At 38.8% G+C, this 144,179-nt stretch overlaps 6 protein-coding genes across 11 annotated transcripts; 3 read left to right on the top strand and 3 right to left on the bottom strand.

Moving 5' to 3' along the window:
• Positions 1 to 18,311: 18,311 nt before the first annotated feature.
• LOC116245672 (plastid-lipid-associated protein, chloroplastic) lies at positions 18,312 to 32,091 on the top strand. 2 transcript variants are annotated; one of them, XM_050078624.1, is made up of 4 exons: positions 18,312 to 18,908; positions 19,080 to 19,275; positions 29,461 to 29,543; positions 31,495 to 31,631. In XM_050078624.1, exons 1-3 carry the CDS (start codon positions 18,427 to 18,429, stop codon positions 29,509 to 29,511), a joined length of 729 nt encoding a protein of 242 aa, XP_049934581.1. In that variant the 5' UTR covers positions 18,312 to 18,426; the 3' UTR covers positions 29,512 to 29,543; positions 31,495 to 31,631. The 2 variants fall into 2 exon arrangements, with proteins under 2 accessions (XP_049934581.1, XP_031473033.1); XM_031617173.1 differs by lacking the exon at positions 29,461 to 29,543 and having other exon boundaries at positions 31,495 to 32,091.
• A 2,853-nt stretch (positions 32,092 to 34,944) lies between these two features.
• On the bottom strand, positions 34,945 to 35,790 carry LOC116245673 (uncharacterized). Its single transcript, XM_031617174.2, is given in 6 exon segments — positions 34,945 to 35,084; positions 35,086 to 35,299; positions 35,302 to 35,326; positions 35,328 to 35,420; positions 35,488 to 35,507; positions 35,510 to 35,790. Coding segments are annotated over 6 exon segments (546 nt in total). The 5' UTR covers positions 35,649 to 35,790; the 3' UTR covers positions 34,945 to 35,029.
• Positions 35,791 to 44,430: 8,640 nt separating this feature from the next.
• On the top strand, positions 44,431 to 46,271 carry LOC116268311 (uncharacterized). Its single transcript, XM_031650019.2, has 2 exons — positions 44,431 to 44,966; positions 45,156 to 46,271. The coding sequence occupies exon 2, from the start codon at positions 45,208 to 45,210 to the stop codon at positions 46,093 to 46,095; it is 888 nt and encodes a 295-aa protein (XP_031505879.1). The 5' UTR covers positions 44,431 to 44,966; positions 45,156 to 45,207; the 3' UTR covers positions 46,096 to 46,271.
• Positions 46,272 to 54,252: 7,981 nt separating this feature from the next.
• On the bottom strand, positions 54,253 to 112,010 carry LOC116254614 (E3 ubiquitin-protein ligase COP1). Its single transcript, XM_031630116.2, has 13 exons — positions 111,392 to 112,010; positions 83,880 to 83,957; positions 73,962 to 74,117; positions 72,294 to 72,650; positions 71,325 to 71,482; positions 71,140 to 71,205; positions 67,564 to 67,642; positions 67,324 to 67,479; positions 67,115 to 67,213; positions 66,616 to 66,720; positions 66,353 to 66,532; positions 54,978 to 55,088; positions 54,253 to 54,884 (listed from the first exon to the last, which is right to left on the bottom strand). Exons 1-13 carry the CDS (start codon positions 111,755 to 111,757, stop codon positions 54,714 to 54,716), a joined length of 2,082 nt encoding a protein of 693 aa, XP_031485976.1. The 5' UTR covers positions 111,758 to 112,010; the 3' UTR covers positions 54,253 to 54,713.
• Positions 112,011 to 126,679: 14,669 nt separating this feature from the next.
• LOC116248555 (U11/U12 small nuclear ribonucleoprotein 65 kDa protein) lies at positions 126,680 to 138,487 on the top strand. 5 transcript variants are annotated; one of them, XR_007572353.1, is made up of 15 exons: positions 126,690 to 126,838; positions 127,062 to 127,216; positions 127,743 to 127,862; positions 128,037 to 128,198; positions 129,133 to 129,204; positions 130,582 to 130,818; positions 131,070 to 131,151; positions 131,245 to 131,427; positions 131,544 to 131,735; positions 131,817 to 131,987; positions 132,084 to 132,171; positions 132,436 to 132,494; positions 133,075 to 133,140; positions 135,938 to 136,283; positions 138,210 to 138,487. XR_007572353.1 is itself a non-coding variant. In XM_031621419.2 (13 exons), exons 3-13 carry the CDS (start codon positions 128,077 to 128,079, stop codon positions 138,291 to 138,293), a joined length of 1,356 nt encoding a protein of 451 aa, XP_031477279.1. In that variant the 5' UTR covers positions 126,681 to 126,838; positions 127,743 to 127,862; positions 128,037 to 128,076; the 3' UTR covers positions 138,294 to 138,487. The 5 variants fall into 5 exon arrangements, 2 of the variants coding, with proteins under 2 accessions (XP_031477279.1, XP_049931685.1); XR_007572352.1 differs by lacking the exon at positions 127,062 to 127,216 and adding an exon at positions 127,506 to 127,633 and having other exon boundaries at positions 126,693 to 126,838; XR_007572351.1 differs by lacking the exon at positions 127,062 to 127,216 and having other exon boundaries at positions 126,680 to 126,838.
• Positions 138,488 to 138,758: 271 nt separating this feature from the next.
• On the bottom strand, positions 138,759 to 143,080 carry LOC116247302 (short integuments 2, mitochondrial). The gene is made up of 8 exons (XM_031619403.2): positions 142,706 to 143,080; positions 142,132 to 142,236; positions 141,135 to 141,212; positions 140,161 to 140,302; positions 139,973 to 140,043; positions 139,647 to 139,743; positions 139,388 to 139,551; positions 138,759 to 139,213 (listed from the first exon to the last, which is right to left on the bottom strand). Exons 1-8 carry the CDS (start codon positions 142,901 to 142,903, stop codon positions 138,956 to 138,958), a joined length of 1,113 nt encoding a protein of 370 aa, XP_031475263.1. The 5' UTR covers positions 142,904 to 143,080; the 3' UTR covers positions 138,759 to 138,955.
• Positions 143,081 to 144,179: the final 1,099 nt, after the last annotated feature.

Raw genomic sequence — 144,179 nt, 5'->3', positions numbered from 1 at the left:
ACATTTGTATGTTGGCCTCAAAGTCTGGGTATGAATGTCCTTGTTCAAGCATTAGTGTGTACACACCAATTGCATCTAAATGGTTTAAGGAAGAGACAATTCAAGCAACTAACTGTGAAATAAAATTACATGCACAAAATCAAGTTGCCACATGTATCTTGTGATAAAAAGGGAGAGAGATTTGGCTAAGATCAATAATGTGCTTGTCACCTACGAAAGTGAAACAGGTGATGTCGAATATTCTTGTGAGAAATTTGAATTTAAAAGTGTTTAGTGTTGCCATGTTCAAAAGACTCTTGATTGAGAGAACATTCAGGAATTGCCAGATAGATACTTCCTAGGCAGATGGACCAAAAATGCAAAGTTGGAGATAACATGCTACCAGCATCTGTGCAAAATACTAACGTATGTTGTAGACCTAACAGCAAGAAACGACCAACCTGATGAATAATTGACTCTATTGACGAACATAGCCATAGACAACTTTTCAACTGTATGTTGTAATAACAAGGCGGTAATTAAAAGCTACCCCAAAGCAGCAACGCATTTACGAAGAAGGTAATAAGTAAACGTAGACAAATTAATGATAACGATAGAAAGGGCCAGAATAGATATGTCAAGGCACACAATGACGAAAGAATGAGATGACAATATGTCTGGCAAGAAGACAATAAATCAATAGAGATGAAGTAATACGATCACGAAACAAAAGGAATGGTTAAGAAATAATGAGATAACAATGAGTCTACCATAATGAGAGAGAGATAATAATGTGTCTATAAAGAATGCGTAAAGACATATAGAGATAAGAGATTGAGATAACAGCTGCATCTACCAAAATGATGATAAGTAAATGGAGACGAAGTAATACAATCATGTAACAAAAGGAATGGTTACAAAATAATAAGATAACAACGAGTCTACCATAATGAGAGAATACTGCTAACAACGCATTTACAAATAAGACGATAACGGCTCACATAACTCATACTAGGTCATAACGCATACAAAGACAAGAAAATGAGATAACAACACATTTACCAATATTATGATAAGTAAACAAAGCGATGGGAGATAATGTCATGCGATCATAATTTCTCTTGATTTCACGCATTTACAAAGAAGATGATATTATTCAAATTTCAGCTTGTCTACTTATTTCAAGCAAGTTTCCATATGACATTCTAATGCTATTGGTAACATCAGATTGGATGAAGCTAGGTTATCTTCCAGACATTATCTCTTGCATATATTTCATCACAAACACACCATAGTCAAAGTTGTTTCTTTGCCGTGGACATTTTACTAGTAAAAGTTTGTAGTAATCCACCATTTTGATGTCGAGGACATGTCTGAAGAAATATTTCTACAAAAGAACCAAAACTTCTTAAATAAGAAATAGAAGTTATCTTAATAACAATTAAGGTTAAATTTGGTACTAGTTTGTAGAGGTCTTCTGCAATTTGGTAGTCGTCATAGACTATGCATGTATCATATATCCACACTTCTTTTTTTCACACTGTGGAGGACGTACAACACCCAATGTGCCTTTCCACCCACAAATAAAGAAATAGAAATCCTAAAACATTTGGGCGTTAGAGAGCAATAAGAGTAGGGAAAACAAGAGCAAGAAAGTTAGGAAATTACATAAAGGTGAACAACCTTTTCAACTTCAGCAATGGTCTGTGCCTTAATTCCTGAAACATTTTCTATGGCATTTGTCATCAAGGCCGTAGTATCATCTGTCAAATGATACGACATTGCAAGCTATTATACATCTGTTAGTATGATCAATCTTTTTTGCAATTTGAAGGTTATGCAATGGAATTTACCAAGATAAAGGATACATAACATGAAATCTGCCCTTATAGGATACGTTCCAAGGCCTAGATTCTGACGCCTACACTTTAAAAGGTCAACAAAATAATTCAAACTAATATTGTTTACTTAAATGTGAATGAGGAAGTCTTCCATGTAAAGTTAAAGTAGATTGTCCCCAAGTCATCTGGAACACGTCCTGGTTGAAATGCCAGCCAATTCACTGGAGTCACCTACTGGTTTGTTGGAGTGGCTAGCTGATTTGCTGGACTTGCCAACTGGTTTTTTGGCCGAACATGTCATCATTGAAATCGCAGCCTATTTTCTGGAGTCGCAGGCTGTTTTGCCGGATTCGGCAACTAGTTCACTGCATCACTGGCTGGTTTACTGGACTTGTCAGTTGGTTTTCTAGCAGAACATGTCCTCGTTATTGTAAAGCCAGGCAAATTTTTGGCATCGATGGTCTTTTTCTCCCTAGTCATGGAGTCTCTCTTTCATTCTTGATTGAGACAATCTTCCTTCCTGCCCTAATCTATTTGAAACCACCTCTTTTATTATGGGAAGCCACACTGAAAAGATCGTTCCCACCTATTTTGTACATTAGATCGCATGTTCTTTGGGATACCACCTTTATGAGAAACATCCATTTATTTTCAAAATTTTTGTAAACCACCTTGTTCTCATTCTCATCGCCACATGATTATATAGCATTGTGTAGGTGTAGGTGTAGGTCTATAAAGCGATAATACTACTTTTATATATATATATATATATATATATATATATATATATATATACATGGTAACCATATGTGCACATTCAATCAGAGATAACAGTACTCATTAAGATGTGTACTGTTATCTCTGATTGAATGTGCACATATGGTTACTATATATATATATACACACACATATATATATATATATGTATATATATATATATATATATATATATGGTAACCATATGTGCACATTCAATCAGAGATAACAGTACTCATCTTACACCATGTCATTGACAACCATATGTTCACATTAGAGCTTAGATAACGTAATTCTTACGTATCAATACAAGACAACCAAATGGACATGTATATCTATGGCAAGCATATGTTCATGTTTGAGCAGCAATGATACTGCTCATACATATATATCTACATGATAGCCGTATGTGCATATTCAATAAGAGATAGCAGTGCGTATGTTACACCATATCATTGACAACCATATGGATACATTAGAGTTTAGATAATATAATTCTTATGTTTTGATACATGACCACCAAATGAACATGTATATATATATATATATATATATATATATATATATATATATATTAACCATGTGTGCATATTCGATGAGCAATAACAATGCTTATGTTACATCATATCATTGACAACCATATGGATACATTAGAGCTTAGATAACATAATTCTTACGTATCAATGCATGACAACCAAATGGATATGTACATCTATAGCAAGCATATGTTCATGTTTGAGCAGCGGCGATACTACTCGTACATATATATCTACATGATAACCATATGTGCATATTCGATTAGAGATAATGGTGCTTATGTTACACTATATTATTGACAACCATATGGATACATTAGAGCTTAGGCAACATAATTCTTATGTATCAATGCATGACAACTAAATGGACATGCATACCTATAGCAAGCATATGTCACATTTGAGTAGCGATAATACTACATGATAACCATATGTGTACATTCGATCAGAGATAACGGTGCATATGTTACACCATATCCTTGACAACTATATGGATACATTAGAGCTTAGATAACATAATTCTTACGTATCGATAGATGACAACCAAATGAACATGTATATCTATAACAAGCATATGTTCACATTTGAGCAGTGATAATACTGCGCATACACATATATCTACATGGCAACCATATGTGCACATTCGATCAGAGATAATGGTGCTTATGTTACACTATGTCAATGACAACCATATGGATATATTAGAGCTTAGATAATCTTATTCTTATGTATCGATACATGATAGCCAAATGGACATGTATATCCATAGCAAGCATATGTTCACATTTGAGAGGCAATAATATTGCCCATACATATAGATCTACATAGTAACCATATGTGCACATTCGATAAGAGATAATGATACTTACGTTGTACTATATCAATGACATCCACATGGATACATTAGAGCTTAGATAGCATTATTCTTACATATATATATATATAACATTATTCTTACATATATATACATTATAGTACTGGTCACTTATGTCACACTCTTTTGATTGTACCAATTGCTTATCTAAGAGGGTGCACTATCGCATGTTCATCAATAGCACAAAAAGGAGAAGAACCATTGCGATATGTACTATTGCGTGTTGTTTAACACCCATTCGACTGCATTTTATGAAGTTGTTCATTGTTGCAACTACATTCAATTAATGCAGTCGATAACACATGATGAACAATGTTCGAGCAACATTCTTTTGCACTATTGTGTGTTTATCAGTAGCACAAAAAGTAGCAACGTACCACTGGGATATGTGCTATTGCATGCAGGTGCATTAAATGTGGCATAGTAGAAACAATTTAGACTATATTCATAAATACAAGAGAGACAGTCGGTAATGCTTCGTTTGATAAGGTGATGGCAATGAAGAAGGTGAAACAAAATTTGTTTAGTGATGATTTAGAGTGAATTGTCTATGAGCTCAGCCCAAAGGAATGGATTATGAATATCACAAGTACTATTTCATTAACACTACTGTTAGGTAATATGGTAGGTGGATCATTTATATAGTTTGTCTTCTTGTCACAGGTTTTGCACGATGCAATGGAGTTAATACAATGAAGAGTTGCGAATGAAAAGCGTTGTATTCTCAGTCCTGTTATGATAGTAGTTTAGTGTTTTGAAATACATTTATAGCTTGCTTGTTACTGGAACATTTTTTATTTTCTTCTATCATGCTTTACAGAGTGCAGTCCTCTAGAAGCCATTCGGTTGTGGTTTCCTGCATGCTAAAAGTATGCTTTCTAATCCTTTGCTAAACTTGTTTGAAGTGGTTCTGCTTCCACCTTGCGGGAAGAGTGCTATCATTAGGTATGATATGTTCTCGACATGTAGAACAAAGCTTGCTTATACTATATTTCAATGCAAATGCACTGACCAGTACTGCATGATTTATGTTTCGTGAAAGAATTCTTACAGAGTCAATGTGGAATCAACATGATTTAATGGCGCTTTTTCCATAGGAAGGAAGCTCCTTGCCAAAACAACTACCATGATTGCGGTGTTTTCATTATCAAATACACATAAGCAATTTATAATGTCAGCGAATCTGCTTTTTTATAGGATAGTATACCACATCTCGAAATAGCTACGTGACGAATTGGTGGAGTACATTACTACACAAGCCGCACTAAGAAGACCAAACCAGATGAAGAAGAAGAAAACAAAACCATTTACATAAACAATGTAGAATCAGAGATGTTTACGATAAAAAGGCATCTATAAGGACATTGTATGGACTGATTTTTTGATAAAATGACAAATAAACGTGCTTAGAAGGAGGCAATAAGCACTCAGACAAAAAACAATGCGAGAACGCCATTGTATGGACTGGTTTTACATAAAAAGGGGCATTTACTAAGAGGTGATAAGCACTCAGACAAAATAAAATATGACAATAAATGGCAGGATTGTTGTACAGGACAATAAAATAACAATGCATTTACATAGAGGTGATAGATAATCAGACAAAAAGTTGTGCGATAACGCAATGTTAGGATTGATTTTATGGTAGAATGAAATGAAATCATGTTTACAAGAACGCGATAAGCATTTTGACAAAATTAATATGCCAATGAAATTGTGTGGACTTGTTTTATGATAAAATGAAAAATAAATGCGCTTGCAAGGAAGTGATAAGCACTCAGATAAAATATAATGTGACAACGCCATTGTATGGACTGGTTTTACAATAAAAAGGTATTTACTAAGAGGTGATAAGCACTCTAACAAAAAAAATGCGACAATCAGTGGCAGGATTGTTGTACGAGAGACAATTAACTAACAACACGTTTACAAGGAGGCGATAGGTAATCAGACAAAAAATCGTGTGATATTACAACATTAGGATTGGTTTGACGATAGATTGAAATAAAATTGTGTTTATAAGGATGCGATAAGCATTCAAACAAAATTAATGTGACAATGACATTGTATGGATTGATTTTATGATAAGATGACAGAGAAACACACTTACAAGGAGGCGATAAACACATAGACAAAATTAATGTGGTAATACATTGTATGGACTGGTTTTACTATATACTGAAAAATAAACGCGCTTACAGGGAGGCGATAAGCACTCAAACAAAACATAATGTGACAATGCCATTGTATGGACTGATTTTACGATAAGAAGGTATTTAGTAAGATGCGATAAGCACTCGGACAAAACAAAATATTATAATAAATGACAAGATTGTTGTACTAGAGAATGAAATAACAACGTGTTTACATAGAGACAAAAGGTAATTAACCAAAAATAGTGTAATAACGCAACATTATGATTGGTTTTTATGGCACACTGAAATAAAATTGTGTTCACAAGGACACGATCAGCACTCAAACAAAATTAATACGACAATGACATGAACTGGTTTTATGATAAAATGAAAAATAAACACACTTACAAGGAGGCGATAACCACTCAAACAAAACAAGATGCGACAACGCCATTGTATGGACTGGTTTTACAATTAAAATGTGTTTACTAAGAGGCAATAAACACTCTAACAAAACAAAATGCGATAATAAATGGTATGATTGTTGTATGAGAGAATGAAATAATGTGTTTATAGGGAGGCAATAGGTAATTAGACAAAAAATCATGTGATAACGCAACTGTAGGGTTCGTTTTATGATATAGTCAAATATAATTATGTGTACAAGAACGTAATAAACACTCACACAATCGGATGCTTCGCCATAGAAGAGATCAACCCAGTTCCCGACCGGTGCACTCCCTTTGTATCTCCGACACAGCTCCAGCTCCCTCGGCACATAAGAAAGAGTATGCGACAATTGTATGGACTGGTTTTATGATAGAATGACAAATAAATGCACTTACAAGGAGGTTTGATGGTAGGAATGGTTTTATGATAGGCTGAAATATAAACAAAAGTCAACAATAAAACTAACTTCCCATCATTCATTCTTATAAACAAAAGAATATAGTTTGTAGTTATTAAAAAATAGGATTATTCTTGATCATCTAGTTTATAACGTGACAAATTATAATTCAAATCATCAAATTTTTGAGTCAAATCAGCAACATGATCAATCAATGAGTTTATTGTTGTCACAAATCTCTCTTCCACGGGTAGGTTTGGATGCTGGGCTGTAGTCTCCACATGGTGTTGCCATTTTTGCTTCAATTCTCCCTACCATATGATCCTGGTTCCTTTGAGCAGCATCCTTTACTCGAGATGATGATGATGATGATGTTGTGGATGGCGATCCAAGATGGGGCACATCTAAACAGATTTCAGGTACCTGATAGTGCACTACATCCCAATACTGCTCGTGGTACTCTGGTGCAAACCCCTTGCTGTCGTAAACAACATCCATTTCACCACCATGATGCCAGTTATGGAGCTCTTTCTAAAAAAACAGTTGCGAGTCAACTCCAGCCCTAAAAGCACTTTTGTTCGTTAATCACTTGTAGGGTTGGGATGGCTGCTAAATCGACTATCTAACACCATGATGCAAAAGGACTTGGCTTCTGTGCCGTGTTTCTACTTTATTTAGGTAGAACAATCACATGTTTTTGCATGACAGCTCAAAAGCTTTCACGACAATCCAATCTTAACTAGTGCCACCAATGTATGGTCTAAACAGCACTTACACATAAACATGGAATAATCATTAATACACAAGTATTTCCACGTCTTTATTGAGCAAAGTATGAAACACTGTTTGCTATACATACCTAACCCATATGAAGATTTGATATTATCGACCTAGATGACTCTATATCGTTGTAATCTCTACGACTAATACCTCTCCACTGCTCATGTAATGGAATAGCATTTGGAAATGAATGTTCCACAATGGGCCTAATAGAAGGTATGTACTCCTACCTTCAGAACTAGAGATAAAATACAGATACTGATATTACAAGATGATAGATAATATTTTTTACATATAAATTTACATGATGAAGCTAATATCTATACCTATAGAATCAACCTCTTCTCAAGGATGCAACCCCATCTTTAAATCGTTTCAGCTGGCTGTACAAATGCACTAGCACAGCTACCCCCCATGCTTAGCGATGAATCTGGTACATATTTTCCAAAATTAGATGTACCGCCAGCTTATTATTGAGCCTGAATTATCACTAAATAGATACATGTCGAATAAATAAACAAGATAGGACCTCAATGCTTGGTTTGCTTCTTGAGAAGGTGCATCATGCTTTGCATGCTGCCATTTATTTTGTAGCTTTGAAACAATTAATGACCTACACTCTCCCCCCCCCCCCCCCCCAAACCCCAAAAGGCCACAACTCTCTTGAACTCCAAATCCGTCAACCCTAGAAGGTCATTGCTCTTCCCTATCAAGCTATACCTAGACATCCCAAGTATAGGTTTCCATAAGTTCAAATATAAAACAACCTAGCAACGTCTTTTAGGGTGATCATTATTTTGAATCAATCAAACACAAATGTGTTTGTCCAAGAACTCCACTTCTTTGCCAGGACATACAAGGGCCCCCATTGGAGTTTCATTGTACCATAGGAGAGCAGTCCTCAGAATGTTCACCAATCTCTACTTTTGGAAGTCCAACATAACTTCATACCAATCAACGACCAAATGCCATTGGCAATGCCTGTATTTCGACAACAGAAATACTAGTGTCAAAGACATTATCCCGCATAAAAACTTTAATTACAAATACTTGAATCAATGTCATAGATTACTTATATCGATGTCATACAATCACCTCTTTTTCTTCCCAACTATCTCTACCACCTCTAAATTGGAATCAAGTTTTCTCCTTTGCCAAGAACCTTTAATTTTTAGTGTATGTACATAACACTAATCCCTCTACTTCATCCAACAATGGATTCCCCTCCTCATTATCCTCCTCCACTTCATTCTCTGCCTCCAGGAGTCGCTCCCCTTCCACCACCAACTCTTGCTCAAATTTCATCTCCCCTATCGTCTCATCGGTTTGGGCCTTTGCTTCCACCACCTCTTTTTTGCTCAAATTTCTTGCATTCTTCATCTCCACGGCTTGTCCTTTCATTTTGCCATCTCCTCCTACTCAAATTCCTTCTCCCTTGCATTCTCCGTCTCCATGGCCTGTCCATTTGTTTCTGCCACTTCCTCCTTCATTCTCCCATGCATTCTCCAACTCCACGGCCTATCCATTCATTTTCGTCACCTCTTCACCTCATTTTCTTTTACACCTTCCTTCTCATTCTCCACGACCTGCTCCACCTTAGGTCACATATGTTTTGCTGTAATGGCAGCTTCATCTTCAGGTGTCGCATCCGTTTTTTGTTCTACCAAAACATCGTACGCACTTATCATTCTATATCTTTCCAAGTTCTTTAGATTTGGTCTAACATATAGGTCGACTTCACCCCATTTGACGTCCCATAATAGACGTTTGGTGTCATATTCTTATGTATATATTGAAGTAGACATCATTGATCTACAAGAAGAAAAAAAATAGATGTAAGATAATGAATAACAATGCAATATAGAGCTAGAGATAAAAGAATGGACATAATAAACAACACATGTATATACTACATATGAGAAACATAAGGATATGAGATAATGTTGTTATTTCGTTATCTCATCACCTTCTGTGTCGCTTTGGCAATACATACAGAAGTTGTCATTTTCATTATCTCACCTCCTGTTGTTTCTCTTGTACAACGTATGAACTAACGAAAGTATGAGACCAAACTAAAAATAATAGACTATATCTATCACCGACGAGGAGAATGAATGCAACAATCATCCCTACGCTTGCTCCGACTGATACTCTTTGGCCGATCACAATAACTTCCACTGACGATGACGATAATTGCACCTTGCGAACAAGAACTCCATCTGGAAGAAGAGAACTTGGTAGAAGCCTCTGCTCATTCCAACATACGTCCCGAAGGTGGCTCCGATCGATGCTGACTGATGACCAGAACCGCTCCAACGAGGATGATAACCACTGCCTATGACTGACAACTCCCTCTACTGCTGCAAACGTTCAAAGCATTATGGAAAAGCCTATTCTCCACGACCGACCGATAAACTTCATTTTCCCTTTTTCATGTATGGGCTTCTAGCATCATTCCTGCCATCCACCTCAGGGCATTCTCTTTTCAGAAGCCATTTTGCCACACTGAGGGTATTTTTGGATAACAACACCTTCGTGTATGATCTTCTTGCATCATTCCCGCCATCCACCTTGGGGGATGAGTGTCTATTGAGTGCACCCACCGATTCGCCTTCGACCAACATTGGTGCTGATTTGGCTTCCAACTTAATGTTTGAGACAAGTGGCTAATGAGATAGTTAAATATTTATGAGATAATAAAAATATTTATGAAACAATGCTATGAGTGACAACAAACAAAAACACTTTTTTACTACTTATAGGGGTATATTGGTCATAACAATATATATACATGGATTGACAATTTTTACCTTTATCAAATCCCCAAATTTTCTTTTTGCGGTTCCCTTTTTATTCCTACAAAAAGTTTCTTTTTGTATTAATCACGGGCATTCTCTGTCATTATTAAAATGGTGCAGGAAATTTCATACACAAGAATGGTGTATACAACTAGCTTCACAATAAGAATGGATCTATTTCAATTTACTAGTAAGTACAATTACGTAGTTGCAGCTACACTTCATATTTGAGGTAATGGTCATCACGCACAATGGCCACATTTTTATCCACAGACTTTTGTATGTGAAATTTCATCCAAGAACTTTTGTCCATCGATTTTGGGATTTAAGAATATAGTCTTTGGATCAATTCTCCCATGTTATTCTGAAGAAGAGATTTGCCTCGTAGTAGAAAAGTATTGGAGATCAGATTGCTTATTTTGAGGAAGAATTCGGTCATCCCAATGCAAGAACAAATGAGAATAAAGCTCACTCCCAATGCAAGAACAAATGAGAATAATGTTCATTCAAATGCAAGAAAACATGAATGTTGCCAAAGAAAAGCAATAGTCGTTCGCCGGTGGAAGGAATCAATGCAGCATTGAAAGAACATTACCAAACCCACAAATGCATGTTTGTGGAAGACAAGAAAAGGTTTCCACCATGGTGACCACCACATTTGTGGCTGATTGGGAGGAACGCCAAGGGTGATGACTTAATGTAGATTGTCCTGGACCCTAGCTAGAAACCCAGCGCATTGACCCAGTCAGCTGAAGCTGGGTGTAGATCGGCTTGGCTGATATGCAACTGGTCGGTCCCTTAACTGGTCAAATCCCATTTGAAGCCAATTTTTTGAGCCCAATATCTGGTTCCAACCGAGGCATTTACCTTAAACCTAGCCCTATTTTTGTTCTCCCCAAATACAATCATATTTTTCTTTACTTAAATAAAAACCTAAAACCGATTCTAGTTGCAAAAACTAAGTTCAACCGTCTATCACATCATAAACAAGATATGCCCATACCTAAACCCAATCCACTGCCAAAATTTAATATCATACCCAAAATAATACCTAAACCTAGAAAAATTGACCTAGACAACCATATTCCAGTATTATTCTTCCGCGAGTATATCTTTGGAGCTGAGATTTGATTCGTTGAAGATAACTTTTTTCCAATGCAGGGAGAATGACACATGAGCAAATGCCATTCTCATAAATTGAGTTTTTATTTCTTGTGTTGTTTGGTTTGGATCCAGAACGAGGAATTTGTTTTTAGATCATATAAAGGTGTTTAAGTCACATTAGTAATCAATATTGAGTTAATGAAAACCCTAACAAATATTTGTGTTTTCTTTCCCTTATCCAGTAAATTATGTTATGTTTTGCATCTATTTCGATTCTCTCTTGTTAGCGTAGACCCTGATCGAGGGTTAGAGGATATGTCCTTTTCCCCGCTTCATCAGAAACACATGCTCCAAGCTCTCACCATCAAAAACTAGATCCTGTGTAGTTCATTTTGGGAATTAAGGTGGGTCAATGGAGATAATAGTTCTGAAAAGTCTTGCCCAGTTGAATTTATGGAAGATGAGACCGAACAGCCATGTCCTTTGAGGTTTTTTTTTTTCAAAGCAACGGTTGAAATTTGATTTTTTTTCTTTTTCAACAGTTCTGCTGCTTTGGCAAGTGTGATTTTGGGAACGTGGGGACTTTGTAAAATCTCTGGTTAGCTTCGAGGAACATTGAATAACTGGTTGGCCTGCATGGTGCATCTCCTCAGTTGACTTTTGTGGGTGCAAGTGGTAGGGCCATTCTGCCTCTTACGACACTCAGTTTGAACTGCAAATGGTGGCATTTAAGACTGTCTGCACCCAACCAAGTTCAAGACCGACAAGTTCACTAGAGAAGTGAACCTATTTTTCTTTTTCTTCTTTTTTATCTATTGAATAATTGAACCATCCACTTTTTTCTTTTAGTTTTTATACTTTTAGGGTTTGCTTGAGTTCTTATGAAAATTTTTCCTTTTTCAGTTTTTATTAGGAAATATAGTTCAATAAATTCAATTCATAAACAATTTAGCTTTCAATTGGATTTTTGCATGAACAAATTTTGACCACATTGATACTCCATTTTGTTCAATGAGTCAAATAATTTGAGCTCGACTCATACAAATTCAATTCGAGCTCGATCCATGTAATTTTGAAATACGCTCAAGCTAAACAGGTAGGGCTCATCCAAATTTGATAGAACATGTGGAAAAAGAATTCGCAGAAACCGTTTCACAATGTTCCTTGAAAAAGAAAACAAACAGTAGTTCTAATGAGTTTTCTTGGGGCCGAAAATATACCAATGTGTAATGCATTTAATATTTACAATGGAGCGTATGGTGGTGGAGAACACATGTTTGGTCAATAAAACCCATACTAATTGGTCTCCTTTGAAAGTCTTGTGCAGTGTTGTACGTACCGTACGATACGTATCTTATCGTTTGCAAAATACGATACGATACACCCCCTGTATCGCAAATGGGGGTGTATCGTACCTGTATCGTACGATACGTGCGATACGGGCTGATTTCTAAAAAGGAGACTTGAACCCCATTTTTTCGAGTTTTTTTTATAAAAAGCCACCCCTTCCTCATTTCTAATCTATAGATTGTACCGTTTTAGAGGGAAATCATTGATTTCCATTGTGAAATCATCGATTTCCATTGTGAAATCATCGATTGTCACCGTAAAATCATCTATTAAACCATGGATTTGTGCATGGGTGGCTGATTCCCATTGAGAGGAAATGGTTTTTTTTTTAAACCATGAAGATAAAGATGAAAAAGAATGATATTGTTATGAATTTTGATGTCTATGAAGTATGAATGATGAACCGTGAACGTGTAAGTTTATAGCATTTAGCAAAATAATAAGCCTATCATTATATCTAAAAGACTAAACCATGTTTTATATGAAGAATTTATTATTTTTAATTTTTTCTGATTTTTTTATGAATTTTTTGATTTTTTTTAATTTTTTCTGATTTATTATTATTATTTTTTTAAAATTTACGATACGGTTACGATACGTTACGATACGGCGTATCTTAAAGCCCGACCGATACGCCTTACGATACGCTTTTTACAACATTGGTCTTGTGTCACCTGTTGGTCTTGAGTTTCCTGGTTGCCCGAGGAGAAGCGACAAGTAGCTCGCCTATCGGTCGGTAGGAAGTCTCTGTAGTAACGGCATGGCGGGAAGCCACCTAGCCGGCTCGCTTTCTTCTTCCGTCCACTCCCTCTTCACAAGTCCCATCGCCGTCGCAGCTCCAACTATGAGTCGACCCCAACCCTTGGTAGCGACTAAGAGCTTCATGGGATTCCGCCCCTCCATCGCCACGGTCTCCTTGTATTCTTCCTCTAGCTCTTCTGAGAACGTGTATCCACTAAAGCACACAACATACGTACTTATCTTGCGTTGCGTTCCTTCACGTTACATGCATTCCTTCATGCAAAAGAAGGAAAACAGACTGGAAGAAGAAAAAAGAAGGAAAACAGACTGGAAGAAGAAAAAAGGAGAGAGAGGTTCCTGCTAAAGGAAGGAAGGAGAGCAAAGGTTGCCGGTGAAGAAGACTCGGCCTTGAGTAGAAATGGTGGGAATAACGTTCGTCAAGCAGGCCACGTGGGTTGGAAAGTCTATCCTTGATGTACAATTTACCGAATCAATGTTTTCTCCCAGAAATTGCCTACATATCCGACCTGTTAAGCTGGAGTTGAGCGAGGATCGGATTCTGATACTCGAAACAACTCGGCACTCGCATCGGTGAAAGAACGTCTGTCTAATAGATAGACCTGGAAATCTATGCTTCCTGGCTCGGTGCGCCTCCCCTTTCATTCACAAGCTTGAATTGAACCAGCACCTCTGGGAGAAAAAGACAGGCCCAACTTACTACCATTCTGATCGTGACTAAAGAAGAGAACGAACTGGGAGTGGGCGGCTATATCAATTGTTGCTTGCTTACCAAGTCATCCTGGCAGGCTCCTCCTCCAGTTCTATTTAGAATCTTGACTTGACTTTAGATTAGAAAAACTACTCACTATCCAAAAAGACGGTCGATTATCTACCCAAGAAGATATAGAGCCCCACATACGAAAAAGGGCCACAAATGGAGTTGAACCAGGTAACATTGCAAAGGCATAATGATAGTAGGGTAAGGATATCCCCGCCCTCCGCACCGGACGTGAAGGTCTCCCCTCATCCGGCTCTCTGCAGGGGAATCCCTACTCAATATTTCCCCTAATATCCTCCCTTTACCACATCATGGGGGTTTACAGGAAATCCCAGAGGCTCGCTCAGAAAGGCTGCTATACTCACCCTTTTGACTCTACTCTACTAGACTATATTAGACTAGACTAGACGTAGTCACTAGAATAACTAGACTAGATTAGTTCGTGTGGCTGCTCTTGCTGAAATCATTACTCTTCATTCTCATTCTCCCGTGCTCTAGCAATTGCGCTCCCTAGACGAAAACCATGAAGTTAGGTAGGGACATCCGGAAGATAGGAATGAATGAGGATACTCATCTATATGTATCTATATAGATATCCCTTTCATTCCATACCCGTCTTTGGTCAAATACGGTACAATACAATAAGAGATGATGGAATGCAATGGGATGGATGGTAGAGGGCTGCCTGCACCCAAAAGCGATGATTGTCCCCTTGTCCATAGGGACCTCATGGCATACTACCGCCGCGACTCTCGCTAGATAGCCGCCCCTTTCTCTCTTTTGACAGCCTCGTGGACGGACAAAAGAAGGGAAGTTACAGAACGGGGCAGTTCAGGCTCGTGGAAAAGAGTAGACTGAACGCAAAAAAACGAAGTGTTTACGTCGAACCAAACCACTGTCATGTTTTCCCAAGACCCGCAGACTCCCCCGCGCAGCTATGCTCGAAGTTACAGCTTGCATAGCACTTTTCACTTGCTCATTCTGTATACTCCACTTGCACCTCGCTTTTGGGCTCGCATAGTCCACAGCGGTAGGCTCGCTCGTAGACATGGCTTTTCATCTCGAAGACATTAGCCGCACTCCACTTGCTCTTGTTGCTCCGCTCCTAAAGAGTTGTAACTCGTCGTATCCACATCCTTTCCTAGCTAGGGGATTCCTTGCGTTCCTGCTAGCACTACTCAAAAGCTCCGGTCTTCACTCCCCCACTACAGCAGTGCTGCCCTTCCTCGTTTTCGTAGAGTCGGGTTTCCCGTTTACCCACAACAAAGGAGCCGCCCCCACCTGACAGTCGGCCACGGGTCATAACGCACTCTTCGCACAACAAATCCACTTTGAAGTTGACTGATTCGCTCGGCCATCCATCGGAATGTATACGAGATACCATACCCAATATCTCTATAGCACCTTTGTCTAAAGCTTCCAATGAGGCTTCATATCCGAAACGCAGGACCGATTTGACTATAAAGTCATTAAAAACTTGATCAAAGAACCAGCATTTATTGAAGACGCAAAAGAGTCGATTACCAAAAGTCAATGTTTGAAAGGCTCGTTGGAATTGGTCCGCTACGGAATTGACATTATACACTACAGAAGCACCTGAAGTACTAAACGGAATAGGTATTAGTTCGGTAATGGTTGGAGCAGCAAACTCAGATTCGGCAAGAATCTCATTTTTGGGTAGTACGAAGGGGGAATTAGCCCAAAAATTGGATTGGGGTCAAGACGCAGCCGGGCACCGGCGGCTGACTCAAGTGCCCCCCCGAACCGCATGAAACGGTCACCTATTACATGGCTCACTAACTCTGCCTGGGGCAGGGGTACCTATTCTTCGTCAGCGGTCCGGCCAGGCCTCAGTTTGTTTGCTTCATGGACTTCCTATTCCATGCATTTCCTATAGAGTGGAATGGAATCTGCCGAAGTACACAGAGAGTTTTGTCCGTAGAGGACCTAATAGAAGACCGTGCTCCGAAGTACACAGAGAGTTTTGTTTGAAGAAAAAAACCATGATCCATGTAACGGTGGAATCAGAAAGATAAAACCAGGGCCCGCCCGGCCACCTATCTACGAAATTCTCTATGTTGGTTTGTCATCATGTTGGGCCAAAGGGTAAAAGGGGCGGATGTGAAACGGCAATTCCCCCTTTTCCTTTGAAGTAGGGTCCCCACCATTCCTTCCCCTTTCTCTTTTTTTATAGGGTTGACCGATGCGGAAGGTAGCTTGGATGGTGAGTTCACAAAGATGTCATTGCGTTTCTTTGTTCATGAACGTTAAATGACAAAGGCAATGACTTATATAGGATTTTTTTCGATAGTTGGGCATTCAAAAAAATTGAATGTGCATTTCTTGACGAACTAAAGGTGAAGGTGATGGTAGAGATAAAAAAAAGGAAGAAAATGTTGACGCAATAGGTATGATATCATATGAATCTTACAGATGAAATAACGGGTACATCCCAGTTCATGTGGTAGATAATGTTAAGTTGTAACATGTTTGCCTGAGATAAACAAATTTGTGGCATAGTGAATGCATGAGATAACAAATTTAGGTGATAAGTTTATGCATCCCAGTTTATCTCATTATTTCCTAACCATTCATTTCATTGTTGATCGATGGAATAAGAGAAGACATATGTACAAAATAGATGATAAGTAAATGGAGACAAAATAATGTGATCACGTAACGAAAGGAAAGGTTACAAAATAATGTGATAACAATGAGTCTACCAAGAAGGGCAGGAATGGTATCGAGAGAAAGAGATAACAACGGTTGTACATAAGATAGTGATAATTAAACGATGTGAGATAAGGTTCGTTATTGACTGATAGACTTTATGGTAAGATAATGTTAAATGTTATTTGATGGAAGGAATTTATGCATAAAATAAATAATTCATAAAATAATGTTAAAATGTTATTTGATCGATAGACTTTATGCATTGCAGACGGCACAATGTTTTGTAGATGGCACAATGTTTAAAATGTCTAAATCATTGGATGATGATAAACAAGAGATTCTATGAGAAAATGAAGAATCCCAAAGAACGTTCTCCTTTTGTAGGCATGGAGTTCGAGATGGATGATACAGATGAACATGCTTCTATTGTAGGAATGAATTTTCCTACTCTATAAATGGAGTTCGAGGCGGAGGGTCCTGAAGAATGTGCTTCTGTTGTAGGATTGGAGTTTCTTGTTGTAGGAATGGAGTTTAAGACGGAGGACGTAGCATACAACTTCTACAATTGTTATGTTTTTTGTCGTGGGTTCAGTGTAAGGAAGGGTAGGACGGAAAGAAAGGCACACCGCAGGTCATATGTTTATTTGAAAGAAGTGTTTTTTATCTATTGAATAATTGAACAGTCCATTTTTTTCTTTTAATATATATGCTTTTAGGATTTGCTTGAGTTCTTACTAAATTTTTTCCTTTTTTAGTTTTTATTAGGAAATATAGTTCAATAAGTTCAATTCACAAACAATTTACCTTTCAATTGGATTTTTGCGTGAACCAATTCTGACCACATTGATACTCCATGCTGTTCAATGAGTCGAATAATTTGAGCTCGACTCATACAAATTCAATTCGAGCTCGATCCATATAAGTTTGAAGTAGGCTGAAGCTAGGGCTCGTCCAAATTCGATAGAACGTGTGGAAAAAGAATTCGCAAAAACCGTTTCACAATATTTTTGAAAAAGAAAACAAACAGTAGTTCTAATGAGTTTTCTTGTGGCCGAAAATATACCAACGCATGATTTAATATTCACAAGGAAACTTGTTTGATCAATAAAACCCGTACGAGATTGGTATCCTTTGAAAGTCTTGCGTCACCTGTTGTCTCCAGTTTCCTGGTTGCCCGAGGAGAAGCGACAAGTATCTCGCCGATCGGCCGGTGGGAAGTCTCTGTAGTAACGGCATGGCGGGAAGCCACCTAGCCGGCTCGCTTTCTTCTTCCATCCGCTCCCTCTTCACAAGTCCCATCGCCATCGCAGCTCCAGCCGCGAGTCGACCCCGATCCTCGGTAGCGACGACGAACTTCATGGGGTTCCGCCCCTCCATCGCCACGGTCTCCTTGTATTCTTCCTCTGGCTCTTCTGGGAACGTGCATCCGCTGGATAAGAAGCGGCAGCAGCGCAAGGAGAAGAGAGCTGTCTGGGCCTTGTCTTCGTCGGAAGGCGCCGCACCGACTGCGGTGGAGGAGAAGGGTTTGGAGCCGAGCGAAGTCGCGCAGCTGAAGCGCGCACTCGTAGACTCCTTCTACGGAACGGAACTGGGGCTAAAGGCGAGCAGCGAGACCAGGGGGGAGATCGTAGAGCTCATCACCCAGTTGGAGGCCAAGAACCCCACGGTCGCTCCCACCGAAACCCTCACGCTCCTCGACGGCAAGTGGATTCTCGCGTAAGAACTACCCCACTGCCAGTAAATTTTATTTATTCGTCCTTTTCCCTCTTCACTCTCTCGCTCTTTCCATATCTACGTTTTCCCGCTTTAGTTTGTCACTTTGTCGAGGAATTGACTGGCTGAATGTGGTGAGTTGATTCGTGGGTTTGCTTTCTTGTCCGTTGGTAGTTACACTTCCTTCTCCGAGTTGTTTCCTCTTCTAGCTGCCGGAACAGTGCCGCTGGTGAAGGTGGAGAAGATATCGCAGACGATCGACTCGGCCAACTTCATGGTAGAAAATTCTGTTCAGCTCTCGGGACCGTTGGCTACCACTTCCTTGAGTACGAATGCCAAGTTTGAGATCCGAAGCCCCAAGCGCGTGCAGGTAAGCACCTGATCTACTGCCTACTCATCTTTCAAATTATGTACTTTCTTGGCTCCTCTTTTTCTGCCTGATGCTTCTGGAGGAAGAAACGTCATCCCTGCAGAGTTCAGTTGTTATGCCGTTTTGCTGTCTCTTATCTGGGGTTGTCACTCAGGAAACTCCCTTTGCCACTTTGAATGTCTCATGTATTTTTTAATGTTTGTTTGGATCGAATTGGGGACACTATTTATTCCTTTTGCTTCCTTCTCCCAGCTGCGATTGCTGTATCTATTTATCTGGCAATCATCCTTATCTGGTCGAGAATAAGGAGAGATGGAAACAGCTTTTCCTCTTCTAATTCCTCCAGATGGAAATGTTTTAAATTTTTAATGAGTTCTTCCACCTTAGGAAAGGGTTCACACCTATTTCATGTTATCAGAATCCCACTTCCATAATTTTGGGGTATTCCTTCACCACTGAACAAGTTTGAGTAGTTTCTAATGGACAGCAATTGAGCATGCAAAGACATTTTACTTTTGCACCTTCCCATGTTGCCAAGTTTCCACAACATATATTGATCCCGAGGTATACGATCTCTATGGAAATATTCCACCCAATCAACTTATGTAGATGTGGTTATATTTGACAATATTAAGAAAAGGTTCGAACCTATTTCATGTTGTTAGAATCCCACTTTTATAGTTTTGGGGCTATTCCTTCACCATTGAACAAGTTTTAGTGGCTTCTAATCGATAGCTTGAGCAAGCAAAGACATTTTACTGTTAGGATGACTATAGTTAGAACTGTTATTGTTATGGCTGCTGCAAAAGAATGGAAAATCTACAAATGGATGTTAAAATTGCTCTCTTAAATGGTAATTAAATGAAGAAGCTTATAAGAAAACTCCTTGAATGAAGATTCATATTGAGAAAGTATTTGATCTGAGAAAACCTCTTTAGGGGTTAAAGCTAGCACTAAAAAAATGACTTAATAGACTTAGTAGCGCAACAATAAATCATGATTTTCAATCCTGATGCTCTAGCACTACCCTTTTTGCCAAGAATTTTGATGCAAGAATTCTAATCCTTCTGCTATATGTAGATGACATAATAACAATAGCTATCTAGTAAGGGAGTTAAAGAGATCAAAAACTTCTTAAATAATTGTTTTGAAACATAGTCACAAAAAATGTTTTTTTTTTTTTGAAAAAACATAGTCAAGACATGAAAAATAAGTCATCAAAAAAAAAAAAAGCCAAAAAACACCAAAACGAAAAAACACATTTTTTTTGTTTTTCTCTTTTTTTTTATGCATTTTTTGTGCTTTTAAATTTCAGATTGCTTATTTCCATTTTCTAATTTCTATTTGTTGCTTATCTACTTATTTTTTGATGTTGTCTTGTTTGTTTCTTCCCTATTTTTAAGATTTTGCTTTTAGTTGGCCATTTTCCTTTTTTTTTTTTCAATCTTGTCATATTATACCGTGAAAAACCTAGCCATTTAAAAGCCAAAAACGATATCTAACTATAATTTGAAATGCTTCGTTTTCGATATTTAACATAATTTTTGTTAAAGATACAAAAAAGGGGTTTTCTGAAATATTAGGAAGTTAGGGAAGGTCTCTTTAAATGTTTTGTTACTTTTAGTGGACTTCTCTTGTAATTTTCCCTAACCCTAATCTCTTAATAGAGATTAGGGTCACGTAATGCAAGATAACTTTTTGCTGCCTCTCTCTCTCTCTCGTAACATGGTATCAGAGCGGGTGTGGGCGTCGACGGCAGAGTGCACTTTCCGGTGACCTTCTCCGGCGATCACCATCTTCTCCGACGAACAGCCAAGTGAGTTCGTTCCTTTTTTTTTTTTTTTTTTTTTCTCTCGTTCTCTCCCTTGTCACCGCTACTCCTTATTCCCTCTTATCACCCAATAAGGAGACAGTGAGGGAATAGGGGTTGGGCGTGCCGTGAGAAGGAGGACCTGATCACGCCTATGTGGAAGGCGTGATCAGATCCTCATATTGGTCGTATGAAGAGACTATTGTGGATGCAGCGTGACGTGTGACGCTGTGGTTTGTGATGATCGTAAATACAGTTTCGGTAAAGTCAAGCTGCGTGAGGTGTTGTGGATGCTTTGTGGAGTCTATGTGCTGCTTATAAATTCAGGTTTTTGAATATGATCAGATTTTTTCTATAGATCGTGGATACAAATTCAGTAAAGAAAGGCTGCGTGAGGACTGTTGCTGATCCTTAGTACAAGTTTTTGTTTGATTTCGTGGATTTCTTTGACACGTGGACAGGAAGTTTTATGAGAACTAGCTGCTGTTATAAGTGGCAGCAGTCTTCAGTCGTTGGGAGCAACAGTCTTCAGTCGTTGGGAGTTCATTCTTGTTTTTGTCATCGGCTAAATCAGATCTGAAGTGACAGTAATTTCCTAGCCCTCCTTCTTTAAACGTTTGCGTCAATCTGGTCTTCTTTATTTACTATGGCTGAAAACAGTAAATCTGAAGGGTCTACTGACTACTAGATGGCTGGGAATTCATTCTCTTATGGAACCACGATGAAACTTAATGGCTCAAATTATGAAATATGGTCTAGGGTATTCATAATGTCGGTGGCTGGTCATAGGAAGAAATATATTCTTGAGGAGGATGAACCTATTGAGAAAAAAGGAATATATGCTGCGTGGGATGAAGATAATTATATTGTTATGTCTTGGATTATGAATAGTGTGGAGTCTCATATAGCCCCAACTATTGCATATTATACCAAGGCCAAGGATATGTGGTCTTTCTTGAGAAAGACATACTCGCATGCCACTAATGTAATCAAGATCCTACAACTAGAAGAGGAGTTATGCAACATTCGACAAGGGGATCAGGACCTATCTCAATATTTTGCTACTTTGACTGCTGCATATGAACGGTTAAAGGCTCTTCGCCCACCTTGCCAGCATTGTTATGCATCACACGTTGAGACTGGTATGGTGGCAAAGTTCTTATCTGGCCTATCTTCAGAATACTCTGTGGCAAAGTCTCAAATTCTAACAGGCAGTGAACTTCCAGATTTAGCAGACACGTATAATAGGCTGAGTCGCTTTGCAGCCACTCTTTCTCAGACTATGCATGACATACCAGTCTCTGCACTTGTAATATCAGGAGGACGGGGCCCTAGTTCTTTTGGAGGCACTAGGGGGCGTGGTACAGGCCGTGGTGCTGGACGTGGCAGATTTCAGTGCTCTTATTGTGGCAAAATTGGTCATCTAGAGGACCGTTGTTGGGACAAACATCCTCACCTCAGGTCTAATGTTTCCTCTGGACGTGGTGGAGGTAGAATCACCACAAGCAGAGGTCCTTCTTCATCCCAGGCAACTCATTCAAAGGCAACAATATCTATGGTTGAGTCTTCTACTGATCCTTCTATATCTATGTCATATTCTCTTAACCTAAGTAAGGATGAATATGATCGTGTTCTTGCTCAGAGGTCTGGCTCTACATCTGCCTCTACATCTACCAATGCTGCTGTTGTAGATTCAGCATTCTCTGTTGGTGCTCCTACTGCTGATCCAGGTATGACATGGATGATAGACTCAGGCGCTTCTAGACATTGTTGTAATCAACCACAAAATTTTTCATCATTTGTCAGATTTTCTACACCACAGTATGTTAAGCTGGCTGATGGCAAGTTGTCCCCTGTTTTGGGTAGCGGTGATATTTATCTTCCACATTTAGGCACTATTACACATGTGCTATATGCACCTCAGTTTCCTGTTAATTTGATATCTGTGAAGCAGCTAGCTATCGACTTACAATGTAAAGTCATTTTTGAATCTGACTCTTGTTCTTTTCAGGACTTACCAACTGGGAAGATGATTGGTGGCGGCCATGAGCGTGAGGGCCTTTATTTTTTGTCAATCCCAGTTGATGTTGCTGCATCTTCAGTCCCTTCCAAGCCTTCTCCCTTCCAATGGCATCTCAGATTGGGTCATCCTTCCGTACCAAAACTTCGTCGCATGTTTCCAGACATTCCTGCATCAGAGTCCTTCTTATGTGATGCCTGCTAGTTGGGCAAGCATACACGGAGCAGCTTTCCTTCGAGTCAGAGTCCATCGAGTCAGAGTCCTTTTGATCTCATTCATGTGGATGTATGGGGTCCTAGTCGGGTTTCTTTTCGATCATGTTTTCGATATTATCTTGTTCTAGTTGATGATTTTACTAGAGTCAGTTGGGTTTTCTTGTTAAGGGAAAGATCTGAAGTCATATGTATTCTTCAAAAATTTATCAAGGAAATAAAAACTCAGTTTGAATTTATTGTCAAAAATATTCGCACTGATAATGCTCTTGAATTCAAGTCTTCCATTCTACTTCAGTTTTATGCCGACCATGGAATTCGACCTCAATATACTTGTCCACATACGTCCCAACAGAATGGTGTAGCCGAACGCAAACATCGGCAACTCCTAAACGTAGCTCGTACCCTCATGTTACATTCTCACATGCCTGCCTATTTTTGGGGTGATGCTATCCTTACTGCGTGTTACCTCATTAATAGATTACCCTCTTCCTCCATTCAAGACCGTATTCCAATTCAAATTCTATATCCAGGGCGTTCATTATTTCATTTACCTCCCAAAGTTTTTGGATGCACTTGCTTCGCACATATCCTAGGCCCGAACAAAAGCAAACTGGCTGCCCAAGCTATCAAATGTATCTTTATTGGCTATTCAGCTAATCAAAAGGGATACAAATGCTTTGATCCCGTGACCAAGAAAGACATTATCAGTGCGGATGTTACCTTCTTTGAGTCTCGTCCTTATTTCCCTCCGTCAAGTCCCTCTTCATCTGAGATGCATGCACCTATACCTCTTCCTATTCCACCAGTGTCACTTGAGTCATTTCCATCATCTCAACCTAGGTCACATGAACGTTTTCTTGAGCCTCCGTTGGTTTACACTCGTCGTCTAGGTCCCTCTCTCAACCGTCCACCAGCATCGTCTCAAGAGGTAAGCTTTACTGATAAGACTGACTCAGGTTTAAGTGATGACTATTCTGCAGCAGATCTCCCTATTGCTATTCGCAAGGGCAAGCGACAGTGTACCCTACATCCTATATCTAATTCTGTCTCTACTGCTCATCTGAGTACACACTTAGTACAGTTTGATCAAGTTTTATCTAGTCATGTTATCCCGTCCTCGCACCATCACGCCCTGTTAGATCCACGTTGGCGACAAGCTATGCAGGAGGAAATGGATGCTCTTCTTTCTCGGGAGACTTGGGATTTGGTAGACCCCCCAACACGCTGTGATGTGGTTGGCTCACGATGGGTATTCACCATCAAGTATCATTCTGATGGGTCAGTTGAAAGGTTCAAGGCCCGTCTTGTCGCAAAAGGTTATACTCAGACTTATGGTGTTGACTTCTTTGAGACCTTTTCGCCTGTGGCCCGGTTGGGCACTATTCGCTTGATTATCTCTCTTGCTGTCCAACGAGAGTGGCCTCTTTTTCAATTGGATGTCAAAAATGCCTTTCTGTATAGAGACCTTTCTGAAATTGTTTATATGCAGCAACCACCTGGTTTTGAGCGACAAGGGGAGTGTTCCAAGGTATGCAAGTTAAAGAAGGCTATTTATGGACTCAAACAGAGTCCCCGTGCATGGTTCCAAAAGCTTACTGAAGTGTTATCTAAGTGTGGATTTAGCCGATCCCAACTTGATCACTCATTGTTTATCAAGCGAGGCTCAGCAGGACTTGTGATATTGATTGTCTGCGTGGATGATATTGTTCTTACAGGGGAAAATGATCAAGAGATAGCTCAAACAAAGGAGTTTTTACAGCAACACTTTGTTACGAAAGACCTTGGACAACTTCGTTATTTTCTTGGTATTGAGGTGGCTCGTAGTAATAAAGGAGTTGTAGTGTCTCAAAGGAAATATGCTCTTGATCTTCTACAGGAAACAGGACTATTGGGGGCTAAACCTGCCACACTTCCCATGAATCCTCGCATTCATATACATGATGATGACTCAGAGCCGTTTGACTCTAGATCTTACAGATCTCTGATAGGGAAACTGTTATATTTGACTGTCACTCGTCCCGACATTAGCTTTGCTGTGAATAAGTTGAGCCAATTCATGGAAAAACCCCGAAAAGTTCACTGGGATGCAGCTCTAATGATTGTAAGATACTTGAAATCAGCCCCGGGAAAGGGGCTATGGTTCAAGAAAGGAGAATGTGTTGACATCGAGGCGTATAGTGATGCTGATTATGCTGGATCTGTAGATGATAGGAAGTCTACTACCGGGTTTTGTGTCTTTGTGGGCGGTAATCTTATTTCCTGGAGGAGCAAGAAGCAGAATGTTGTGGCTCGTTCTAGTGCTGAGTCAGAATATAGGGCTATGGCTCAAACTGTGGCTGAAATGTCGTGGGTTAGATCACTACTTGTAGAGTTGGATGTCTCAGTGAATCTCCCAATGAAGATGTATTGTGACAACAAGGCAGCTACATATATCGCTAACAATCCTGTCTTCCATGAGCGGACTAAACACATTGAAGTGGATTGCCACTATATTCGGGACTTAGTTCAAGGAGGAATTGTTAGCACTATTCATGTCTCCTCAAAAGATCAGGCAGCAGATATTCTCACTAAAGCTCTTCCCATAGGCGATTTCCTGAGATGTTGTAACAAGCTGAGCATGATTGACATATATGCTCCAGCTTGAGGGGGAGTGTTAAAGATACAAAAAAGGGGTTTTCTGAAATATTAGGAAGTTAGGGAAGGTCTCTTTAAATGTTTTGTTACTTTTAGTGGACTTCTCTTGTAATTTTCCCTAACCCTAATCTCTTAATAGAGATTAGGGTCACGTAATGCAAGATAACTTTTTGCTGCCTCTCTCTCTCTCTCGTAACAATTTTCTTGGAGTAAAAGTTGCGTATCTTGCTAAAGGGTATTTTTTGGTTCAAAGCAAATTTGTTTCAGATATTTTTGGTAGATATTGTTTGTTTAAGAAATGGTAAGGAAGCTGAAACCCTTAAAGCTGTTTGTTCAAACATGAAGGTTGAAGATGGTGTGCCTCTGGAGAATCCTACTCCCTATAGACAATTGGTGGAAACACATGTACCTAAGCATAACCTGATCACATATTGCATATGCTGTTGATTTTGCCAGGCAGTTTCAAGACAATCTGATACGATTTAGGGCTCTTTTCGTGTGCCTAATTGTAAATACGCAAATAGTAGGATTGAAATAAATGGATCAGGTCAGGTCTGATAGGTTTGAGACCCTGTATCAGCCTACTATATAAGGCTGTCTCAAATCTTGTTTTTGATGGCTTTTGATTAGTGAAGTACTTGGGCCTTGGGGTTGTTGTTGCCCTAATTTGGTGTGTGCGTGAGTTAGCAGCACTAATTTGATAGCTGGCAGCCATCAAACTGGTATCAGACCCCTTCCAATTCAGGAACGTGTGTGGGAGGACATATCAATGGATTTCATTGGAAGGCCTTCCAAAAGCAAAGGGAAAATCTGTCATATTCGTAGTAGTGGACAGATTTTCAAAGTATGCCCATTTCGTGGCCTTAGCTCACTCATTCTAAGCCAAGGAAGTAGCTAAAGCCTTTCAAGATCACATAGAGAAGCTGCACGGTATGCCCAGGTCAATAGCAAGTGACCACTATTCTTTATTATTGAGTAATTTTTGGCAAAATTTCTTCAAATTGCAAGGGACTGCTCTAAACATGAGCACAGTTTACCGTCCACAAACGGATGGCCAAACTGAAGTTGTTAACAGGGTTTTAGAAACCTATCTACGCTGCTACGCAGAAAGGAAACCACGTAATTGGACAGACTTCTTGTCTTGGGTTGAATATGCTTACAACACAGCATATCATTCAGCCACCAAGACATCTCCCTTCGAAATCATCTATGGGCAACCTCCACCTGATGTTTGTAGATTGCAATATACTACTGAACACATGGATGAGGTGGAAATACAGCTGGTAACTAGGGATCAGGTGCTGAAGATCATTAAAGAAGGGCCTGGCAGCGGCTCAAAACAGAATGGCCAGCAGAAAAACCGCCATCACAGGGACAAACATTATACTGTGGGAGAATGGGTTTATCTCAAGAACATTAAGACTGCATGAGCTCCAAGAACTGATAATGCAGGGAAGCTAGCACCTATATATTCAGGCCCTTTTCAGATTACAGAGAAGACAGGTAGAGCGGCATATTGCAACTACTAGCTGACACAGCCGTACATCCGGTGTTCCATGTGTCAAGGCTCAAGCCTTGCTACCCTAACAGCCTGCCCCCTGCTGAATTACAAACCTTACCACAGCAAACAACTGAGACGCTGCTACATTGCAGGGTGTTAAAAAAGAGATCAATAAAAAAGAAAGGAATCTCCACTACACAGTGGCTGGCAGAATGGCAAGGGCTCCAAGGACAGACACCCACCTGGGAAGAAGCAATTGAACTGCAGTAGAGATTTCCAGACTTTCTACCTTAATTGTAAATACCCAAATAGTAGAACTGAAATAAATGGATCAGGTTAGGTCTGATAGGTATGAGATCCTTCATCAGCCTGCTATATAAGGCCGTCTCCAATCTTGGTTTTGATGGCTTTTGATTAATGAAGTAATTGGGTTTGTTGTTGCCCCAGTTTGGTGTGTGCGTGAGTTAGTAGCAGTAATTTGATAGAAGGTGGCTATCACAACCCCACGTCTATTCACACGAGTGTTATGATGCATATATTTAGATATGTTAAAGGAATTTTATCAATAAGATTATTCTAGTCATTCATCCTCTTCTTTGTATTTATACTGACTTTGATTGGGCAGGTGACCCAAATAGTAATTACTCCACCATCAGTTTCTGTGTCTTTTTCAGGTAATTAACTGATATTGTTGAGATGTAAGAGACAACAGAAAGTATCTTTATCCTTAACTGAGGTTGAATATAGAGCTATGACAATAGTACAAAGGAAATTGTGTGGTTGAAACAGTTGATTCAAGATCCGAAGACATTCATCAACAGTTCATACAACTTTGTTGTCATAACAAGAGTGTTTATCCACATAGTCAGCAATCACACCTTTCATAAGAGGACCAATATTTATCTGTCATATCATATCGTTCAAATTTTGAGTTCGAGACAGAAACCAATATTTACTGGTATCAACCTATGAATTATTCATGGAAAAGCAGGATAAGACAAAATAAATAAGTTCCTCCTCTGGATCAAGAGATGTGGTCTCACAATCAAAGGCTTGATCAAGTAATTACGTTTATAAAGCAAGCATCCATGATTTCAGATTTGTGAAGTTTTAAATGCAATTTGAACTTCAGCAAGAAAATGCAAATAAAGAGCATATAGTCACAACTAGTCTCATTATTACTAAATAATTTAAGACCCCTTTCATGACCCTTTGTCAGCAACCCAAAAAATGCGCTGATGAACGTTAAAAATCTTAAGGACATATGTGCATTGGCTGGGAAAATGGTAAAATGTTGTCGCAGGCTAAAAGTCGAAGTTCCATTATGCACTTGTGAACTGATACCCAAAATTAGATAAGATATCCCATTGCTCCATCAAGGACCACAAAATTTCCTTTTCTTTTTTTGGTCTTTTGATCTTTCAAAATCTTATATTAAATAATGATGTATATATGAATATGTATAATGATGTGTGTATAAAATTATGTATTTTATTCTTTAACTTTTCTGTATCTACTTAGTATTTTCTATGCTTATACTTTTTTCATTTTTTATTTAAGCTGCTGTCTGGTTAAATTTAGGCTTTGGCTAGACTAGGGCTAGCCATTGGCTAGTTCTGATGGCTTCAGCTCTTTGTCCAGCCTCCTGCTCTAATTTATCCCCTCCTTACTCTGTAAATTATTCTTGTTTTATACGCCTTGAGGCTTACTAAATAATATTTCATTTCCATTTCAGCTCTCCTTGTGCCTTAGTGCATGCTTTTGTTGTTGAGGATATTTTAGGGTTCTGTAAGCCTCTTGTTTTTGTTCTCTTGTGGCCTTTATCAATGTCTTTTATGATTTTGTTCTTGTGAGGTCAAAGGATATTTTTACTAGGATCTTTGTGAGGAATGGTATCTAGGATGAGAGTATTCATTAATTTCATTTTTATTCTAGTGGTGAGCTATGAACTTGAAGGTAGTAATGTTGTTATCTTTCTGAAACAATGTCTTCTTTGATTTCATAGATCGACAAAGAGAACCAACATCTATGGCTTGAAGAAGTAGGACTACGGTAACACAAGTATTGAGCAGGACCTACTTGAAATAGGTAGAAAATTCAACATATTTCAGGTTCAGTTATGTGATGTGTTGCTCCAAATTTCATCTTCAGAAAAGGAACATGTGTCACATAAAAGAAGGGTATTGGGTTAGTTGAATTTTGACAATTATATTTGGAAATCTAGAAAAGGTTGACTTCCAATTGCTGGAAATGTTGAGTGAATTGGATAATGACAATGGTTGGATCTGAAACTGCAACTTGAATTTTTATCTATCTTGTCATGATTTTTGCTAAAAGTTGGTATTTATTTCCTGGGACAGCTGAGCTGCTTTGCAGTATGAGCTTCTTTGATTGGCTTCAATTCTCATCCATGTGTTGCTGAACATTTCTATCTTCTGCGTGTTACCTATTACTCTAGAAGGATATGCACTTGAGATAAGCTTTTTAGACTTGCTGCTTATGTTGGATACCTTTAGTGGCTTTCCATGACATTGTACCTCGACTAATCACTTTTGTAAAAAACTCTGATTCTATGGCTGAATAGTTGTCCATGCATGGCAAAGCTAGGAAATGGCAATCATTTAAAATTTCACTCTAAGCTCCTCACGTTTGACGTCCCAGACTGAGCATATGAAAGGCTTCTAAGCTGTTAGCAGTTGCTGTCTTAATTAGCTGCATATGGATTCTTATCTTTGGGCCTTTTAATCTTCTGGCAGACTGGCAGTATTGGCCATTGTGAATTGGGATCAATATCTATGTAATTCCCTTGTGATTTCATGATTTCAGTGACTGTCTTTTAACAGGAGTCGTAATTTTGGCCTACTATGTTTATTCCAGAACCTTGAAACTAAACCTTTAGCTGTTTTAAATCTTAGGGAGTTCGGAAAAAAAAAGTTTTAAGTGAATAACCTTATCTGTATCTTTACTTCTTTCACAAGCACCATGTCATCAAAATATTCATCCATCTGGTCAAGCTTGTTCTTCTTTCTCATGAAAGCTACATCTTTCAGGAATGTTGTGAAATAAAAACATTCTGTAGCTCCAAAAAGTTTGTTTCATTTGAGGATCTTGGAACAACAATTGATGAAGGCTTCCCCATAAGATAGTAAACCATTACTAATAGTCAGAAATGGGGACTTCAAGATCTTATTGTTTTTCATCCTAACTGTATGGAATATGTCCCTTATGTCCTTACTTGGTGTCGTCTTGCCGCTTAAACCAGAAAGAAAAAAATTAAATGGATTAAAAGGATATGCAGGTACAAGGTTTTTACTTGAGGACTGGCACAGGTCTATGATCTCCATGTCTGAATGCGGTTCTTACGTACAAAGACTAGACAAAGCATATTTTGTCTTGAAGAATCTGAATTCTGCAGCACGAATTTTTTTTTTTTTTACCTCAAAGAGCAACACGTTCCTCTCTATGCATTCTGAAAAAACCAAACATTTTATTTTTTTTTGTTATTATACCGTTGTGGCTAAATAATTGACTTCACCATGATTCCTCAAGTGAAAGACTGAATAGAAGGGAAATAAATGGTTCAGGTTCCTTTTTGTTGTATATATGTCTTTGTGAAGTGTGTCTAGAACCATAGAAAATTAGAAATGTGTAGTTGGTCTAGCCAGAAGCTACTGAAGCAGCTTTCTTGGTGCACCATGTCTTGAAAGGGGATTGTATTGGAGTCACCCAATGGCACTTGTGGAAAAAGTGACTAAGAAATCTTCAATATCAGTTTCTCATTTCGTAAGAAGAAATGCCCTCGAACAAATTATGTACTTGGTGTTTCATTCTTTAGTTTCCAGGGGATATGAGAAATTTTGTTTTGTAAATGATAGTTCTGGCTACATGAACCCAGTTATGTTCATTCTGTCACATTTATTGAATGAGAAGTGCTAATGACAGCAGAATTGCTGATTTTCTGAACTTTTTAAAGTAGAGACTAGTTAAATTACATTTGTTGACTGTAATACAGCTTACAGGCTCCTTGTGCTATTTGCAGATAAAATTTGAAGAAGGTGTGATTGGGACGCCACAACTCACTGATTCAATTGTGGTACCAGAAAGCATGGAGTTTCTAGGGCAGAACATCGACCTTTCTCCATTGAAAGGGTTGACGGTGTCAGTGCAAAATGCAGCATCATCGGTTGCAAAAACAATCTCTGATCAGCCACCATTGAAGTTTCCCATCACATCTGAAAGGGCTCAATCATGGTTGCTCACAACCTATTTGGATCATGAGTTAAGGATCTCACGGGGAGATGGGAGCAGCATCTTTGTGCTAATCAAGGAAGGCAGTCCTCTTCTCATGTAAGCGAAACTGCTGCTTGCGTCGTGGTTGTAGTCAGCATGTTTTCGTTGCTGTCGATCACTAATTATAATAAGATAGTCATCAAGTTTGCACATATAGTACTGATGCATAGTTGCACGTAATTTTTAAAGTAATTACTACTAATAAGAGGAAACTGGTGATTCCATTGTGAAGGCATGGCCATGTCGACATGTCATGGTCGAATGTTGTTGGTTGCTGTTTGTAAGGTTTCTCTTCTGTCACAATCCCTGCTTCTTTCTGCAATATATTATATATTCGAAGGATGAATATGTTGGCGCCAAGCATGTACAGTACCCAGTGTGGAGGCGGCACCCACAAAATAGAACGTATAAGTTCAAACAGATTGCGATGATATTTTGATGAGAAAAGTATATTGCACTAACACATACTACATAGGTTAAATCGCTTTAATACTTGTCATAGTCTACGACGTTTCGATGTTGGGAGTATTCTACATTGAAGCCAAAGGAGCTTGGAGATCAAAGCGAAGGTGAGTAGGAGACAAGATTTTGCGGATCAAATAAACCGAAGTTACATAGATGGTACCATGAGTAATAGCAAAGTCGTGGAAATCTAAGAAAATCAAAGGTACATAGATTGCTTCACGAGTAATGGCAAAGTCGTGGACATCTAAAATAACCAAAACCGAAGATACAATAAAAATAGGTTATTTTCTTACCTATTGGTCCTCGTCGCAAAAAATCTATAGCATCTGCCATAACATGTGCAACAAGAACATGTCATTTACAAAAATATGCACATTAACATACGAATACAACTTAGTGAATGTTACTGTTCCATTTTCCCATGTTGAAATCTATTTTCAGTTTTCTTTATTTGTTCTTTCAACATGGGAATCTACCATTTTCAGGTGGCATCCACTGCTATTAGCAAAATTAATATCAACTAAATCGTCATATACATTTAAAGGAAGTGAATGAAAAAGAAGACAAACAGATGACCATCCCTGCAGATAGTACGGACCAATTTCATCAAGCGTAATCGATCTAAGCCTGATATCATGTTCGGCATTGTTGATCTATACAAAGTTTGTACTGATAATATTTTCACCAATTTTTATCGGCACGTTTAAGGCAAAATTGTTTTTCCGCCATTCATAGTTTCCACCTTGGTGCCTTTGAGATAATAAAGCTAATCACGTATTATCTCCTTTTTATAGAAATTCATATTTGCAGCAGTATCTACAAAATCTTGTCCTTTCTTTCATTGTTCTCTTTTCTGTGCAGCGATTTGTACTAGGATAATTATAGCAATGTCGGATAAGGATTTTCTTTGGTGTGAAATTTAAAAAAGTAATAAGAGTTGTATGTTTTTCTTGGATTGCCTTCGCCAATCTTTTTCAGAGACTACCCATTTTTCTTGCTGTTCGAATGCTATTGGAACTTCATCATCAGAGTAAATGATCTTCTTTTTAGAATCGAATTCTTTTGAACTTGATGCCTTCTCACTGCTACTATGAACGATTTTGTAAGGCTTAAATAAACTTTGCTAGGCAAACTTGTTACAAAATTCATTTTTTCATATCGACTCGTCTGCTTCAGATCCTGATTAAGTTTGTACTATTACATCTTTTTCTTTGTTTTTGGAGACAATGCAGATCCTTCCTTCTGCTTTTGAAGACATCTTTGCAATACTGAGGGCACTTTCTGTTTTTCGTCTTCTTTGATTTCAGGCACCCGTTTTTGGGTTTCTTCTATGGTGGTAGTGTGGTATGTCATTTTTGGATGCCATTCTCCACCGATGGCATATTTAGATCCTATGTAACACGGGTTGCACCGTACTGGTACTGGGTACCAGTACACACTCGGGTATGCCCTGGTTACTGCATTGACCGTATTGGGTATAGTCATTGTACTCGAGTAAGTATCCATCCATTTTCAGACTCCATCAAAGTTTTTGGTTGACAAGTCCAAAAACATTCATAGTTAGGATTTACGTTTTTTTTGACATTAAAATAAAACAATAAAGAGAAAATGCAAAGCTCTCGATGGCTTTTGCGTTTTCACCTACAGCGACCGACGGCGGCAAGCTCCACTCCGGTGAACGGTAACTTCTCCAGTGATTCTGATGACCGACAACTTCTTCGATGACCGACGACTTTTCCAGCGAAGGGCGATGCCTTTTTTACATTAAAGAGAAGTGAAATACAGCAGAGCCCTCAGCGGTTTCTATGTTTCACCCACAGTGACTGAGGGCAGCAACCTCCACTCTAGCGAACGATGGCTTCTCCAGCGATTCTCCAGTAAATGACGATTTCTCCGATGACCGATGACTTCTCCAGCAAAGGGTGACACCTTTTTTTATGTTAAGAGTAGCAAAACGCAGCAGAGCCCTTGACGGTTTCTGCGTTTCACCCACAGCGACCGATGGTAGCAAGCTCCACTCCAGTGAACGACAATTTCTCTAGCGAACAACAACTTCTCTGATGACCGACAACTTCTCTAAGGAAGGGTGATGCCTTTTTTAATGTTAAAGAGAAGCGAAACGCAGTAGAGCCCTTGACCACAATGATTGAAATCTAGTTCTCCATTGCCTGATTTGGGCATTTTTTTCTCTAACCAACATTTAAGTGTCTTATTTCTCTGGCAGCTTCACCCGTTGTCCGACAGCCTCTCCCATCGACTGGTAGTAGGCATTTTCATCATCTCCCTTTCGTCCAATGTTTGTGCATTTTTCTAGACTGCTGTAGATAATATGATTTTTCTGTTTTTTTGGTTGCCTTATTTGAGCATGCACTTATTTGATGTAGCTCCAACGGCTGGATTGTTTTCATGTGGCAGCCACAGACCAACAGAGCTGCATCAATGTTTTTTTTTACGTGCTTGAATTGTTGATATATATTTTCAGTATTGGTTATAGTTTTTTGCTTTTCAAACATGCATTGTAATGGATGATAAAGGAAAAAAGAACGATGCCTACAAGTGCATATGACAAGTAATAGTAGTAGTGTTAATACTACCACTACAGTAGACCACAAATTACAAATGTCTAAAAAAGCTCTATTGCTATTTTTCTAGGTAATTCACATTGATGTAGTGAAAGCTAAGGCCACACTCGCTTCACTTTGGCTTTCCAATGTCACGAGCAAAGCAAATCAGATTGACACTCGCAACTTTGAATGACATGTACACCTTGACTTTAAAATTGGCTCGTGACGTGAACGCTTCACTTTGCGAGTGCTTTGTCAATTCGCTTTGGGAGTCATCCACACTTCCATTCCTTGTAGAGGAAGGCTAACAGCTAGCTGGCTGGGAGCTGTATGAGTGGTAACGTCCACGTACTGCCCCGTGAGAAGGGCGGCGGATGGAAATGGCCTTGTTGTACCTCACTCCCATCTTCAATGGGGTTTGCTCTTTCTTTTTTGGGAGAGTATGCCAATATAATCTTAATGAGGTGCAGGGCTTTGCATCTGACATTTGTGGGGCTTTCCTCTGCAGGAGCCAGCATCCTGGCGTTGTGCAATAAACCCCTCCGGCCGAAGGACCTGTGGTAGGTGGTCGCACGGAGCTTTCAAACAAGGGTAGCCTAGTGTGTAAGCACAACAATGAACCACAGCGAACCCTTAGACGACCTATCTAAGATTAGGGGGGAAATCCTCCATAGTGGTGACCATGTAACTCTTCCACAGACTTATACATGTACTGAATGCTCATATGGAAAGTGCACTCCTAGGTCTGGAACCTGGGGGGTTGCTCTGAGAAATCCTTTCTTTCTCGTCTACTCCACAGGGTGCGGACACACCTGCGCAGATGACAGGTGACAGTTACAAGAATGGCGGGGAAGTGAATAGTACCTGACGACATTCAGGGATGAATGTAGACCCATCGGGCAGGGATAATCATTTCGGTCTTGGGAGAGGTGACGACACCAGTTTGGGTGAAGTTCTATCAGTCATTGAAATGACAGCAGGAGGCACACTCGACGCTTAGCTTCTCGAAGCTGCTATTGCGGAAATACCACTGACCCTTATCTAGGATAAGAAGAAGAATCAATAATACTAAAATATGGATCAAAAGTTCCCGAAAGAAAGAGGGGGGTTGTTCTCCTTTTGTTAAGAAGGGCAGGCTGGGCTGCTCGCCTTCATAGAAAGGCGACCTTTGCCTTTTTATAGAAAGGGGGGTTGTTCTCCTTTGTAACCTCTTTGTGTCATTTACAGAGCCAACCTCCGCCTTTTCAATCCACAACACATTGGCTACCGTCACTTTTCCAAAGGCTACCAAAGGAAAGGTTGCGTGAGTGATGAATGAGATTCTCAAGAGCTGATTCGATAGCAGTCAGATCAGTTACGCTTACACTATGGTTCACGCTAAAACAGGACCGGGGCTTGTCTTAGTTGTAGCTGCCTACCCACCCACCCCCATGGGTGGGTGGGTGGTAGCGGCTTTCATTCTAGAAGCGGTAGCTTTTACACCAGAAACACTAATGGCATCTCATTTGTGGTATGGTCTTTCTCTTTGATTTCAATGAAACACTAATGACATACAATTTGTGGTATGGATAATGACATCTAATTACAATTCATCCTTTCCTTTCCATTAATTGATATGGAAAACGGCAATCTTGATAAGTGAAAGGTAAAGGTCAGCGCTTGAAAGGTCAGCATTGAAATTCGCCTATTGCCACGTCTGAAGTTCAAAGTTGCAAGTTCTTTGTACGCTTAAGGGACAACTTTGATTTTGAGGACATCTAGGTTTGGTGGATTGAAGCAAACTTTAATGGAAAAGTTATGGAAATGCAAGACAAAATGGCAATTGTATGCCATTAGTGCTGACCATACCAAAATTACAATTGTATGTCATTAATACTGACTATCACAAAAATGGAAAAGCACTCTGGAGGTCACACTTGGAAGTTGTTCACATGATTCTTAGAAAAAGTGATCACCTAGACGAGGGAGGGATCTTGTATGCTCCTTACGCATCAAAGCCTCACAACTCAGATGCGGACTGGGCTGGTTCTCTTAGTGACAGGCGATCTACTTCCAACTACTGCACCCAGAAGTACTCACAAAGCGAAGCAAAGCTTTTCCTTTCCATTAATTGATATGGAAAATGGCATATAATTTTTTGTATGCATAATGGCATCTCATTTGTGGTATGGTCAGTACTAATGGCATAAAAGTGTCATTTTGTTTTTCCTTTCCGTTAATTGATATGAAAAATGACATACAATTTGTGGTATGGATCATGACATTAAATTGCAGTTAGTCCTACCATCAAATGTTTTTCCTTTTTTCCTTTCCATTATTGTGATAGTCAGTACTAATGGTATACAATTGCCATTGTAATATGGAAAATAACATTAAATTGCAATTAGTCCTGACTTTTCCATAACCCTTCCAGAATTATTGGGTTATTTACATAAAGGAATGGAAAAAATTACGAAAAACTGAACAATTATATAATATCTACCTTATGTAACACGTTCGGATTATTTAGCTACTATGTTCACGGAGGCAATAACCATTAATGCACCTGAGGAATTGGGAAATATTCAAGTACCTAAAAGAGCCAGCTATATTAGGGTAATTATGCTGGAGTTGAGTCGTATAGCTTCGCATTTGTTATGGCTTGGACCTTTTATGGCCGATATCGGTGCGCAGACTCCTTTCTTCTATATTTAGAGAGGGAATTGTTATATGATCTATTCGAATCTGCCACAGGTATGCAAATGATGCATAATTATTTCCGAATCGGGGGGTAGCTGCTGACTTACCTCATGGCTGGATACATAAATGTTTAGATTTTCGTTTCCTTCCAAATTCTTTCCTGCTGATTGAAAACCTAAGCCTCAAAAAAAGAAATACTGCTCAGTACATCTTGTCCAAATCCTCCTTGTCTCCTACTTATAATTGCACATGCTCTATTGAAAGATACGTTTATTTCTCACCTGCCATAAACTTTAAATCATCAAATTAAAGGTAACCCTCCAACATTTATTCAACCAACCCCTTTTATGACTAGTTGTAAACCATATTTTGCTGAATGAAAATAGTGGGAGAATACCTCTTAAGTTTAAACTTGCCCACTATCAACTTCCAAACCATACTAGCCAATCTGCCTTTGAAAAATAATATGGTCTGCACTTTCTTCTTGCTCTTAGCAAATATATCATGTGTTTGTAACACTTAATCCCTTTCTTTGAAGCTTGTTCACCCTAGGTAGTTGATCATTAGAGGCCATAGAAAAAACCAATTTGCTCTCGGGATACATTCCTTTATCCATGCCCATATATGCCATTTTTCACAACCGTTCTTCTTTCTAACTATTTGCCGTATATCTTCAAACTTGATGGACTCTACAGTTTTGTTGTGGAATAAAATATTTTCTTTATCATCCATCAATGTAAGTTTTTCTCCAATTCTTTAAATTAATGGCTTGTACAAAAGAGATAAATATAATGAGCTGACAACTTGTCCTTGATGGAAGACTTGAATGACTTTTCAAATTCAAGTATTTAATCACTAGTCAAAGTATTATATAGACACACCTTGGACCATTTATCTTGCCAAAATCTTATCTCACCACTTTGAGGCCTCCACTTGACAACCTAATAGACTTCCATTCCCATATGATGGCTTTAAACCACAAAGACATCTTAACCCTATATTTGAAATACCACATGCTATGATAGATGATATATCTGTACCAAATTGCCATTGACCAATATGTTGAAGGCTTACAAACAAATAAGGCAAATATAGCCAAATATGCTCTATTCATGTCTTATAAATCATATAAACCAATTTCCCCCTCCAATTTGGGTCGACACAAAATGCTCCAGTCTATCATAGAGACCTTGTAGTTTACCATCAAAACTGCCCCATAAGAATCTACTCATAGCTGATTCCAACTTCTGAAATGGGCCTGAGAATCTCAAAGATAGAACACCAAAATCGATAGATTTGAACAAGAACAGATTTAATTAAGCATATTCAGCCAACATAAGAAAGAAGAGGAATTTTCCATGCTGCCAACCTCTTGTCCACCGTAACCACCAGTTCTTGACACCAATCAGTTTTGAGATTCCCCTTGAAAGCAAGTCCAAGGTATTTTATAGCGAGTAAAGAAATACCCTAAAACATTCCTGTTGATCTCTTGTAAATTGTTTGTATTAACATTGAAAGTCACCAGTTCTGATTTGCTAGGGTTAATTTCAAAGCCAGATCTTCTCTTGATATCATTACACAACGTTAATCAGATGGACTAAGTCACAATTTGCTTCACAAAATAACAAAAGGTCATATGCAAATGATAAAACCATAAGAAAAATCAACCCTCATACATTTAGGAACTTCAATAACTTTGACATCGACATTCTGCTTTAGAAACCTATATATTATCAATATCATACAGTGAAAAGATTAGGGAACAAGGGATCTTCCTGTCTAAGTCTCTTTTCATCTCATAAAACTGACTAATATTGCCATTAACCTGCACTATAAAGAAACCGTGGTGACACATGCCATCACACATTGCACCCAAACATGAGAAAATCCAAGACTACCTAGAGTATATCGGAGGAATCTCCAATTTACTCTATCACATGCCTTTGTCGTATCAACTTTAATACATAAACAGCCCTTCTTCATGTCATCCATACACTGAATTAGTTCTTGTGCAAGAATTACATTAGTGTAAAGGTTCCGCCCAGGCAAGAAAGCAGCCTGTTCCTCACCAACTACCTTCTTCAAACATGCTTTCATGCATTCAGCCAGGAAATTAGAGATGATTTTTTAGACCACATTGCAAAGAATAATGAGTCTATATTGTTTAACACTTCTAATCCATTCCCCTTTAGGAATAAGTGCAATGACAGCTCTATTAACTTTCAATCAAGTTTTCCAGTGCTAAGGAAATTTTCAACAGCTTGGAAGATGTCAAATCCCACAATATGCTAGTGATGCCGAAAAAAAAAACATACAAGAAAACCATCACAACCTGGAACACTCTCTCCATCTAGATTGAAAACTATTATGCAAACCTCCTCCATCAATGGGGGTTTAAGTAGATTTGCATTGTCCATATCAGAAATCTTAGGTCCAGCAGGGATATTGTTCTGTATCTCACCGTTACCTTCTTCCGAGCTCAGTAGATTTAAGAAAAATTCATCACATATTTTTAATCTATTGTTGGTCCCTATGAGTTCTGCCGTCCTGCTCCAATTCAGCTATGTGACTCTTAGTCCTTCTTCCATTTGCTAAAATATGAAAAAATCTTACGTTCCTATCACCTTCCACGACCCATTTTGTTCACAATCTAATCCTCCATAACTCTGCTTCTTCTCGTAGAGCTTCCTCAAGTTCTGCTCTCAAAACAGAATCAAGCTCAGCATGCCTATCTCCATTTTCCATTCTCAATCGCACAGCATCAATATCTTATGATGGCTCATAATTCTGCTATAAACATCACCTACAAAATTCTATTCCAATTTTGATATAATTCTGATCATGGGACATCCACTACAAGATCTTCTCAAAACATTATGAATAATCTACTGGCAAGCTTCTTTTTTCCCCTAGAAAGAATGATATTTGAGAAAGTGTGACCATAAGGTAAAAAAGGAGAGGAAATAGAAGTAAATATTAGCACTATGATCAGAGATGGATCTAGACATTACCATCAAACGACTACAATGACCCCATTTATGCTTCCATTGCTGATTTACTAAGCCCCAATTTGGCTTGCATAAGACCAAATTATCACCTGTTCTATTATTTGACCAGGTGTACTTTTTGTCTTCATCATTCAAAACTGATAATCTACATTAAGCAATAAATCTGCAAAAATTGCGACAGGAAATGCTACTTGGAGGTCGACCAGTTTTACCATGTGTATCCCTTACTTTTATCATGTCTCTCTCATAGCATTGAAATATCCAATCAAAATGCATGCTTCACCCAGACTGCCCATAATACGCTGCAGGCTAGAAAAAAACATTCATTTCAAGAATTGGATCTGTAGGTATATAGATCCCACCAATTAATGTCTACACTTTTTCCTCTAGGAAAAAACATCTTGGACAAATCCAACAGAAGGAAGAATGAGAGAAAGAGAACTATTACAATTATAATAGAAGGGGTGTTAAGGGTGTTTTTGTCAATTAAAGTAGTTCATTTCCTTTACAAAGTTAAACAAACATGATTATTTTATATTTCCTTTCATTTCATCTCATCTAGACTTTTGTAATAGCTTCTTCTCTTTGACTTTCGTAATAGCTTCTTTTCTTTCCATTTTATATGTCCCCATCAATTTTCTGCCCTTGTCTTTTTCTTTCCTTTCCATCTATTAAAAATTATTTCTTTTCTATCCATCCAAACATAGCGTAAGAGGGTCACCTACAGAATTAGTTGATCGGCTTAATAAGAGTTCTTTTGATTTTGGAATTAAATTTTCGACTTTGATTTCAAGGCCAATATTTTTTTATTTTGTGATACGTGATACCAACAGCTACCAAGCAAGAGACTCCTGAAATTATGTTCTTTCATTAAAAAATGCGTCATATTCTTGAACTTCTTTTGGCGTAAGTGCTTCCAATTAACTTCATGTAGTGCGCGTGCAAGTTTCAGAAAAGTTTGTTCGTTCAAGAGAAGGAAACCTACCTTCCTATTTCGTACGTCACTTCCGACCAATAGCCCGAGTCCAAGAGAATTGTGATGAAGTCACTATGCAGTCCGATGATTCCTATTTTCTTTTTTCTTTTTTTCCATTAAATGCTGTCCTCGTGAGGTGTGGTGGTACTCTTAGTTCAAATTAACCGAAAGCATAAGTAAGCCATAGCAGGAAATATTAAAAAGCATATACTCTACGCGATCCCCGTTTTTCATATTTTGGCGAAACCAGACTCAGGCGGAGGCAAGTGTGCATTTATTATTTTTATATTGATATATTTGAGCAAGTTTTTTATTTATATATTGATGCTCCTTAAAAAATTAAGATTTTATACGTAGTGCCCTTTAATCCACCCCTGCACTGAATCCTTACATAAAAAATTTCTACATAATATAATTTTCTCAATCAACTTGCTATATCAATATTCTGAAAAGCTAGGGTGTTGTTGAAGATTGATAAAATCAAAGAACTTTGTATTCCCCACCGGACGAATTGAGTACTGATTATTTTGAAAAGCGTGCTTGTATACTTCAGCTTGCGCCATTAATTAATTTCCTCCCTCCCCTTCATCCTTCTGATTAATTATTTTGTATGATTGTGATTGTTTCCACCAGCAGCTTCCTTATTTTTATGTGACCGTCACCTTGTTATCCGTTTGTAAATGTAAAAACACTTTTCTTTAAGTTGCAATCAGTTGTTGGTATGCTACGTGTTATATCAGCTTGATTCTTCTCAACACAATAAGCCCGATACAGGGTTATTATTTTTGTTATTTTTAAATCAATTTTCAAATGTTTAAAATTATTTTTAAAAATCAAAAAGCAAGGTGATACGAGTGCACGGGTATCGACCTTTTATGCGGCACCAGGGAGCAAACCAATATTGATATTTGCAAAACTGGCAAAGGGTTAATGTAAAACCCTGATAGATCATATTGCCATGAAATGCACCGCGGGGGGGGGGGGGGGGGGGGGGGAGGGGGAGGAATGGTGGTGACATTGAAATCTAGATCACTCTTAGTTAAATTCCTAACAAATCTTTTCGAAGTTAATTGGAGACCTTCTGAGCCAGTACTGAAAATTATTGTCCAATGGTGCGCCATTTCTTGTTGCCATTGTATATGGAGTCATTCTCCACTAGCTTATGGTGAGTAATAATAATTGATTATTGTCTTCCGATTAATTAATTGAACTTTTTAGCCATTAATAATTTCTTTATTGTATGAATCTTTCGCAAATCATTTGAGTTTTCTTAAGGCTGTTTGCTATTTGTTGTAATTGAATATCCATGCCAACCTTCATATGCATGCTCTCCCCCTTGTTATTGGCGCAGCAAGTTTTCTTCTTCTTTTTTTTGGAGGATTTGAAATAAACCTAAAATCTGACAGTAAGAAAAAAAACACACCTAGTTTCTTGATATTATTTAAAACATAACTATTTTTTTCTGAAACGTGTCAGCCAGACCTTATGCCACCACTAATTTGAATTGGGCTAACGAGATGATGTGATTAATATATAACTTTAGCACAAATGAAATTTGGCTTCGATCATTGACCTCTTCAATTATACCATCAATGTTAATGTGCATCTAATGATATGTAAAAGCAGCTAAATGAATAAATGGAAGAAAATTGTCCAAAAGAAATCTAAATTTGTTACCAATGTCAACTGTTTTATTTTTCATGTCATACTTTAGAAGGAAAAATGATGTTTTTATATCTATTCAACAAGAAACTTGACATATTAAACTCATCAGCTTTTTAAAATTAAATGTGGTAAAGACTTAAATGAATGCCTTCTAACAATATTAATGAAAAGCAAGGTGGTTTTTGTTATCACTGATTTTTTAGGTTTGCCTGTGAAAAATATTCTATTTTTCAACTTCTGAGGAAGATTGACGACTAGCTAGTTATGCCAAAAAGTGTCACCTTATGTATGACTGAAGTTTTGGACGCCTTTAGCTTGAACCTAATTTCACTTTCTCTAGCGAGTCGGGCAGAGTCAGATTGGTGAGTCGAAATTGTTTTTATCATTTCTAAACTTGTTATCGCTTGCAAGTGGTAAGAATAAACAAAGCCTGGGAAACCATGGCTTTTGATAGAGTTGAATCGCATCCAAACTGCTACCATTAGCATCAGTCGCAGAGTCGGAGATTTAATGTGAAGTGAGAGTGCAGGTTTGGATGCAGTTACAAGCTTGGCAAGAACGACTTCAAGAGCACAAAAAGCCTTGGAGTACTCTTGATAGAAATGGCCCTTTGTAAAACGCTACAAATTTGCGTCACCTATTCTAAATTGGTATTGATTTTTTTTGAACAATTTGATAGGTAGATTCAGTTATTTAATTGATGCAAACACTCAAACGTTTGAATTCAAAAGGGTGAAATGAATCAGTACGGTCGTGATTAAGATGATCGACTATCAAGAGCTCCTAGAGCAATAATGTTGCAAAAATTTTGGCTGAACATACAAACTGATCGGAGTATTTTCAATCTTCACAAACGTTGTTGAAAACGGTGCTACTGGCCGCACCGCATCGTTTCGCTCACCTCCCATAAAAGTAGAGGCACAGACACGTATTCAATGTTTCTTTATTTTTATATTAACTTTATCAAATGTTTGTTCTATCATGCCCTTGATATATAAATCTGTCCAAAAAAATTTCTCATAAAAAGCAAGGCAACATGACCCTATACATAGGGCCCTTTTCATTTTATACAGCTCTGCTGTTTGAACTTTTCACAAGTTCACTAGAAATCAAATATTGAATTAAAAAAAAAAATAGCCACGACCGATACGGGTCGATAAGTAACGGCCAACGGACCAATACGCCGTATCGTTGAGGCTCCCAACAACGCCCAACGTGTTCTGATAAAGAGAGGAGAGCGTGAAGCGCCGGACCGTCGTTTTTAGCGGCATAGCTTTCACGTCCTCCCCTCCCCTCTTATGGATGAAAATGAAAGACGCGAGCCAAACTTTAGAAGCAATTTGGATTCGGGGATCAGATCCGTGATCCATTTAATCAGGATGGAAACGATTCAGATCCATGATACATTGACCTGCTTGACAAGGACCGCTGGTTGGTGGCCCTTACCTGATCACACCGTCGGAAGGAGAATTGGCATAAAGAAATCTCTCTGCTCCTTAACTACCTCATATTCCTTCCCCCTTTTCCTCCTGATCTATTAAAAAAATCCACAAAACCCAACAAAGAAAGAGGGAAAAAAACAAAAAAGCGAGTGAAAGAAAGAAAAAGTGGGAGGTGTCTGGTATTTAAAGCCGCGTCTCTCACCAGACTCCTGCCTGCCTGGGGGAAAGATCTTCTCTCTTTTATTTTCTCCTGTTTCTTGCCTTTCCTTCCAAGTTGAGAGGGAGAAGAGGAGCAGTGGACCACCAGCAACAGCAGTATCACCTCACCGTGGAGATTGATTGATTATGATCTCACGGGGCTTCCATGGAAGAAAATGATGCTTCGCATGCTTCCTTTTCTAATTAATAAAGCGTCCATTTCTGTATGTTCCACTGCTGGCATCATTTCTTCACCATTACCATCATTCTCGCTCCCCCCAAAACACGCTCCCTTTCTTTTTATCTTTTTCTTTTAATCTTTTTCGGCATCATCACCGTCTTCTTCTTCTTCTTCTTCTTCTCTTTTCTGCACTCAATGCCTGATTTTCTCCAGTTTTGTTGAGCATTTCCAGGAAACGGAACGTGGGCTCTGTGTCAAACGACTAGCGTCTCATTCTAAAGTTGATGAGAAGGCAAGATGGTGACGCAGGAGAGCACAATGTTGGTTTCTCTGTTCCTGCTGAGATAACCCAGGCGGTGAAGGCGTTGATCGATCTTCTTCTTGAGGAGGCAGAACCCACGAGAAGGAGTTCATTCTTCTGCTGCGAGGAAATGGAGGCGGAGAGGAGAAGCAGCAGAAAGTGGAAAGTTCTGAGAGGGAAACTCAAACTCAGAGGAATCGGCTGCTGCGGTAGCTCCTGGAGCTCCGCGGCTTTAGACGGGGACGACATGGCGGTGGCTGAAGGAGAAGAAGAAGCAGAAGCGCGAGATGTATGTACTCCGCATCACCATGACACAGAAATGGAGAGAACAGAATCTATAGAAGAAGAAGAACCACCACGAGTAGAAGAACAAGATCAAGAAGAAGAAGAAGAATCACCAAGAGAAGAAGAAGAAGAAGAAAACCAGAACTTCGAGAGAAGCCGGACAGGGACAACAGAAAACGAGACAACAGAGGCAGCATCCATGATAAGGAGAGAGGCGACCATGAATCTGGCCGCGGCGTTAGCAGCAGAGCGGCATCTGAGGGCCGCTCAAGATTGTGAGCAGACGGAAAGCATGCAGCAGCCGTTTCGAGTGTCATTAATGGCGTTGCTCGAGCAAGAACACGAAGGTGGGAACGGCAACGACAATAACAACAAGAATAAGAAGAAGGGGGGACGGGGAGCGGAAGAATCGCCTGGTGCAGGCTGCTGCTCCTGCTGCTGCGTCTGTATGTCGAGAGAGAAGGGCGCTGCCTTCATTCCGTGCGGCCACACATTTTGTCGAGCGTGCAGCAGGGAACTGTGGCTTAACCGTGGATCTTGTCCCCTCTGCAATCGCCAAATTCTGGAGATCCTCGACATCTTCTGAAGGAAGGAGGAGGAATAATGAAGGAAGGCGGAGGAAGAAGAAGAGGCTCCTCCTCTCTCTGTTATCTTCTTCCTTTTCCCTTGTATTTTTTTTCTCTTCCTTTCTTTTATCTTATAAAAATTGTTCTTGAAACGTTTGCCAACGCATGGCTTGAATAAGAAGGCAAGAAAACGGCACGAGGGTCCCCTGACTCCCTCTCTCTTTTCTTCTTTTTCTGTTGTTCTCTTGAGATCCCTTCTCCATTTTGGAGATCTGAACGGGAGAGGGGAAGGACCAACAAGAGGTGGTCGGCTTCTCCCTTGGGCTTTGTCATGGCTTTCCACCTTCACTATCCATTTGCATGCGACGTCGTTGCTTCTCTAAAGTTTTCTGCGTTAGATTTCTATGTATGGGCTTGTCTAATTTGGAGGAAGCGCCATGTGAATGACTAATGTCAATAATAGCAATTGGGAAAGCAGGCTCAGCCAGTTTGTGCTATAAGGTTCTCCGTTTATGCCCTCTTGCATATCTGGTAGTATATTTTGAAGTAAATATAACGGTGTAGTTGAATGCCACAGTCCAAAAACATAGAAATAAAAAAAATATAAAAAAATCAGTGTATATTCAGGTGTGGACCGTTCGATCTCTGCGTCAGTTTGGACTTATCTATTCAGGTTTGGATCAGGCTCAGATTTGAATCCCAGTCAGATACAGGGCTAGGATTCGGATTCACTTGTAAAACTGCAGGTGAAGTCTGAACCTTATCTGTAATTGGATCCAGTATTCTTTACCAATATCAGCTAATTGGTTTCAAATTTTGATCTTGGCAATCGTATCCCATCACTCCAGTACTTTATCCTCTTTGCGGCAATGGAGATATTCCTGGGAATGTCTTCTAATTCTTTAGTTTTGGGTGTCATTCCACTGGGGCCTAACTCTTTTCTTAAAGCTGCTGATGTCTCTATCCCTCTGCATATGATCTTTACTGCCATCAACCACCCAAGTTTTTAACTCTGAATTCCTCCACAAGGATATCATCTGCCCGTGTTGGATTGAAAAATAGTTTCATGGGTCTTGAGCAATTACATTCCAAAAACTGATTTCTTGTGTTTTATTCCAAGAATCTAATAGGTTCATAGTCTAATAAATTCTCAGGTCTGACCGTTGGTTTGGAGAGTGGAGTTCAATTGTAATACTTTTTGGTTTTAAACACTAAATGGCAAGGTAGTATCCTCAATGCAGTCATGCTTCCAGCACTCTTCTGAAAACACGTACAAAAGTAAAATTGGTCGGAAAGCTGAAGAAATTTATATCCTGAGGTTCATAAGTAAATGCTCTTATCTTATAGAGCTTGTGATAAGCCATTCTGAAGTAATGAGATCGCGCAGATGAAGCACAACCTTTGGTACCCAGTCTTGCCACATCTATTGTAAAAGATAAAAGAAGAAAATCGGGTGTTGCCATGTTACTTACAAAAGATAATTGGAAAAACTGAGAATATGATGGTGACCAAAATCTATTTAAATCTGTAAACGTATGAAGCCACCTTCAAAACGAAACATGACCAGCCTCCACTCTTTCTCTTGTGATGATTGACGAAAAAGCGAAGAGAAAAGAGGATTTGTTCATGGATGTGGGTACATTAAGCCAAACCACATAAAATTGGATGTTTTCTTAATTTCTTTTGTGTGCTTCTATATTCTTTTATTTTACATAGTATCAGAGCTTCAACGACCCAACCCACTTTCACATCGGGTTCAAAATCCTGGTTAGACAGATCCCAACCTGCCCCTAGCAACTTTGGTTTCAGCCCCAAAAAGACTAAGAACTAGAACAATGAACTATTTCGACAACCCCTTTTATAAGTCTCCCAATCTCTCACAATCTTAGATATGAGATTAAATTTCTGAGGTATTACAATCCACTTTAAAGGCACATGCATCCTTAAGTGAAACTCCAAGTCTAAGTGTTGAATCCCAAGAAAGAATAATTGGCAAACTCAAGAATCGGACTCGGATCAGCAGCCAACTAGGTCAGCGGGTCATTGGGTTGACTTGGTGACTAAGTTGGTCAAGTATTAAGAATCAGACTATCAACATGCAATCGAGTTACCAGACTCTCTCTCTTTGTTTCTAATTTTTTCCTGAATGATATAATTAACTACTCAATGTTTAAAGACTTGGTGAAATCATTAAAATGTAAAAAAAAAAAATTATTTTCTCTGGTGTTTGGTGGTCACTGATGGTCCGACCGACCACGTTCGGAGCATCAAAAATAAAGAAAAAGAGAAAGAGAGAGGATGAGGCTGCTTTGGGGTTGTACAAAAACACTCAACAAATGGTCCACCCTCTTTTATATATATATATATATATATATATATATATATATATATATATATATATATATATATATATATATATATATATATATATATATATATATATATAACCAATTCATCCTCCTCCTCCTTTTTTGGTCTTTCCATATTCATTCAAGAAAAAAACGAAATCAAAATCAATTTCTATCATTCATTTAATTTTATATCACCAAAACTCAAATTGAACCTGACTCGGGCCGAGTCAACCGAGTCAGTCGATTCTTGGTGTGGATTGCTTGGGTCCTTACCCATGGCCCGATAAGTGAACGATCTCAATTCGACTCAAGCGATTCCTGACTAGATCGCCGGATTTGCCAACTATGTAGGAAGGTTAAAAAGTAGGACAACCTATCCCTTTAACAACCCCCTTTATAAGGCCCTTAAGAACCTTTACAATTTTAGATACAAGATTAAACTTTTGGAATGTTATAAGAATAATCTCTGACCCGAACGTCTTATTATCATAGCTGTTGCAAACACTAGCACACAACCATGTTTTTCATCATATTTCCTAGCTCTGACATATGCCTATGATGCAATGGAATGCATACTCTCTCTTGTGCCGATCAAAGTCTATTTTAACCAATTATCTTTGAGTGTTTTATGATGAGTAAACACTTAATGAGGTATGTTGACAACTCTTTCCCTTCAACATCTAAGTTCTTTCATGGTAATCAGTCTAAACCAAACCGAGCCTATAATGCCTGGAACCATGTAGACAGTTAGCCTTAAGCTATACTAAGGATACTATCGTCGAGCCATGTCATCTGAGTAGTGAATCTGACTTTGTCATTATCTTTGTTGACACAAATAAGAACCTTCCCACATTTTCTGAGTTTTATGTCATGTTGGTATCTCAAGAAAATTGATTCAACATGCTTACTTCTCATACTACCATGCAAATGGACTCATAGTCGAGGGACAATTGTGAAGGGTCTTCATCAAATCGGAGTTTATATGTTATGCTAATAAAACCCCTGCTCAAGGCTCGAATATGACCCACTCAAACACCACGTAACATGTCAGCTTTGCAGGTGGAAAAGCTACAGCACCTGATCGTGTTGGGACATTTCCAAAGCCTTTATGGCCATGCATTGAATGCTGGAAATAACATGGGATTGAGGGAAGACCAATGCTAGTAAATTTGGTAATGAAGCCAATAAGGAATTTGAGTGGTATCTTAATATGGGTGTCATACCTCATATAGCTAATTCTGATTAGCAAATGCATGGTAGATTCTCTTACATCAGTAATGAGACTATTCTCATAGGAATGAATAACATATGCATATTTTTCATGTTAGTAATGTCTTCTTCCTAGCAACTTTTTCTTCCTTCCATTCAAGAATGTTTTCCATGTATCTTATGCACAGAAAAACCCATTATCTGTCCCAAAATTAACTAGAAATTACATATGAAAGATTGAGTTCAATATTATACACTTGCAGATAAGAAAAATGCTTCACATTAAACCTAATAAAAGCCAACTATAAGTTTAGACTGCTCTTTAATGTCATACCTGATAAAACAAGCATCATCATGATGGTATTACTCTGCTGAAAAAAATGGTCATAACCAACTGCTATTTATTGTTTTTAAAAACTCTAGTTCAATTTGAATTGTGGATCCTAGTTCAACCTTTTACTTGTGGCATTATGACCTTCAACATGCTTACTTTTATATGCTCTCTCTCAACAACATTATACTAAGTTGACCTTTTATTGTAGAAAAGCATGAACTAGTTTCTTATGTTGCATGTGCGTTGGGAAAAAAAGAATCATCTTCCCTTTCCAAATTTGATTCCCAAGTTATTTCTCATGTTGAGTTGCCAGATGTTGTTCTATGGGAATCATCACCATGCTTGTCTCATGATCGATATGCATGTTATTTGCTTTTTGAGGATCATTATTCTAGATTTGTTTAGATTTTTTTATTGGTAAAAGTAGCTGCCATTTTTCATGCTTCAAAGTCTTAGAATATTGTGAAATGACAATTTAGGAAGAAGATTAAAATATTTATAATGACGGAAGTGGTGAATTCTTAAGTAAGGAATTTTTAGCTTTTTTTTATTCTAAGGAAATTCAACAATGGCTTACATTTCTTTCTACAACTCAACAAAATGGGAGTGTAGAAAGAAAAAATTGTCAATCTTGTTGAAATGGGGTTAAGCATGTCTGTTCATGCAAATTTACCATTACATTTTTGGATGGATGCTCTAAAAGCTGCTGCTCATATTACCAATTAGTTAGAATCAGAAAATCTTCAAAACCAAACCCCATATGAAACAAAATCTGAAGCTTCTGTTTTTCCTTGTATATGAGACATGTCAAGGTTATTTATATTGTAGCCTTGTTTGACAGAAATATGATTATATCTCACCATATGATTTTTTTATGAAAAAACATTTTGTTTACTATATTGAATCCATGAAGTCTAAAAATGTCACCAATTTAATTTGTCCTTCATAACCGATGTCCATGCTCAAATAGAAACCCATCTTTTTATCTCTTACGACTCAAGAAAAAAAGATTACTCGTTATCCCAAACCTACATTTGCAGGAGAACCACTAAACCATGATTCAGATTCAACATGTACTTTTAGAACTTGCCTCCACAACCCATGATCGGTACCTAAACTCAACCTTGCAACCAAATAACCAAGTCCAATTAAATCTCATCAATCATTGCCCACTTTACACTCATCCTTTGGTGTCTAGTCCCACGATAGAATCTATGACACAAGATCTTTACTTGTCAAAAAATGAAGCTTCTAACCTATAAGGTGCTCAATAGAGACCTTAGATGGTTGACAAGTGAGATACAACGTTTGGGAACTTGTCCCTCATAAGCCCAATCTTAATATTGTTGGGTGTCAATAGAATTATAAAACTAAACACCATATTTATAGTTTTATAGCTCACTTCAAAGTAAGGTTGGCTGGAAAGAAGTACAATGAACAGTAGAACAGGACTACTTTGATACAGTTAGCGCTATTGTCAAAACTACCACAATTAAACTAGTTTTAGCTATTTCTTACAATCAGAGATGAAGTATACATCAACTCGACCCAATCATGTTGTCGCCTCAAGAAGTCTTTATATTCTCAAACAAGCACCACAAACATGGTTTGACAGTATAAGTAATTTTTGGTAACATCTAGATTCAAGGAGTCCAAGTTTAATTCATCATTGTTTAATTACATATCATCTACTTCATTTGTGTGTGTGTGTGTGTGTGTGTTTGTATGACATTATTCTTGTGTGTTTGTATGACATTATTCTTACTAACAAGTCAAATGAAGAAATACAAGACATTATAAATGACATTGGTTACCACTTTTTCCATTAAAGTTTTGGGGGCCTTCACTATTTCCTCAAATTGAGGTTGACCAATGTAAAAGACGTTCTTAGGGATGTCAATATATTTGATTTAGATCAGCTATCCAACCAAACTTTCAAAAAAATCAGATATGAAAAATAATTTAATATCTGATTGAGAAATTGGATTGGATTTACATTCGAGAAATGACAGCCCATTAGGTTCAAATTCTTATATACATAAATATCCAATCGGATCAGATTTAGATTCGGATTAAATTTAGTTTAAATAAATATCCTATACCCAATGCTCTTACATTTTTAAAATCAGCCACATTCGATTCAAAATTCAGATTCAAATTCAGATTTGAATGTAAAAAATGAACTCAGATTGTGAAATCGGATTTTGGATGTGGCTTCAGATTTGATTTGTTCATATTTGAATTCAAATTCAAATCTGAATTTGTGAATATCTGAACAGATACAATTAAGAGTATATCCAATTTGAATTTGATCAGTTGACCTCCCTAGATGCTCTCATGCTCTCACTAAGGAAATATATATCTGACATCTTGACAAGAGCATGCAATGATGGAAGCTAAACATGTCGTTGCCATTGACACCAATAATGCTTCTATGTTTGAAGGCAGTTCCTTACCAGATGCTATTTTTTGTTTGAGCATAGTTGAGACTCTTCAATACGTTACATTGGTCTCAAATGGCCATTGCTAGAATGAACTACCTGATGCTCATTAGGCATATGTTAAACACATCATCAAACACTTAAAAGCCTCAAATATCTTTTGGACTCATCCCATAAGGTGGCTAATTGAATGTTAGAAGTCTACTTTGATGTTGATTAGGCTAGATGCCCCGATGACCAACATTTAACAAATAAATTTGTTACATTATTGAAAGGAAATAGGATTGCACATGGATCAAACAAGCAGCATATTGTTGCTCAATCATCAAGGCATAGTACAAGACTTTAGCATCTGAATTAATGTGACTCAAATCCTTCATGACTAAACTACATGCACTAGATCATGGGATTCTTATTTCGGGATATGGCAAAGAGCAATATATCGGTTTCAAATCTGCTTTACATACTCTTACCAAACATACTTAAAGATTTTCATTTCATTTGTGTAAAAGTGGTCAAGAAAGATATTCAAATTGAATCTAACCCCTCCAAAAACTAATTTGCTGATATTTTGAGAAAGACACTCCATGGACCACAATTTCATCATTTGAAAAAACAAGCTCAAGTGGGTTGACACCTTATTTCACTTGAAGGAGCATGATAGAATTCGTGATAAGCCTTTCCAAAACGATGAGAATGTGCAGATCAAGCGCCATCCACAAGAATCGAGTCCTTCCATATCTATTGTTGAAGATAAAAAAAAAAATCAGGTGTTGACATGTTAGTTATGAAAGATAATTGGAATTGCGTGTGAATAACTACAGTAACCAAAATTTCTTTACAGCTGTAAAATGTGGGAGCCACCTTGAAAACTAGATAAAATTAGCCCTCTCTCTTACAGAGAGAAGAGGGTTTGTTCATGGATGTATGCATCATTAAGTCAAACTCCTTTTATGTTCTTCTCTATTATTTTATTTTACATTATCTAAATGAAAGTTTATGCCTAAGGATTTCAAACTCCACTAGGACTATAAATATCCACTTTCCCACCATATACTCCCAAAGCTTTAAATAGTAGATGTTCATAGCAAGATTTGAGTGCCATTACCATTCTATAAGCCAAAACAACAATGGGCTCGTCGGATCAATTCAGCTTTGGCTTTGGTTTTCGTTCTAGTGCAAACCAACTGCTTAGTGCATTAAATATCAAGTTGGCTGTGTTTGGTTTCGTTTGACTGAACCCACTTAGGGGTTCGAGTTAGACTCTGCTTGGTTTCATTTGAATGAACCCACTTGGGGATTCTACTTTTCCGCCCTTCAAAACCTGATCAGATACTATTGTGGTGTACAGCAAGCTGACTGACCCTATGATCCAATAACTTGAGATTTCAGCTCTAAGGTCCATATAGCCCTGCCCTGGTAATTGGATCCTTGGCTTTAAACTAATCCTAAAAGAAATGAACCATCTTTTGCCCTCTTAAAACAACTCCCACAGCCATTTGCTTGCCTATGCTTAACCAATGACCCCATTGGTCTACCCTTTTGAACCAAACGCTCCAAATGAGGTAATTAGAGGACTCAAAGAAGTACGCTCACTTGAAATAATCTATTCAGCGTCCAATACAGCTACAAGGTAACTGGAGAAATTTTATAGATGATAATGTGGGAAACTATCCAACGGCAAAAAAAACCAAACACCCAACTGCCGATATTTCGCATCATGTGAGGCTGCTAAAGTTGCAGTTCTTGACACCAAAAAACGTCTATTATCATAAAATTTCTGTGCTACTGGGGAAGATTTATTCAGCCTTTCAGAGCTTGAGAGTAGCAAGAAGATTTGGGTTTACGATGAATTTACTACGGTGATTTGTGGTAATTCAAAAACCATATCCTTTTTCATCAGCTAAAGAAATGGGCGGCATGATGTGCAACTTGTTGCTACAGCCTTCAATTCAGAAATCAGATACCAAGTTGAAAACCATCCATAGCATCAAAATCAGCAAGCTGAGAAGCTATGGAGAACTATGAATAGAACTAGTACAGCAGACCCGACACATCCACCTAGCAGTTTGTTCTCTTGCTTCTATTCCGGAAGAGGGTGACGTTCGAGGAATATCCATCTGTCTGAGATTGTCTCCCAGGCATCAAGAGCAAGAGGTACACAGTAGCACCATGTACCGTAACGAATATAAACAGCAACATCATCACTTCTGACATCGAAAAATACTACTGATGATTAAGATACTATGCCCATTAGGAAGAGAACTATATTACATAATGCATATACAACATATATTTTCTTTTCAAGGTGCCAAAACAAGAACTTTGATTGTGCCTTGGCTATTGGCTGTCAGCATTGTTGGACTATCACTCTTCCAACAAACAGCACTAATAAAATATGATGCTGCATCATCATCAGCATCATCCACATCAGGAGATCCAAATCTATGCCATGCTGCAGGTTTGGAAATTGCCTGTACAAAATTAAAGCATATCTTCCATGTCAGTCATGCAGAAAATAAACGAAGCCAGATGGAAGAGATACAGTTTACTTCTACTTTCCCAACCTTGTGGTAGACGAACACTTCATTAGTTTCGCTGCCACATGCAATATATTCACTATTCACAGTGAGACCTACAAAGTTCTTTTCATTGGTATGACCTTTAAATACTCGCATCTGATTTATGGAAACACACATAGCAAAACTGTTAGTTCCATATTTTCCTTCAGAATTTCATGCTTTACCAACAGTAGACAAGGAAATGCAGAACAGGTAATAGTGATCAGACACTCCAACAATAAAATGAGACATCGAGCAACTTACTAAAGATATTAACATATAAAGGGAGCTTGAGACAACAAGAAATGTTCACGTTAACATCCCCATGAAGCTATAAACTCCAAGGACAGGAATTCAATTAAGGGACCATACTATAACAACATACATTGGATTAAATGAATAAATACACAATCCTTGAACCTCGAAGGATCTATAAACCAGGAATGTGCCACCACAGATTTGTAAACAGAGGACAACCCAACAAAGCAGGAAGACAGGATCTAGAAGATACTACGTTGTCAAGGGTGCACCATGGCCAAGTGACCTAGCACTCTCGTGGTATTGCCTAGGACACTTAGGCTTGCCTAGGCACCGAACCCTGTAAGTGTTTTCTGTCAGAAAAATATGTAATACATATATATCAATATATGTCTAATTTCACACACACACACACACACACACACACACACACACACATATATATATATATACATAGGGAGATGAAGTCATCCAGCCATCCGGCTATCAACACCAAACTATTTTAACAATTCCATTTTTGTTCCCACATACAAACTCGATAGGAGCAGCTACAATTCATGGGTAGACAGAGACTTATTAGAAAGCAATGAATATGAGGCTATATAATTAAAAAGCAAGGAATATGAAGCTACATATGGTTCCCAAACCTACACCTACGTTGGTCAAGATAAATAATGGAGTAGGAAAAACACTTGATAAAGAAGAGAGACAAAACTGAAATGTATGTGACAAATAACAAGATTATTAGGAAATGAAGAATCGTGGATGCTTAGTGGAATAGATCATAGGATTGTCTTTGACCTTCTCTACTACAACAAAACTAGTGAAGCTTAGGATATTTAAAGGTATGTAAACCAAACGAAACATGACTCATACATTGCTAAGAGACTATTTCATAGAGCTATCCTCCGTTTAGAACCAAATTGATCAATTAGAGCCAAAAATTGAGAATAAGAACATCTAATTGTGTTGAAAAAGAAAAAGATCAAGTAGATGAAGAAAGATTCTTTACTTCTCTCGCCTCTTTCATCTCATCCACCTATTTATGAAACTCTCACTAGGCTTAGTAGAGAAGAACAAGGATGAAGATGAATAAAAGTGCCAATAGTGTGATACAACTAACAAAAATATGAAACAAGAAAAAAGAGTTCTTGCAATATGAAGACCAGGAAACCATGTCATATACTATAGACCACTGCACTAATGCACTTGAACAACTACAATAATTTCTTAAAAAAGGAGAACCTTAAGTAATATGTCCACATTGAGCCACAGTCCCCAGTTCAAGGACTTCAAATCTAATGACAAAAAGGTAGCAGCAACTTCATCAAATCAAAAAGAGGGAGACAATCTATTGGATCAAAATATTCCCAACACAATTGGTAAAAGTTCTTCAACTTCTTCCAGTAGGAATTTTCGCTGTAGCTGTCTCTTCAGCTTCTCATTTTTTATGTGAATTGTCAATCTTAGACTACGATGCTTCACTCCATATGACTCCAAATAAAATCAATATTATCCCATTGTCATAACAATTGAATGCTTCCTTTGTTTCTAAGGAGGATGCCTCAAATCTTAAAATTAAATGCAAAGGAGATTTTGAAAATTAAAAAATCTTTATATACCAAAAGATGTATCCCAAAATTAAACTTAAATAGTCTTTTTGTATATCAATTCTCCAAACTTAAAGTATCATATAATATTTTTTTTCATCAAATATTTGTCAGGTGCTGGATCACAAAAACAAGAAATTGATTGGGAATGCCATATAAAGGAAAATTTTTATTATGTTCATTTTTTGTAGCATTCCAACACATTATTTTTGTAACCTTTTCTATGACAGATATATAGAAATTTTTGAGCAATCACAATTTAAACAAGCTTTCATCCTTACCATTACTTAAAGATTTGTGCAATGAAAAGCGTATTTGTTAAAGATGCAAAAGAGTTTTTCTGAAATATTAGGAAGTTAGGGAGGAGTTCTTTAAATGCTTTCTTATTTTTATTGGACTACTTTTGTAAATTCTCTAATCCTAATCTCTTTTAATAGAGATTAGGGTCACGTAATGAAGTATTCCTTTCGGCTCTCTCTCTCTCTCTTGTAACATGGTATCAGAGCAGGGTTTGGCGTCGACTGCAAGATGAGTTTTCCGGTGACCTTCTTCTCAGGCAACCACCTTCTCCGACGACAATCTTTCCGGCGAACAGCCAAGTGAGTTCCTTACTGTTTTATCGTCCTTTCTCTTGTCATTGCCATCCTTTATTCCCTCTTATCACCCAATAAGGAGACGGTGAGGGAATAGGGGTTGGGCGTGCTGTGTGGAGAAGGACCTGATCACGCCTATGTGGAAGGCGTGATCAGATCCTCATGTTGATCGTGTGAAGCAGAGTGTTGTGGGTGCAGCGTGACTTGGGATGCTGTGGTTTGTGGTGTTCGTGGATGATACTTCAACGGTGATTGGAACTTTCGTGTGAAGCAAAGTGTTGTGGGTGGAGCGTGACTTGACGCTGTGGTTTGTGGAGTCTATAAGCTGATTATGAATGCCATCTTGATATGAGCAGAATCTTCTATAGATTGTGGATGCTTTGTGGAGTCTATATGCTGCTTATGAACTCAGTTTTGATATGAGCAGAATTTTTCTATAGATCGTGGATACAAAATCAGTAAAGTAAGGCTCCGTGAGGACTGCTGCTGATTCTTAGTACAAGATTTATTGATATTGTGGATTCCTTTGACACGTGGACAGCTAGTTTTATGAGAACCAGCTGCTGTTATAAGTCACAGCCGTCTTCAGTCGATTGGGGATTCAATTTTTCAGTCATCGGCTGAAACAGACCTGTAAGTGATAGTGATTTCTTAGCCTTTTTTTTTAACTTGTGCGTGAATCTGGTCTTCTTTATTTACTATGGCTGAAAACAGTAAATCTGAAGGGTCTGCTGACTACAAGATGGCTGGGAATTCCTTCACATATGGAACCACGATTAAGCTTAATGGTTCAAATTATGAAATATGGTCTAGGGTATTCATAATGTCGGGCTGGTCATAGGAAGAAATATATTCTTGAGGAGGATGAACCTACTGAAAAAAAAAGGATATATGCTGCGTGGGATGAAGATAATTATATTGTTATGTCTTGGATTATGAATAGTGTGGAGTCTCATATAGCCCCAACTATTGCATATTATACCAAGGACAATGATATGTGGTCTTTCTTGAGGAAGACATACTCGCATGGCACTAATGTAGTCAAAATCCTACAACTAGAAGAGGAGTTATGCAACATTCGACAAGGGGATCAGGACCTATCTCAGTATTTTGCTACATTGACTGCTGCATATGAATGGTTAAAGGCTCTTCGTCCACCTTGCCAGCATTGTTATGCATCACACGTTGAGACTGGTATGGTAGCGAAGTTCCTATCTGGCCTATCTTCAGAATACTCTGTGGCAAAGTCTCAAATTCTCACAAGCAGTGAACTTCCAGATTTAGTAGACACGTATAATAAGCTGAGTCATTTTGCAGCCACTCTTTCTCAGAATACGAATGACACACCAGTCTCTGCACTTGTGATATCAGGAGGACGGGGTCCTAGTTCTTTTGGTGGCACTAGGGGACGTGGTATAGGCTGTTGTGCAGGACGTGGTAGATTTCAGTGGTTTTATTGTGGCAAAGTTGATCATCTAGAAGATTGTTGTTGGGACAAGCATCCTCACCTCCGTTCGAACGTCTCTTCTGGACGTGGTGGAGGTAGAATCGCCACTGGCAAAGGCCCTTCTTCATCCCAAGCAGCCCATTCAAAGGCAACAATATCAATGGTTGACTCTTCTACTGATCCTTCTATATCTATGTCATATTCCCTTAACTTAAGTAAAGATGAATATGATCGTGTTCTTGCTCAGCGGTCTGCCTCTACATCTGTTGATGTTGCTGTTATAGACTCTGCATTCTCTGTTGGTACTTCCACTGATGATCCAGGTATGACATGGATGATAGATTCTGGTGCTTCTAAACATTGTTGTAATCAACCACATAATTTTTCATCTTTTGTCAGATTTTCTACACCACAGCATGTCAGATTGGCTGATGGCAAGCTGTCCCCGGTTCTGGGCAGCGGTGATATCTACCTCCCACATTTAGGCACTGTTACACGTGCTATATGCTCCTCAGTTTCCCGTTAACTTGTTATCCGTTAAACAGATAGCTATTGATTTAAAGTGTAAAGTCATTTTTGACCCTGGTTCTTGTTCTTTTCAGGACTTACTAACTGGGAAGATGATTGGTGGCGGCCATGAACGTGAGGGACTTTATTTTCTGTCAATCCCAGTTGATGTTGCTGCATCTTCAGTTCATTCGAAGCCTTCTCCTTTTTAATGGCATCTCAGACTGGGTCATCCGTCAGTACCAAAACTTCGTCGCATGTTTCCTGATATTCCTGCGTCAGAGACATTCTTGTGTGATGCTTGTCAGTTGGGCAAGCATACACGGAGCGTCTTTACTTCAAGTCAGAGTCCGTCAAGTCAGAGTCCTTTTGATTTTATTCATGTGGATGTATGGGGTCCTAGTCGGGTTCCTTTTCGGTCATGTTTTCGATATTATCTTGTTCTAGTTGATGATTTTACTAGAGTCAGTTGAGTTTTCTTGTTAAGGGAAAGATCTGAAGTCATATGTATTCTTCAAAAGTTTATCAAGGAAATAAAAACTCAGTTTGGACTCATTGTAAAAAATATTCGCACTGAAAATGCTTTTGAATTCAAGTCTTCCATTGTACTTCAGTTTTATGCCGACCATGAAATTCGACCTCAATATACTTGTCCACATACGTCCCAACAAAATGGTGTAGCCGAACGCAAACATCGGCAACTCCTAAACGTAGTTCGTACCCTCATGTTACATTCTCACATGCCTGCCTATTTTTGGGGTGATGCTATTCTTACTGCATGTTACCTCATTAATAGATTACCCTCTTCCTCCATTCAAGAACGTATTCTAATTCAAATTCTATATCCAGGACGTTCATTATTTCATTAACCTCCCAAAGTTTTTGGATGCACTTGCTTTGCACACATCCTAGACCCGAACAAAAATAAACTTGCTGCCCAAGCCATCAAATGTGTCTTTATTGGCTACTCAGCCAATCAAAAAGGATATAAATGCTTTGATCCCCTGACTAAGAAAGACATTATCAGTGCGGATGTTACCTTCTTTGAGTCTCGTCCTTATTTTCCTCTGTCAAGTCCCTCTTCATCAGAGATGCATGCACCTATACCACTTCCTATTCCACCAGTGTCACTTGAGTCTTTTCCACCATCTCAACCTAGGTCACATGAACGTTGTCTTGAGCCTATGTTGGTTTACACTCGTCGTCTAGGTCCCTCTCTCAACCGTCCACCAGCATCGTCTCAAGAGGTAAGCTCTACTGATAAGACTGACTCAGGTTTAGATGATGACAATTCTACAGCAGATCTCCCTATTGCCATTCGCAAGGGCAAGCGACAGTGCACATTACATCCTATTTCTAATTTTGTCTCTACTGCCCATCTGAGTACAAGTCTAGTGCAGTTTGATCAAGCTCTATCTAGTCATGTTATCCCATCTTCTCACCATCACGCCCTGTTAGATCCACGTTGGCGACAAGCTATGCAGGAGGAAATGGATTCTCTTCTCGGGGGACTTGGGATTTGGTAGACCCCCCGACACACTGTGATGTGGTTGGATCACGATGGGTATTCACCATCAAGTATCATTCTGATGGTTCAGTTGAAAGGTTCAAAGCCCGTCTTGTCGCCAAATGGTATACTCAGACTTATGGTGTTGACTTCTTTGAGACATTTTCGCCTGTGGCTCGGTTGGGCACTATTCGACTGATTATCTCTTGCTGTCTAACGATAGTGGCCTCTTTTTCAGCTGGATGTGAAAAATGCCTTTCTATATGGAGACCTTTCTGAAATCGTCTATATGCAGCAACCACCTGGTTTTGAGCGACAGGGGGAGTGTTCCAAGGTATGCAAATTAAAGAAGGCTATTTATGGACTTAAACAGAGTCCCCGTGGCGTGCATGGTTCCAGAAACTTACTGAAGTGTTATCTAAGTGTGGATTTCGTCGATCCCAGCTTGATCACTCATTGTTTATCAAGCGAGACTGTGCAGGACTTGTGATATTGATTGTCTACGTGGATGATATTGTTCTTACTGGGGAAAATGATCAAGAGATAGCTCAAACAAAGGAGTTTTTACAGCAACACTTTGTTATAAAAGACCTTGGACAACTCCGCTATTTTCTTGGTATTGAGGTGGCTCGTAGTAATAAAGGAGTCGTAGTGTCTCAAAAGAAATATGTCCTTGATCTTCTGCAGGAAAGAAGACTATTGGGGGCTAAGCCTGCCACACTTCTCATGAATCCCCGCATTCATATACATGATGATGACTCAAAGCCGTTTGACTCTAGATCTTACAGGTTCCTGATAGGGAAACTGTTATATTTGACTGTCACTGGCCCCGACATTAGCTTTGCTGTGAATAAGTTAAAGCTAGTTCATGGAAAAACCCCGGAAGGTTCATTGGGATGCGGCTCTAATGATTGTCAGATACTTGAAATCTTCCCCGGGAAAGAGGTTATGGTTCAAAAAGGGAGAATGTGTTGACATTGAAGCGTAAAGTGATGCTGATTATGCAGGGTCTGTAGATGATAGGAAGTCTACTACAGTTTTTTGTGTCTTTGTGGGCGGTAATCTCATTTCCTGGAGGAGCAAGAAGCAGAATGTGGTGGCTCGTTCTAGTGCTGAGTCAGAATATAGGGCTATGGCTCAAACTGCGGCTGAAATGTCGTGGGTTAGATCACTACATATATCGCTAACAATCCTATCTTCCATGAGAGGTGTTAAAGATGCAAAAGAGTTTTTCTGAAATATTAGGAAGTTAGGGAGGAGTTCTTTAAATGCTTTCTTATTTTTATTGGACTACTTTTGTAAATTCTCTAACCCTAATCTCTTTTAATAGAGATTAGGGTCACGTAATGAAGTATTCCTTTCGGCTATCTCTCTCTCTCTCTTGTAACATGGTATCAGAGCAGGGTTTGGCGTCGACTGCAGGATGAGTTTTCCGGTGACCTTCTTCTCAAACAACCACCTTCTCCGACGATAATCTTTCCGGCGAACAGCCAAGTGAGTTCCTTACTGTTTTATCGTCCTCTCTCTTGTCATTGCCATCCTTTATTCCCTCTTATCACCCAATAAGGAGACAGTGAGGGAATAGGGGTTGGGCGTGCTGTGTGGAGAAGGACCTGATCACGCCTATGTGGAAGGCGTGATCAGATCCTCATGTTGATCGTGTGAAGCAGAGTGTTGTGGGTGCAGCGTGACTTGGGACGCTGTGGTTTGTGGTGTTCGTGGATGCTACTTCAACGGTGATTGGAACTTCATGTTGATCGTCTGAAGCAAAGTGTTGTGGGTGCACCGTGACTTGACACTGTGGTTTGTGGAGTCTATATGCTGTTTATGAACTCAGTTTTGATATGAGCAGAATTTTTCTATAGATCGTGGAAACAAAATCAGTAAAGTAAGGCTGCGTGAGGACTGCTGCTGATTCTTAGTACAAGATTTATTGATATCGTGGATTTCTTTGACACGTGGACAGCTAGTTTTATGAGAACCAACTGTTGTTATAAGTCCCAGCCGTCTTCAGTCGATTGGGGATTCAATTTTTCAGTCATCGGCTGAAACAAACCTAAACGTGATTAGCACCCTTGCGTTGCTGCTGCCGTGGAAGACATGGAGAAACCTTGATGACGTTGCTGCCGTGGAAGATCAGATCTGATTTTCTGCTGATTGGTTGGAAGCAAATCAACGAAGTCTTGTATCAGATCTGCCCTTTGAAGTTATATATCAGATCTGCCCTTTTGCTGTTGTGTGTGGAGTCATGCTGTTTGAAGGCTGCTGATTGGCGTGTGGAGCAGAAATGACCTGCTGATTGTGGAGGCTTTAGCTGCTGTTTGTGGGTGTAGTTTGGCATGTGGAGCAGAAATGATCAGCTGATCGTGGAGGCTATTTTAGCAACAACTTGACGTGGATGGTGTTACGCTGATCATATGTGGGGGGCAACAACAACAGTCAGCCATAAGTAGCAGAGGTCAGCAGCTGTCTTTTGGAGTTTTATTCATGGGCCTGCTATCATCCGCAGCAATTGATTCAAATCTCTGTAATCTGTTATCTACTCCCTTTTATACGGTTCAGATTTGGTTAGTTTCTGTGATTACAGATTCTCCCTTATTGCATAGCGTATGATATTCGTATAATCTTTGAGGATAGTAGAGATTTTTTTTATGTGGTGTCTGACTGCTGCTTCCTGTATATTGTGTGCCATACGTGGGTGGTATTAAGACATGATCTGATTATCACATAGTTCATGTGGAGCAGAATGGTAGACTGCTAGACATATGTGCAGTCATGTGCAGAGTTACTAAGTCTGGTGTTGTAGCAGCCATCTAATATTCAGGTGGAGTAGAATTGTGGACTGTTGGGGGTGTGCGCAGTCACATGTGGGTCAACTGGCATTGGGACTATTGGGACTGCTTATTATTATTCTTTTTTTTGGAGTTCTGTGATCCGTAAAGATTTATTTCTTGATTGAAGTTGACTGTTGCATCTGATACATACATATTGTGCCCAAAATTTTGATTGGAATTTTACTATGGCTGATGGTAATGTGTTCGAGGGTTCCAATGACTACAAGATGACTGGAAATTCCTTCTCATATGCCAATACTACTGGAATAGACTCAGCCTTCTCTGTTGGTGCTCCTACCGATGGCCCAGATATGATGTGGATGATAGATTCTGGAGCCTCCAGGCATTGTTGTAATCAATCACACATTTTTCATCTTTAGTCAGATTCTCTACACCACAGCATGTCAGACTAGCTGATGGCAAGCTATCTCCTGTGTTGGGCAGCGGTGATATTTATCTCCCACATTTAGGCACTATTACTCACGTGCTCTATGCTCCTCAGTTTCCTGTTAATTTGCTATCTGTTAAGCAGCTGGCTATTGACTTACAGTGTAGAGTCATTTTTTACCCTGGTTCATGATCTTTTAGGACTTACTAACTGGGAAGGTGATTGGTGGCGGCCATGAACGTGAGGGTCTCTATTTCTTGTCTGTCCCAGTAAATGTTGCTGTATCATCATTCTCCTCGAAGACTTCTCCTTTCCAGTGGCATCTCAGACTAGGTCATCCATCAGTGTCCAAACTTCATCGCATGTTTCCAGGTATTACTGCATCAGAGTCCTTCTTATGTGATGTTTGCCAGTTAGGCAAACATACACGGAGCAGCTTTCCATCGAGTCAGAGTCCATCTAGTTAAAGTCCATTTGATCTCATTCATGTGGATGTATGGGGTCCTAGTCAGGTTCCTTTTCACTCACGTTTTCGGTATTATCTTGTTTTGGTTGATGATTTTACTAGAGTCAGTTGGGTATTCTTGTTACGGGAAAGATCGGAAGTCATATGTATTCTTCCGAAATTTGTCAAACAAATAAAAACTCAGTTTGGTTTCATTGTCAAAAATATTCGCACTGATAATGCTCTTGAATTCAAATCCTCCGTGCTACTTCAATTTTATGCCAATCATGGAATTCGAACTTAATATACTTGTCCTCACACGTCCCAACAAAATGGTGTTGCCGAACGTAAACATCGACAACTCCTAAATGTGGCCTGTACCCTCATGTTGCATTCACACATGCCTGCCTATTTTTGGGGTGATGCGATTCTTACCGCATGCTATCTCATTAATAGATTACCCTCGTCAGCCATCCAAGAACGTATTCTCATTCAACTTTTATATCCAGATCGACCATTATTTCATATACCTCCCGAAGTGTTTGGATGCACCTGCTTTGCACACATCCTAGGCCCAGACAAAAACAAACTTGCTGCCCAAGCCATCAAATGTGTATTCATTGGATACTATGCCAATCAAAAAGGAACTAGAGAATATGTTATTCATGTTTTCTTCTTATTGGATTTACAGCTTTAGGTTCACTTTAGGCTTTTAATCTTCAGTAACTAGAGAATAAAGATTCAGTAGTTGGTTTGGAAAATTACAAAAATTTGCATGTTTTGTGAACATTGGGTAATGATGCTAAAATGTAAACTTGTTCTTTTTCTGCAACTTTAAGAACTTTAAAATTTTAACTTCCTAACGTTAAATCTTTAAACATTTTAATCATTTTTACTGTCATGTTATAATATGTTTAATGTGCTAACATATGTTTTCATTGTTATAGATTGATAGCCAGTGTCTTTCATTGAGAAATATTTTTCTTAATAATTTGAAAATTTAATGGTGCATTTGATTGTTTCTTTCCTTATTGGGGCTATGTCACACGGGTGTGGATGCGATATGGGTGCGGATACGGCAATTTTCAAAATTTTCGGATACGCGGACACGGCTAAAAAAACAATAAATTAATAGTTCACTCTTACAATCTTGTGAGAAAATGTGTTTTATCACAAAAGTACTGAATATTTGAAAGGATTGTTCATGGAAATAATTGGATGCATCACAAAAAATTGATAAAATGAAAAAAAAAATTAAATTTTTATTTTTTATTTTTTGCCATGTCCTAGCCGAGTCCCGTGTCGGCGAGTCGACACGGGTACGCGGCCTCTTTAGCCGCGTCCGTGTGACATAGTATTGGGGTTGAGAAGGGAGAGGAGGGGATTGCTAATTCCACCAAGGCTGTATGTGCCACTCACGGCCTAGGCAGCAAATAGTGTTTTTGAATCATAAGCAATCACTTATCAAGTATATTTCATGTTATAAAATTAAGAACTCCAGTAATACCCTCACATTAAGAACAACTACACAGAGAAAATAGTTAAATCACCAAAATGCCCCTGCAAGCCATGCATCCGCACCATATATGACTTGTAGCTTCAGCATGAAGCTTAAACTACATTGTCATTGTGTGAACAGGACACAAGTTGTGTTTGAAAAGTGAGCCTCATGCTACAAGGAGGGGTTGACGAGCAGTTAACATAATACATGAAACAAATTCAACTTGGGCACAAGAAAGCAATTAAACATACAAGCAATTCAAGTTAGACAGAGGAAAGCAATAAAACATACAAGAAAGTTTTCCTTCACATCCCACAATCGCAGTGTGCTGTCTGTTGATGCTGATGCCAGCTCATCATTGGATAAAAACTTCACATATGAAACTGCCTTTCTGTGTCCACTGAAAACATGTAATGGAGCACTAATATTTCTCAAGTCATAATAATGAATGTGATGGTCAGCAGAACCAACCTGTACCAGAATGAGAAATCAAATGTCATGCAGTGACATAAAAAAATGAAAGAAAAGTGGTCAGAAAGGGAAAAACACATTACTGCTATATATCTGCTTGATCCTGGATTATATTTGACACAGCATATGTTCGCTTTCATATCAATGTTCAGCACACTTGCTTCTTGCTTGGTGCACCAGACCTTAACCTGTACCACCAAATACTTGGAATCACAAAAAATAGAAGAGCAAAAGCACTAGGAATGCACAGGATACATTTCTTGAAAGGGATAATAAAACCATCCCACGGTGAAGCCACTTGGCATATGTGGCCCATCAGAAGTAAACCCAGGGTGAGACGCTACCACCCACAACTTACAAAGAAAAAAAAAAGCCATATGAAAATTAAGCTTTAGTAAGTGCAACGGTTTAGGGTGGGACTTCAGTATCTTCACTACAACACTCTTTGTAAAATCCATCTTACCCATCTCCGGCACTAGATTATAGCTTCCACCATCTACCAGGTACATATAAATATGTTTTTACATACTGTCAATATTATTATAACACAATTGAGAATCATGAACCTGAAATTTTTTGTACCTTACAGTCATCACTACCAGATACAAGCATTGAGGGCTCCGTCCGTGAAAAATCAACACTCCATGCTCTCTTCTCATGCTCCTCATATTCCATGATGCTCTAAAAGCACACAAGATCATCTTGACAATTGATTACCAACAGTTAAGGAATAAAGGCATTCTATAACTCTTTCTTCCTGTATATTCGACAAGAGAGCATTCTCTGATTACCTGGCGGGTATTTACATCCCAGACAGTTACAATGCCATCATAGTCACTACTTGCAATCTGGTTTTTAATGTATTTGTTCCAACTCAGACAACTAAGCTTGAATCTGGTGGACATCTCCACCACAGGACAGTGGACATCAGAAGGCTCATTTACAACCTAGAAAATAACCAATATCCACTAAACATTTAGAATGAGTAATTTCTTTACAAAAAATACTGATCAATGAGTTCTTATACTCACAGTCGAAAACTCAAAAACTTTGATACGTCTAGAAACTCCAGCAGTAGCAAAGAACTCATCATCTCTATCAAATTCAATGCTGCAATTAAATTGATACCAAGAAAAGTCAGGCACAAGTCTAGTAGACAATGTAAAATATGATTTAATGATAAAAAACCCATAAGCAGTTGAAGCTAATAATAAGAGAATCAAAAGTGCAGATGCAACAGAAGCAGGTGCAGATTGTTAGACTATATATGTATATATGTATCATATCATAGATTAAGTCTATAAATATATGTCAGTCTTTTATATATATCCTTGGAGTTATATATGTGTGTGTGTGTGTGTGTGTGTGTGTGTACATTTAGGTTTTGAGTTTTGTGTATCTTATTTATTTTATTTCTGTACTTTTTTATTCTGTTTTTTGTTTGTTAGGACTAGCCATTGGTTAGTTCCAAAGACTAGATTTCTAGCAGATAGAACTAGTGCAAGCACTATAGTCTCCCTTACTGCTCTCTTGTTTTCCATATATTGTGGACTTTGATCCCCTGTAATGTTATGGCCTTAGACCTGGTTTTTGTATTAGATTTCCTCTCTTTAACACATTTCAGTTTTACTCAAGAGTGTGAGAACTGCAGTTCTGTTCTTAAGGCTGAACCTCTGTTATTCTTGCTGATCGGAACTTGATTTACATGGTATCAGAGCGCTGTGTTTGTCCTTAATTTGTTACCCAGATTTCTTCAAAGTGATTGCATCTTGAAGACTGTCTTCCTGTTGGATCGTAACTGTGTTGCTCACAGCTGTTTGGTGAAACTGCTCAGACTGCAGAGTGCTGTTTCTGGAGCTATTAGTTATGCAAATTTTTCTACTGGATGGCATGTGTTTAGGAGGCCAGTTGTCTAAAGCTGCTGAAAAAAGATTATTGATACTGACCTATCCAAGACATACTTAACTTTGGTAACTCTTCATCAGATAAGTTCTCTTGAATTCTTGACTCAGGAGCATCTCTCTGTATGTCCCAAATGGCTTCTTGCTTTCCAAATACACTAGTTGAAAACTCTTGTCCTAAGTCACACGGCTGCGACAACTATGGTGGCGCACGCGCACCCATGCGGGTGCGAGTGCTGGTGCGACCCGACACGGCACCCGACTTGGTCAAACCGAATCGGGTGCTGCTAACCGCACCCGTTCTTCTTTTTTTTTATTTCTTTTTCATTTTTTTCCTTCTCCTATCTTTCCCTCTTTTTTTTTCCCTTCTCTCTCTCCCCCCTTATTTTATTGAATAAAACTTTGAATTTTGTATGAGATTAAGGTAACCTAGATAAAAAAAAGTTTTAAAGTATAGACAAATAACATATATATGTGTGTGTGTGTATATATATATATATATATATATATATGCTCTCGTCGCACCCGCACCCAAGTTTTTTTTGTAACTTGCTGCATCCCACACCAGCACCCGCACCCATGTGACATAGCTTCTGTGTCGTAGAAACCGCTGATGGAACACTTCTTTCGATTGAGTATTCTGGAAACATTGATAAAAAATTTAATTCAAAGATTGTTCAAATACCAAAAGTTAACTAGACACCCAAAACTTAATTTGAATCTTCTATCAGTTTCTCAAATAAAATAACTGATCATGGTTCTGAGATAGTTTCTTCCAAAACAGATTTTGGATAGAGGATCATCTTTCCAGGAAGACTCTAGAAAAGACCTTTATTATGTTAACTATTTGAATCTATTCAAAGCTTTCTGTAATTCACAAAGAAAGATGACATACAATTTTGGCATCAAAGACTTGGACATTCAAGTTTTGGAAAGATTGTATGCCTTTTATGAAAGAAATATGTAAACAAATCTATTATAGTTGTATTAAACAGAAATTAAAAGTCTTACCTTTTGGTGATTGAATATTTGTTAAAAAATCTCCTTTTTGATTACTGAACTCGGATGTTTGCTGTCCTGCTCCCATTATGTCTAAAGGTGGTTTGTCTTACTATGCCATATTTGTTGATAATTACTCAGGATATGTTTGGATTTACTTTTAAGTTCTTTATCACTTTAAAAACTTTATAATATGATCAAAATTTGACACCAGTATTAAAATCCTTAGAAGAGATTCAGAGGGGAATATCTTGATAATGATTTAAATAAAAAATGTATATGAAAAAGACATTTTACATTAAAAATCTTGTCCCAGCTCCCCTCAATAAAATGCGGTTCCTGAAAGAAAGCATTGGCATATTATTGAAACCACAAGGGCCCTTCCCATGTTTATTTTAGGCCGAAGCTGCTATCACATCCATGTTTTTGAAAAGTAGAATGCCCTCCAAGACTTTCGAAAATGTTTCTCCTTTCAAAGACTTTACATCTTGGAACTTAACTATAATCTTTAAAAAATTTTGGTTGCAAATGTTTTGTTATAAATTACAAAAATGATAAGCTTTCTTCTAAGGCTTAATGTGCTTTTATTGGGTACTCAAAAAGGAAATAGATGTTGTGACCCTAAAAGATAAACCTTTAGTATCATACAATGTTAAATTTCTTGAAAATGAAAATGAATTGGAAGAAAATGAATCCAAACATGATGTTGATTATGCTTTCATTTATGATTGGATGGATGATGATTCCTTTCTTGATGATATGCAGTCTGAAGATGATACAATGAAAACAATACTTCGATGGATGAAAATGCATACCTTGTAAAAATATGCCAACTAGGAATATCATTACTTACATAAGAAAAATTCATCAACCTCTAAGACGCACTCAAATTGAAGTCTATGATCCCATGTGTTTTTATGGCCTTAGACCTGATTCTTGTATCTGATTTTCTCTCTTTTCATATATTTCAGTTCTACTCAAGAGTGTGAGAAGTGCAGTTCTGTTCTTAAGGTTGGATGCCTGTTATTTTTTGTGATTGATACCTGATTTACACAGGTCTGACGCACATAACAACCTCTTTAAAGGGTTTGAGACAAAGTTCACTGACATCCAAATGTGCATAGCTGCACTTGCACTTGTCTTTGTTTGATGTTGTTTTTCTACAGGAGTATTTTTTTAGTTCCAAGAATAGTCCATAAGCAGTATCATTTCTAATTTTCTACGTTTAAATCACACTCACACACATCACTTTGAAATTTCATGGAAAGGCTTTCTTCAGAAGTTTCTTTCCATTTCTTTTTTCCTTCTCAAAATCTCAGGATTCAAAAAGCTTTAACTTAAAAGTATATAAAGAATAATATAATGTATAAATAATGATTTTATTACTAACTTTGTAAATTATTGAAGTCACTCAAAATAGTTTTAAAAATAAAAAACAAACAAGAAATGAAAATATATTTTTTTAACAAATACGGAAAATATATCATGATATTGTTGTGATATTTATTTTCTCGCCCAACAAAAACCGTCTTTCTTTTTGGTGATAAAATCATAAAACACAATTTCCTCAAAATATTGTGGATATTTGTCAAGGACAACGAGACATTCAAGACAAAAAATACTGCATAATGTAAAACCTTTAATATAGTAATAATGTGTTTATCTAACATCCATTTGGATATAAAATTTGTAAATCAAGGATCTTACCTTGAAACAATATTTGCAGAATGAAACAGATCTCCATGCCTAAGCTCTGCAAGGACCCGCAAGCGGCTAAAAAATGTATGTAACAGGATTAGTAGCAACAAATCTGGACAAAAAAGTAAAACTATCAACAGAAAGCATCCCTAAGGTACTCAGTTCAAGTGATTTTGAGATGTGATAATTATCACCTGTATCGAGTAAAGGTTGTAAGTACAGACTGGAAATCTTCAAGACCTGCATGGTATCCTTCTCTACTTATAGCATTAAAATCCCTCTCTCCTTGTTTAATAGTTGGATTACTCATTTTACGTCGTTTTTGAAGGTAACACTCTTGCAAGTCATCAAACTGTGTGCAGAGAAAAAAAATGCAACAAGCAGGAATACTTAACAAGTTAAATAAAATTTCAAGTTGAAAATTTGAAGAGAGAATAACAATATAATTGCAGAATGTCACAGAAAAACTTGACAAAGTTAAAGTGTCCTGTTGATTGTAAGATCAATGCCAAGAAAAGAGACAAGAAGTGAGGCTATGAAAGATTAATATGAATATGAATAAAATTACATCTGAAGTTATTATTCCAACCCAGTTGTAGAACATCACAGAAGAACTTCAGCAAAGTTAAAGTGTTCCTATTGCTTGTAGATCAACGCCAAGAAAAGACAAGATTAGGGCTAAGAAAGCGTAGTACAAGTATGAATAAAATTACTATTGGTGGAATACGCGTGACATAAAAAGTACCTTAAGCTAAACGTTTTAATTAGTAACAGAAAGGCAGGGCCCATTTTCCCAACAACTTTTGCATAAAAAACTCATTAATAAGCTGGTTGTTGAAACCATCCATGAACTTTCTGATCGTTCAGAAACCAAAGACATAAAGTATAAAGAAAAACAGGAACAAAATTCTCCATGTAGAATGTTTCCATTCGTAGTCACTATATAACAATTTGTAGAATAGTCACTCAAAGTACATGTCACAAAATGACCATAAATATCAGTGTCTGTTGAAGTTGGAAGTCACACCACATTAACCGTGTATTATAAACCTAAACATCACACAGAAGTACAAGTGGCCAGTGGACATGGACAACCAAAGCGACTAACTGGAATGCCTTTGGTTTTAGAGTAACAAAAGGTGAAATATGTCTTAATAACCAACCTGCGCATTAACTCTTCGTCTCCTGGCAACTGCAAGTCCCGATTGACCACCAACATTTTGGGAGTCTGATCCATTAAGTGAAGACCTCTTCTGGAGTACCTGAGAAATTCCTTGGAGCTTAGGATCAACTTTCTTGGTGTGAAAACTTGCTGAGCCTGACCCATCTTGACAACTTTGTGCATTGGATGTAGCAATACTTCCATGTTTATTTACTGAAGATGGCCAATTTGTTCTAGACATAGGATCGTCAAGCATCCTCAACTTGACTGAGTACCTTTCCCTGGCCCGGTATAACTCCATCCGATGGCGTTCGACTGCATTCATATCTTCTTTAATGTATTCAAGATCAGTTTGGACCTGCAAGGTAAAAATCCCGTGAAAACAAATAAATTTAAACCCTAACTAGATAAAGGCTTTTGAAACAACTTGAATGAATAAGTTGCACATTATAATGAACCCATATCTCACAAGCGTGCAACTAAAAGCTTGTTAAGATCATTCAATTCTAATCACATAATTATTGCAGGAAAGAAGAGGAAAATCAGTAACTAAAAAACATGCATAACATAGCATAAGCATTTTGAAAAAAGAAATGCAACCATTTGGAAGTTTTTGAGAGAGTGGCTTCCAATAAAAAGACTGATACGAAGATCCTTGTGGAAGAGGTTGACAATATAGTTCAAGTTCTGAAGTCCATAAACAAATGAAGATTAATGAAATATGACATATTTATACTCGTATTACCAGCAAGAGTGAAGCTCTAGAGTTCCTATTGGTCCTTTGGTCTGAAAGCTTTTCCAGTGTTCAACTGCTCAACAAGAGAATATGCACATCCAAGCAATGTATATTAGACTGAATTACGGAGGTTGAACTTATGTGTCACAGTCAAATCAGAACAATGTTAAAGCTTAACAAGACCATCCTATAGTGGGTCGTTGATTGCTCAGATTATGCTCCCCAGGTGTACTCTCACCAGGGTGTATTTGCACCTTTAAAATTGGGAGAAGGAAGCCAGACCTGTTCCCCTCCACCTTCCTTCCCTCAATTTTGAGGTTAAAAAGGTTCATGGACTAATTGAAGAAATGCAATAATACCCTTCACAAACACCTTAGAGATGGTAGGGATTCTCGTTAGTAAATAAGGGTGTTGCCCTAACTGGAGAAATACAATAATACCCTTCAAAATGGTTTACATGACTATGTACCATTGTCACAAATATTGGGAGATTTTTGAAAACCTCGCGATATTTATGAGAAAAACAAGTACAATGAAAATAGCAGGAAAATGCTGCGAGATTTTTGAAAATCTCAGCAAAAATGAACATCTTGTGATTTTCTCACGATTTTATTATGATTTTTTCGCTTCTTTATTAGTTTCCCAGTTATTTTATTTTATTCTAATTTTTAGGATTTTTTATTTTTTAAATTGGCAGACATTTTTCCTGAATTTTTCGGAGAAATACAATTTTGCCAAAAAGTACACTAGAAAAACCTTGCCGATATTTTTCCGAGAACGATATTTGTCACAATGGTATATACAAAACTGGTCCATACTCAACTAACCATAAAAAACATAATAACATAAAAACATACATATACATACATGATTCTTACAAATGACAAGGAAACAAAGGTTACTACATACAAGTAGAAAGATGAGAATGCTAACCTCATTCAACTCCTGAAGCTTTTGCTTCCTAAGGCAGTGTAGAAAATCAAGTAATATTTGCATATTTGTTTCAGCTTCTTCTTGCTCCATCTTTCTCTTCTTATCCACAAGAAGTGATAAGAGATCATCAAGCTCTTTCATGGATATATCAGCCCCCTGTTTAAGATCATCAACTTGTAGTTTCAGATACATTTTCATGCTAAATTGTGAAGGCCATAAATAATCTTCACCAGGCAATTAGTATATTTTCTGACTTGGAAAGGAAGATTATTCCTTTTGTCTCTCTAGACATCTTGATGGTTCGCTAATGACGCCAATGAGTTTGTTATGCAGGATCAGAAAGATACCAAGGGACAATCAATGTTACGTATGTCAGAGATCCAAGTTACTTGTTATAGATGGAAAAGGATTAAATTATTGTTGCATATTCACATTGACTCTATCACAAGAGGAGCTCATTGGATGCCAGATGAGTACAGGACTGAGTTATGGGACAACTGGTCAGAACTTATTCTTCAATCTCATAATCTCAAGCTCTGTATTTGAAGGACTTTCAAAATCTTAATAAAGTTCATTCACAACTATGGCGCACTTAATCAAGGTGCAGAATAATGTGGATCAGTTGGCTTCAATAAGGGAAATTGGTTTTGATTAGTAGAAAGTGCAACAGATTATTTCTGGTCTAAGACCAGAACATCAAGTTCTCTCCACTACTTTGATGCTTCTTATTCTTTCATGATTCAATCCTTGGATGATCAACTGCCTCATGAATCTTAAGGCTGATAATGGTGATTTCTTGTCATCAGAATAATAGAATACTTTCAAGTGGTGTTATTTGAAGGAGGAGAAGAGAGGATATCAAGGAGGATAAGCAACAAATTCAAATAGAGTTAAGAATGGAGGCTGAAGGTTTTAGCTTGCATTATTTGAAAAAAGCTGGGCATGCCTGCTAATTGTTATTATAAAGGTCATCCAACATAGACTACTGAGGGTAACTTCAATCAGCCTAGAGGACAACGATCAAACCAGAGCACCACCAAGCAACATACGCTCTATATGTTGCCATACATTTTCTTAAGACTACAGCAGAACAATCAAGGAGTTTAGTGTACTAATTCTAGTGTGGTTGCACATGTCACGAGGCATGTAGGTAAATTTTCTAAATTAGTTCCATTCATTGGGGAAAACAATGTTGTTGCTGGAGAGATAACTAAACATCCCATTACACACTGGGAATGTGTCCATTCCTTTTTTCAGTCTAAGTCCATTAAACTACTGATGTTCTTTATGTCCACAATATCAAGAAACATCTCCATTTTTGTCTCTAAAGTCTAAACATATTGGTAACACAAATCCCTGCATCATCTCTCACCCTATTCCATGTATGTGACGATGTTGACATGAAGACAACATATGTTGAAGGACAATAATGTGGAACATGCACAATTTCAAGGAGAAATTTATATGAAAATGCTTAGCATCATAGCATCACCTTCAACATCTGTTCCTGAGAAGTCTTTTGCATATGTAGTCAAACTGTCTGATTTTGTTGTAGTAGGTTAGGTCATTCTAGTCGCGAGATTATTTTGGGTCTTGTTACTAATGAACTAATCCCTGAGTCAAGTTGTGAATACGAGATTATGTTTTATTTGTTAGATATGCACAAAACATGTTATTCCTTTTCATATCTTGGAATAAGAGTGCTTCAAAGCTATTTGAGCTTGTACATACTGATGTTTGGGATCTAACACTAGATATTTCCTCCTCTAGGAGCAAATATTATGTTCTTCACATTGATGGTTATTCTTGGTATTCTTGGATACCCATGCTCAAAATCAGCTCTTCTCACATATTCATAATTTCAAAGTAATGGAGGCTGGATAGTACTCCTAATGATTTCATTGTATTTTTACAAGTCAAATAGTCAACTAAATTGTTCAAAGTGTATCTCATCACTGCATCTCTTGACAAAATGGGATCCCTAAAAAGACATTCATATCATGAGAGCACCTTACCATGATTGATTCTAGTGTTTTGTTAATGGGACTGTGGACTGAATGTTTTCATTTGGCTGTTCATATTTAAATAATCTGCCTATGAAAATTCTAAACAGGATTTTGCCATAGTCAATCTTGTATGCATCGTCTTGACGGATCTTGATGTATGGGTCCGGGTCTGGACCCGATCCCTTGTGTCCTAGTTTGGGCATACTTATACCATTGTAAACCCTAATCTTGGATGTTAATGAAGTTTCTAAGAGAGAGAGAGTCTGGCGGCTAGTGGGCACCAGACCTCCTTACCCGTGGTTTTTTCCCTCTAGTTGAGGGTTTTCCACGTTACATCTGTGTTCGATCTTTGGTTCTTGTGCGTTTATTATTTCTACATGGTATCAGAGCTAGCGAGCTTGGAAAAATTTTTTTTAGGGTTGTGAAGTTCCAACCCTGAACCACTTGCTGCTGCTGCCGCCACTGCTCCTCCTGCTGCTGCTGCTGCCGCCCAGCTGCATCGCCTGAGACCCTCTGCGTCGCCCATATCTGCCGCTGCCCTCTGCTCCTCCGCCGCTGCCATCTACCGCCGCTGCCCTTTGCCGCCCGTGCCCTAGTTGTGCAGTCGTTCTGCTCCAGCGCCATCGCTGTTTTTTCCCAGCGCCGCTGATCGCTCCAGCATCGCCCGACCAGGCTCCAGCGCCGTCCGACCAGATCCCAGTGTCTCTGCATCATCTACTGCCCTCTGAGTCACCTGACTTGATCATTGCTGTCGGTGACTCTCAGGTGTGTTGTTCTCAAGGGTTGCCGCTGCTCTGTGTCTCTGATGGTCAGCCGTTTGTAGTTGGTGATCATGGCCGACTCGTCTTCCTCCTCCACAGTCCATACCAATCAACCTGATGTTGGGACCGTGAGAACTGATAATGTAACGGTTCAAGTTACCACCATTCGACTTACCAAGGAGAATTATCTACGATGGTCCGCTGCAATTACTATGGGGATCGCTGGTCGAGGACGAATTGCCTATGTGAATAGAAGAAAGGTCGAACCTGCTGTGGATAGTATGGCTTGGGATACATGGTTTCTTGAGGACAACCAAGTAAAAACTTGGATTGTTAATTCAGTGTCTTCGGATATTCAACCCCTCATTCTTCATAAGAAGATTGCGAGGGATATGTGGATTATTTTGGAACAGATGTATGGTCAGATGAAAAGAAAAGTTTGTGTGTATCAACTAATGAAGGATGCGTATTGCCTGCGACAAGGGGATCTCTCTGTCGCAGATTTCTACGCAGCATTAAAATCTAAGTGGGAGGACCTTGACTACCATTCTGATGTTACATGGAGTTGTGCCCAAGACCAGATGCAGTATATGGCCAAGGAGTGGGAGAATAGGGTATTCCTTTTCTTAGCAGGACTGAACGATGAATTCGAGAATATAAGGAGGCAGATTCTTAACTCTGAGGAATCATTCGGTATTGAAGATGTTTATTCTCATGTTGAAGCTGAAGAGTAGAGGAGGCTGGTCATAAGTGGGAGAAAGGAGGATCCCATGTCTCACAATGAACGGTCTGCCTTCGTTAGCCGTGTCTCTATGGGAACTACCCGTTCTTCCCGTAAATGTACACACTGCAAAAAACTTGGTCATACTATGGACTTTTGTTGGGACCTGCATCCAGAGAAGAAGAATAGTAGGGGGTGGTCTTCTAGTGGAAAGAAGCCTATTTTGAATGCAACGAATCCTAGTGATAGTAAAGTTTCTATTTCTGCAAAACAGATTCGTGAGTTGCGCGCATATTTGAGCCAGATTGATGTTGGTCAGGCAGACACGTCAGATGAGGTGAAGGTCAATCAGGCACTGGCTGTTTCAGGTGAACAAGGTACTTCTTGCATGGGAGAGTGGATTGTTGATAGCGGTGCCACTCATCACATGACTGGCAACCCCAAACTCTTTCATGACTACAAGCTATCATCGGGAAAGGAACGTGTGTCCCTTGCCGATGGCTCCTTTACCTTTGTGGCAGGGAAAGGGAGTCTTTCTTTGTTGAACAATTTTTTAGTGCATGGTGCCTTGCATGTTCTCCATCTTCCCTTAAATCTTTTATCTGTTAGCAAGATTACCAAGGAACTCAACTGTGAACTTATATTTTCTGAAAACCGTTGTGTTTTGCAGGACTTGGTGACAGGGAAGAAGATTGGGATTGGTTTGGTGTATGATGGTTTATATCGGCTTCCAATACGCGTTGCCACAGCCCTTATGTCAGCAGTCAGCAGGACAGAGAAGAAGAAGGAAGAGTGTCGTCCGTTATTTTTATATTGGCATGAACGCCTTGGTCATCTCCCTTTTGGGATTTTGAAATAATTGTTCCCTGAATTATGTTCCAGTTTAAACATTTCCATGTTATCTTGTGATGTGTGTCAGTTTGCGAAGCATGTGAGAGCTTCGTATCCAATTTCAAATAGTCTTGCTAATAAAGCTTTCTCCTTGATTCATTCTGATGTGTGGGGGCCTTCAGGCATTCATTCTCGTGGTGGTTTTCAGTACTTTATGACTTTCATAGATGACTATTCAAGGTGTACTTTTGTTTATCTGTTGAAAGACTTTAGCGAAGTGCCTCATATTATAGAAACCTTCATCCTCCTAGTGGAAAACCAGTATGGTGAGTCTGTCAAGACATTCCGGTCTGATAATGCTCGTGAGTATATGTGTCTCACTGTCGAGGAATTTCTTCGAAAGAGGGGGTTTGTTCATAAGACATCATGTAGTTATACACCTCCTTAAAATGGAGTTGCTGAGAGAAAAAACCGTCAGTTACTAAATGGCACCACAACTTTACTGTTCCAAAGGAATCTTCCAAAATATTATTGGGGAGATGCAGTCATTACTAGTGCCTATTTGATTAATCGCATGCCTAGTCGAGTGCTAAATGGTCGTACATGCTACTCCATGCTTCCAGGGAGTAGCCAACCTTTTCACCTTCCTCCTCGGGTCTTTGGATGTGTGTGTTTCATTCATAATCACAGCCCGAATGTGAAAAAACTTGACTCCAAATCAATTAAGGGAATATTTCTTGGGTATTCTCCTACTCAAAAGGGGTATAAATGTCTAGATCCCAACTGGTCGAGTTCACATTACCAAGGATGTCACATTCTTGGAACATGTCTTTTATTTTGGTGAGAATTCTCTTCAAGGGGAGAAGTCAATGTCTAAGGAAGAGTATTTTCCAAGTCAGGAAATTCAGTTTACAGATTTTTTGGATTACAGGCGTGAAGAGAATCCACCTGTCGATGTGCTTGGAAAAGAAGAAGATGGAACGTCTATTGAGGTACATGAACAGGGAAAGGAGAGAGAGTGTCCTATGGAGACAGAAAAAAGATGCAATCGTCTGCAGGTGTATTCTAGGAGAAGAGTTTGTACTGACAAGGTGATTGATAGTGAGAAGTCCACTCCGAATCCCAATCCTACTTCTTCCTTGGATGACCCAAGTCATGCTCAGTAGCAACCTGTTGAAAGAGAAAGTCAAGACAGAAAATGAAAAGGAGGATCTTCCCATTGCCCTGAGAAAGGGTGTCAGGTCATGTACCAACACCCTATTGGTAACTTTGTATCTTATTCTAGATTGAGCACTGACTACAAATGTTTTGTATCCTCCTTGTCTGTGGATGTGATTCCCATGAATGTTACAGAGGCTCAGAGTGACCCCAAGTGGACTCATGCTATGCAAGAAGAAATGGAGGCCTTAGACAGAAATCAAACATGGGAGGTGGTAGAGATTCCTGAAGAAGCTCATTTGGTGGGGTCAAAGTGGGTCTACACCATTAAGTACAAACCAGATGGGAACATTGAGAGGTACAAAGCACGTCTGGTGGCCAAGGGGTTCAGTCAGAAATATGGGATCGACTACTTAGAGACGTTTGCCCCAGTTGCGAAGATGAAGGCTATTAGAGTTATTATTTCTTTTGTGCTACTGAAGGGTTGGGAGATGTGCCAACTCGATGTTAAAAATGTCTTTCTCAACGGAGATCTCGAAGAGGAAGTATATATGTGTATGCCCCCGGGTTTTGAGAATGTTGTAAACTGAAGAAGGCTTTGTATGGGTTCAAACAGTCTCCCCGAGCATGGTTTGAATGTCTCAGACTTGTTATGAAGAAGCATGGCTAAAAACAAGGAAATGGAGATCATACTCTCTTTGTAAAGAGGATAGAGGGTAAAGTTACTCTACTGCTGGTTTATGTTGATGATATGATTGTTACAGGTAATGATGAAAAAGAGATAGCAAGATTAAAGGGTTTACTATCGGCTGAATTTGATCTCAAGGACCTTGGCAAGCTAAAGTATTTCCTTGGTATTGAAATTGCCAGATCAGGTACAACTCTTGTGCTTAATCAAAGGAAGTATACCTTGGATTTACTGAAGGAGACAGGAAAACTGGAATGCAGACCAGCTTCTACTCCTCTGGATGCTGAGCACAAACTCGGTAGCAAGGATGGAGAACTTTTGTGTGAAGAAGCTAAAGGGAGATATCAACAACTAGTTGGTAAATTGATATACCTCACTCTGACTAGACCGGATATCACCTTTGCTGTAAATGTGATGAGCCAGTTTATGCATGCACCTACGAATGCGCACTTGAAGGTTGTAGATAGAATCCTGTGTTACTTGAAGAAGAATCCTGGCAAGGGACTTCTATATGTGAAACAAAGGTCTATAGAAATTGAAGGGTATTCTGATGCAGGTTGACACCAGAAGATCTACTTCAGGGTACTGCGTTTACTTGGGGGGAAATCTAGTTGTTTAGAGAAGCAAGAGACAAGATGTCTGCTCCCGCTCAAGTGCAGAAGCTAAATATAGGGCAGTTGCTACTGGAGTATCAGAGTTGTTGTGGCTAAAGATCTTGCTGACTGATATTGGGATAGAGATTGAAGGGCCTATGAGGATGTATTGTGATAACAAGTCTGCGATTAACTTGGCTAACAATCTGGTGCTTCATGATCGAACAAAGCATGTTGAGATTGACCGTCACTTCATCAGAGAAAGAATTGATGCCAGGGAGTTAACATTACCATACATGAAGTCTGAAGACCAAACTGCTGATATTCTAACTAAAGCTTTACATGTAACTCCATTTGAGAGAAATGTATCCAAGTTGGGCATGTTTGATATGTATGCCCAACTTGAGGGGGAGTGTTGACGGATCTTGATGTATGGGTCCGGGTCTGGACCCGATCCATTGTGTCCTAGTTTGGGCATACTTATACCATTGTAAACCCTAATCTTGTATGTTAATGAAGTTTCTAAGAGAGAGAGAGTCTGGCGGCTAGTGGGCACCAGACCTCCTTACCCGTGGTTTTTTCCCTCTAGTTGAGGGTTTTTCACGTTACATCTGTGTTAGATCTTTAGTTCTTGTGCGTCTATTATTTCTACACATCGTATGATACAGAGCCATATCATACAATACATATCATATCATTTGAGAAACACAATACACTTATATCTAAAGCATTTCTAAGAGTTGAAGGATGGAAGGTTCTTAATAGTTTCGGGAGAAATTGTCGATTTGAAGAAGAATTTGTTAATTTGAGGGACAAATTGTCCATTTAAGAGAAGATTTGTGCGTGGGTGACCATTTTTGTTTAAAGCAAGAGAGTTTTCTATTTTTTCTACGAGAGGTATGAAATCTCTCATTTTCACCATAAATTTCTATTCTTTCCTTAAGTTTACCATAGCTTTTCATTTGTTTTTTGAAATATGGCTTTCGATCACATACACCCAAAGGCAACGGTCTGCAACCGTGAATGAGAACGGCCAATTAAGACTTAAATGCAATTGCTGTCATAATCAGTTATGATGAGGGATGATTAGAGTAAAACACCACCCTCATGTGGCTATTGCACTGGCAGTAGAGAGAATCCATTTCCACCATATGTGAGGCAAAAATGTTTGGATATGCTTGACACTTTAAAGAAAAAGAAGATTGAAAAAAAAAGAAAAAAGAAAGATGAGACATAAATGAGCTATGGTGAACCCTAGGAAGTCGAGGATGAAAACGAATACAATGAAATATGAGTATCTTGACGCTCATTTAAAATCGAATGTGGCGAACTTCAGAGGAGAAGGGAAATGCATCACGCATAAAAGAGGCAGACCTTTTGGCAGGAAGAGAAAAGGTGCACCAGCCAGTATGCACGGTGAAAGATTACTTGATGGCAGGTAAAGTATTGGATCCATCACAAGCTTTGTTCCTTCCTATGTCACATGGGTGCAAGGTGTAGTTGGTATGGGTTCATATGCAGGCCCGAGCATTTTCTTTTTTAAAAACTTGGGTGCGAGTGCAGGCATATAAATATACATATATATATCGTGCGCATATAAATATACACACATATATATATATAGGAGTTCAATGTTGTCATCTATCAGATGTTGCTGGATGGTTAAAATTTAAAAAGCTGTAGCTAAAAAACTATCACTTAATTGGTATTAGCCACGGCATATAATGCAGAAACGGTTATGGTGGTTTTAGCAACGTTTTCTAATTCTTTTAGCGTGAATTTTTAAATTTTAACCATCTGGAAAACAATCAGATATAGTCCTCCTTTACAAGATGAGAAAGAGAAAGAGAGAGATGTGTGTGACCCAAAAAGACTAGAAAAGAGAGCAGAAGAGAGAGAGGGAGGGGAAATATAGAAGGGGAAGAAAAAAAAAGAGAGGCAAAAGCAAAAAGTGAAAGAGAGAGAAAAAGGAGAAAAAGTGAGTGAACGAATTTTTTTTGGCAAAAAAAGGGCACGTGTGGTTAACAGCACCTGATGTGCATTGATCGTGCCCAAGTGTGTGTAGAAGCCATGCCCCCATGTCCGCACCTACACCCGCATCGACGTGAGTGCAACACCCTTTTTGAAGAATCCATATGACATAGTTTCCTTCCTCTACAACTCTAAGTTCTCAACCCGACATCTGTATTACTATGACCTCGAAATATATGATAAAACAAGTGGACATGGCAGTTGGGAGATGGCATTATGGTGCATGTGTTTCATTTAATGCAGCTACCACATTTTGTTTCTAGGCTACGGCAGATGCAATTACTTATATAGGATGGGAATAAAGTTGCTACTCAAAAATTAATTTCCAAATCCAATGTTTGAGGCCTGGTTGAAATGCGTTCAAGTGGCAATTGCTTTTTACTTTTATCCTTTCCCAGGAAGTACTGGTGTGTGTTCTTGATGAAGTCGGACAATCTTGTGAAGACTTATTCTCAGATTTTCTAGGCTAGATCCTATCTTCAGTGTAAATTTCAGACACTCTCTAAAGGAACAATGTCTATCATGAAATACTTGAATCAAATCGCATCTATTTTTTATCTGCCTATTGTGGGATATAAGCTGGTTAACAAGGTCTGCAAGAGGCTACAGTATTTATAGGTCAAGGGGGGTTGGTTTTAGAGGAGGACAAGGACAAGGCAAAGGATCTTATTGGGGGGGGGGGGGGGGGCGATGGTGTGGGGGCGCAAGTTGATGCCTACCCCCAATACTGCTCCTGCCTTCTCATCTAAGGATGTGCCTACATGCTTCTATTGCAATAAATGAGGTCACATCAAGGCTAATTGCTGGATAATCTCCAAAATAAAGAACAGTTCAACAAAGGAGACAGTTTCTCAGAGAGGAGACAAAGACAAAGATACCTAGAACAAAGACCACCACAGTTTCAAGAAGTACCAGTTATAATGAAAAGCCTAGTTGCAAGGTATTAGACAACTACCAAGTGAGGACAAAGATAGATTTCATAGGTTGGAAACCACATGGTAAGGGGAAAAAAATCAAGAAAAAGCACTTAACATCATTTAGAAACTACATGTAAACAATCACTATTTAGAGCATTATTGGGGCTTTAGAAGATAAGAAATTGATTTATTATCAGATACTCAACAAATACCTGTTGCAGCGCTAGTCGCAGGTGCTCCACTGGTGAAGCTTTTTTGGCTATCTGACGGGCAGATGCCTTCTTCAGAAGCTAAAACCGAATAAGGAGTAGATGTTATAATTTGAAATCAAGATAACATGAGATCATTTACTTTGGCAATCAGAGAGCACTGGAAATGAATTATCTCATAGCTTTGTTACATGCATTTGTGGTATAACCACAGGAAATCATGCAAGAATTACAAATAGTGAGCTAAGGCCAAGAGAAAAGTAGAAATATTCTAAAATGAAACTCAATGAACAACAGAAAAGGGGAAAAATAAAATTATAAAAGAATGAGTCACCAACTAACAATCAATTAAGTAGTTCCTCAAATATAAAAGAAAACCTAAAGAATGAAGAATGACAATATCGTTCTCATCCATTTAGGAAATAAAAGTACCTCATGTATGGTATTAGTTACAGGCCATCTATTCAGGGATCAATTTGCAAAGAAAGATAAACAAACAATCCGAAGTCATAAAGTAACCAACCATAACCCCAGGAGTGATAGATTTTGGGTATCAAACTATAACCCACGATCAGTTTCAGCGAAGGAAAATTTAAGAGAGAGAACAAGAAAAGAGAAAAGGTTTGACATTCTCACGCAACCCATTTATATAATGATCATTCTACACAGTTTACAAGAATCTAGAATGAAGCAACCACAATAATCTAGAGTCTAGAGTGAAGCAAACACAATAATCTAGAGTCTAGAATGAAACAATTACAAAAATTATAATCATAATGAAACAATTACAAAAATTACAATCATGACTCTGCCTAGATAAATGTGAACAGACATAGTTAGACGTGTTGGATCTAGATCAGATTAGATCCAACATCTTATCATCCTCCCTCAAGTTGTATATGGTTTTGCACTATGTACAACTTGCCTTTTAGAAACCAGAATCATTGCTTCGTTAATCCTTTTGTAAATAAGTCTGTGACCTATGTCACATAGGTACCGGTACGGGTGCTGGTACGGGTACTGGTTTGGCCTATTTTCAAAAAACTTGGGTACGGGGGTACGTATGTACATATATATATATATATATATGTATATATATATATATATGTGTGTGTGTGTGTGTGTGTATATATATATATATATAACATAAAATAGGAATTCAAAGAAAATAGCGCATTCATGATTCAAAATTTATAGTTTCTAAGGAAGAAACTATTGAAAAAAATATGAAAACACAGCTTTGTATGTGTTTCCTGAGTGTAAATGGTGTAAAGAACAAAACTGAAATCATAAATTTTGGATAAGGACTCGGTCAACTTTGATCGAGTCTTAAATTGGATGGATACAGTCCTGGGTATGTTGACCGTACCCGATACTGTTTGACCGGTACCCAAGAGGTACCCAGGACAGCACCAGTACCAGCACCAGTACCTGGCCGGTACGGGCACGCTGCCTTTACAGCAGTACCCATGTGACAAAGTTTGTGACTGGTTAATTAGTACGAACATAAATAGGCTGAATCTCCTTGTCTCCACCTTTTGTCTAATAAAATGTTGATCAATCTCAATGTGCTTTGTTTGACTATGTTGTATGGGATTAAAAGCAATGTTAATAGTGCTTTGATTTTCGCACAATAACATTGATATTCGAATCTTTTCTCCAATGTCCTCTAGCAAATGTCTAACCCATGTAACTTCAGCAGTACCTGCAGCCATACATCTGTATTCAGCTTCAGTGCTGGATCTTGCCATTGCCTTTTGCTTTCGACAACTCCAAGACACAAGGTTACATCCAGTGAAAATACAAAAACCATAAATAGACTTTCTTTGTTCAGGATCTCCAGCACAATCTACATCTGTGAATGTCATAAGTTGATGTCCAGTAGTTATATTTCCACTCTTACCATAAACTAAGCCATCTCCCGCTCTCCCTTTTAGATATTTTAATATTCTTTTGACAGCATCCATGTGAGTATCTCTAGGTGCATGCATAAATTGAGATACTTGATTTAGAGCATATATAATATCTGGTCTAGTGAATGTAAGATATTGGAGTGCCCCAACAATGCTTCGATATTGTGTAGGATCATCATATCATTTCCCGTCCTGAGTACTTAGTCTTTGATTTAGAACACTAGGAGTTCCAACAGGCTTACAATTAGACATACCTATTGTTAAAATAGATGTAATGGGGAACCGGGTCCATTTCTGGATCCGGTCCCATGGGGCACGGGTACCGAGGCCGGCTCGGTACCCTAGGCGGCATTCTTCTCTCCCTCCTATATAATCTTCACTTAAGTGTAATTGTGTGATTAAGTGAATATAACTTTTCTCTCTCCTAGGGTTGCGGTGTGCACCTAGGTCAGAGCTTCCCGTGGTTTTTTCCTCTTTCTGAGGTTTTTCCACGTATATCGTGTGTTCCTCTCTTCTTCTCTCGTGTGTTGCATGTTTCTACATGGTATCAGAGCCGTGAGATCGTTCGGCTTCGTCTCGTATGTTCGTAGTCGCCCTTGCACCGCTGCCGCCTGCGCCGTTAGGGTTTCCCGCGCCGCCGCCATTGGGATCTTCTGCGCCGCCGCCGTCAGACGATCCAGCGCCGCCGCCTGTTGCCGCTTGTGACTTCCGCTGCCGTGGGTGTCTCCTTTTCCACCGTCGGACGATCCAGCGCCATCCCATCTTTCCGCTGCCGTGGGTGTCCAGCGCCGTCACGCCTCTGCGTCGCCGCCGTCGGGCGATCAAGCGCCGTCGCCGACACCTAAGGTTCCGTGTGGTGCTGGTGTTTCAGCCGCCGCCGTGCTGTCTTGTTGCTGCCTGGTGTTGTGTCTGACTTGACTGCTTGTGATGGCGGAAGAGATTGCACCTAAAAGTGATATGGCCTTTGACGCGGGCAGCGCTCCCAAGAGCGAGATCTTGCCGGTTCAGGTCACGCCCATTCGTCTGACTAAAGACAATTATCTCTCTTGGTCTGCTGCTCTCGAGATTGGGATAACGAGCCGTGGTCGTCTTTCCTATATCACAGGCGACAAACCGGCGCCCAGCAAAACTGATCCTCAATGGGCGACGTGGGTGTTGGAAGACAGTCAGGTTAAGGTGTGGATCATCAGCTCTGTGTCTGCTGATATTCAGCCTCTTATTCTGCGGAAGCCGACTTCGTTTGATATGTGGACTGTGCTTGCAAGGATGTATGGTCGCAAGAAAAGGGTTCTGCGTACGTATCAGATTAAACGCAGTATTTATTCTCTGAAACAGGGTGACCTGTCTGTTGCCTCCTTCTATGCAGCCCTGAAAACTAAGTGGGAGGAACTTGATTATCATGTGAATGATAACTGGGACTGTGGTTCTGATCATGCTCGGTACTGGGAAAAGGAATGGATGGACCGGACGTTCCTCTTCCTTGGAGGCTTGCGTGATGAGTTTGAATCCATTCGGAGTCAAATTCTCAACTGTGATGAGATTCCTGGAATAGAAGATGTTTATGCCAGAGTGGAATCCGAGGAACAAAGGCGTCAAGTGATGCAAATTGACCCCAGTCACGGGACTGGTCCCTCGGCCTTTGTTAGCCGTTCTTCTGTGTCTGGACCGCGCCCTGTTAGGCGATGTACACATTGTCACAAATCAGGACATTCTGTTGACTTCTGTTGGGATCTTCACCCTGAGAAGAGACTTGTTCGTGGTCGCCCTCCGTCTAGTCGGCGAGGTCCTCTTGTGCAGGACTCAACTCAGAGTGGTTCTTCAAGTGGTGAAAAATCGAGGCTTTCTCCTGATCAAATCAAGGAACTACAAGCTTACATCAGTCGCCTTTCTACTACGTCAGAGGACACATCTACGTCTGATGGAGCTAAATTAGCTCAGGCTCTTGTTGCTACAAGTGATCAAGGTAATTCCTCTCCCGGTGATTGGATTGTTGACAGTGGGGCTACTCATCATATGACCGGGGACCCTAAGATGTTTCAAGAATACAAGTTGACTTCTGGGCAGCAGCGTGTTTCTATGGCTGATGGTTCTTCTATTTCTGTGGCTGGAAAAGGGAGTTTATCATTACTGAACAAATATTGTCTTCATAATGCCCTGCATGTTCCTAATATTCCGTGAATTTGTTATCTGTCAGCAGTATTACCAAAGAGCTAAACTGTAATATAATATTCTCTGCTGATCGCTGTTTACTGCAGGACTTGGGGACGGGGCAGAAGATTGGGATTGGTTCGGCTATTGATGGTCTCTACAGAATGCCAGTACAGGTTGCCTCTGCTTTGATTTCAGCCACCAGTGGACAGTTATCTGACGTGGAGGATAGATCCGCTATTATGCGCTGGCACGAGAGACTTGGTCATCTTCCTTTTCAGTTGATTAAACAATTGTTTCCTAAGATGTTTCGGTCTGTTTCTTTGGACACCTTCGCCTGTGAAGTGTGTCAGTTGTCTAAGCATGTTAGGGCCTCGTACCCTATTTCGTTCAATAAAATCAGCCGTCCTTTTGCTTTGGTTCACTCTGATGTTTGGGGTCCTTCGGGAGTGCCCACCGGTCGTGGTTTTCATTATTTCATGACTCTTATCGATGACTACTCTCGTTGTACGTTCGTGTACTTGTTGAAAGAACGTAGTGAGGTTCCCGGCATTGTCAAAAACTTCGTTGCATTTGTTGAAACTCAATTCCAAACCCCTGTTCAGACCCTTCGTACTGACAATGCTCGAGAGTATGTCTCCCTATCCCTTGATGACTTCTTGCGAAGCAAGGGTATTATACATGAAACATCCTGTAGCTACACACCTCCTCAGAATGGCGTGGCTGAAAGGAAGAACAGTCATTTGTTAAATGTCACCCGGGCCATTATGTTTCAACGTCATGTCCCTAAGCGGTACTGGGGTGATGCACTTCTCACTAGTGCTCATCTCATTAACCGTATGCCTACTCGTGTGTTGAATGGTCATTCCCCTTATTCTGTTTTGTGGCCTAATCAGAGTCCCTGGCCTTTGACCCCTCGGGTGTTTGGGTGTGTTTGCTTTGTCCATGATCATAGCCCCACTCTCAAGAAACTTGATCCTCGGTCCATCAAAACGGTCTTTTTGGGGTATTCCTCCACTCAGAAGGGATACAAGTGTGTTGACCCTAGCACTTCCAGAGTCTATGTCTCCAGGGATGTTACCTTTCATGAACACGAGGCATACTTTCCTGCGAATCCTCTTCAGGGGGAGTGTTTAGGTGAGAGAGTGGACGAGTATTCTTCGCATCAATTGATTCAGTTCACAGATTTCTTGGATTACACGGCTAGTTCTCCGAGTGTGAGTGTGGTTGACACAGTCAGTGAGGACAGAGACAGTCAGATGGAAGGGGGCCCTGTGGAAGAACAGTCCCGTGATCATTTGTTTGGTCAGGTATACAACAGGAAGAAGAATGATGTGATGGAGGTTGTTGATGTTACCAATCCCGATCTTGTGAGCTCCCCGGATGATCCAAGTCCAATGAATGAAGATCTTCCCATAGCCCTACGCAAAGGCACCAGGTCATGTACTTCTCACCCTATTCAGAGATTTGTCTCGTATGCTAAACTCAGTAAAGACTACAAGTGCTTTATTACCTCTTTATCTATGGCTGTTATTCCCAGGTCAGTGGAGGATGCCAGGGAGGATCCCAAATGGCTACAGGCCATGACAGAGGAGATGGACGCCCTGGCAAAGAACAATACGTGGGAGGTTGTTGATATTCCTAATGGAACTCACTTAGTTGGTTCCAAGTGGGTGTTTACTGTGAAGTACAAACCTGATGGCACTGTAGAACGCTATAAAGCTCGTCTTGTTGCAAAGGGGTTTAGCCAGAAATATGGGATTGACTATCTTGAGACGTTCGCTCCCGTTGCTAAACTGAAGACAGTAAGGGTCATCTTAGCTCTGGCAGTACAAAAGAAGTGGAGCATGGACCAACTTGATGTCAAGAACGCCTTCTTGAATGGTCACCTTGAGGAAGAAGTCTATATGAGCATGCCGCCTGGATATGCGCAGAAAGGAAAGTGTTGTTATCTCAAGAAAGCATTGTATGGCCTCAAGCAGTCCCCTAGAGCGTGGTTTGAAAGACTAAGGGTTGTGATGAAGACTAATGGATATAAACAGGGAAATGGTGATCACACCCTCTTCATCAAGCAGAGAAATGGTCTGGTGAGCCTCCTACTAGTATATGTTGATGATATGATTGTCACAGGTGATGACGAAGAAGAAAAAAGGAAGATGAAAGAAACGTTAGCTGCTGAATTTGACCTCAAAGATTTGGGTAAACTGAGGTATTTTTTGGGAATTGAGATTGCTAGATCTGAGACTGGTCTTGTTATGAGCCAAAGGAAATACACTTTGGACCTTCTAAAAGAGACAGGTAAACTGGGATGCAGGCCCTTTCTTACTCCAATGGAGTCTGGCACAAGGATAAGTATCAAAACTGGGACGATCTTGGATGAGGAAGGAAAAGGGAGGTATCAGCGGCTGGTTGGTAAACTCATTTATCTCACCCTTACTCGCCCGGATATTACGTATGCTGTGGGTGTGTTAAGTCAGTTTATGCATGCCCCTACTGATTGTCATTGGAAAAGTGCTGAAAGAGTATTGGGATACTTAAAGAATGACCCAGGGAAAGGACTGCTCTATACTCGACAAAGTCAACTCAGTATTGAAGGATACTCTGACGCCGACTGGGCAGGTTGCACAGATACTAGAAGGTCTACCACAGGATACTGCATCTTTCTTGGAGGTAACCTGGTGGTATGGAGAAGTAAAAGACAAGAAGTTTGTTCCAGGTCCAGTGCTGAGGCTGAATACAGGGCGGTTGCCATGGGGGTTACAGAAATGTTATGGCTCAAAATTCTGTTAGCAGATATTGGGGTGAAAATGGAAGAGAAGATGAGGATGTATTGTGACAACAAGTCGGCTATTAACTTGGCAAACAATCCAGTCTTGCACGACAGAACCAAACATGTGGAGATCGATCGCCATTTCATACGGGAACGCATAGATTCTAAGGAGTTGATCCTACCCTACATGAAGTCTGAAGATCAAGTTGCTGATGTTTTAACTAAGTCTTTATGTACATCTCAATTTGAGAAAAATGTTAGCAAGCTTGGCATGTTTGACATGTATGCCAAGCTTGAGGGGAGTGTTAAAATAGATGTAATGGGGAACCGGGTCCATTTCTGGATCCGGTCCCATGGGGCACGGGTACCGAGGCCGGCTTGGTACCCTAGGCGGCATTCTTCTCTCCCTCCTATATAATCTTCACTTAAGTGTAATTGTGTGATTAAGTGAATATAACTTTTCTCTCTCCTAGGGTTGCGGTGTGCACCTAGGTCAGAGCTTCCCGTGGTTTTTGTGTTGAGAACACTAGAAGTATTTATGGGCTTGCAATTTGTCATATCTGCTCTATCCAGAATATCAAGAGTGTAGAGATACGAACAAGAAGAAGAGGAATGACTTAAGTAGAGCCCAAAACGGGCTACAAGGCGGGTCGGGTATGGATCCGGACCCGAAACCCACAATCTATCAACAAAGAGTATATTTATTCTGCGTAAGAGTTAATGTGTCACGTTTTCTGTCAAGCTCAACACCCAAGAAATACCGTAGTTCGCCGAGATCCTTCATCTTGAATTCTTGTTTCAATACCTGCTTAACATGAGATATATGACATGAAGAATTTCCAATAAGAACTATGTCATCTACATATATAAGTAGTCAAGTGGTATCTTCTCCTGAATGACATATGAATAAGAAATGATCAAGTGAACTTTGGAGAAAACCAATCTGCTGTATATGAAGATAAAATCTATCGAACCATGAGCGAGATGCTTGCTTAAGCCCATACAATGATTTTTGTAATTTGCACACCCATTGAGTTGGATCATTGGTAGCATACTGGGGGTTGTTCCATGTAGGCATGTATACATCTTCCTTTAAGCCATGAAGGAAAGCATTTTTAACATCCAACTGATATAAAATCCATCCAGGGGTAGATATATATTTGTCTTTATTGATTCTTATTTAGCGAACAGTCAACAAACAACATAAATTTTGAAAACCTCTGATTTGTTGTTTCAGTCAATAAATAAGCGAGTTTCGAAATTTATGTTTCGACATCCAAGGGAAAACCTCTGATTTGCTTTTCATGAAGTGAATCCAAGTGTAACGAGAATAAGAATCAATAAAAACAACATAATATCTACCCCTGGAAGAAGAAGAAATAGGAGCAGTCATGTTCAAATAACTTCGAAACTCGCTTATTTATTGACTGAAAGGGAAGAACATGACTCTTACTATTGCAGCCTTGAGACTTGGAGAGAGGAAGAGTTGCAGCCGTGAGAGTTGGAGAGAGAAACGTAATTCATTCACTAACCCTAGTCTCCATTATAAAGAGATTACGGTAGAAAAGGAATTTACAGATTACATCAACCTAAAATAAAGAAAATATTAAAGAGGTCTTATATAACTCTTTAATATTACAAAGAGCCACCTAGAAACATAAACTCTTCTAATTTCAACACTCCTCCTCAAGCTGGAGCATACATATTAAACATGCTCAGCTTGCTACAACATTTAGAGAAATCACCAATAGGGAGAGCTTTGGTGAAGATATATGCAGCTTGATCTTCTGAAAAAACATGAATAGTGGCAATAGTTCCTCCTTGAACGAGATCTCGAATGTAATGTCAATCAACTTCAATATGTTTGGTTCTCTCATGGAAAATTGGATTGTTTGCAATGTATGTGGCTACTCGATTGTCACAATACATCTTCATGGGAAGTGGAATCGACACACTTAGGCTAGATACCATGGATCTAGCCCAAGTCATTTCTGCTGCAGTTTGAGCCATAGCTCTGTATTCGGATTCTGCACTAGATCTTGACACCACGCCTTGTTTTTTGCTTCTCCATGATATGAGGTTGCCTCCCACAAATACACAAAATCCTATGGTAGATTTCCTGTCTTCGATTGAGCCAACATAGTCAGTATCACTATAGGCTTCCACTTCTAGGGTCATGCCTTTTGTGAACAAAAGGCCTTTGCCAGGAGACAATTTCAGATATTTGACCACCATCAAAGCCGCATCCCAATGAACTTTCCTAGGTTCTTCCATAAATTGACAGTTTTCCCACTGCAAAGCTAATGTTTGGTCTTGTCACAGTAACATAGAGTAGTTTTCCAAAAGGGACCTATATGATCGAGAATCCACTAATTCTGCTTGGTAATCATGAAGGTGTATACGTGGATTCATAGGTAAATTAGCCGGTTTAGCTCCTAGCATCCCTGTGTCCTGCAATAAATCAAGAACATACTTCTGTTGAGAGAGAACAACACCATCCCTATTGCGAGCAACCTCTATTCCTAAGAAATATCATAGTGGACCAAGATCTTTCATCACAAAGTGTTTTTGAAGAAATAACTTTGCATCAGAAATTTCTTGATCGGAGTCACCTATCAGGATAATATCAACATAAACCACTAGAACGGTTATACCCCTAGAAGTCTTCTTGATAAACAGAGAATGATCAAGAGGAGATCTCGCAAAGCCACACTTTGAGACTACCTCGGAGAACTTGTGAAACCACGTGCGAGGACTCTGTTTGATCCATAAATAACTTTCTTCAGTTTGCACACTTTGCCACACTCCCCCTGTCATTCAAACCCTGGTGGTTGTTGCATATAGACAGTTTCATCGATATCACCATACAAAAAGGCGTTTTTGACATCAAGCTGATACATGTGCCAGTCATGGTGTACAACTACAGAAATGATAAGACGAATGGTTCCCAACCGAGCAACCGGAGAGAAGGTCTCAAAGAAATCCACACCGTAGGTCTGCGTGTAGCCCTTAGCAACCAACCGAACTTTGTATTGTTCCATAGAACCATCAGAATTATATTTCACTATGAATACCCACTTAGAGCCAACAATGTCACAATGAGAAGGAGAATCAACAAGTTCCCAGGTGCCTCGCTGAACTAATGCATCCATCTCATCTTGCATAGTCTGTCTCCATTGGGTATCTAATAAAGCCTGCTGGTGACACGTAGGAACTGTATGAGCAGCCAGAGCTTGAATAAACTATTGCATACTTTTACCAACATCGTCAGTAGACACAAAACGAGATATAGGATGCAAAGTACATTGTTGCCGGCCTTTGCGAAGAGCGATGGGTAAGTCTTGACAGGGATCAGATGGACTAAGGCTACTCACTTCAGATGAACTTACCTCCTGAGAAGCGGTTGGCGAAGGATCATGAGAAGGGTCCTGTGGACGTGTGTAGACCAGCGGAGGATCACGAAACTTGGACACTACATCCGGAGAGTCTTTAGAAGGAGATTCAAAAGAGAATGACTCCAAAGGAATAGGAGGAATAGGCAGTGGGTCTGGTGACGGTGGCATCTCAGTAAAGATGAGAGAGGAGCTATAACAAGGCTAAGACTTAAAGAATGTGACATCCGCACTGATATACTCCTTTTAAGTCAAGGGGTCAAAGCATTTGTAGCCTTTATGGTTTCGGGAGTAGCCTATAAATAATGGCTTGGGCACCCAATTTATCACGTGTGGGTCCAAGTATGTGAACAAAGCATGTGCAACGAAATACTTTGAGAGCCACTGAAAATAAGGGTCGCTGTGGGTGCACAAGTTTAATGGGAACCTTGTTGTCAATGGAGGATGAAGGTAAACGGTTGGTTAAATAACAGGCAGTGAGAATGGCATCTCCCCAAAAGTATGCAGGTAAATTAGTATGAAGCATTAGGGAATGAGCCACATTTAAAAGTTGGCGATGTTTCGTTCAGCTACTTCATTTTGTTGGGAAGTATGGGGACAAGTAAACTGAGGAGAAATGCCATTATCAGAGTAAAACTTCATTAAGGTAGATGCCTTGAACTCAAGGGCGTTATCAATGCGAACGCTATTAACAAGAATACCAAACTGGGTCTTTATTTCAATAATAAGGTTTTTGAGAGTATATATGACTTCAGACCTTTCCTTCAAAAGGAAGACCCAAGTAACTCGAGAATAATCATCAACAATAATAAGGAAATACTGAAACCTTGACCTACTAGCAACTCTGCTAGGACCCCACACATCAACATGAAGAAGATCAAATAGTCACAATTGGATGGACTAAGACTCGATGAATAACTGCTACAAGTGTGTTTGCCAAGTTGACAGACTTCACACTGGAACGACTCTGGTACTGAAAGATGAGGAAAAAGGTGGCGAAGCTTGGAGACAGATGGATGACCAAGTCTGAGATGCCACTGGAAGGAGAAAGACAGTGAGGTGATCGATGATGCTGCAATACCCACTGAATTCGATAGGAAGTACATGCCCCCTTTCTCATAGCATCCACCAATCGTCTTTCGAGTTTGCAAGTCCTGAAATGAACATAAACCATAGTCAAATGTAACATGACAATGTAAATCATTAATCAATTGTCCAACCGATAACAGATTTGTTGGAAACTTAGGAGCATATAACACATTAGGAATAGTCATAGACTGAGAAATCTTAATATCTCCATAACCCATAATAGGTGACCATCTACCATTTGCAAGTCTCAAATAACGTGGCTGAGGTAATGAGTGTAGCACAATAAACATAAAAGGTGTACTACAAAAGTGTCTGAGGTAATGAGTGTAGTACAGTAAACATAGAAGGTGTACTACAAAAGTGTCTCGATGCTCTTGAATTAATAATCCAAATAGTACATGTATCATGTGGGACAGTATCAACGGACATAGCACTGTCTATCATGACTGTAGAGGCCGACGGCTGGGTAGATATGTGTGCTAGGAAGTCCTCATACTCTGACTTATTGATACTCACAATCACTATCTCCGGGTGAGAAAGAGATAAAGACCCATCTACAACTGATGAAGTTGCCTGAACAGATCCAATAGCAGACTGTAAAGAATTCTTGCCCTGCTTAGATGCAACATTTCTTCCTAGGGATGCAGCGGAAGGACGACCATGTTTATCCCATCATCTGTCTTCTAAATGTCATATTTTCCCACAATAGGTGCACTGAAATCTCCCCCGACCTCCTCCTAACCCTTGACCTATGCCTCTCCCCTTGAAAGAACTGCGTCCACGACCTCCTGAAGCTACCAAGGCAGAGGCATGGATATCACTAGAGGGCGGAGAAAGGGTCACAGCAAGACGACTGAGTCTGTTGTAGGCTTCAGCTATGTCAGGGATTTCTGCTCCAATCAACATCTGAGCCTTTGCTACTGCAGATTTAGGGGAGAGATCCTGTAGAAACTTCGCAACCATAGACTGTTCACCATGAGTCTTATGACATGTTGGACATGGGGGACGTAATGCTTTAAGTCGTTCATAGATGGACTTGAGGGAAGCGAAGTACTGAGCAAGACTTTGGTCACGTTGCAAATTAAGTAATTCCTCCTCCACCTGCAATATCTTGCTAACATTCTTGTCATTTGAGTAAATTTGTTTCAAGAAATCCCACATTTGTTTGGCAGAGGTATAGTATGCAATAATTGATGTAATATGTGGTTGCACACTATTCATGATCCACGACATGACAATATTATTATCTCCCTTCCATGAACCATATTTTCCACTTTTTTCAACAGGCTCATTTTCTTATATAACATGCTCCTTCTAATGTCCAATCACAGACATCATAAACACACGAGACTAAATCCCATAGTTAGATCCATCTAACTTTACAGTAGAACCATAAGAAAATGGATTTCCTCTACTTTTAATCTCATGAGAGAAATCAGTTTTGGGATTTTCAGCCATCGCAAATCTGTCCACAAGTGATCAACCACCACCAGCAAGAGAATATATATATATATATATATATATATATATATATATATATATATATATATATATTATATATATATATATATATATATATATATATATATATATATATTGAGAAAGAGACTGATCAGCAATAACAAACGTCCCATACGGCAACGTTAGATGCGCAGCAACAACCAGACTGCTGTCCAACTGTTGACAGCAACCCCACGGAAAAAAAACAGCAATCTAACGACAAAAAATTCCTGCTAACAACAAGCCTACAACAGGAAAAAAGGATCCCCACTGCTTGTATTGTCTGCTCCAACCAACAACTTGTCTATTTATGCATCTAACGCTGTTGTACCATAGATTATTTTTCACAAATCATGAATAGTGACAGCAAATAAAAACATTCAACATAAACTGCCACAGAAATCATAGAGAGCAGTCCTCCACTTGGCTGCTTTGATCATAGAACACATCAGACCATAAGAGGTTAATCAGCGCAGACTCCCACACAGCTGCGATAATATATATACTTGTTTAAATCCATGGCTGGAGTCTATTCACGCATATCTCATAGCGTGAATAGACTCCTCCACACGGTTCCGTTGCTGGAAATCAGTCAACTAGAACAGACGAGAAGAGAAGGAGAAAGAGACGGAAGGAGAAGGAGAAGGAGACGGTGTAAGAGATATAGCCTGAGAGGAGAAGGAGGGTCACCGGCTGTTTGCTTCACGTAGCCAGATTAATGGACATCCGCTGCCTGTCCTCGGCTGTTTGCTTGACGACGCCAGTCACGTTATGGCTTTGATACCAAGTTGCAGCCTTGAGATTTGGAGAGAGGAAGAGTTGCAACCGTGAGAGTTGGAGAGAGAAAACGTAATTGTAATTCATTCACTAACCCTAATTTCCATTATAAAGAGATTATGATAGAAAAGGGATTTACAGATTACATCAACCTAAAATAAAGAAAATATTAAAGAGGCCTTATAACTCTTTAATATTACAAAGAGCCACCTAGAAACATAAACTCTTCTAATTTCAACACATACAAATATGACAGCTTGAGCACATGCTGGACTCATTTATTGGACTTAGACTGGACTTTTGTAATAGTCCGTCTGCAACAAGACTTTGAATGAAAGACCGACTACAATGTGCTAAATGTCTATGCCAAATGGATGTCTTATCATACTCTGCTATATTGACTTCACTATGACTAGGGACAGATGAATCTGAAACACAAGACTTGGACACCTTTGGAGCTTCTTCAATGACGTACATGTCTCCTTAGAGAACACCCTCAGCGAATGTCTTCTTGGTTCGAGCATCCTTGGCATAAACAGAAGAACGAGTAAACTCAACAGAAGAATGAGTATCATCAATAAGCTTTGACACAGAAATGTTATTTTTCTTGACGTTTGGAACAACAAGAACATTCTTTAAAGGTATGGAAGAATGAGCCATGGATATGTGTGCATTTTCAATATGCGATATTTTGTGATGGGAACCATCTCCTGACAACTGAGCCTTTAGTTAAATAAGGGAGAGCACTAGAAAGCTTACCTGCATCACCGGTCACATGGGCTGCGGCACCAGAATCCACATACCATTGTCCTTCTTCATTTTGCTAAAGATTGACTTTAGACAAGGTTGTCATTATAATCTGTTGTACATCAAAAAGAATGTTCGATGTCGCAATCATGTTCGATACAGTTGACCCTGCTGCCTTATTGTCACGCCTGACCTGTTTTCCCTTGTTTTGAGGGTTATGCCAACATTCTGACTTCACATGACCTCTTTTATTGCAATAAAAAGAAGTAGGTATCCTTCGTGGTACATTTGCCTAAGCATTTGTATTTGGCGTTGGAAGAATACCTCTCCCCATGCTTGCCTGTGAGTTGTATTTGGCGTTGGAAGAATACCTCTCCCCATGCTTGCCTGTGAGTTCCAAACTCTGGGACAGCTTCCTTGCAAAGCATAGGTCCCGATGACTAACACATTGTGACTGCCAGAAGGAAATAATTCTTGTCGTTGTACATGACTTGCTTTATGTTGAATCAATTTTGCTTTTGTTAGCGTATGGGGATCGGGTCTGTTCAGACCCGATCCATTCTCCTTATATCCACACGCCTAAAGTTACTAGGCGGTGGCTCTCTTGTAATTTTTTATCTTTTTATGTACAAATCTGTTGTACCCTATTAGGGTTATTCTTTTATTAAAAGATTAAGGAACGCAGGGCTAAGCTAAGCCGGCTGCTCCCTTTCCTCCATCGTCTTCTTTCATCCTCTCTTCTCAACATATCTGTTTTGCATACGGAGAGACAAGTACTTTGTGAAGATTCTTACATGGTATCAGAGCCAGGTTGCATCGTCCTCCGGTGAGTGATTTCAGTTTGATGTGATTAGCTCTAATCTGCCCTAAATTCTTTCTTTTCTGGCGTGATCATCCCTTTTTTCAGTTTCTGCCCTAAATCTTGCGTGATTTGCCCTAATTGATTTGCCCTAATCGTTGTGCCCTAATCTTCTCATCGTTTTGCCCTAATTTTTGTCGTTGCCCTAAATCAATTATGGATCAGCCGACCCCCTCTCTTCTATCTTCCAGCTTTCTCTCCCAACTTATTTCACAAAAGCTGAATCATAGTAACTATTTGACTTGGAAACGTCAAATAGTCCCTTTTATCAAAAGTCATAGACTCTACGGGCATATCGATGGGACCACTCCAGCACCTCCTATGTATATTGACCGTGAAGTGAAGAAAACCGTAGTGGGAGATCAAGCTGCTGGGGCTGCGGCTATGAGTGAAATCAGATTTGAATATGAAACCATTACTGAAAATAATCCTGAGTATGAAGCTTGGCTGGCTCACGACCAGTCTCTTGTTGCCTATATTACTTCTACTTTGTCAGAGGAAGTATTAGGAGGTATTGATGATGATTTAACAGCCCTAGAGTTGTGGTCTACCCTTGCCACCACGTATTCTCAAGTATCCGAAGCACGTTTTCTGCAGTTAAGAAGGCAATTTCAGGACATCAAGCGTGGGACGCGTACTGTTTTGGAATATTTGAATGAAATTAAAAGTGTAAGTGATCAACTTGCTGCCATTGGACATCCCGTCAGCGACAAGGACAAAGTGCAACAAGCCTTGAGTGGATTGGGAATAGATTTTGATATTTTTTGCACAGCCTTGGAAGTCCTACCTATTCTTCCATCTTTCGAAGATCTCAAGGCTAAGTTATTTCAACACGAAGCTAGTCGTGTTCAGCGACAGAATTTGATTCCTTCCAACAGTCACAATGTACTGATCATAGGGACACATGCATTGCAAGGGAATCGCACTCGTACTTGGATTCCTCAGGCAGGAATGGGAAGAGGGATTCTCCCAACACCACAGGGCATGAATACTACATCTGCCACATCTAGAAGGGTTCCGACTTGTTTCTATTGCAACAAGAGGGGGCATGTAAAGTCAGAATGTTGGCACAACCCGCAGAACAAAAATAATCAGATTAGACGTGAGAACAAGGCAGCAGCAGGGTCAGCTTCATCATCATCTGGATCTAATGTTTCAGCAGACGTACAACAACTCCTCATGACAGCCCTGTCTAAGCTTCATTTGAAACAAAACGAGCGAGGAGAATGGTATGTGGACTCTGGAGCAGCAGCCCATGTTACTGGTGATGCAGGTAATCTCTCTAGTGCTCTCCCTTATTTAGATAAAGGCTCAGTTGTCACGGGAGATGGTTCCCATCACACAATATCACACATTGGAAATGTACAAATTTCTATGGGCTCTTCTTCGATTCCATTAAAGAATGTTCTTGTTGTTCCAAGTGTCAAGAAAAATATTATTTCAGTGTCCAAGCTTATTGATGATACTCAATCCTCTGTTGAATTCACACCCTCTTCTGTTTATGTCAAGGATGCTCGAACCAAGAAGACATTCGCTGAGGGCACTCGCAAAGGAGATATGTATGTCCTTGAAGGAGCTCCACAGATGTCAAAATCTCACCCTTCCGATTCATGTTTTCCGAGTCATAGTGAAGTCAATGTCACAGAGTATAATAAACCATCCATTTGGCATGGTCGGTTAGCTCATTGTAGTCAATCTTTTGTTCGAAGTCTTGTTGCAGACGGGCTCTTAGATAAGTCTAGTCTGAGTTCTGTTAGTGAGTCCAGCATGTGCTCGAGTTGTCATATCTGTAAGAGCCATGCCCTTCCTTTTCAATTAATAAATAAAAGAGCTCAAAAGGTTTTTGACACCATATATTCTGATGTTTGGGGGCCTGCTCCAGTTCCTTCTTCTTCTGGGAGTAGATACTATGTCATTTTTGTTGACTCATATTCCCGATATACTTGGATCCATTTCATGAAACACAAATCAGAAGTTTTTCGCCTATTCACTCAATTTCATGCCTTAGTTCAAAATAAATATTCCAGTAATATTGTGCATTTTCAATGTGATGGTGGTGGTGAATTTATTTCTAATGAATTTATTGAGTACTTACTAGATAATGGGATCACTAGACAAATTTCATGTCCGCATACACCTCAGCAAAACGGAATTGCTGAAAGGAAACATAGGCATATTGTTGAAAGTGCACTTAGCATGATGCATGAAAAGACTTACCTATGACATTGTGGACCGAGGCTTTCCATACGGCTGTACATGTTATAAATCGATTGCCATTGGCTTTGCTTGATGGAAAATCACCATTTTTTCTTTTACACCAAGAGCAGCCACGTTATGAGGAGTTGCGTGTTTTTGGATGTATGTGCTATGTGCATGTTGATGTTTCCTTGCGAAACAAATTTCAAGATCGTGCTGTTTTATGTAGATTTATAGGGTATGCTGAAAATTACAAGGGTTATAGGTGTTACAATCCTAAAACTGGGCGTGTACATATTTCACGGCATGTTGTATTTGATGAGAACAGGTTACAGGATCCCAAGGCTACTTCTGTGACACTCAAGGACAAAAATGAAGTTTATGATACTTGGCTTCATGCTGAAATCTTAAGACAAGGGGCAGCAATGTTGACTGAGCACAATGAGCAAGTTGTTAATGAGCCCGAGACATCTGTAAGTAGTTCCTTGAGCAGCACTACTTCCTTGGACAGCATGCCTTCATCTTCTCAGCCCAGTGAGCCACCTATGCATAATCGGTTCTCAGGCCTGGTGTATTCTAGGCGATCAGTTCCTACTGCAGTTCCACGCCAATCACAACGCGTGCGACATCCTATTGATAGATGGGTGAGCTATAACAGTTTTTCTTTGGATTTTCAGCTGTTTATGACAGAAGTCAGCAAAAAGGTGGAACCAACATCTTATCACAATGCGAGTAAGGAAAAATGTTGGGTTGAAGCTATGAATGAGGAAATGGCAGCTTTGCATGAATGTCAGACTTGGCAGATTGTCCCTCGTCCAGCTGATAAGAATGTTGTGGGATCCAAATGGGTTTATAAACTGAAATATAAACCAGATGGTAGCATTGATCGGTATAAAGCACGACTTGTGGCGCGCGGTTTCACTCAGCAATATGGGGAAGATTATGATGAAACATTCAGTCCAGTCATCAAGATGGGAACAATCCGTGTCATTATTTCTCTTGCAGTCTCGTATGGATGGCCTCTCTATCAGTTAGATGTCAAAAATGCTTTTCTTCATGGAATTCTTAAGGAAGAGGTATACATGGAGCAACCTCCCGGCTACACTACTCATGATTCTCAAAAATGGGTTTGCAAATTACACAAGTCTCTATATGGGTTGAAGCAAGCTTCTAGGTCATGGTTTGATCGTTTTTCTCATCACATACAACAAATTGGTTTTCTCCGAAGCTCTCTCGATCACTCTTTGTTTATCTATCGCACTGGAGAAGCTATCACCTGGTTACTTATCTATGTTGATGATATTGTTATAACTGGGAATTCTTCTTCACATATATCTTATGTTAAATGTATGTTGAAGCAAGAGTTCAAGATGAAGGATCTGGGAGAACTACGATATTTTTTGGGTGTCGAACTTGACAGGACAAATGATAGTTTGACTCTTACACAGCACAAGTATACCCTTGATGTTTTGGATAGGGCAGGTATGACTAATTGCAAACCCATCACTACCCCCAGTGTTTTGAATACTAAATTGACTGCATCTGATGGAACTGCTGCATATTCCAATCCCACATTCTATCGCAGCATTGTTGGTATGTTACAATACCTTACCTTTACTCGCCCAGACATAATATATGCTGTAAATCAGATTTCTCAGTTCATGCATGCACCCACTGAAGGACATATGGATGCTGCTAAGCGGATCCTACGGTATCTCAAAGCTACTCTTGGAGATGGACTAGTCTACACCAAATGTTCCAATGTTTCTCTTGGACATAGCATATATACATATACTGATGCCGACTGGGCAGGCGATCCCGATGACCGACGATCAGTTTCAGGTTTCTGTCTCTTTCTTGATTCTAATCTCATTTGTTGGAGCAGTAAGAAGCAGCGTGCTGTTGCACGATCTAGCACTGAGGCAGAATATAGAGCAATGGCTGCAGGGACGGCTGAAGCGTCATGGTTACGTCATTTACTTGGAGAGCTCAATCTTCCTATTGTTCGGTCATCATTACTATGTGACAATCAAAGTGCGATAAAAATTGCTTTCAATCCCATTTTGCATAATCGCACCAAACATATAGAGATTGATCAACATTTCATTCGACAGAAGGTTGAAGAAGCCGAGATCTTGCCTACTTATATATCTACCAATGAACAGATAGCTGATCTTTTTACCAAAGGTCTCACAGGGCAGCATTTTTGGGATTTGAAGAACAAGTTGTGCATGATCAAATCTCATGCACAACTTGAGGGGAGCTGTTAGCGTATGGGGATCGGGTCTGTTTAGACCCGATCCATTCTCCTTATATCCACACGCCTAAAGTTACTAGGCGGTGGCTCTCTTGTAATTTTTTATCTTTTTATGTACAAATCTGTTGTACCCTATTAGGGTTATTCTTTTATTAAAAGATTAAGGAACGCAGGGCTAAGCTAAGCCGGCTGCTCCCTTTCCTCCATCGTCTTCTTTCATCCTCTCTTCTCAACATATCTGTTTTGCATACGGAGAGACAAGTACTTTGTGAAGATTCTTACAGCTTTCAGGTCTTCAAAAGAGGCAAGAACAGATAATATCTCTAATGCAGCGCAGAAAACATCAAAATCTGACCTCAATCCACTCAAAGCATATTGTACCTTATCCTTGTCACTAATTGGGTGTCCGATGATTGCAAGCTGGTCACTAACATTTTTTATTTCATGTATGTATTCCAAAACTGAACGTGTTCCTCGCTTGATATCCTGAAATTGCCTCTTGAGTTGTAGAAATCCCGCTTTCAATATTTGAGAATACGTGGTAGCGAGTACATTCCACAACTCAAGTACTGAAAGATCATCATCAACGCCCGCCAGAACCTCTTCTGATAGTGTGGAGGTGATATATGCTACAAGGGATTGATCATGTGCCATTCACGTTTCATATTCAAGATTAATTTCAGTAACAGTTTCTTGAATTTGCCCTGCAACATTCTTCACCTCTCGCATGATCCATTCGGGTGGTGCAGGTGTGGTGCCATTGAGATGCCCATAGAGACGGTGACTCTTCATGAAAGGGACTATTTGACGTTTCCAAGTCAAATAGTTGGTGTGATTTAGCTTCTAGAAGATGAGTTGAGAGAGAAAACTGGACGACAATATGGAAGAATTGCGGTTGTGATGGTCCACGGTTGATTTTGAGGCTATACATATAAAGATGAAGGCTTACGGTAGGTACTAGGTTAGACAAAAGCAATCAGAAAAACAGGGAATTTTAGATTAGGGCAGACGTCAAGAACAAGGGCAGAAATCAAGGATTTTAGGGTTAGGTCAAAGATTTTACAGTTAGGGCAAAAAAACAGAAAGTAGGGCAGAAATTAGGGCAGAGATTTTAGGGTTAGGGCAAAAAACAGAAATTAGGGCAGAGAATAAAACTTCTTACCGGACAATCTCAGTGGCAACAACCTGGCTCTGATACCATGTAAGATTTTGAGGTATAATGTCAAACCACTGGATGGAATCTTTCATAGATGCGAGAGGAGAAGAAGAAGAGGAGATGACTGCACGTGCAATAGAGAGAGAGAAAAGAAAAGAGGGCAGCAACCGTGGCCCTTCCTCCTTGTCATTGATATAACCTAATTTATGTTATAAGTAAATAGAGAAAACAAGTGTTTACAAGTATGCCACCGCCCATTATGTGTGGACTTGTGGGCAAGATGGCAAACCCGATCCAATTCGTACAATCTTAACACATATGATTCCACGGGTTGAGAGTTCTCAGTAGAAATGTTAAAGTTGTGTTCATCAAACACAACATTTCTTGATACTTTGATGCATCTGGTTACAGGGTCATAACATATGAAACCTGTGTATTCATCTACATAATCAACAAACCTGCACTAGACTGCTTTATTTTGAAATTTATTTCTTAATGATGAGTCAATGTGAACATAGCACACACATCCAAAAAACTTTAAATCATTGTAGTTTGGATTTCGACCAAAAAGAATGAAGTAAAGAGATTTTGAATCCAAAACTATCATGGGGCAGACGATTTATTATATGTACAGCAGTGTGAAAAGCCTCTGTCCATAGAGTAATAGGAGTATTACTATCATGCATCATACTCATACTACTTTTCACGATGTGACTATGTTTCCGTGCAGCTACGCCATTTTGTTGTGGGGTGTATGGGCATGAAATCAGTCGAGTTATCCCATTTTCTCGTAAAAAGTTAATAAAGTCATGTAAATAATATTCTCCCCCTCCATCACACTGAAAATGCACAACCTTAGACGAAAACTGTGTTCGGATCATTGCATGAAATTCTCGAAAGATGCTAAACACTTTTGATTTTTGTTTCATGAAGTGAATCTAAGTATATCGAGAATAAGAATCTATGAATAAAACATAATACCAGGAGCCAGACAAGGAATCAATGGGAGCTGACCCCCATACATTAAAATAGACAATCTTAAAAGGTTTAGAAGCTCTTTTATTGATGTTATGAAAAGGAAGTATATGGCTCTTACATAGTTTGCAACTAGAACATTTTTTGTCATAGGAATCAAAAGATAGACTGGATTTTGGAATGAGATTATCTGATGCATATTTTTCTAGAAACCTATGACTACAATGTCCCATACGACCATGCCATAAATGTGGCTTATTGACATCTGATTGGAGACAATAAAACTTGGAATTTGTGAAGGTGCGTTCGAAGGAAAGCATGTCAATTGAGCTGCACTTGAAGAGGACTAAGAAATAAAAACTTTCCTTGAAGACATACATATTTCCTTGTTGTTCCCCTTTAGCGAATGTTTTCTTTGTTAGAAGATCTTTGACATACACAGAGGAAAATCCTTCGGCTGGTGGGAGTTTGACATTCTTGGATGTGACCCTCGTTACATTGGAGACACATTGGCACTTTCTTTGTTGTATTGGTCTTAAATGTTCCTAATACACTCGGTGTTGGCAGAATACCTCGACCATTGTGTCCAATGTGCCCACGATTCATGCCTCCTTGATGAACCCCATTTCCTTTTCTATGACCTGCAGCAGCTTCAATAACTAAAACATTGTGAGCATTACCTTGGTTTGTTCCTCCTATCAGTTGTTTCATGTTCATTTCATGTTGACGCAGCTTACCTTAAAGTTCATTGAAGTTGGGCAAAATAGGGAAAACTTCAAAAGCAGTAGTGAAGGCATAAAAATCTAGTCCAAGACTGCTAAGAGTCTGTTGGACTTTTTCTTTGTCGGAAACAAGGTATCCAACAACTCCCAACCAATCAGCTATCCCTTTAACACGTCCCAAATATTCCATAGTCGACATTGACCCTTTGCTAAGACTTTGAAATTCCTTCTTCAAATATAGAATACGTGCCTCTGAAATCTGAGAATAAGTTTCGGCAAGTTTGACCCATAACTGTCCTGTTGTACAGTCATTAGAAAGAAATCAACACTTCTTGAGAGAGTGTTTATGCAACAAGACTTTGATTTCACTTCATCCATGTTACAAATTCAGGATTAGGAATTTCCTAGTGGAAATTAACTCCCCTCTCTCATTCTTAATATCTTGTTGAATGAATTGTGGTGGAATTGTATTGGAACCATCAAGATGCCCATAGAGATCTTGACTCCTTATGAAAGAAGTGATCTGCCTTTTCCAGGTAAGGCAGTTGAAGTGGTTCAGTTTTTCAGAAATAAGGTGTGGTAGAAGTTGGATGACATACTGGATTGGAAGAGAATATCCATGATAATTTATATATCTATCAACATAGATATATACTAAGTACTAACAAAAATATAAGAACGTTGGAATGGGTATAAGAGAAAACCAACTAGGAGATTTCAAGTCAGTTCAGGCATTCTCTTTGGTAGAACCAGTCAAACCTTGCTTTGATACCATGATAGATTTTGGGTTTCGAACTATAACGCACGATCAGTTTCAGCTAAGGAAAAGTTAAGAGAGAGAACAATAAAAGAGAAATGAGGAAGGGAGGTGAGGTTTTACATTCTCCTGCAGCCCATTTATATAACGATCCTTCTACACAATTTATAAGAATTTAGAATGAAGCAATCACAATAATCTAGAGTCTAAAGTGAAGCAAACACAATAATCTAGAGTTTAGAATGAAACAATTACAGAAATCACAATCATGGCCCTGCTTAGATAAATGTGATTAGACAATAGTTGGACGTGTTGGATCTGGATCATATTAGATCCAACATCTTATCAAGGAGTACCATAATTCTTCAAAAAAGCTACAGCCAAAGATCCAACCAAGTAACAAACAGACGATGCCACCTTTTTCTTATGACCGCTATATCTGTCTCTCATCATTTTACTAACTTTACTGATGCAGAGGAAAGACATGATGTAAAATAATCAACAAAGGACCCAGAAGAAAGATCTCTTGGCACTCAAGTACTTGCACTCTCCTAGATCATCCATGCAGAAGTGTGCAAGTAGGAAATTCAGGGGATACATTTACACTTCATTATCAAGTTTTTCCTCTGAAAATGTCTGACAACAGCCTCGATGATTGTCAGTTACCCCAACTACTATATGAACTCAAATTTCATATCACTAAAAGTACCATCCACTATAAGCAAGACAACCATTAGCTTAACAATTCATGTAAAATTGCACATGAGGATCCTGAAGCCTTGAGAGTGAAGATAAAATGGATCATGGGGAAATCTTAGAAAGTCCTACACCATTTCGTCATCTAGTTGGAGCTTTTAACATATTTTTTCATCACCAGACCAGACATATCCAAATGCAATACATGTTATAAGCCAATTTCAGCGAAAGCCTACACCAGTACACATGGGAGCTGCAATGAAGATTGTTCGCCACATCAAAAACACCATTTCTAAAGGACTCTTCTTATCCTCCACATCTGATTTGAATTTAATTGCTTAGACTTATGCTGATTGGGGAGGTGATCCTGATAATAGGCACTCTACCACTGATTTTTGTCTTTTTCTAAGTGGTTCTTTAATCCCCTTAGAGGTGTAGGAAGCCAAATAAATTCTCTCTTTCATCAACTGAAGCACAGTATCAAGCTATGACCACCTCTACCATTGTGTGGTTAAAAAGTCTATTGAAGGACATGGGAGTTCACTTAAACAGAAGCCACCAAACCTGTGTAACATGGGTACGTCAATTTTGAAGGAGTACCTGTACTAGTCAGGTGCGACACCGGTATGGGTACGGGTATGCCATTGGACACGGCCGGAGATGGGTCAGCACGCACCGGGTCCATGTCCATTCAAAAACAGACTCGGTCAACATTGACCGAGTCCATTTTCATCTGAAAAATTAGGGGTCTTTTTGTATTTCCTTTCGAAAACATAGAAACAAAGTCGAGGGCTCTGTTTTGTTCTTCTCAGCCGCTGTTTACAGACGAAAAACTCCAGCGATCTCCGTTGGAAACGATTTGGGTGAACGTTGACTGATTTGGGCGATATTTCTTCTGGAGACCTCCAACGACTTCCAATAACCTCAAAAAACCTCCAACGACCTCCGACGACCTTCCTGCATCAACTGTTTTTCTTTTTATTCTTGTTCTTAGGAGAGTATTTTTGTTTTTCTTCTGCTATTGGTTTGTCATTTTTAACATTCTTTTTCTTCTTCAAAAATCATAATGTCTATCCTTTCTCTTTTACATTTGTATGCAACCATGCTTCACGATGCTGAGGCCATTCCAGTATTTTCTGTAATTGGTGCCTAAATCTTGCATTTTCTGTAACTGAACCATTTCAGTTCAGCATTTAGCGCTTAGTTTCCAGTTCCACAATGCTGAGCCATGTTTTGGATGTGAAAATTCAACTGATGTTCATATTTGACTGTCTAGGACGTTGCTCGATTGTCCATAGGCTTAAAGTTTTTCATAGGTTTCTTAAACATACTGCTGCTAGAGCCGTTGATATATATTTTCTATGTTGTTTATTTGTTTATGTTGATATATATTTCCTAAGTTTTTCTTTCTTGTTAATTTATATATATATATATACAAAAATACCCCGGCACCCAAGTCTTTTGAAAAATTGTGTACCCATACCAGTACCCATACCTATGTGACATAGCACCAAATTATGTTGTGATAACAAAAGTACTATCTACATTGCAAGCAACCACACATTTTATGAAAGAACAAACCATATCGAATGGATTGCCACTATGTTCAAGAAGAATACCTTCGGAAGACCATTGATCTAGCTTTTCCATCTTTTGACTATCAACTTTGAGACTTCTTCACCAAACCCTTGTTTGTGCCAGATTTTAGTTTTTACTTAACAAAATTTCGGTTGTTAGATCATATGTTTGAAGAGGGACGTTAAAAGCTCATGTATGTAATCTCTTATATGTATTTATATATGTTACCCATAGTCACAAAAAACGCATTTTTTCAACAAAAAAAAAAACACTTTTTTTTTAATGCCGAAAAAATGTGACTGATAAATTAGCCATTTAAAACTTGAAAAGCATGCCGTTTTTTTGAAAAAAAATATTAAAATGAGAAAAACAAGAAAAAAATGACCAAAAAAACGATTTATTCCTTTTGTTTCTGTTTTTTCATTTTATTCATTTCTTTCAAGTTTTTTTTAATGTCAAACTTTTTTTCATTTTCTAATTTTTATTTATTGCAAATCTACTTATTTTTTTATGTTTGTATTGTTTGTTTCTTACTTATTTTATTTCTCCCTCATTTTCAGTTTTTTTTATTTTTAAATATTTACCATATTTTCTGCATATTTTTTCCTTTTTTTCAAGCTTGCCGTATTATACCCGAAAAAAAACCTCACAATCTAAAATGCGAGAAAGTTTTTTTTTGTGACTATGATACTATCATATATCATAATGTTAGGTACGATATATTAACTGTTTATGCAGATATATACATATATATGTGTGTGTGTGTGTGGGAAGGGGGGGGGGGCGCTTCTTCTTTGTTCTTTATGGATTTTTTTCACTGTCTTTTTATTTTTGCTTTTCTTTGTTTCAAATGGCTGTTCAGTGTTCACCTAGACTGATGTAGCCATTGGATAGTAACAGCTAACAACGACTAGTTTTCTAGCCGTTGGAGCTAGCTCATTTATCTCCTTGTTGTATCGTCTATTATACAAAAAGGGAATGTTGTCCCATCCATGCTTTTGTTAAGGGCTCTAGTGCCTGTTTTGCAGCATTTTTCTTGGTCAATAGAATTCAGTTTTTTCTGTGCGGCTTCATTCCTGTGATATCAATATTCTAGAATCTTTTTATGCCCCCACTTTCAGATATATGAGATAGGTCATCCGTGCTAAGTGGCAGAGACAAACTCCACAGCTAAAAAGTATCTAAGTTTCTCGACTAAAGCATGTCACGATATAGGCTCTGCTAGAGATGGAATGGCAACGCTAAGGGGAAAAATGGACGAAACCAGATAGGATGCACAAGAACTATGCACTGGCTTCAGGAGAGAAAAGGAGATCCTGTCTGAAATTATGATATGTATGCTCGTTCTGCATTTGGTACTCAATTTTAAGTCATAATGTAGCCTTATTAAATCAGAAGAACATGTTCTAGACAGGCAAGCACCTCCCTTTGAAAACCCGTTAAATCCATCATTCTGAACCCTTCTTTCCCCATCTCTTCCTCATTTTGCACTGCTGATTAGAGTTTCGATATCGATTAGGCTCTGAAGATGGCAATCCTAGAATGGTCAATTTGCCGCTTTTCAAAATGAGGCTTGCCTTCTGAACTAGCTAATCATCCACCCCTTTCCCGATTGTACCTATATTGTGTTTATAAAGCAGCACGGGGGAACTAAATTTGCCGAACTAGACACGAAATTCTTCTGTTTCCAACCAGGAAAGCTCCACGCACATTACCGAGACATGGAAGATTCGAAAGAGGGATTATGGAAAAGGAATGTCGAGTCCCCGATTTCACCCAATTTCAAAGAGAACAAGGAAAACAACACCATAAGAAGAATCATGCGGCACATTCAAGTTGAGACAAAGAACCATGTCTCAAAGAACCATTAGCTAATTTGGCAATTGTAGAACATTTCCCACTGCATACAGGAAAAGCAAAAAGGAAACAAAAAGACCAAAAAGAAAAAAGAAGCAGAAATGGGGAGGGAATTCTGATGGACACCTTGTTCAGGAGGAAATTGGGGAAGAGGTGGTTGTTTGTGAGGTAGTGGGCGCAACAGGGGCAGTCGTTCTTGTTGTTGAGGTGGGTGACGATACACATGTAGCAGAAGGTGTGGCCACAGGAAGTCAGGAAGGCGTCCTTGATGATCTGCATGCAAATCGGGCATAGGAAGTCCTTGTCCAGCTCCACCCCAATCCCGCGGGCCAAGTTACCATCACTCCCCACGTTGTTGTTTTCGTTGCTGCCACTGAAATTGCCGGCACCACCGCTGCTCTCGGTGGCGCTATCCTTCTCAGAGAACCCCATCCTCCCCTGCCCATTGTTGGTCACGGAGGGGACGAGCGCCCCAACCGAAACATCTGCCATGCTTCCGCCTGACAAAATTTTCTCACCACTGCATCTCAGGTGCAACTCCAAAACAGCCCCTTCTTCTCCGGCCTTTCTTTTCCTTTTGGGGTCTTTAAGAAGGAAAACCAAAAGTGAGGAGTTAAAAGAAGCTCTTAAAAGAAGCTCTTCAAAAGAGGAAGAAGAAGAACCGAAGACGTTGGCCTCTCCCTGCTCTCTCTCTCCCACAGAAGAGATGGCAATTGGGTTGACGCCAAATATCCTTTTCGGTATTTAATAAAAAGTGCATGGCGGCTGGAATAAAATGTCCGTTTTTTCTCTGTTTTCTTCTTTCTGTCGCGTGAGATTTAGTTTGTAACGCAACGAGTGCGTAAGTAACGTCGAAGGGATCGTGGGGAGGGAGGCGAAACACGTCACCTACCTGCGACTTCGGCTGCTGGCTGTGTGGTGATGATGTTGCTTGCTCTCCCTCCATAAGCCTCTTATTAAGAGCTTAATAAATCAGGCTCGCCCCCTTGGTCCTCTTCCGTGGCATTTTTTTAATCCAAATAAATGCTCTCGCGCCTGCCTCTCTCTAGTTTCTCTAGTTGAGTCTTCGCCGGTTTAACTGTTTTCATTAACAATTTCGGGGTTGGAATAAACAAGAATAAATAAAACAAACATTAAACTACAGGTAAAAAGGTGTTTTTCATAATTTATTTTTATTTCCTTTCCTTTCCTTTTTATCCAAACAAGTATGTACATTAATCATTTTTCTTGCCCTTCATTTCTCTCTCCTTTCCATTTCCTTCCCTTTTCCCTCTCTTTCTCTCTATCCAAACATAAAGAAAATGCTCATGCGTCTGCGCCTTTTCTTTTTTGAGTCTTCGCCAGTTTGCTGATTAGGTTGATTGTTGGTCAACAAAGTAAATGTAATTGTCATCATTCAACCAATTAAACAATTTGGGGGTTGGATTCAACTGTCTGTGTATATGTTTAAAAATTTAAAATAACAAAAACATTAAATATAATAAAATATAAATATTGTAGGACATGCCACCCTTGTATTGGCAATATCATTTTTAGGTTAATCTAATCATAATTGCAATTTTTATATGTCAAAATTAATTGAAAACATACATCAAGTGTATACATCCATCCATTGTTTGATCAACTTGTATTTCGCAACCTACACAATCAGTAATGAAAGACATTGTCAATTAGTGTTGTAAGAGCTTAGTTACATAAAAGATCATATATTGTAAGGTACATAAAGCGACAAATTGTTAGACACTTGAGTTGTTGTTTCAAAGGTGAATTCTCTTGCTTCAATAAAGTATTGTTTCAAGTTCTTTTACCCTTTCATCTGCAACTTCTGCCCTCATACAAGGCTGACTAGCTTCCCATTCATTAATCTGTGTAGTGTTTTGTAGACAAAAAACAATGGGTTTTAAGTTTTAGTTTGAGTGAGACTTCAATTGTTACAAAAAAGCTGAAGAAGATGAGCTTCAACATTAACATGTAGTCAATAAGAGTGGTTATTGCAAAGGTAGTAGTAATTAAAGAACATGCATTTTTTGTAACTGATAATTGTTGACTTAAATTTCTTCTTATGCTTGGTTTTCTTAGGCGGGTGCCAACTTCAAATGTAACTATTTGGAGAGATGTAATGAGATTTTATGAAAACAAAAAAAAAACTGAAAAATGTTACGAAGGATGTTGATGAAAGTGCTTTGACTACAGATATGTAGCCTTCAAGTCGAGAACTTGGGTATATGTTAGTACATTACTCATTTTATTGATAGAAAATGGAGAATATAATGCAACAACGTATCCTGAATTTTACTGAAGTTGAGCTACCTCATACTGGAAAAGTTTTAGCAACTGCAATTGTTAAACATCCTAAGATGAAAAATTCAAAGAAAAATAATATCTATTACAGTCGATAATGCTACTTCAAATGATGTTCTTGTAAGAAAATTAAAATGGAATATAAAAAAGAGTGACATAAACTTACGTTATGAAGGTAAATTTTTTCTTATGTGATGTTGAGCAGAGACTTCGAATTTGATGGTGCAAGTTGAGTTAATGCCATTACAGATGAAATCGTTACTTTTGTAGATGCAATTATCTCAAACTTTTACTATCAAAACTCACAGTTTTACAGCTTCAACAAAAGAATCGAAAATTTCAATTACAAGGAAGTTTGTATAAACACTTTACTCAATGAAATTCTATATATTTTATGTTTGGAAACTCTGTTTGCATACAAAAATGTTTTATATGGCTGCTTTGACCTAATGATAGGGCTTTCCCAGATATTTGATTTTCTTTAGGTTTTCCATGATATCTCTGTCATGTTCTCTTAGTCTAATTATTTACAACAAACTTGTTTTTTTCTTGAAATTTAGAAAATTCAAGAAGTATAGTAGGAAAATGTTGACAAAAAAGACACGCATATGAAAAAAATGAAAAGAAAAAATGAAGGGAATTTTTGATAAATATTAGAAAATAAGTAACTTTTAATGGCAATTGCATCTATATTGGATCTACAACTAGAATTAAAAAACTTGTCAATCAAAAGAAGAAAGGAAAAACAAGTAAAAATGATAAAAAGTATATTGCAAGAGGTTTATGAGAATTATGTTAAAAGAAATGAAACTCAAAATGCAGTGATAGGTCTAATTTTACTTATATTATAATAAATAGTTCTTCTAATAGACATAATGTTTCCAATAGAGGCCGATATGGTACATGGTGCATTTAAGTTATTTTTTAAGTTCTTGATGAAGTTGAGAATATTTCTTTTCTTGTTTCCAAGTCCAAGCTCAACATACAATTGAAATATAAGTTGATTAAGCATGCTCAACATACAATTGGAATATAAGTTGATTAAGCATGATAAAGACGACGACGGTGATGATTCCTTTAATATTTTGAAATGATAGAAAGATAAGGAATCCAATGATCCAACATTTTAATAAATGATACATGATATGTTGTCAACTCCAATTACTTTAGTTGCTTCAGCAAGAGCTTACGGTACGAGGTCAAATTCTTAATGACAATCAAAGTTCATTGGTGCTGAGGACTATGGAAGCTTTAGTTTGCTTAGATGATTGGTAAAGAAAAGTGGTGATCCAATGCGTGAGGGATTAACAAATGTAAGTAGGCCTTAAACAACATTTATTTATTAAGTACTTTATGGCTACAGTTATTTGTTATGTTGGCTTTTTTTCCACAAGGAACCCTAAGTCTAAGGAAGAATTCCAGAAAATTTGTCCTTTGTTTTGACTTGCTTTTTCATGCAAATTCGTATCTAGTTGTTGAACTAGTGATTTTAAAGCAATCTTCAATCTAATTTCAAACTTTCTTTTTGAAAGTAGTCTTCTAGTTGACTAGGAGATCATCTATGGAAGAAACTCTCCCACCTTAGCAACTAAAAATCTTTTTAGTTCATCATAAAGAAACCATACATTTTTTTGGAAATGCAAGTGAGTTTGCTTTTCATATGATTTACCTATCATAAGATCCAATACTTATGGAATAGTTTGAGGGGAACTCACTTCTTAAGATGTTATTGTATACAAAATTGTTGTCATAATAATATGTAATTCTAGGTCTATCAAAGGCTCATGGCTAGTTAAACTTTGTATAGAAGACTATTTGTTGGGGAATCTAACAGTTCACCACTTCATAACCATACTTTGATTATCCTTTCTATTTAATGATTTCTTAAAATGTGCCGCTCAAGCTAGTTTATTATGAACTTCTTTTCAAGGAAAGGGAAGTTTTCTCCAACTGTTTACAGTTTTTCAATCATTAGAAAACCTAGATTTACCAGGGATCGGCAACCTTGTCACTATCAACCTTATATTTATTGGGAACTTGTGTCCTTTAGTTTGTTTCTTTTCAGTAGAAGAGCCATCATTTATGGGAAAGTTCATAGAGTTTGCTCTTCTACCCCAAACCCACCAGTTCTGTAAAACATCACTTTCTTTGAGAAAGGGAGAGGATTTCCATCCTAGTTACATGTCATTAGATGTTTTAGATTTCATAAGTAAAAAGTGGGGCTGAACATGACGAGTTGATCTCGAGCTAGCCAAGGTCGAGCTCGGCTCGACTCATAAAATCTCAAGTCAAGCTCCGTAGAATGGCTCAAGCTTGACTTGATAGTACAATGTTGGGTTCGTGCATGAGGCACAATGTCAAGCTTGACTCATTTAAGATTTGAAAAAAAAAACTATGGCTCAGCTCGTCAAGCTCATTTAAATGAGCTTAATAAAGCTTGTTAACTAGTTAAATGGAAAATAGTATGACAATTATAAAATACAAAACCATATTTGGACTATGCTTGGCAATTGCAGACAGCCTGTGTTGACTTCTTGACATATAAAAGCAGAAGAATGCTACGATCAAGTGAAATAAATGGTTATAAACATAAGGGCATATTACAATGAAGCCTTTCATAAACTCCCTATATGAACTCTTGGAGGCTTGATCACCAAACCGCCCAATGACTACAAATAACAAGCGTACAAAAATGACAAAAAGAAGAAACTACAATAAAATAAACATCATATAACATAATGAAACTCGACAATAGTTTCACTGAGTCAAGGGCAGGGGGATTGATGATTAAGGTCATAATTCCAGGAAATAGAGGCCAGTACATATGTATAGATTTTAAAGAGGACAACAGTCAAAGCTTCGACCATTTGTCATTATTCAACCATAAAAAACTCATGGTATCTCTCCTTAAAAAATATTGTGACATAAAACATGAGAAGTCCCTAAGAAAGCAGAAGTTAGGGAAATTGTGCCTAGTTAAAAGTGATGAAAAATGGTTAACAACTTTACTTGACAAGTGTGCACTGACAAACCTCAATAGTATAACATACAATCTGGATAGCAACCTCTCCCACACCACAAGAATAGAAAGAGAATCACATGGAGGCAAATAAGCAAAAAATTTTGTCTCCATCTTTGACATACCTCACATGCAAAACTTATCAACTTTACTTAACTAATCACTGCAAGTTCATACAAAAACATGCCCATGTTTTTGAGGAATGAACTGCCCTTGCTGCACATAGTGCATCATCGTCACTCACTTGTTTCTCATTTGGAATCCAATTTGTCATAACAATTATAAATGGAATACAAAGGTGGCAGCATACATGGCTTTCGAAGAATTTGGCAGAAAATATACTCAATGTCCGTTTTCTGCTACTGCATAGAGAGAAAGAGAGGGAGAGTCACAATCAATATAAAAGAAACAAAAATACCCAGAAGCAAAGGTAGCCAATTGTCAGCCAAGACAAAGTCCAATAATCAAAATAATACCAAAATCTACTCAACCCATTGGGACATCACAAATTCAATGTACAAACGGGCTCTGTACCTACCCCAATTATAGAATACATCATTCTTGAAAATTATAACAGGTTCGTCATCAACCTTCTCACTGATCTGGTAATCATCAAATCAAAACACTATATATATATATATATATATATATATATATATATATATATATATATATATATATATATATATATATATATATATATATATGAAGACAGTATCAAGAACTATATTTAAAGAAAAATATTAAAAAGTAACCTTGATCTAGTGATCTTCACATCAAATTTTTTTATGACCATGTAGTTCTGTAGTTTTAGAGGCAAAAGGGAGAAAAATAAAGTCATCAAAGATATAAGGTAAATTTGCAAAGCATATATATGAATGATCAACTCAGCACTCCCCCAGTAGACAATCCTAAGCTAGGGGAAGGAGAAAATGAATGGATCAAGGTTGGACGAAAGAGAAGAAAAGAAAGATATGACTTAATTAAGGAGATAAGTCGTGTTTTAGATGAAAAGGCCAAGGGCAAACAGCCAGGGGAAATGGAAGAGGCTATGGATGGGGGGGATGGAGCGAAGTCGGCGATGCGCCGATGAAACTCGCTTGTTGGAACATGAGGGGGGCTGCACGGCCGGCAGCCCAACAAGACCTCGTTAATCTTTGTAAGTCTGAAAGGCCTTGGATTTGCTTTCTACTTGATGCGCAAGTTAAGGAGGTGGTTATTAGGAGTATTGCCAGCCGCTTAAACATGGAAGGGGTGCAGAGGAATGAAGATGGGGAGGAGAGGCGTGCTCGTATTTTTGGCCTTTGGAACCAGGTGCATGCTCACAACCATGGTTGGGTTAAAAACCAATGGTGGTTGGCCGGTTTTTTCTCTTTTGCTAATGTGATGCAGATTTTTCGGATAGTAGCTGTTTACATGCCAAACAACCCCCTTCTTCGTCGTAATAGCTTTGCTGAGTTGGCATTTTTTCTCAATGCTCAAGACATTCCTACTTTGATCTATGGGGACTTTAATGCTATGCGTAACTGCCTCAACAAAACAGGTAAGCCCTCGAATGTTCAAGCTTGTTCTGATTTTAACAGATTCGTACTATCTTCCAATCTAAACGAACTATGTGATAACCAAAGTAACTACACCTGGTCCAATAGACACTAGGGTAAAGATAGGATTTTTTGCAAACTTGACTGGGGTTTCACTAATTCTGCTTGGGAAAGACAGACAAATGTTGTTTGTACTCTTTCTACGGCCCCCAGAGCCACTTCAGACCATAAGGTGATCATGGTGAAGATGGACAACCCTCTTTGGCAGAATAGGAACACTAGACGGTTCAGAGTCTTAAAACCCTGGATGTTGACCAGGAAAGGTCGCCAGGTTATCAGTGAAGCGTGGGGGCTGAGGTGCAGGGGTGTCCTATGTTGCGGGTCCTTCGAAAACTTGAGGTGGTGAAGCGCAGCCTTATATACTGGAACAAAAATTCTTTTGGCCGTATTGAGGACAACATAAAGTCACTTCAAAGTCGTCTCAGGCAAGCCCAAGCAAATAGTGAGGCTGGGGATGGGTGGGCAACGAGGGAAGAGGAATCCATCAAGAGAGAGCTGGAAAAGGTTTTACACCTGGAAGAAATCATGTGGAAGGAAAAGTCGAGAGTCTAGTGGTTATCAGATGGGGACAAAAACATGCGATTCTTCCAAACCATTGCCAACAATAGATCTAGAAAGAACCGCATTGCTGAGCAAACTTTCTCTTCTATCAATAGCATGCTGGAAGCAGCTAGCAGCCATTTTGAAAGTTTCCTTAATGAAACTTCGGCTAATGGTGATATCCCTAGTGACATCGGGCAGGGAGAATTTGTCTCTACGGAAGAGAACGCCTCCCTCTTGGGACCAGCCACCTATGCGGAGGTCAAGGAAGCTGTTATGTCTCTGGACAAGGACAGTGCTCCGGGGCCTGATGGTTTCCCAAACTTTTTTTATCAAATCATGTGGGAGGAGATTGGCCAAGATATTTGGAGAGTGGTGGACAATTTTTTTAAAACAGGGAAGTTGGTGCGTAGCTTGAACAAGACCTACTTGATGTTCAACCCTAAGAAAAGAGGAGCTCATCGGATCGAAGATTATAGACCCATTGCCCTATGCAATAGTCTTTACAAAGTGATTGCTAAAGTAATGGTGCAGTGCATGAAGAACATCCTTCCTCGCTTGATCGGGATAACTCAAGGGGCCTTTGTCAAATCTAGGGTGATCCACGATCAGATTGCCATGGCCAATGAGTTGGTTCACCTTTTTGATAGCAGGAAAGAAGCCGTAGCCTGTCTCAAACTCGCTATCTCTAAAGCGTAGGATAGAGTGTCTTGGAGGTTCATGCATAATAGCCTCCTTTATCTGGGATTTCACCCGTTCTGGGTGGAAAAAATCATGCTTTGTGTCTCCTCTGTCTCCTATACAGTGTTGATTAATGGTGACGCTGGGAGAAACTTCACAGCTGCGAGGGGTGTTAGGCAAGGTGATCTGATGTCTCCCTACCTTTTCATACTTGTAATGGAAATGGCAGTCAGATATCTTAAGGGACAAATTATGAAGGGGGCCATTCGCCTACCCTACTCAGTTAGAGCCATTCCTGATGTTCACTGCTTAATATTTGCTGATGATCTCCTCCTCTTCAGTGTTGCTTCAGTTAAATCGATAACCAATATCAAGAGGGTCCTGAGCCAACTTGAAGAAAGAATAGGTTTCATTATCAACAACTCCAAGTCTTCGCTTTTCACTTTCAACGTTGATACTCCCCTTAAGCAAAGGTTGGCCAACATTGGAGGCTGGCAGGTGGCTAAGCTACCTTTGGATTACTTGGGTGTCCCTCTCTTTACGGGAAACTTAAGTGCGAACCTTTGCGCAGGGTTGATTGCTAAATTCAAGAAGAAGTTGGCACCTTGGAAAACCCAACTTCTATCCTATGCAGGACGTGCTTGCCTCATCACCCATAACCTTAGCTCCATGGGCAATTTTTGGATGCAAGCTTTCTCTCTTCCGAACGAAGTACTTAAAAAGCTGGAGCGATGCATGACCGGATTCCTGTGGGCTGATACTGAGGTTAACTGGCACATCCACCAAATAGCCTAGCATACTTTGTGCAAGCCCAAGGCGGAAGGTGGTATTGGTCTACGCCTTCTTGAGGAAGTCAACGTTTCCCTCTTAGTGAGTAGACTTTGATCTTCCTTTAATAATAACTCTCTCTTTGCACAATGGATCAGAGCTACTTATCTCAAATCAAACAGTTTGTGGACTGTGCGTAAACCTTGGAGGGGATCTTGGGCTTGGAAAAGCTTAGGAAAAAGCTGGAATAAGATAGCAAATTGGGTGAGGTGGAAGATTGGAGATGGTAATTCTGTTTTCTTCTGGTTCGATTGGTGGCATGACGAAATTCTGGTGAAATCAATTAGTGGAGAGGAGTATGGTGTCATAGTTGATCAGTTGAAGCTTTCTGTTGCAGAAGTTAGGAGTTTGGGTGAAGCTAGGCTAACTTTGCCAAGCAAGGCTTTAACCGCGAGCACGTGCATCCAACTAGTTAATGAGACTGACAAACTTGTTAGTAATGCTACAGAACTCAAAGAACTTAGCTCTAGATCGATTTGGGACGCCATAAGACAGAAGGGTATTCAGGAAGGATGGCGAAAGCGTATATGGAACAATCACATCCTAGTTAGAGCAAGCTGGACTACCTACATCACCAGCCACATGAGACTGACCACTCAAGACAGATTACAAAGACATGGAGTTCATTTGGCTAACAGATGACATTTATGTAAAAGAGAGGAGGAGAACAATGTGCATGTCATGTTCAAGTGTTCTATTGTGCAAAAGGTGTGGCGAAAGGCGATTGCTAGCTTTGGTAGGAGTAGGCTCCCGTGGCAGAGCATTGATAAGGAATTTCAGATTTGGAGCAGGGTGTCGTTCAAGGTTAAATGGATTAGGAAATGTTGGATGTTGCTCTTTCCAATCGCGTTATGGAAGTTATGGTGGTTCAGGAATGAAGTGGCACATGAGAGACTGACCACAGCTATGTCTGAACATATTTTCACTGTTGTTGGGAGCTCAGCTAAGGAGGCTTTTCAAAGGTTGCAGCTGAAGGAAGACGAGCGTAAGGCTATGTCCACTTGGTTGCGGACTGGAATCCTTTGCGAGGGCAGACTCTCCAGTTTAAGCATGGACACTAATGTGTTGCAAATTGTCACATATAAGAAGGGCATTAATACCATGGTGATGGGCATGTGGAGATTGAGAGACATGGAATCTATTGAGGCCATATTTACTGAAGCTCAATCTAAGGAGGATGAAGCTGAATTACAGGTGCTCAATGGTTGGCTGCAATCTATGGCGAGAGTCAATGACAATTTGGGGATCATATCTAACAATGAAGGATGGAAGCGCAGACTTAGAGCGATGTTGGAAGGCAGGAGGCCGATTAACCAGAAATGGCATCACATGAGGGCGGCCAGCCAACGTCTAAGGGTTCTTAGTCAACTGCCTACTTTAGAGGCTGGAGAACAGATGTGTCATTATGGGGAAAGGGATGGCAGGGATGATGGTGGTTAATGCTTTCTTTTGGTTTTCTAATATTGTTTCTGTTTTTAGTCTTTGCCTTTTCAGGAGCTGTAACGCTGGTCGAATTTTTTGGCCTTCTGGTGATGGTTTTTGGGGCAGCTGGGTTATGCTTGCCTGGGTTTTTTTGGGTTTTTTCCCCTGATGTGGCTGTTTCACATCTTTGTGTAAATTTTTCTTTTGCCTTGTACATATCTTAATTTTTCTGTAATAAAAGGATGGGAGCCTACCTCCCAGCAGCCGTTTATTGGCATATAACCTTGCAAAGGAAGATCAGTCATATGCTAATGATTCAAGGTCATCATCTACACATTTCAATTTCAGTCAACAATCTTAGTCTCAAAAAAGCATAAAGTCTGAAGACCAACAAAGACACCTAAAAATAAAATAACAAATCATAATTCCCACATGTGCTAGTGACCTAAAAAACAATGTAACAATTCATGATTACATGAACTAATAAACTATAATTTATTAATAAAGAGTTTAAATAACACATAATCATATCAAACATAAATTAGAAGATCAACTTGAAGAATTATAAAAATAGATATTCACTTAACTCATCCTCACTAGTGACCCAGAAAAAGGTACTACTGTGCACTAGAGAAATTGGTTTAAAAAACCATATTTAACAATGGATTCTTGGGAAAATTTGTTTTTGAAGCTAGATATTAAAAAGGTCCTCTTTAGAAATCTTATTGTAGGAGTATTGCCCTTTCCTACCCTAATGGATCGAACGAAAGGCCGAGAAAGATGCCCTAGTATGGTACAATATGGAAAAATGCCTAGTTGGTGGCTCGGTAAACATTTGTTCACTAGATGGTACATTTGTAGGATAAATTGAAGATTGACAATGCAATTGAAATTGAAAAATTTTTCTTTTTATTAATGTGCATAATAAATAGTACAAGGATGACACAAGGACAAATGTAAAAATTTCTTGAATGCAAGGCATTAACAAGGTCTAATAGTTCCATTATGTTGGCATCAATAAGCTTATGAGTTAATGGGCTATACTTCCTTAGCCATGTAAGACACTTTCTAGTTTGATGAAAATGTGACATATATTTTTCTTGAGTGGAATGATTGATTTGATGATCAAATCATTGATTTTGAATTTGCTTTTGAAAGACAATAAATTTTGTATAATGTAATGTTATCTTCTGATGATGAGCCTCAACATGTTCTATTGCCTCAAGCCTCTTTTCATTTAACATATGTAATTGGTCAGTGGGTGATACGTAATACTCATTTGTAATGCCGAGCCCTACAATTGAAAAATATTCCTTCCAAAAGTCACTAAGAAAAACTGGGTCGCGATCACTGACAATAGTCCATGGCATCCTGGGGAGTCTCCCTATGTTTTCTTGGAAGACTTGTGCCATGGTCTTAGCAGTGTAAGGGTGAGACACTGCAGCAAAATGTGTGCAATTTGAAAGCTAGTCTACCATTACAAGTATAACTAACTTATCTTTGGAATTCAGCAACCCTTCAATAAAGTCCATGGAGATGTCTTCCCATATCAATTCAATTCAGGTGTGGGAAATGGTTGTAATAGCATTGCAGGCCTCATTAGTTCATGCTTGTTTCGTTGGCATTCGTCACATTGGCGTACAAAGTCTCTTATAGCCCTCTTCATCCCTCTGGCCAATAGAAGGTATTTTGCAGCCTTTTGTAGGTTGCTTCTACTCCTTCATGCCCGGCAGTGTGCCCATTATAGTAGTGCTCCTTTAGCAGCCTAGGAAATGGTGTTTCTAGTGGAATAAAAATGCGACCTTGGTGATATAGGTAAGGAGGACTCCACTCATAGCCAATTACCTTGTAGGAATTTTCACTCAGCTATTGTTTAATCTTTTTGGTGGAATAACTTTCTTCCTGTGCTCATCTGATTTGATCTCAAAGTGTAACCTACACCTATGACAGTTGTAGCAGGCTGTGTTGATGTTGTTCCACAGATCTGGAGAGACCTTCAGCAGCTACATTCTCTTTGCCTTTGTGAAAATAGACCCCAAAGTCAAAACCCATCAACTTGAGGATCCACTTCTGCATAGTCGTTTAAAGCATAGGTTGTTGTAAGCAATACTTCAAGTTGTGATGGTCTATCAGCACCACAAATCGCTGCGCCATGAGATAATGTTCCTATTTGAGAGTTGCAAGAATGATGGTTATTGGCTCTCGCTCATAGGTAGATTTGCCGCCAAAAGTAACTCCCATTGCCTTCCTGAAATAGCCAATAGGGTGGTTGTTTTGGCTCAGGACTACTCCCATGTGTAGGTCAGATGCATTAGACTCGACCGTTAAAGAGTAACTAAAAATTGGGTGTCTACAAAATAGGGGCTGCTGTTATCACTTGTTTCAGCCTTTGGAATGCATGTCTTGCCTTCTCTCCCCATTGGAACTTCCCTTTCTTGGTTAGTTCAGTAAGGGGTGCTGCTATCAGTCCATATCCCTGAGCAAACTTATGGTAGTATCCTGTAAGTCCCAACAATGCGCACAACTCTCACACGGACTGAGGAACATTTCAGTCCTTCACTGCTTGTATTTTCTCATCTTCCATACTCACCTTCCCTCTACAGATCACATGGCCCTAATAAGAAATACTTTTGGTACCAAACATACACTTGGAGGGCTTGACACACAAGTGGTTCTGCTGTAACACTGCTAGTACCGTGTGTAGGTGCTGCAAGTGGTCCTGCTCCCCTGGGCTATAGACCAAGATATCTTCGAAAAAAGACGATAACAAATCATCACATGAAGGGGTGAAATAAATCATTCATCAGCAATTGAAATGTCGAGGGCATGTTGGTCAGCCCAAAAGGCATTAGGGTGAATTCGTAATGGCCGTCGTGGATTTAAAATGCAGTTTTAGGAATGTCATTGTCTACGACCTTGATTTAATGGTAACCTAAGTGCAAATCCAACTTGGAAAAGAACAGTGCCTCATGTAGCTCGTCCAACAGATCCTCCACAACAAGGATGAGGTATCGATCATTGATCATGATGGTGATGGGAGATTTCCCTCATGCATCACAAAACGAATATGCCCTAAACAAGATCATGTTCATGCTAAATCATGGAATTGAAACTTTAAACTGCAGCGGAAGCGTACCTGAATCCATCTGAACAGCACGAATGGTAGATTGGAGTAGGATCTTCCAGGGTCTGTGCGGCGCCATGCGGTCTCTCTCAGATGGGGAAGAGACAACCCTAGAAACCAATGTTTCAAGCAACCGTTGCACGACCCCAGGGACCACTACCCTTTTATATCAATAGCAATTATGGATTCAACCCATCAAAGAGTCTGTAATTGCATACAAGTATCTATATATTATAAAATACCTCATACCATATAAAATGACGTAATATCCTAAAATACAATCACTTAAAACAGATATTTATATTAAGACAATCATAATGTTTGAAATTCCTCATTGACATATGCTGGCCCACCAAATGATCCTTACAATCTCCCACTTGGGCCAAATATGTCTTTATACATTCAGACATTACATAAAACCTTATGAGCTCATAACTGCTATCTTATTAAACGTCATTTTCACCAATCTCGTCCATGATCATATGAACACAGAACCAAAGCGGCTTTCGCTATATTAAATTAGCTAAACCTTCAATGATCACAAATGTTAACACAATCAATGACATAGACCTGATATGGATGTATAACATAAGAATTACATGTAATGTGATTACAACATATCTATTCTCAACTAGTCCTACTTTAAAAACCTTATGGAGCCAAAAGTTGGGCATACCTCTTGCTGGGTCCTGGTTTGATCTAGAAGGCCTGTCTTTGTTGAGCTTAGGGAAGGTCTAAGCTGAAATTCCCAAGATTCAATGATCATTGAGTCGTCGGGTCGGTACAAGACTCATTGGCCATGCCAAGAGATGCTCCAACCAGTGGCGGAGGCACATATAAGCTGCTGTGGGCACTTGCCTACACTAGCCCCTCAATATCTCTTGGCACAATCTAACTCCTTATCAAAGAAGACCAGTGAGACCCAAAGGCTTTCTCATTCCCCTTGATCCTTGCCCTAAGGTCGGTCTAGGGCTGTGTCTGCTTGCCGCAAGGAGCTGATGCCCATGCTACTCAAACTAGCAAATAGCAATTCACTGACTACTGACCCGAGCCCATGTGCTAAGCCTCTTGGTGCTCTCATGGCAGAACTAGGGATGTCAACGGATCAAATATATCTTTAATCATATCTGCTTTTTCGGATATTCATATATTTGGATTCAGATTCAAATTCGAATAAAGAAAAGACATATCTGAATCCGAATCTGAAATCCGATTTTACAATCCAAATTCGATCCAAATCTGTTTTTTATATTTTATATCCGAATCCAAATTTTGAACCCGATTTTACCAATTTTCAAAATTTAATAGCATTAGATACAAAATATTTGTCTAAAAATGAATCCGATCGGATAGTTATGTATATCCGAATCAGAATCCGATCGGATGCCATTTATTAAATCTGAATCCGATTCGATTTCTTAATCAGATATTAAATTTTTTTTCATATCCAGTTTTTTTGGTTGGTTATCGATTCAAATCAGATATATTCACATCTCTAGGCAAAACCTAAGAAGCAAAAACCTAAGAAGCAGTGCCCTGCTCCCTAGATTATATATGAGCTAACAACTAAATAATGACTTTCCATAGATGAGTGACTTTCCATAGATGAGTTTACCGTGGTAAAATGGTTGAACTCTCCTGGTAATGCAAAATTGGTGCAAGGCCATTCTAACCCCAACGAATAAAAAAAAAAATTAAGTTAAAAAATCAACGAAGTTGGGTTGTCAATGTATTTCCTTTCTCTATCACGTGGCCCTTATTCTTTTCAATTTGAACACTATTATTAGTTCAGATAATAATTTTTTTTTTTAATTCCTATTCAAATTCGAATTATATATGTACATATTCAAAACAAACAGGTACCAAAGAGCATATGAGTATATGTGTGATTCGAATCCCGTCCAATACCTACGGAACCAAAAATTGGTTCCCGGAGCCCTTTTTTGTTGCCCCGCGAGGCTCCGCTCGCGCGCGCGAACCCGCGAAGCTTCTCTCCTCTCTAGCGTCCGTTCCCAGTCTTTCGTCCGCAGCAGTCATTCCTAGGCAGCTTCCAGCAGGTATTCGCCCACCCCCTCCCTCTCTTTCCCCCGCTAGTGGAGGCCCTGCGTCGGCCATGGACGACGCAGACCCACCTTCTTCGCCCCCTCTTTGAAACTTTTTGTCGTTTTCAATCTGATTTTGATGTAGTTTGTTGCTGGATTTTCGTTCTAAACCTCGTCTAGATGTCATAGTCATTATTAGGAAGGAGATTTTGATTTTGTCATTGCTTCTGAACCACAGTGCCTTGTGAGCGTGGATGTAGTCTCCCTAGAAGTTCCTAAAAAGGAAAATGCCGTAGAATTTGTCAAACATTTTTCTTCGTACTTTCCACTTACAGAATGGAACAATATCATCACTGCTGGCACTTCAATCGATATCTTAGCCGAGTTTCATGGGTACTGGTGTAAGAATAGTACATTGGATGTCCATTTCCTGCATATGCTTTTTCATCAAATTTGATGCACGTTAGTGGAAGCTGTCTCTATGCGTGATTTAATCTTTCTTATGTTGGGGATATAAAGAGCAATTCTATGATGGAAATGTGTGATCGAACCACAATACGCATGCTTACTTGGACACTTGGATGTATGCTTGCATTTTTTTTTTCTTTCATGCTTACATTTTCATGACACTATCTTGGTGTTCTTTCATGTTGACTAAGAAAAAAATTCTACCCTGTTCCAGGGTAGATCATATCTTGTTTGCTCATCAGGGGAAAAAAAAAAAAACACTGTAGAGGATCTAGGTTCTTGTAGAGCATGTCTGTAAACCGTTATCTGGGAGCTAATATGTATGATCCAAGAACTTGAGAGGTTTGTTTATTCTCTGTTCATCTGTTGGAGATGTTGTAAACCATTACCTCTTTCATGATCAGTTACCCCTTGTCTTTAAGCTAACATGGTTTCGTTAATTTGTCTGAAGGAGAATAAGGAAGCTGCAGAATCATTAGCTTGTTTGTGAGGATGTTAATATTAACGGTATCCAGTAGTTTTGGTGTTCAACAAGGTAGAAGGTTGCACTTTGGGTTGCAGGAATCCAACGGTAACATTTTTTTATTTTAATGTCTAGAATTCTGATGCTGGGTTCACCAATTACATTATTTTTAATTTTGGAATCAAAATTATATGCCATCAAACACAGAAGGAAACTGAAACCTGTAATTTTTTTTTCAATTCCAGTTTCACAAGTGAATTCACTTTCTGCCTTCTTGTGCAGATTTCCTCTCACATTTCATGGACTGAACTCTCTTTTGAAGATGGAGAGACGAAAGGTGACACTTATAGTGCGCCATCTCCCAGAAGCTATACCCCAGGAGACACTCTTCCGCCTCTTCTCTCACTATGGTGCTTGCGGGCTGCGGCCTTGTGCTGGTGGGAAGTATGTGCTGTCTCTTTACCCCATCATTACAGAAATTTTTTTGGTGTTTGTTCACAAGATTTGTTTGGTAATCTGGATCCAATGACTGGTTAGCTGCAAGTTCATTTTAAGTTCTTTCAGTCTTTCAGAATTTTAGTTCCATTTATCTGTTGGTTAATTTAGTTCTTTCTTGTTGTTGCTATGCTTTACATTTTTTTTCTTTGTCTCATATTAACACTTAACAGCATGATGAATTAAGGAATAACATAATATCTTCCTTATTTCTCATGTTGGATAGAAGTAGAAGTCTAGAAACTACATGACCAAACAATTTGTAGACTAATCTTCTCCAATATGGTTGTGAAATGCTGATAACTTGCATTACTGTTCATCATTGTGTTAGAAATAAGGTGTTTAAAACTTTAAACATATAAAATATCTGGATTTACTAAGGCTACATTCATTCTTAAAAGCTATTTAGTTTATCAAACATGTTTTATTAGTTTAACATGTTTTTCTTATTTCCTTATATGTACAGTCATGGCATATTCGTGCTGAATCTGCTGATTTATTTGATATCACAAGCTATCAGTACAGCATCAAGTATAATTCACCATATTCAAAATTCAGATTTCACCGTTGGTTACATTTGATGGTTAGAAATTTTACTCACTGTATGATTTGGAAGTTGAATGAAAAGTGGGAAGCTCAATAGACACCATCTCAATGCTTTTGTTTTTATTTTTCCGAAACATGGACTTTGCTAGATGCTGTTTTTTCTCAGTGACAGTTTAATTGGAATGATAGAGTTTTCTTTCCTGTAATTTTCTGCTAATTGAAATATACAATAACTGATGGATGTCTGCAGGCGTTTGTTTCTTAATATTTTTTTCCCTCAACTACTGTTTATGATAAAAGCAGGATCTGTAATTTTCTAAAGCTTTTGCAATAACAGGTTGAGGAACAGTGCGTTTGTAGATTTCAATGATGAAGTTTCAGCTTTACAGGCACAACAACAACTAAACAGGTGCTTATTTGAGCTATTTCTATTTTTGAGTCTTAACGGTTGTCTCGTTGCTTTTTCTTTATTTTTTTCCAGTGTCACAAAAAAATGTGTTTTTTTAAAAAAAAAAGCAAAAAAAATGCGATAAATTAAATTTCTGTTTAAAAGTTAAAAAACATTTTTTTTCGAAAAAAACGTTTAAAAGGAAAAAACATGTTTTTAACTCTTTTTTTCACTTTTTTCATTTTTTTCTTTTTTTTAAATGCCAAACAGTCTTCTTATTTTTTATTTGTTGCAAGTCTATTTATCTTTTGATGTTTGTATTATTAGTTTCTCACTTATTTTATTTTTCCTCCATTTTTAGTTTTTTTGAATTTTAAAAATTTACTGTATTTTTCCTTTTTTTTCAAGCTCGCTGTAATATACCCGAGAAAAACCTCACCGTTTAAAACTCCGAAACGTTATTTGTGACTATCTTTTTTTTTCTTTTATTGCCATTGAGAATCATGTTTTCTTATTTTGTATTGCTGGTTTAGTTCTAAAGTGCAATTTTGCTGTACCTCTTTATGTTATTTTACTGCAGTGCTTGTTTATTATTTTTGCAGTTGAAAGGTATACTCGTTAAATCTAAAATTTTGTCTGTACCTTAGGTTATTTAGTAGATTTTTACAGAATAACCTAATAACTATCCATTCTTAGATTTGCCTAATGCTAGCTTTACTTTGGACTTCTGGAATTTCTGAAGACTCTGAACAATGAAGTTCCATTTTTTGTGAAGGCTCGGTTGAACACTGTGACAAAGAATATGTCAGGAATAATGGTCAACAAAAGAATATTTCAGGAAGGATGGCCAGTAAACTCTACAATGGTTTCACTAACCGTGAATATTTGGAGGAAATGAAATCAGCCAGCTGCCAGATGTTGCTAGATGACAAAATATTTAAAATCATCGCTAAAAATACTATGCAATGGATTTATGGTATAGCAACCGTTTATGGTGTTTTTAGCGATGGTTTATCTTGTATTTAACCACGACTTTTAAATACTTGGCCGTCTGGCAACATCCGACAACCGGCAGATTTCAATTTTCTTGAATACCTTTTTATTGAATTAATGTCCTTTCTCATGACAGTCTCCAACAGTGATGGGTGTTTGTTCCATGACGGATGATTCATGAATTCTACCTTGTGGTCAAAGTTGTCAACTCTATGTATGTATTGAGTGTTGATGCTATTGAAATCTGGGCCTTGTTATGTGTGAATATTTCTGTATGGAGCCGTTCATAAGTAACATATTATCTGTTTCTGCTTTGTAAGAGCCAGTTTCTGCTAAATACTAGTCTATGACTTGAATTTGTGGTCTTATTATTTTCATTCACTTTTTCTTCCCTTGAATTTTCAGATTGAGGTTTCTTGGAAAAGTTTTATCTGTGGAACGAGTGAACACACTGACTTCGAATGAGAAGGAAATGGCTGAAAAACAGCACAGAAAAGATGCATTTTCACCTACATCTACATCAAAGGAGCTTACTGTGCCTGGGATTGTTTCTGTTCCTGGGTCCACCCCAAATGCTGTGAAAATCGGTGAACCAATTGCTCCTAGACTTGGTGTAGACTATCCATTTCCTCCACACCTCGAGTAGGGTTCCTTCTTGAAGAGTGCATTTAATGGTCTGATGAATAGACAGAAATCCCTAGTCAGAAGTCACAGACAATATGTACACCTCATTTCTGTTGTATCCATTTATTGTTTCTGATGTATTCACCATTAACAAAAATGTCAATTAGACTGAAATTTTTTTATATGCCAATTTATTAATGTTTAATATATTTAGATATGCTTTCTCTTGTACTGATATCTTCCTTCTACTGCTGAATGACTATTTTCAGGTATGCTTACCCGCCTCCAGATGGAAATATACTAACCAATATTGTTAATGCTCTTATAGCTGTCCCACGATTCTATACACAGGTTTTTACATCTAATAGTCTTAGGTTTACTCAGTTAAGAGCTTAAAACCATAAAGAACAAGGCATATAAGACGTGTATTGGCACCATTTTCAGGTTCTGCATTTGATGAACAAAATGAATCTTCCAGCACCATTTCGTGCAGCTTTACCCACACCACCTTTTCCACCCTCGGAACCTGCTCCTCCACCACCACCCCCACCCCCACCTGCTGTGGCAGGAAAACCTCCTTTAGCTGATCTATCCAGTGATGAGTCAGAGCTGGAGTCTTCAGATGAGGTATGTTTTTCACATGTCAGTCATCTATTTCAGCTGTATGGCTGTCCTTGCATAATTCTCCCTTTGAGATCATGAAGTTGTGTCTGATTATCAACTTGTATCTTCTCTTATTTCAGAGTGACATTGATCAGAAAAAATCCGGTGCTGTATTTCCTGGGAAGCGTCGGAATAGGAAAAAAGCTAAACATGAGGCTATCATTGGTCCTGCTGTTGATAAGGATGTATCACATGAGGCTGCTGGTGTGAAGCCTGTCACCTTAGTTCCAAAAGAGCTTCCAACCATTAAAAAGAAAAATCCTGTTCTGCAGGTTCACTTTTTTGTCACACCGATTAGATTGATCCTAGTGGTAGATTTGATGTATTATAATGCAATATTTCATTTTTTACAGATAAAGATTGCTCCCAAGCCTGTAAAAAGTGAAAAAGGAGAAGCTAATGATGGTTCAGGAACTTTAGATCACGACAAAGAGGAAGTTGAAGTTAAACATTTTGCAAGTCTTCAAGAAATTGAAACTGGAAAATTACCTCCCGAGGAAATATTATCACTTCCAATGTTCAAGGTCTCCCAGTGAAAGTCCTTTCAAGTATAAAACTTCTTTGTCTTTTACACAGAACCATACTCTGGCTCAAGTATAATAATGTTTTTGGTTATACAGAATTATACTCCTGGTGATCCTTCTCCTGTATTATACATAAAGAACTTGGCAAAGGATGTAGTTGCTGATGATTTCTACTACATTTTCGGTAAGCCAAATTTCTTCTTTTTGAGCTTTACACTGCCAAATGTTCTTTGGAGAGTTGGGAAATCTTGTGACCGGAGTAACTTTTGGAAAAGCAAAATTTTAGTTTATTGTTCTGTATGCACTGTCCAAGAAAAGATTGGGAGCTCGTGTATGAGATCCTTGATTTACCCTATGAGATCCTTGATTTACCCTTTTCTTTTAGTATTCTGTATCTCCTCTGCTAGTGTTTCACTAAGAAATTTGTTTGACATGGTTCATATTACAGGATCATTTTTTGGTAGTGTTGAAGCCGTCAAATCTGGAATCAGCATCAAGCTGATGCAGGTGAATTTTATGTTCCGCTGTTTATGTTTGTTAGATTTCATACTTTATCTTCTCACCATCTTGTAAAATTTTTCATCAGTAATAGTTATCTTTCCTTGTTTGTTGTTGGAGGTTCTGGATTAAAATGGTTGGTGATCATTGAGGATGTACATGTGAGCCATTAGCCTTAAGTGCATAACATGGAATATATATCCCTAGTATGTTTTGATAGGCTATGAGTCTCTAAAGTCTGTAATACTGATGGTGGAAAGTATTCCACTCACAAAGCCATATAGGACATTTTCTGAAACTCAGTAGGATACTCCCTAACAATCGTTATTATATTGCAGACGAAGAAATCTTTTTCCTTTATGACTGACGTTTTGGACTTCTTATTATGCTTCCAATAATTTTCTAAGGAAACTCTCAAGTACAGAGGAATCATAGACTTGTAATTTTTCCTGTCAGTGTTCTGCTTGGCAGATCACTGAATTGCTTGGAGTGGTCTCACTTCTTCTCTGTTGTGGAAATTGACATTGTGATTTGATGGAAGAGCATTAACTAGTCAGTTATATGACTAATGATTCAATTGGCATACCAGGAGGGGAGAATGAGGGGTCAGGCTTTTGTGACATTTCCTTCAATAGACCTTGCACAGCAAGCGTTGGTGAGTGCTCATATGGGCATGTTTGGTTCCGGTTCCAGTTCCAGTATATGAATTTAGTGATGCAAGGTCAATTTGGCATGGCTCACCTTTTATGCTATGTTTCATGTTCTTGTGCTGTATAGTATTATGAAATTTCATGTTTTTATGGCATTTCCTTTACTAGGCATTTCACATCAAGCATTGGCATGTCTCCATATCTAAGTGCAGGTATGAAAGGTGTGAGACTATATATATATAATATATTTGTGTATGTGTGTTCATAGATAAATTTTTGTAACTAAACATAAACATTAGAAACTGTTCATAATCCATAACAGAAAGGATCATCATGATGGCTATGTTTTTTGTGTGGATGCACCATTAACGTAATAAACAAAGGCTTCAATCAACAAATCGGATTGCTACACATTATTCAACTTTTCTCTTTCCATGTTTGAATAACAACAATGCATAATTCAAACCATATGAAAATCAGATTTATATGCAAATATTCCATATTTTTTCTTTGTACTTCTTTGTCACGATAGGGATGGTTATTCAAAACTATTGCATCAACCATGATCAACAAAGATAACTTGTTCAAATGTCAGGCTTATTTCACAAAACCAAAACAAAAATAGGTATCCTCCTGGTTGCTATCAAATAAAAATCAAGAAAATATGGGGTCTGAAAAGGGGGCAAAGCGACAAGACTGATCTGGTCTCTGAGACTTATAAAAGACGAAAAAAATAACTTCTCAGAAACAGTTGGCGAAAAAGATCAAAGCAAACATTTAAGTGAAAAGAAAAGTAAATAAAAATGAACAAAAGAAAGCATAGCTTGCTGCAACTTCCTGAATAGATTCACCCCACAATTTGTAATGAACCTAAATTTTTTGGGCTTCTTTTTTGCATAGTAGGAATACTTAGCTTCCCTCCAATGCTGCCAGAGAACCAAACCTTTATTAAATTAATAAAATCAGAGTTTATATCCTTTTACAAAAAATAAATTAAAGCAAATATGGCACAAATGGAGAAGACCAACACTCTCTCATCCTAAGCCCATGATCTCACATTGGATACCGTAATCATGCTCTTGCTGGACCACCTCTCCTCTCTACTTTCTTGGACTTGAAAATTTCCTGTATAGGGTGAGAACTGCGATGTTCTGAAACATTAAGTCCAATCTTTGACCTAGCTCAGTTAAGCTTTGGGCAAGTCAAGCCCAACCTATGTCACATGGGTACGGGTATGGGTACGGACCATTTTCAAAAAACTTGGGGGTACGGCCGTACACACACGGACATATATATATATATATATATATATATCAAAAAATTTCAAACAGAATAACATATTCACATTTCACACATATATATCAAAAAAATGCAAACAGAATAACACACAAACATAAATCATGGTCGAAAACAAACATTGGCATGAGTGCAGCACTCATTCGATGCCTTGCCGGCAAATGCAAACCAGAATCGACATTCAACAATACCCTGCCGGCAAATGCAATCCACATTCAACAATATTCTACGACAGTGAAGAATGAAAAGGCCTCATATTCTAAGACAGTGAAGATTGAAGAATGAAAATGAGGCATCTATTATATTTGAAAGGGATTTGAAACCCTCTCGGATTGGTGGTTGGTCATCAAAGATTTAGGGACGTCGAGGCCTACGATTCAACATCTTGGTTTGTATTCACAGATTTGAAACACAGAGAGAGAGATTTGAAACCGTAGAGAAAGGGCGCCAGAGGGAGGGGTGATGGGTTTTCACTTTCAGGTGAACAACACACAAAACCCATCGCCGGCCGTTGCCGGCGGCGAAGGCAGGGGCCGATTAAAATGAAAACAAAAAATGTAAAAAACTTCAGTCACCTCCTGTCTTCGCCGCTGCCGAAGCCGCAGTCGTCGCCGCTGCTTCGTTGCCGGAGAGGTAAATGTTGCCGGAGAGAGACGAGAGGTAAGGAGTAGAAGGGTTCGGTTTCGTTTTGCCTTTTTCTTTTAACGTCAAAATATTTTTTAACGTTAAAATCAGTTAAACGTTTAAAAAAAATGGACAAAATTGGACCCGGTCAGTGTTGACCGTGTCCAATTTTGGACGGATATGGTACCCGGTACGTTGACCGTACCCGGTATGGTCAACGCGTACCGGGGCAGTACCCAGGCCCGTATTGGGTACCGGTGTCGTACCGGTACCGGACGTTTGGGGGTGTACCCGTGTTACATAGAGCCCAACCTATATGATGTGTACATTGTCATAGACTCGTGTAACTACAAACAACTCACAATGTATAGATAGCAGAAGATAAAAAAAAAATGTGCATATGCATAGGGCTGCACAACGAATCGAGCCAACTGGGGCTCGACTCGAACTCGCTCGAGTAAACTCGACTTGAGCTCGACTCGTTTTTATACGAGTCAAGCTCGAGCTTAAATATAAACTCGAGTATGTTAACGAGTCGAGTTCGAGTTAGTCGAACTCTACTCGGCTCGATTTTAATCTCATTTTTTGTTTTGCGTTTTTAGTTTTCCCTCCTTTTTCCCTCTCACACACGCAGCCTAATCTCATTTTTTTTTGTTTTGCGTTTTTTAATTTTCCCTCTTTTTTTCCCTTTGTTCACCCCCTCATTATTACACCCCACTTTCATCATTACACTTTTCAATCAATCAATCAATCACTCTTTTCATTTTTCCTCCCATTTTTCTCTTTCCTCACCATGCTCGTGGTTCATTTTTCCTCTCGCTTTTCTCTTTTCTCACCCACGCCTTTCCTCCTCCCCATGCCTTAATGAGGTGCTCATCGCAGGTGGCAGAATCACGTTGTTGTTCACGAAGACGTCGTCACCGAACCCCGCCTTCAAGATTTGGGCATGGAGCTGCGAGCCCTCGGATGCAGCGAAAATGAAGGCACGTGCCTTGAGGGCGAAAGGAAATGAGAAGTTGTCAAAGCAGCAGCCGTCTCGCAACATTTGCATTATTGAGGATAAACGAGTTTAAACGAGCCGCCCGAGTCGAGCTCGAGCTCGAAGGCAGTCGCTCGAGTCGAGTTCGAGTTGAAGTTGTGAAGCTTGTGTTGAGCTCGAGCTGACTAAACATGAGTGGAGCCGAGCTCGAGCTTGAGTCGACTCGTGTGCAGCCCTACATATGCAAATGTATGACAATGGGCTTAACTATTTTTGTCATGTTTGAATATTTTACCTACATAAATTAATGCAGAAACAATCTTTAGTCCTAATAAGCATTTGTAGACACCCAGCACGGTCAAAACCAATCATGTTAGGAGACTTAAAGGCTTAATTATTTATCATACAATTGGATTTTTACATATAAAAATATAACCATCCATATGAACTTATGCTAGTATAGGTTTACATTCAGCCAGTGTGTTCCTTCACGAGATTAGTCCTGACTTAGACCAGTCAAAAATGCAGTTCCCTGACATTTTCATGATAAGGAAACAAAACTCTTCATCAGTGTCTTGTATGATGGCTTACAAAAACCACTACAGTTTCAAGAGGTATGGAAGCTTATACTTGCATTATAGTTTAATTGGAAAGGCAACATCACATCACTTGCAAATATGAGATAATACAGCATAACGAAGTGTCATGCACCACTTGGTGGTGTTAAACAGAGGAGAAAGTTCACATTACCCTTGAGATAGCACTTGGGTATATGATATTAAACCATTTAGCCATGTGCTGTAAGTTAGATGGTTTGAATGCAACACCAAACTATGTGATTATGGTCATGGAAAGTAAATGTTGTCACATTCAAGATATTTTCATGTTCTTATTGTCATTAGTTCTTTCAAGTCCCATGGCTATCCTAGTGACTTATGCAATGCTAGTGTATGTGATTATAATTATGGGAAGTAAATTTTAATGTGTTTCAAAATTCAGAAACTTTTTCAGTTATTATGCTGTTATGGCTTGCTGCTTCCAAATTCCATTATCATCTTAGTGGTTTCTCTGTAGAACTAGTAGAGGTTGGAATAACTGAAAGTCCAAAACTACAAGCGCAGCTTATCTGTTGTTAGCAATAGAGAACCGATACTGAATTGGCCTTAATGTATGTTTGAGTTTGTGTTATTAGATGACCAAGTTATTAGATGACCTGTTTTCTTTGTCAAGGAAGCATTAACATGTAGCAAGCAGGGGACTCTAATTTTTTAGTCAGATGGCCTTTTTTCAAGTGGCTCTTTAGACTTGGTAGTAGATTCTTTTTGGTTTATTGGCTCAATAATCTGGTAACAGGTTTTTCTGATGGGAGCAGGTCGATTCTATGTCATTACTCTGTGTTCCTTTTAGAATTTTTCTTCGGTTTTGATTAATCAAATAATTAGATGTCTACAGAACTGACACCAGTAAAGAGAGAAGTATGAGAACCAATTTTCTCTAGTCACATTGTCCTGGATCTCTATTATATGCTATGTACTGTCCAACAAACAGCTTCAGTGATAGCCAACTTAGAAAGGTAAACCAAAAGTGCTTCCTTTGTATTTTGATATTTTCCCTTCCCCGTACATGGTAGCATTCGACATTTGCAGCTCTAGCCAACTTAAAAAAGGTAAACAAAAAGTGTTTTCCTTGGTGATACAAAAAATAACTAGTGGAAAGTGATCCTTAGATGTGCAGACCAGTAGAAATGAATTTGTGATCACAGCTCATTCAGGGTTTTTGGCATGGCTTATATACTTAGGCAATTGGTTTGCACAAAAAGAGCATTTGATTTGTTGGCATTCTTAGAAACATTGGCCAAGCACGTTCATGATAATTGTTTCTTGGTTGGATTATGGTACTGTTTGCCTCATGTATGATGGTAAGGGTTCCTGAGAGAAGAATGTCCAAGTGATTAATAACTGAATTTTTTGTTGCAGTTAATTTGACTCTTGATTTGCCAAATATTTGAAGGATGTATTTGACATCTTGTCGTGTTTGGTTTTCTGAGAAGAGAGTTTGAGATTGGCATTTCTTTAGCATTGTTCCTCATCTGCGTGAATTTTTTGTCTGGCATGTTGTGTTTATGCAATTCATCCCCTTCATGAATCTTACATGGAACATCATTTTTGGTTGCAGAAAGCAGTGCATGGATTTCTTTTCAAAGGTAAGCCTATCATAATTCAGTTTGGCCGTAATACATCACAAACCAAAGCACAGTAATTTGGAGGAAGAGATGGCATCATCAGGTACACTTGAACAAGCGCGTCTGCTCTCATGTGATGCCTTGCTCCTCGAGGCATGGGCATCATATAGGCGCACACAGGCATGTAAAAAGTTAACTGTCGTAAAAAACTCGGTGGATGCTTGCAATATCTTAGATTCTTCTCTAGTTAAATGCATTCAACCATTTCATATAGACGGAGTATCTCCACATTAACTACATTATTGATGCTCATGATGTCTTGTCATTAAAGTGAAAGGACATTGAAGATCGTAGATCTCTTTTGGAAAATGGTTTATCGATCTACTAGATGCACAAATGGTTTAAAACTTTAAACGTAACATCAAATTCTTTGAAGTCCAAGCTTGTGCCAGGTGAATGTAGAAAACTTGGCATCATTACGACTGCTTATGGGCCACTACCATAGATAGCCTGCTTGAGAAGGTTAACGTAAACTCCTACCGTGAGACCAATGAGTTTGTTCGGCATGTTATTGCCATAGCACCAAAACAATTGAGTTTGTTCGGCATGTTATTGCCATAGCACCAAATGACTGCAATTAACATGCAAAAGCTATTACATCAACGTAATACACAAGTGCAAATTGTAGAAAACGGGCGCCATATTTATAAGTTGCAAAATTTGATAGAAGATAGGGGATTTAAGAGATCTGTTTAGCAATATCTGGAACAACGTCGAGGGTGAAGTTCCCCAGTTTTCCAAGCCTAAATAAGGCCAATAACTTCTTGGAGACCATGCAACGAGCCTCATCTCCTGCCTTCTGAGGAATTCTCATTGCTTTTTGCAGGGAAATTAACTGATCCTCAATCAAGCATTCTAAGTCATCCTCGCATGTCAAATCACCTTCAAATTCACTATATGTTGTATACAATGCTCTCTGCACGTTGCTCACCAGGTCCTACACCAAAACAACTTAATAGGACAATTTAAAGTTTTGTTCGAAGTGATTCAGCACTTAGAAATTTCTTATTCAGTATAAAGCTGGAAAAAAATACTATTGAATCATTTAATTTTCTGCAAATGGAAAAAAGAAAGGTTAGCAAACGCTTGAAACTGAAACTAAGATTCTTACCTCACCCGCCTTGGATGTCGTCTTTTTTCCAGTACCTTGATTATCACCAAAACTTTGTAAGCTGGCCTTTTCTTTCCAATGGAGTGGTACTTCTCTTGTATTCAAAGTTGCTAGCAAGTATTCTGCAAGACGTTCTTCACCTACTACAGAATCCTTAACAGATCCTGCACGGAGATGCATTGCCATTTTAAATTATTGGATTATATCGAAAAGCTTCAGAAGCTAGAAACCACCAAATCCACAAATGATTGTGACCAACCTACTAGAGCTAGCTTCAGGCCAGTTTCAATGCTTGAAATGCTTGGAACCAATACACCTGGTGTGTCAAGAACATAGATACTAGGTTGGTGTGCGATCTGCACAAATTACTTGACACAGTCAATATCAAACATAGACAGCATAGAGACTCGCACGTGGCCAATATCAAACTTTGGTAAAAAAGAGAGAGAGAGAGAGAGAGAGAGACAGGTGATGAAAACATAGAATATAATAAGAGATAGCCACATGGAAGTTACTAGCTGAGGTTCTTCTCCCCAGCCCTCTCCCACCGGAAAAAGGCAGATACAGCTAACAAGATAAATTGACCTTGTATCCTGCAATATCTTGAGTAACCCCCGGCAGAGGTCCCACAGTGGCTCGTTTCAACTTTTCCTGCACTATGGTACAAAGATAAAAAGAAAAAAAAATTGTTTGATGCAATAAGTACTTTACATGATAAACCCAGAAAGACTAAAAGATTAAGTAATTTATTTAAATTACCGATCTTCACTTACCTGGAAATCGGCCTGATGCTATTTGGTGTATGTTGTTAATAAGAGAGGACTTTCCAACATTAGGAACCCCAACTACCATGACCAGAAGTGTAGGTTCCCTTGAGATAACTTCCTTTAATTTAAACTCCACCAAGCCAAGCAGCTTTGCTTCATAGAATACAATTGACGACTTCAGGCCCACAGGGATGTCTCAAATTTTTTTATTCAACAGAAAATAGAGTCAAGATGATAAAGATGTTCCCACAGAGCAAAGAGCCAAAGACAAGTGCATGAGATGCCATGGAACACAATCAATGACGACAAATCCATTCCTCAGCCATCAGTATGAGTTTAAGTTGCTTATCTACATTTCATATATTAAAGATAAAACATAATTTCCAAAATGCAACAAAAAGTTAGCATTTTTTTTTTTATTTTGTACTGCCAGCAATTCTTCACTGGTTTGTTCTTACAGCGTCTGCAACATATTGTTTCATTGTAAGCTCTTTTGTGAGCAAGCATTAGAATTGTCAATTTTTTTCATTTGTCTCATTGCCCTCGTTAAGGCAATTCAAAATGCTTCTATAAAACCCAAAAAAGTGTGGGCAAGCATATCCAATAAGAAGGCAAATGCAAATACAATGGAGAGAATCCTCTGTCCACATAGAAAACGTATTCTGTGCCCGTTAAAGCAGAAAGTGGTCAAATATTAGTTTACTCGTGACAATTTAATGCATCATGATGTGTAACTCTCCTTTTGACTGTGTATAGACAGAAGAAAATTTCTACGAAGTATGATGTGAGAAATTTGTGCACCAAAATTCCCACAGGCATTTAAGATTTCAACCCATAGGCATTTAAGATTTTAACGTTCCTTCCCCGGTTCAAGAGTCCCAACCAGTACTGTAGAAAAAGATGTGCAACTTTAGCTACGATAAATCAGAATCTCAAGCAACCTCATAAAATTCATGATTATGAAAGTGAATATAGTATACCTTTCTGACTGAACTTTTTTCATGTGCATTTATAGAAACACAGTCCTGCTGGGACATGCTAAATTGCTGCATCCATTTCTGCAATCATAGACTACAGTTAAAGAACTAATCCATTCACAGATAAGAATGATTTACTTCAGAGTTCAGAAAATACAAAAATGTTAAGCATCTGTTTTAGAAAATTTACAAGCAAAAAAGATATGTTGACTTCTTAAATCTGTTACAACGTTGCTTTGTTTTGGTTGGGGGGGTGGGGAGAGGGCGAGGGTGAGAGGAGAGGAGAAGAGGGGGAGGACAGGAGAGCCACTGTTAAGAACTACATCTCCATTACAGTGACATAAATTCTTAAAGAAAAGCATTTTACAAGAAATGGAATTAAAGCTTTTTCCTTTTTTCTGAGGAAAATTTCCAATAAAGCTTGAAAATTATCCAGATTGTTTTCTCACTGCTGAAGATGCAACAATAAAATAAAATCCACTGACACTGTAGTACTATAAGTTCGATTGTCCACTAATGCTTGAAGTAGATGTTTCATTCAATAAAACTTAGGAGTCTTGTTTAATCAACTAAACTACATATACAAAATGAGAATAGTGGGTAGGACTATCACATTGATCTATTTCCATTTGAGATTGAATAATGCATTTTTTCCATTTTCAACACAAGAATAAACAGGAAAATAATTCAAATTATGAAATTCTGCACGGATGCTATGACTCATAAAAAAATAAAAACATTAAAACATAAGGACCCCAAACCGGCTGAACTGAAAATATCTGTGCACTGTCGCCGTTGTGCCATATATGTTATGTCTAGGGAGAAGACATGTAACTGTAGAGTAGAAGAAAGTAAACTTACACAGCATCCGTTAATATGATGAACTAATTTCTTCATGGACACCGAGATTTACGCAGAGCTATTGAGTACTCAGAATCGCCAGTTCATACTTTCTGAATCAATTTCTATAAAATCACTGCTAGCACCAACTACGACTTACCTGCATTATATTTGCATTTGCTAAGTCTTTCTTGTTAAGAGCGATAACACGTCTTTTGCGTGAAATGACATGTTGAAGATCCTCATTCACAGACGACAAAGGAATCTGCCAAGATTGACAGCAACCACTAGTTATCAAATTTTAGAAAGATAGTCTCTACAAGCTACAGGTTTCAGACTTTTTAGCACTATTGAAACATATAAAGTAACCAAGACAATACACTATGTTGAGCATACATATAGTGAGACTGATACCTTATGAAACCCTAACTCAATGAAAATTTTAAAATACATAATTCTTGGTTAAACCACCAACAAGGAAAGATACAGTTAATCAAACCAGAGAAATGTTGGTTTGATCAGTAACGTAGTGACGAAGCGCCAATCCTGATGACAAGAATTCCTTGACAACGGGGGATAGGCGATCATCCACAAGCCATAACCATAAAGAAGCATCAATGAGGAAATCCATTAGAACCCACGAAGGGTGTTCTGTCTCATCCTTGCTAGAGCGAGAGCGAGAGAGAGAGAGAGAGAGAGAGAAAGAGAGAGAGAGAGAGAGAGAGAGGTCATACACGAGCATCTCTGACTTCAATGACGAGGTCGGCGAGCTTGAGGCGCTTGAGGATGGCACGGGTAGCAGCGGCCATGTGGCCGGGGAACCAATTGATGGGCGCACCACCACCACCCCCCCCAAGACCACCATTACCCACCTTCATCCCCAGCAGGACCGACTCACCGACTACCTTCTTGCCCTTTTTCCACCACACCATCACCACCTCTCTCTCTCTCTCTCTCCCCGCGTGCCCAGGTAGCAGGTCTCAAAGGCTTGCAGTGGGAGCAGGAAAGACGCCCAACAGTGAAGCTGTGAAGGTGTCGCCTAGGGCCGATCCGGTTCAGGTACCTGAATCCAACATCATGATTCGCCGACCATGGAGGAATACAATTCTGAAAATAGCCCTGGCGGAGTTCCGTGGTTGTGTTAAATGAAATTTTTTAAAACATGCTTAAATTTTGATGAAACAACAAAGGACACTTAAGTTCTGATTTTTTTTTCATTTAACCGCCTGACACACTGACACTTGGGTTCTTATGGAATAATAAAGGTGCTCTTAGGTTTTGATTCCTTTCATTTAACCACTTGAATTATGAAGAAAACAAGAGTTAAGCATGCTTTTGCTATTTCATCGGAATTTTTTTGTAAAAATTTCTCGGTCAAATTGACTAACTGAAAGGTCCTAACCTCATCCCACAGATAACTTAAAATTAGTGTTTAGGAAATGAACACTACTAACTGCTTTACCCGTTGAAGGCATTTGGTTGATCCTGATATATGAACAGATGTGGTTCAGAAGCAAACCATGATTTTGCTGGCAGGAGGTCCATCCGCCTGGTTAGGGGCCTCAAGTTGAAGACATGTATAAAAGCGACAAGTGGATGACAAATTGACAACCAAGTACTCAATATTGGATGTCTTTTGATGTCCAAGTAAGATCTTTAAGTCGAAGATCAAGAGCTCAATATTCAGGTAATTTATATTAACATTCAAGAACTGAGTCATTCAGGATTTGGTAGAAATGAGTACCATTCACTTGTTCTGACCTATTAACAGTGCGACAGCATTTTTTTCCTTCTTAAATGCAGATTCCGAGTATGCTGGGAATTGGGAAAACCTCTCGAGTGTTGTGCTGCTGTTCTCCTTTTAAGTTAACAAGAGGGTTAATGTAGAGTATATATATATATATATATATATATATATATATATATATATATATATATATATATATATATATATATATATATATATATATATATATATATATATATATATATATATTGAAAACAGCCGGCTACTTCTATGGCTGGATAGTCTTTTTTTCTTATTCTATATTGTTAAAATCGTCACAAAAAATTGCCTTCATCTGTGGCTAAGAAAATGTTGTCGCAAATACACTTTTTGTGATGGTTTTTAACAACAAAAAAATAGAAAAAAAAAAACCGTCTAGCCACATATCCAGCCGCATAGGTAGCTGGCTGTTTTCAATTCAG

The sequence above is a fragment of the Nymphaea colorata genome, chromosome 1 (assembly GCF_008831285.2).
Source record: "Nymphaea colorata isolate Beijing-Zhang1983 chromosome 1, ASM883128v2, whole genome shotgun sequence".
Lineage (NCBI taxonomy): Eukaryota > Viridiplantae > Streptophyta > Magnoliopsida > Nymphaeales > Nymphaeaceae > Nymphaea > Nymphaea colorata.
Note: the sequence above shows the minus strand (reverse complement) of the source record. Positions and strands in the feature narration are given on the sequence as shown.

Excerpts from the sequence above, each read along its gene's own strand:
- LOC116248555 (XM_031621419.2), top strand. The coding sequence starts at position 128,077 with ATGGAGAGACGAAAGGTGACACTTATAGTGCGCCATCTCCCAGAAGCT. Across the intron at positions 131,736-131,816 it reads AGAAAAATCCTGTTCTGCAG|ATAAAGATTGCTCCCAAGCC; the intron begins GTTCACTTTTTT and ends CATTTTTTACAG. Across the intron at positions 132,495-133,074 it reads TCAGCATCAAGCTGATGCAG|GAGGGGAGAATGAGGGGTCA; the intron begins GTGAATTTTATG and ends TTGGCATACCAG.
- LOC116268311 (XM_031650019.2), top strand. The coding sequence starts at position 45,208 with ATGAGAAGGCAAGATGGTGACGCAGGAGAGCACAATGTTGGTTTCTCT.
- LOC116245672 (XM_031617173.1), top strand. The coding sequence starts at position 18,427 with ATGGCGGGAAGCCACCTAGCCGGCTCGCTTTCTTCTTCCATCCGCTCC. Across the intron at positions 18,909-19,079 it reads GACGGCAAGTGGATTCTCGC|TTACACTTCCTTCTCCGAGT; the intron begins GTAAGAACTACC and ends GTCCGTTGGTAG. Across the intron at positions 19,276-31,494 it reads GAAGCCCCAAGCGCGTGCAG|ATAAAATTTGAAGAAGGTGT; the intron begins GTAAGCACCTGA and ends TGCTATTTGCAG.
- LOC116254614 (XM_031630116.2), bottom strand. The coding sequence starts at position 111,757 with ATGGCAGATGTTTCGGTTGGGGCGCTCGTCCCCTCCGTGACCAACAAT. Across the intron at positions 83,958-111,391 it reads CCAATTTCCTCCTGAACAAG|CTTCTGAAGAAGGCATCTGC; the intron begins GTGTCCATCAGA and ends ATTCGGTTTTAG. Across the intron at positions 67,214-67,323 it reads GGGATGTAAATACCCGCCAG|AGCATCATGGAATATGAGGA; the intron begins GTAATCAGAGAA and ends GTGTGCTTTTAG.
- LOC116247302 (XM_031619403.2), bottom strand. The coding sequence starts at position 142,903 with ATGGTGTGGTGGAAAAAGGGCAAGAAGGTAGTCGGTGAGTCGGTCCTG. Across the intron at positions 142,237-142,705 it reads TTGAAGTCAGAGATGCTCGT|ATTCCTTTGTCGTCTGTGAA; the intron begins GTATGACCTCTC and ends CAATCTTGGCAG. Across the intron at positions 140,044-140,160 it reads AGCATCAGGCCGATTTCCAG|TGCAGGAAAAGTTGAAACGA; the intron begins GTAAGTGAAGAT and ends TTTGTACCATAG.